Source organism: Sylvia atricapilla, chromosome 8 (genome assembly GCF_009819655.1).
Source record: "Sylvia atricapilla isolate bSylAtr1 chromosome 8, bSylAtr1.pri, whole genome shotgun sequence".
Taxonomy (NCBI): Eukaryota; Metazoa; Chordata; class Aves; order Passeriformes; family Sylviidae; genus Sylvia; species Sylvia atricapilla.
This window is the reverse complement of record NC_089147.1, coordinates 11517962-11662140: the sequence shown is the minus strand read 5'-3', so window position 1 is coordinate 11662140 and position 144179 is coordinate 11517962. Positions and strand designations below refer to the sequence as shown.

Here is a 144179-nt window from a genome sequence, read left to right as displayed (position 1 = left end):
GCTGTGTTGCTGTTCACGTTAATGAAGGAAGAAATTGTCTGCAATACTGTAATTGCAGAGGAATGCATGTACCTGACTGGTGGCTGGTTGGAATATTGGGAGTGACACTTCCCTTTACAGAAACTGGAGATCCTGAAATGAGCACAAGTCACTTTGACCTCCCCTTTATTTCTTCTTGCTCACTTGGAGAGTAACTGAGAGCAAAACCTGTCCTGGGCTTCTCTATCTCCAAAGGGAATTCCTCAGCTGTGATTGGAGCCTCAGGGCAGAACCATGATTCAAACTTAGTTTGGCTTTGCCTTCATTTCTCAGTTCACACACTCCCAAGGGGAATTCTATAGCATTTTGTTTTCTCCTTACTCATCAAACGTGTCAGGTTGATGAGGCAGAGATTCCAGCATGCACCTGATACTTGCTAGCCCAACCTGAACTGAGCTGCCATGCTTAGCCACAGCTCTCATTAATCATCTGCTGCTTTTTCCTAAGACTGCATCCCCTGCTATTGGTGAGGAACTGAGCTCTGCAGTAAAGCCCAAATGGCTTGAGGAAGATGGAAGGTTTCCTTGGACCCTTTTTCCTCATTGTGCTGACACTGTGATCAAGGCTCTGTGCTGCAAACTGGCACTTGCTGATGTGATCTCGAGAACGTATTTGTAACTCTGGGGCAATGGGGCTGAGTTAGAGCCACAGGGCAGTAGTGATGGAACAAGCTGTTTCTACTGTCTTTTATCCCTAATCTTTCCCTTCAGCCTAATGGAGTGCAGTCACTAAATAGCTCTTGGTTTTGCAGCTGCCATTAACAGGGACTAAATTACCTGACCTGCAAATGGCTGCTGTAAAAGTCTCTGTGCGCACTCTTTCTCTGGACCCACTGAGCTTTATATGATGTTCCCAGAGCTCCAAAATCCATGCCACCCACTCCAGCGCTGATGGGGGCAGATAGGAAGGCTGTGAAACACAGTGCCTGGCTTAGCTGAGCTCAGGTTTGCCTGCTCTGGTTAACCAGTTGATTGTACGAATGTGACTGTGAACGGGGTAACATCTCAGCATATCCATCTCGTAAATACACTTCAGGGACAGTCACACTCCATCTCCAGAACTGAAAATTTAAACAGAGGAATAAAATGTGAATGAAGAAGTAATATTTTTCTTCACTTACTGGTGTTGCAAAGATGATTTCCTCAAGGTCACCCACAACATCTATGGAAGAGTGAGAGGATGTGTGACATGATGTTTTATCTACAAGCTGCAGTGTTGTGTGCTGTTGTATGTGGGATTCTCTCTACGTGTCCAATTAATTCAGCTTGAATTTGGCACCTGAGAAAAAAGTTCATTTTTGTAAATGTTTGCAAAACTGTGACCTGCAACTGTGTGAAAGAAATAGTGAGTTACAGATGTTTTGTAATACTTTCAAGAAGAAGACTTCAAGAATTTCTTGTTTGAAGGGTTTTCTGTTTTTTATTTTGAATTCAGCAAAGTCACCTTTTCAGAGCAGGTTTCTCTGGCCTCTCCTGTGTAAGATATATAGTTTCCTGATGCTGGATGACTTGGTTTATTAGTGTTTTGAACGTGGTTCAAGATCAGTGAGTAGAAAAGACTGAGATATAAAGGCATAAGTACTTCTAAAACTTTTTCAGTATGTCCAAGTTGGTGTTTTTGTCGTTGATTTTTCTGTTGTGTCTTTTGTGTGTGTTTTTCTGGTGTGTTTTTTAATTTTTGTTACTAATATATTTGGGGATTATGCCTCCTTGTGAGTCTTTCTAGTCGAGGTGCTCCCGTGAGAGTTTTCTGCCCTCTTGCAGTCAGGGACTGAGAGCCCTGACATGCCGGATGCCCACTGGAACCTGACCTGACCTGTAGGATCCTGTCCCTAGAGAAAGAACAAAGTCTGCATGCTTGCAGGTCTTAACTTTACCATTTCTGGCTTCACATAAATCGTAGAGAAAAACAGAGGTTTTGCAACATCTGTGGTCTGGGAGATGACCATTTTCCTGACCAGACAACACAGAGTTGGGACCCAAACTGATGCGAGACCCCCAGCGGAAGTTTTCCTCTGCCTTAAACAGGAGCAATGTGATCATTGCCCTCCAGGGAAGGCTGTCCCTTTGAATCATGGATATGAAAACTGGAGATTCCTGGTGGGATTTTTTTTTCAGTTAGTTCTCTGAAGAGGCAGATACATTTAAATACAAACAGAAAAAAACCCCACCAGACCCACTGAACCACACACATTTCTTGTCAGCTGTTTCTAAAAATAAATGCAATTGAGATAATTAACAAAATACTCCCATATGGCATTATTTAATGGGGCTGAAGGGAAGAGGGCTAGAAAACAGGTATAAATAGAAACTGCCATTTACAATGAAAGCCGTCCTGTCAGTTTTTTGTGAAGGAAAAGAAGTTCATATATTACAAAACTTGAGTTAGGGTTGTCCTTGTGTGCCTTGATACATCTGTATTTTGCATCTTTGCACCTCTATATTCCAAATTACAAAGAATTTTTGGAGCAAAAGGATGGTTACCAGGTAAGAGTGATAAACTTGGCAGGATACTGGTGCATTTCTATGACTAAAATTCAGTCCCTCTCTCCTGTTGCACTCCCTGCCTGCTTCACCTTGTATTGCTCCCCTTGGGACCCTACAGAGACTTGGAGATGTTACAAGATCATTAAGACTGAAATGGGGTAAAACTGAAGAGGTCCCATCCATATTCAGATGTAGAGTTCCCAGAGCAGGCTGTTAGAAAAACAAGAGGTTGCTTTGCTCCAGTTTAGACAGTGAGTGTTAAAGGACAGATCAAGAGTTACAATATCAACTGAAATAAAGATGCAGTTTTGTCACCTAGCATAAGCATTGCTTTTATGAAGTGGGCAGAGTGGAGCTGTGTGAGCTTTCAGAGTGCCTTGTCTTGGTTAGAGGGACGAGAGGATCTGTCAGGAGGCATCACCTTGTGCCCGGCTGCCTGTATTAACCACATGGCCTGTCAGCAGGGTGAACACAGCTGCACGTCCTGATATAGGGTAATTTTATGAGACTTTTTTCCTTCCTCCATCCTCCTTACCACACTCTGAAACATGGCCATCTCATTTACTGCTGCAGCTCCAATAATATATTAATTTATGAAGTATGAAAAATGAGGTAGTTTTGAATTAACGAGGAGGGGCATGGTGCTTCACAGACAGCAGGATAATCAATCAATAATAGAGAGTCACTATATCCTGTTATTTAAAAGGAGGGAAATGTAATGGAATGGGTGGAGAGCAGCTCTTGGAAAAGGGGCAGGTGGGTCTATTTGAAGACCATATAATGATCTGACCTTGATCTTTAGTGATAAGAGCTGGTTCACCAAGACTTATTTATTTCCCTTTGAGAAAAATTCTCCCACCACCCCCTGCCAACCTCAAACCCAGCAGTAATTGGCAAAATACCTTTTAATTTCATTATTTTGCAAAGTGAAGAATGGAGAAGCTCAGCATTACTGAGTGAATTCTGATTTTAATAGCCTGGATCAGCAGAGTCTGCAGGGCACTTGCTGGCCACAGCCTCAGTTTGTGGTGTATGCCCACACCTGCCTCTTACAGTGTAACTGCAATTTCACCTCTGGCCTTATCAATGCTGGGTAAAATATTTTATCCCAAGCAGCACTGGGAAACCTGGAAACACTTCTCTGGCTGTGTTAGAATTAGTTTTCTTCAGCATGGAGCTTGGCTGAGCTGGATCTTAGACAGTTACTTCACTATGTGGAGTGCTTGAGGCTTCTTTTTGCATTAGTGGGAGTTCATTGCCCTTCACCCTCTTGGTTCTAAGATGCTTTTTTTTTCGTTGTATACAGACAGATGCTGCTGGACTCCAAAAGTAATGACAGGGGTTTTCTAAATGGTGCACAGATGCAGTTAGGGAAAACTCAGCTTGTAGTTTTCTTATAAATCTAGGCAATAAACTCTTAGACCAGTCCTTCTGTCTCTGAGGAGAGATTGGTTCTGGCTTTTACTGTGATCCCTCTAATATTTTAATTCTCTGTTGCTGATAGAAAAAGCTCATCTGACATCTTTTGTCTCCCTTGGAACCTTCCCATGGCAGACCAACGTGATCCTCAAAAATGCCTGCAAGAAAGCAACAAAACTCCTGGAGCAGCTGTGCTCAGAGATTGAGAGGCAATGGAATGGGTGCAAGGAATGCAGTGCTCAGGACCTGGAAATGGGTGGAAAGATGGAGTAAGCTTGACAATTTTCGCAAGTTTGCCAATTGATTCTAAAACCAAAGTGTTAGGGTTGTGTTGGAGATAAAACTCTTACCCCTCTTCCAATTCTGTTTCCTCTTACAGTGGATCTTCAGAACCCTTCAGTGACTAGAGCTCACATATGAGCATGAAGGGGTACAGATAGGAAAGGACAAGATTTTCCCCAGGCTGTGAAGTGTCAGTGACTCTGACACTGAATAGGCTGTAGCAGCTGTGGTTCAGTCACTGGGGCAGCCACTCACCTGCTCAGTGTGCAATTGCAGGCAAGACTACTGCCATAAACCTGCAAAGACTGTTTCATTAATTACAGTTATTAAATGAAAAATGTCAAAGCCAGTGAGGTGCTAGTTTGGAATCCTCTATCTAGGTCTGGCATCTTCCCATATCTAGCACCTGAATCTCTGGCACCCAACTTAGCATGCAGAGCTTACAGCCTCAGTGGATAGCTTAGAGCTGAGTGCTACCATGCAGAGCACTGCAATGCCATCATGTTTTGGAACTTTAATTTTTGTGGGGCCTCGACCTTGCATCCAGAAATTGGATAGACCTTCTCCTATCATCTTAGCTTCCTCCAGTGGGGAGATGTTAGGAAGAGAAGTACATTAGGGACAGTGAGGGACATGAGTAATAGATGCCAGGTAAGTAAATTGAGATAGATTATAAGCATCTGAATGTGAACAGTGATAAAGCTGACTGTTATCTTTGTTCGCTCTGCAATCTGACTAAAAAAGCAGAAAAATAAAGTGGGTAAGCAAAGGAGAAGCAATGATGCATTTAAAATTATATTCAGATTTAATGGCCTCAAGGGACATACATTTTTTGATTTTTCTATTGAGTCATGAAACACTCTAGTGTCCTCAAATGAAATAGACTGCTGAATACAGGCTGCAAAAGTTTACCCCCATGAGTAACTATCCATGCACATCTTTTTGTTTTCTGTAATGGGGCAACTACTGTGAGTAAACTTATACCCACATGTAAAGTGTTCTCCCAGGTGAGACCTATAATCAGAGGAGTGTTTTTATATAAATGGTGTTCTCAGTTCCAGCAGCTGTGGTGCACACAGCCTCTCCTTACTGATAACATTATTTCCTGTAACTATTTCTGCTTACATGGGAAGTTACCATAATGGTGAAAATTACTTTGTAGTTCTATGGAGAGAAGCACAACCATACATTTACTCAAATAACATATAATTATAGCAGTGAATGCTGCTTTTCTCTTTCTGTGAACACAGTCTGGGATTAAAGCCGTTCCCTGTCACTAGAAAAAAAAACTGGTGACCACAAAACAATGTGTGAGATATTGTAACAACTGGGGCTTTCCTGTATAGAGTGAAGAGTAAAAAGGCATCATGCAGAACTATGCTATGCAGAAATACCAGCCACTAGAGCAATATATTAATATAGATCAGAGGCTTTGTATTTGTGTGGAAGAACTGGTTGATGCCTGAGATCACCAGTGGAGGTTTCTCCTACTTATGGTCCACTCATAGAAGTGCTGGTAAAAGTGGATGTACAAATCCTGTGGTGGTGCTTGTAACCCATTTGGCAGTTTGTGCAGCAGAACTCTGCATGAACGTGCTGTGACACAGAAAAGCCTTTGGCAAATTAGCTGGACAACACTGACGTGGCCTCAGGCAGGTGGGAATTCTGTGGCAGAGGATTTTGCTCCGATCATCTGTGGGGAGCTGGAGAATGTGCAGCTGTAACAAGAATATAATGGCTTGGAGTAACCTTGGATAAAGGCTGCCGTGCTGTGACAATGAAAAGGTTTTGCAACCAAGCATGTGGCTGTTGCCAGTCAGTCACTCTTTGCCAGGTCAAACACATGCTTTTTGGATGGCTTCCATCCCCACTGGCACCTGAAATTTAACAAGCAAATGCTTGCTGTGCCTTGTAATTAAAAGTGAAAAGTACATGTGTCCAGTGCCAAAAAGACGAGAGGAAGAGAGGAGACATGTTGTTCTGACCTGCTCAGCAGCAAAACAAAGATAAGGTGTTCTGCTTTGTTGGGTCCGTTATGATGGCTTAGTCCACTCCTGTGCTTGCAAATTGGATCCAGGCTGGGATTTGGCATTGTGGGCAGGTTCAGATGGCAGGCTTAGAGTATCTGTGTTCTTTTCCTAGCTCTGAGTTTTGTCAAAGTCTTAGAGCCATGATATATTTTCATTTCCCACCTGCCAGTGAGGATGGCAGAGTGCTTTTCCTTGAAGAGCTCTTCCTTTATATGCAATTAAACCTTAATTTGCTCCTGATCCTCAGGGCTTCTTGCATGGTGCATCTGTGCTCTTGTGCAGGTGCTGGAGGTGCTGATTAAAATGGAGTGGCCTCTCCATAGGGAAGGGAGTGTGTGATCTTGGAATTCTCTGAAGTGTTTTGTTTTGGTATGGCAATTTATGGCAGGTATGGCTGAAGTGCCAAAAGACTCTTGCAATTTTCTACAAATCTGAACAGATAATTGTAATTTCAGTCTGGGTATAATTGGATATGAGAGACAGTAGAAGACAACAACAGATTAACCAGGGTTATTGCCTGTAAACAAGTGTGGTAGGCTGATTTGCATCTCTTCAGAGAAGGCAAGGTAGTGCTGGTGGCACTCATTTGATGAACCCCACCAATGCCCACTCCTGTCTGAAAAACCCTGCTGTTTTATGCTAAAGAATTTTTTTAACAGTTTATTACTTTGTTTCTGGTAATGGTTCTCTTCTTTATGTACCTTCTACAAAAGACAAAGCATTCTTTGGAGATGATGAACCTGTGTGTCACCTGAACAGCATCATGTACTCTGAACATTCTGTCTCAGTGCTGCAAACATGGGGAACCCATGCATGTGTTCCCCATGGTGTTGCTGTCTTCTCCAACCAGTTTGGTGGTTTGGAGAGCTGTCAGTCTCTCTGGCACAGCTGGAGGGGTCTATGGAAAAGGCCCTTCAGAGGGGTTTGGATGCTTACAGAAACAGTTGTTGGTGTCTGAAAAGTTCAGTGGCAAGCAGTGTGATTCTGCAGACTAGAGGTTGTTTTGCAATTACAAAGAATTCCTGATGGGAAGGAAGTTCTGGAGGGAGGTTAGTGTGAAGTGTCTAAAATGTCTTGAGAGAGCTATTGGGTTCTTTGGTCATGGTACATAAAATGCAGACCCAATGCAAAAGTCTCAGGAAACTCTTATTTCATTGCTTAGTTTCTATGGGTGTCTGAGTCATTTTTCATTATCCAATAATAAATACAGTAGTGAAAGTCACCTTTAACACTTAAAGATTGCTTGGGTTTTATGGGATTGTATTGAAGTGAGTGCCAAGGTATAAAAGCCTTATGGTTGAGGTACTTTTATAACACATGCTTCATAAACCCTTATAAAGTGAGTGCAGTGCACTTCATCCTTTAAGATTACAGCACTATGGTTCTGCGAGCTGGTGATCTGGTGCTATATTCATTAATTAAATCTGCCATTAATGTTAAATTTTGGGCAATAAGAAGTGAAGTTACAAGAAGTTGAAATGGGTAGGTCCAGACAATTTATCTCTCATGAAAGCTCAGTGCCCCTTTACTGCTTGACTGATGCCCACGGGTTATCCTTAACATTAAGCAAGTTTTTTAGCCACGTGAAGGAAGAAGGAGTCCGAAACCTGGGCTACTCTGTAACACAAGGGTTTGCAATGAGCATTTTCCTTTTGGGACACAAAGTAAGAAATTACATAAAAGCTGTTGCCCTCTTCATAAGTGTCTTGTTTGGCTTCACGGAGGACAGGTGTCCCTCTTGTCACATCTGCTGATCCCTGAATAATGGAATGAATTTCCTTGCTTGTATGTGAATACACAGGATTTCTCTCCACAGCAGAGTTTTATCAGTGACAGTCCCATTTTTTCCTGTATGATATGCTTGGTGACTAGAAAACAGAGGTTGTTTTCATTTCCCCCTGATTATTGCAGAAGTCAACATATCTACAGGGCAGTGAGCAGGTATTTAGTCATCTCTGAATATCCATGGAAGTTTGTATAAAGTTACGGTCTGCTTTCTAGAAACCCTCTTTCTAAACTAGTGCAAATCATTCAAAGACACCTTTAGCTTAGCTGATTTATATGGGTGTTACTTTTGCTGGTAAGTAGACAGTTACCTGTGGTACCAGCACCTTTTAGTCTCAGAGGGAATTGGGCTGATTTAATTGAACTGAAGATTTTTGGTTGAAATGGCATGTAGTGATGAAAGTAAGGAAAAAAAGGATGAGATTTGCTTTGCAATGAATTACACCTGTTCTCGATGAGAATGGCAGAGAAGGGCTTTAGAAACACTGTGTAACTCTGTTTTAAGAGATTTGGCTTGTGTTCAGACCTCTGAGGGCATCCTTCAGCTTGCAGGGCAAGTAATTGCAGTAATGATGTTGGAGAGAGAAAGAATGGGAGGGGAATGAATAACCAACTCTTTGCCAATGAGAAATTTTCAATGGTCAAACATGTGATCTAAAATACTTCAATGTAGAAAATGACTTTTCTTATGAGAGAGTTCCAAACAGTTGATATTTAACTTGTGATGGACTGATGTTTTGAGGGAAGAAAACAATTTTGTGTCTTTAAGCCTTTAAATGTCACTGGATTTTGATTTCTCAGTTTTGAAAGGAGGAAAGGACATCAGAAATCCAAACAAAGCAAAAATCTTCCAATTGCGTTGACATTTCAGCATAAATAGTTGAAACTTTTTGGCTTTTTAAACTCAAAGCTACTATGAAACTTTGTGGGAAGGAGACATGGGACCATACAACCACCTAGTGTTTTAAATCCAATTGGAAAAGCAAAAGAAATGAAATAAATTTTCTTTTGTAAAATCTGATTTTTTTTGTCATTGATGATGTAGATGTGGCCAGGCTTTAGTAAGGATATAAAGTATTTCTGAGTTGAGAGCCTAGTGGAAGGAGGCAAAAAAAAAAAAACAAAAACCCCACACCCAAAAGCCTCTTCACTCTTAAGCCAAGCACATTCAATGTGGAAATCCCCATGAGCCTGTAAACATGAAACCTCAACTTTCTGTCTTTGCAGCAGTGCTTGTGACAAAACTGCCTTTTCAGTTGTAGGAGAAGATAATGCATGCTACAGAGTAAATTCTAATACTTTGCTAAGGAACTGGGTTTGTTTTGAAGCTGTGGAGGCTTGCATGATTTTTAGGTGTTCTATTGGTTCTGTTTATTTTTTTAAAACTCTTTTGTTTATTTCTTTTTAGAATAGCCTTTTACACAGACAAAGAACATAGGAGAAGGGCAGCTTATGAGAAGTGCATTAAAGTGAAGAGGAGAATCAGGAGGCAGCACACAATGGTTTAATGCTGTCTATCTATTTATCAGAACAAAAGACATTTATTTGAACCTGCCTTCTTTATTCATTTGACAACTCTCTGGTGCTCCTTTGCTAATGTAGCTCAGTGGTACTATTGCTACAGATTATTGCACCTATAAAACTGGTCTGTGCTGATTTAGGGAGATGCGCTTTGGTAATTTACAGTGAAAATTTATGTTCGTTGAGAAAAATAAAAGCTTTCATTGAAAGCTGATATTAATAAAAATGCCATTTATGTGGTATGTTGTTTTGGTTTTTCGTGGCCCAGTGGTGGTTTATTAGCTAATTCAGCCGTGTACAAAGCACGGCTCTGTTGTGATCTCTGTGCTCAGGCTGCCTGTATCTCCATGCCTGTCTGGGCCTGTTGTAGCACTGTGCCTGTGAGAGGAGTACAGTTACTGCACACTCATTACTGTACAGTTCAGTATTCCAAATCACAGCTGTCTTTGTGCCTGGCTGCCCCGGCACAGAAAAAGAGCAATGTGCCACCATCTCAACTCGCCCACGTGTACATAACCCGGGTGAAAGCAATGCCATGGAAGGTGTGTGCATAAACCCAGTGACATACCTGGAGTTTTCATCTGGCTAGCAGGAACTCAGGTTACAAATTTGACCCTTGTTTTTATTATTTTAGACCCATCAGAGGGCATGACTGTTTAGTGGATTTGTTCTGTAATATGGTGTCACTTCCTTCCTCCCTACTTCTGCATTTGAGCTCCTTTAGGAGTCCTACACACTGTCCAACAAATCTGAGTGACTCTTAACTACTGCTGTGGTTTGGGTGTCAAATACATTATGGCAGGCACAGGTATGACATGTCTCCTCCTTATTCTTCCCTCCCCTCCTTATTCTTTCTGCCTGCAGCTTGTGCTGTTTATTTCTTGGGGTAAATCCCCTTGAAGTGTTCAGAGCGGGATGTGTTTCCTACTCATGTACTGAAGATCTCAGTCCATATATTGTAGTTAATGTTCTTGCAAGGTGGCCTCTCCGTATCTTCTGTGTGCTCTCACTGGTGTCTAGTGCTCAGCCCACCTGGAGCTCATTCAGGACAGCTCTGTATGTGTCCTCATGTCCCCAAAGCTCCTGCTTTAAGAGATGCACCATGTTCCAGAGAGCTCTCTTCCTCTGCATCCATTCCTAAGAAACTATCTGAAGTTTAGTGTGATTTTCAGCCTCTTTCGTTTGGTCTGGTGCTTGCCATTCATTGCTCACTGAATTTTGAAGGTCAGGAGAAGGTATGTAGCATAAACGAACTCATCTCAAGTATGTTTTCAAGGACTTACCACTGGCAGTAACCAGTCCTGCCTGCCCTTCCCCTCTCCACTTAAACTAGAGACAAAAGCAACTGAAAGGAATATTTTATACATGCATGTATATATAAATAATCTAGAATGTAGAAAGACCAAATGTAATTTCCTTTAAAATAAAGTCTGCCATTTAATTTAATATTATAGAAAATGATTAGATCTTAAACCCTTATAAATTACATTTGACAACTCTCTAGTGCTCCTTTGCTATTCCTTATGGCAATTATAAATGGCAACTCAGGAAGCTGGCAGAAATGCTCATTTTGACTGGAGTTTGTTTGTTGTCTCTTAATTAAAAGTGATTAATCTAAATCACTACAGGGGTAGATCCTTCGTCCTGGTCCCATAATGAGAAGTGGTAGTTTCAGGGATTTGACAAATGTCCTGCTATTTCTCCTGCCAAAAGTTCCCTCCCCCTATAGCTTCCAGGACAAAAAGTAAAAAATAACAAAAAAGGAAAAGCCCAGAGTCTGTCACATTTCTATTTCTGTGTGCCATATAACAAATGTACGTGCCAGGCTGAGCTGCGTTGCTGGCGGTGGGCTTTTGTTATTCACTCTGAGCTTTCTGCTTTTCCCATCCTCTGTGTGGGACCAGCCTTTCCTGGGAGGATGGGTGACAACAGAGATGTTGGGTATTAATTTCTCCATTTGAAGTGGAGAGTGGATGTGGGCACTGGGTGAAGGCACAGGGCACAATTTATGTGATGTCACCTCTAGATGTGACTGTTGTTAGGTTCTTCCACCTTTCCTGGCTTGGTGGTGTTATGCATCCAGAAGAACAAATTGGCCAGATTTGTGAACCATCTGGCGGAAATACTGCATTTCTTGTCTCATATGACCATTTCTTGAGCTATCCACTGAAGTGCTGCAGAATCATGTGTGAAATGGCAGAGGGGATGTTTTGTGTGTGTGCCACTTGATGTCCATGGCACTGTTAGCTGTCTTGTGCTTCTTATTTGAGGACAGAACTCCAGCAGTGACCTTTTAATATACAACATTGTTAGCTTTGTAATCTTTTATTACATCAACTGGAAAATATTTTTATTCCTGAAATTTCCTTTATTGTCAGGATAAGATTTCTCTGTATTGTCTTGTTAAATGGGCAGGCTTACATCCTTCTTCCATTCTGTATAAAGAAATAATTTTTACTGAACTATGTTATAGTTCTCTGGTGCAGGCAATATGCTTTAGGCAAACAGGGGTATAAAATGTCTTTGCAGCCTAAGTCAAAAGTGACAGAAAAAATAGCTTCAAATAGTTGTGAAATTGTTAGTGTTTGGGGAAAAATGAAATGGATACTTTGATCTGATTAGAAGGAAGAAATGTACCAAAGCATCCTTTCGAGTGGAGATCTTGGAGAATTCTTCTCAGGCTAATTCCCAGGAAACCAGTTGCCTGTCGGAATGTTTCTTGCTCCTCAGACCACGCACCAGAGCACAATGCAAGTGCACATCTTCGGGACTTCTACTGTGGCTTCCATGGGAATGGCTAGAGACTGATTTTGGGGCTGGGAAGTGGTGTATGTGAGAGATGTTGAAGGTGCTTTGGCATCAAGCTGGATTCATACAGATGGCTTTGCCCTGGGAAAATGTTCACTTCTAGTTCAGCTTTTCATTTCTTAATGGAAAGGATCAGAAGCCATTTATGTTATACTTCCTTTCCCTTGGCGACTTCATGGAGTTAATGAGGTGCTTAAGATTAAACACGCACTGAAATTTTTTGCTCGATGAAGGTCTAACATACCGAGGGTTTTTCCATTCCTTGTAACTGATTTTTGCTGTCAAAACTAATGTATTTCCCTATTGTAGTCTTGAAGTTGGAGCTCTGTGAAGCTGGATAGAAGAAGTCTATGTGGATAAAAACCAAAACTGCAGTGGATCTCAGCTAGCTGATCATTCTGCAGTGAGCTGAAAAAGGCCATTCCTAGATCTGTTTTCCTGCTGAAAGACAGTTTCTATCTTTGATTCAGCTGCTGTATCAACAACCTGCTGTGTTTAGAACAGCTCTAATTTATTTCCCACTGTTTGCCTTTATTTTATGGTACTGGTATTTGCTTTAATGTGAAGTCGTTTTCTCCAGATGTTTATAAGATGGTGTTAATGTTCTCACAACATTTTTCTTGATAATGTTTATGTAGAGTTTGCCATCTGATAGTGCAGAATCAACCCATTTTGAAATATCGGTAATAATTTTCTAATTAAAATTAGAAGCTCAGAAGTGTTTTCCTCCCTGTACAAATTGAGGTCATGCACTTTCCTGTGCTTGGGGAAAATTATGTTTTCACTGACTGAATGAATGTCTCTTACAAACTGGGAGTGTGATATACAAAATCGTGTCAGTGTTTGCACATGTGCACGTGGACTATACCCAGATGCCAGCAGCTGATCCAGGAAGGTGTTCTGTGTTTCCAGAGAGAGGTGATGCTCTCATTCATAGCACTGCAAGCTGCCAAATAATGAGCCTTAAATCTCAGGAGTGCTCTGTTTACTTTTGGAGACAGGATTCCACACTGGGGGAGAGAGTACGTAGACAGAAGATGGTCCAGGAAAGTCTGGTGTGGCTGCCTGAAGTTCCTATAGCAACCAAAATCAACTTTGGTTCATAGAATTTATCCAGAAAAAATGAAAATAAGGAATCATCAAATAAATCAGCAAATGAATTGCCAAAGAAAATGAAACTGAAATACTAAAACCTACCCTAATTCTATGGGCTGTCACACTCGAGTGATGTTCTGAATACATCTAATAGGAGTCAGTGCTGTATGACCTCTCTCTTAAATGATGTTCACTTTCACTTTTCCATTAACACTTTCCCTCCATCTTTCTATGTAGATCATGCTTCTTAGTGATCCAGAGATTGAGAGCAGCATCCTCATCAGCTCTGATGAAGGGGCTACCTACCAGAAGTACCGTTTGAACTTCTATATCCAGAGCTTGCTCTTCCACCCCAAGCAGGAGGAGTGGATCTTGGCATACAGTCTGGATCAAAAGGTAAGCAACTGATTTAATGTTTCAATGATTTGTGTGGGAAATGGACTTGTAGAGAGTTTTTAAAGCTTGATAGAAAGTTTACATACAAACATATACTATGTATTATTTAATAATATGGATAATATGTTACAAACAGTAGCAGAACATGGCATAAGCTCCCTCAGTTGGTCTGAGCTCAGTGCCTGGCAGGAGCTGCAGCTGTAGAAGGGACACCCTGCCTGATGCTAAATAGTTTCTTGCCCAACAGATTCTTGCTGAGCAGTTTCTTGCCCAGCAGTTTCATTCTGAGTACTTTCTAACCAAATACTTTCTTCCCGAGTTGCTTCTTGCCAAGTACTTTCTCCCTGACCAGCTTCTTGCTGCCCAGTAGCTTCTTGCCCAGTAGCTTCTTGCCCAGTAATTTCTTGCCCGGTAGTTTCTTCCCAAGTATTTTCTTGCTCAGCAGTTTTTTGCTGAGTACTTTCTACTTGCCCAGTAGTTTTTATAGTAACAATGTTAGTAATAGTACCTTGTGTACTTCACTGTGCACAGCGAACGACAAACAAGGCTATCGAAGTCATCTTTTCCATTCAAGAGAGAGAGGAAAATGTGAGAAATGGATTTGCAGAGAATTCTCCAAGCCTGACATAAGGCTCACACAGTATGCATCTATATGGAAACTTTGAGATAAGGAATGCTGACTTAGAAATGCCTTGGAATAGGACAGACATTGTTGAGAGAAATGGAACTAGAAACAAGTTTCAGAAGATGGCCTTCCAAGACTAGATATTTTGGAGAAATTGATCTATGAAAGATGCATAGTAGTAGGACCCACGAGGGGTAATTTTATATGACTGTCATTAAGGCATTTACAGCATTGTGTGGCAAAAGCTGATAGGCCAAGAAATGCTTATAATGTATTGTAATTAGGAAATAGTTTGGCTTCTGATTGTGATGGCATGAATTATAACATCTGTACTGTCTCACCCTTCATGTGAGACTGAAAATAGAATAAAAGTTTTTAAAATGCCTCTCAGTTGCCCCATCTCTGGGTCAGAAAAAGGTATAATCCAACAGTTTTGACCCGGGAGTTGAAGGTTGAAGGGAATATTGTATAGAGCTGCTCCCTTTCAGAGATGATAAAGAATTTATAGTGTGCTTTGCTGTTCTCACTTTGCAGGTTTTAATGTGCTCAAAAGCCATGCAGTGACTCCAAAGCCAGTTTGCTAAAAGGAGCTGAGTGTTAGAGTGATCATGATGGGTGTGGGAACTTCAGTAGTGGTGATACTATGAAAGATGAAAAGATTTAGAGATTCGACATGACATATGGAGCTGTTCTAAAAATCTATTGATTTGTAGGCGCTGATTTCTGCGCTGTCTCTGAGGATGGAGCACTCAGGCTGAGTTGGTCTGTAACAGCTGGCTGTTGAGCATTGAGGGGTGCTCATTCTGCTTGCAAACTGGAAGTCAGGGAGCAGCAACAGATGACAAACTCCTCTGTGCCACTTTTAAACCTCTTTGCAGTGCCTTCTGTGAGTGAGACATCTCCAGTCCAATACTTTGTCCTTAGCAGTTTTGCCCTTACATAGCACTCATCTGTCTTGAAAGGAGCAGAGCAGGTGCAATGTGGCAGTAAGGTGCTGTGGCTAAGGAGATGTGTGCTTCAGTTCTGGAGCTACAGCCCAGAGCTGAGACATAGGGTGATCAACTTACAAATTCTACAAAGTTTAAAACTTGCCAAGCTTTTATCTTTCCTCTTATGTTTCTGTCATCCCTAGACTCTGGAAAGCAAAAACATGCTGAATAAGCAGTAAGTTTCTCTCATGGTGTTGGATTGACCTCAGCTAGATGCCAGGTGTCCATCAAGGCCACTTGGTCACTCCCCTCCTCAGCTGGACAGGGGCAGAAAATATAATGAAAGGCCTGTGGGTCAAAATAAAGGCAGGGAGAGATCACTCAGCAATTACCCTAATGGGAAAATCACACTCAGCTGGGAAATTATTACCTACCAATATTCTACTGTACTTTACTTTATCCTACCCTACTCTATCAAATAAGACTAGAGTGAAAAGGCTAGAAAGTGAAAACTAAATCTTAAAGTATGTTTCTACCACCCCTCCCTTCTTCCTGGGCTCAGCTTCACTCACAGTTTTCAATTTTTTCTGTATCCCAGCATCAGAGTGGGACAGGACATGGGGGCTGAGGTCAGTTCACACGTTGTCTCTGCCTCTTCTCCCTCCTCAGGGAGGACTCCTCACACTCTTACCCTGCTCCAGCTTGGTGCCTCTCCTATAGGAGGGGCTCTCCACAAACTTTTCCAGTGTGTGTCCTTTCCATAGGCTGCAGTTCTTCATGAATTGCCCCAGTGTGGAACATTTAATAGGATGAAGACTTCAGGAACAGACTCTTCCAATATGGTTCTCCCGTGGGATCACCTTCACCTGTCCTTCCATGGGTCAAGGGGTCAGCTTGCCTCACCATGGCCTTCACTGTGAGCTGCAGGGCAATCTCTGCTCCAGCACCTGGAGCACCCCCTCCCCTCCTTTTTCACTGACCTTGGTGTCTGCAGCTCTGTTTCTCTCACATAGTCTCACTCCTCTGTTTCTGAAGTTGTCAATTTATTTCTTCCCCTCACTTCATGAGAGTTTATCCCAGAGGTGCCACCACTGTCACTGATGGGTTTGACCTGGGCCAGCAGTGGGTCCATCTCAGAGCTGGTATTTGCCTTCTCAGACAGCTTCTTGCAGCTTTTCACGGAAGCCACCCCTGTAGCCTCCTCCCTGCTATGAAAACCTTTCCACACAAACCAGTGCATTAACCTGTCAGGTGTGAGGGTGTGTCCTGGGTGAGATTTTCAATTTCTGCAGTTATTGTTGAAGATTTCTAAACTACCCAGACTCACATCCCAGCTATAGGAACAATGTTGCTAAAATGCTCTGCCTCTATTTTAGAATTTCCTTTGAAAGGCAAGTGCAAATTTTTACCAAACTAGTTGCTGAGAATATAATGAAGTAATTTCCTATTGCTCTGCTTCCCACTTGCTAAAAGAATGCTGTGGCAGGCACCAGGTGTTTTGCTGCTGTGCTACTGATGATTCTTGAGTGACATTTCCTATCATTTCCTTACTCTATGAAGGAGTTAGTCAAATGTCAAATAGTTTTCTGCATTCAGAGGATCAGTGTAACAGGGATTTTGAAGTAAACTGGAAAGACCAATCTATTTATTTGATATCACAAAATGGCTTGATGCCACTTTTCAACTGGAGGTAATGATCCTGGTGTTTATATAAACAGACTTGGAAGAAAGAGGCATCTGATGAGGTGGTCATGTATGTGAGAAGCCAGATGAGACATCCTGAGTGTGCATTTGCAAAGAGATCCATCTGCAGTGAGTGCAGAGCATCTGCTCTTGGGTTGAAGCAGTGTAGTTCTACTAGCAGAGCTTTGTAATCTTTTTTCTATGTTAGTCACTGGAAGGAGAAATCAAAACACAAGGGGGGCACACGTGATTGACTGTGTGGTGGTACTAATGCTCCCCTGATCCAGTACAGCAATAGCAGGCCAGGAGCATTTCTGCTTCTGCTCCTTCAAACTAATGCATCTGTGTGCACACCTCAGCTGCTGTCTTCTGCCCAGGAGAAAGACAAGAAAAATGTCTAGAAACACTCTGAAGCTGCTTGCATTTTATCCCAGAAACTGAATAAAACCGTTCAAAATGTGAGAGCACAGATGAGTTGGTCTGAAGCTTGTTGGTCAAATGGAAATGGAGCCATGCGAAGTTCAGTCTTTTCCTTTTTGTCTGCCATTGCAATCAAGGCCACTCATGATGCTTTGCTTCACTGGTCAGAAGGATGGCCTGAAGTGCTGGTTCAGTGTGGGTCCCAAAGTGAAACCATGGAGCAGTGCTTTTCCAAACTGAAATGTTTGCTTAACAGAACTGAGGTATAGATTGTGCTGAGCCACGTCTTCGGTTAGTAAGAGTTGTGAAAGAACTGTCAGTCTGACTCAGGATCACGCAGCTTCACTGCAGTCACAGCTGGTACTGATCAGGAAAAGGGCCAGTGCTGTTAGAGTGTGACAGCAGTGCCATGTGAGATCCCCAGATGAAGTCTTCTGAGAGGCCAGTGGGATGCATTCCTGCATGTCTGGAGACAGAGGCACTGCCACAGTCAAGTGGGAACCAGAGGTCAGCCCTGTCCTTCTCTGAGGTTAGGCCAGTGCAAGAAAAAAGTGACTGTTAGGCTTTAAGTCCCATATACTTAAGAATATTCATCATGTGTTTTGCATCTTCATAAGACTGTTGTGGTTGTTCTCTCTTTTTCTCTAGAAGCGAGATCTGAATCTCACACTTTCCCACTCTACTGTGCCGTGCCTTCTCTCAGAGATGTGGGTATGGGACCATGCCCATGGCAATGACCATTCCATCTCTCGGCTGCTACCAGAAAAGAGATAGCAAGAGCTTCTAAAATAAGTGTGTAGAAAGGCTGCAGTGATGCTCTGTAGTTGTGAGGAGGCTATCCAAAGGGATGCCATGCTGGCAGGGCTAATTGTCCAACTGCAGCCTAGTTCTGCTCATACTCCTCTGTCCTTTGTTTTTGTGCCCATTTCCCTGCAAAGCAGAATGAAGTTGCCTGGCACAAAACAGGTGAAGCTGAATCCAATAGTGCTTGCTTTCTCAGTTCATATGTCCATTTCTTGGGGATAAAATTGCTCTGAAACTCTTCTGATTTGATGCATGAGAGGGCAATAAAATAGAAAGTTTATCATAAGCCTGCATTCTGCGGGTAATATTCATCCACAGATACTGTGACAAGGAAGGTGACTTGCTGTATGCTCTGCAGTGCAGCCACTGCTACAGTGGGACACTATATTCTTCCACCTCTCTCAGTTTTAGAAGTGTGTTTGACCCTTAAATTCTATTTTAATGACTCCTTTAGGGGCAGATTTAAAAATGCAAATAACTCTGAAAACAAATCAAGTACATACAATTTGACTCCCGGCAGCGGAAACTATTAAGGGAAGATCTAATCCATCCTCTCATAACCGTGAATGTCTAAACAAGTTGAAAAAATTAATTTAGTATCTTAGATTATAGGATATATTTCAGATTAATATTTATCTTATTAGTTTTCTTTCAATTAAAAATAATAATAATAATGTGGTTTAAGCAAGCTGTGGTCAACTTGGAAATAAATGAGAATGATGAATCTGAAAATCCATTTTCCTTATTATATTGTTCCATACAGTAAATTGAAATTAAATAGGGACAGTTCTTATCCCTACAAATAATGAATTTGGTAACTGCCCAGATAAAAAGATTTTAAAATTGTTTTGTTTATAAAAATAGAAAACAATATTGAAGTTTGGAATGAAATACAAATAGTCAGTGTTTTGTATCTTCCTATTAAAAAGTTTCCCTCAAAGGTCTTCTGACCTACAGTTCCATGCCTATGATTCAAACATTTTTTTAATGACTGATTTATCCTGAACATCCCTCCTTGTTTTTAGCTAACTTCTGCACAGTCGACAACAATGTTAAGGTATTTATCCAGCTGATTAAAGAAATTACTAACCAACTAAAAAAACCAACACATTTTGAATGTCCTCTTAACAGAATTATTGTCCCTTCCAAGCTGATGTTTTGTAAAATCTATTCCATATTCTAAGACTTTCTTCCTTCAGAGGAGGAGCCCATCTCTTCTCAACAGAATTTCTTGAAATATGGCTTCATACTGAGAAAGCCAAAGACTTTATCATGCTACCACTTCCATCAACTGAAATAATTGAATATAAAACACAATTCAGTCACCAGATCTTCCATTAACTCCCACATAGTTATTGTTCTGCTTTTTCCTGCTTAGGGCAATTCCCAGAAGACAGCTGTGTGAGGTGGAGCTCAGAAGGGCTTCTGAAAGGCGTGTCGCTGTGTGGCTGCTGGTTACTTCACTGATTTAAGGACAAATCTCAGTTACCACCATTTATTTTCTCTTTGTAGTATCCAAGGAGTTATTCAGGATACTTCCTTGTATGATTCAACATAGCATATCGTTCCTGTTATTAATTTTTACAGCCGATTAGGACCCTCCTCTGCCTTGCTAACTCTTCTGTATCATCACATGAATGCAGCAGGGCTGAGCCAAGAAATCTGTGTGTGTGGGCATGAACATGTAGCAAGATCATAGACCCTGATGTCTTACCACAGCATATAAAGCACAGGCTGGAGGAATTTTTACAGGGTTTTAAGCAAACATTGGTGGGATTACTTTTCCCCCCTGAACAGCCATGTGACATTGTGCAACTATCAGTTCCTTGGAGATTAAGTGCATCTTGTGAGTTGAAAATCCTGGATCTCTTCCCAGTAGCTTTGTGTGTATGTGTCTACTTTATTGATAAAATAGTGCGATCTGATGTGTGCACATGTTGGTTCTGTTAATGGCCTCACTAAGTGGCCTTTGGCAGAAGGTGGAAACTATGTAAATGTCACAGACAATTTGCTGTGGGTCAGACTGGGTCTCACAGGGAGTGTCCGTATTGACACTTGGATCTATCACCCAGTACAGAGGGAAAACGGGCCTGCAGCCTCCAGGTTTTGTGGGTATTTGCAGAAAATACATAGGAAGGCATTTTTGACAAACCTTGGATCAAAATGTGATGGGAAAGGGAAATATATGAGAAAGGTGCAATACTGTCTGTTGGAAAGTGTGGGGAGTTGCTCTGTGGAATGCTGTGAAAGCTTAAGGTACAGATTTCATTGCTGCCATTCACACTGACTGGGGAGGAATATCTTGAGTTGATCTTCTATTTCTGATGCTAATATGTTGAGCGTCTGATTATTTGTCTCATTTATCCAAGAAACAAACTAATTCTCAACAGGCAAAACTTCCCAGACTCCGATACCTCTGTGGGGAATGGATGAGTCTGGAGGTAGAAATGGAAGGGAGTTTCAACTCCATGAAGTTTCTCTCAGAATGACACTGAAATTTTCAGAGCAACATGCAAAACTCGCTTGCATAAATATTTGTTTAAAGATATTTAAAAAAAGGTAATTTGTTTAAAAGAGAAAATATTAGTGAATAGGGAGAGAGATATTTAAAATATTTCAAAGCACCAAGCATAAGAGCAAAAACATCAGGTATGCAACATGACAGAATTCCACCTCTTCCGTACAGACCAGACTGTGATTTGGAGCCTGCTGGGAATAGGTAAGAGGCAGAATAAATCAGTAATAGACCAATTTAAATTCCCCAGCTACACCATTACAAATTGGAAAACACTGGGTAAACAAGAAGTTTTTGGCAGTCAGTGGCTTCTCCCTCCATAGAGCTTAATCTTCAGCAGAAAGTGAACAAAAGAAAGTGAGTGTGGTGATAAACAAGAGGCGCATGATAACATTCTGCTGTATCACCAAGTTGCCCCTGGCAGACAGTATCAGGTCTGACTGGGGAGATTCCTTTGGTGTGGGAGATGTGGCAAGTTGTCATCTGAAAATTTGATGCAGTGCCTGTCACAGCCTTGACCATCTTGAATAGACACTGCTGAATTTATTAAAATAAAAAAATCACAGACAACACTGGGACTATGTGGAAAAGTTTGTTGGGTTTATTTCTTTCTTTATTTCTATTTTTTTAATGTGCTAGACACATAACCAGAGCCATGAAGGCAGTGTCTCTGCTCCAGGTGAAATGCTCTCCTGGAATTTAGGCTCAGTCTCCCAATATGACATAGGGCAGTAAGGCAGCTGAGGGTGGGGTTGTTTGGTTGGGGCTTTTTTTTGACAATGTGCAGTTGGGCAGGGTGTTACCAGAGAAATCCAGGGGAAGTTGCTTCTAGGAATATAGGCACCCTATTCCAAACAGTCATTCATCTTTGGGATTCTTTGTGATGAGCTGTTTTCACGGACATATGGAACAATACAATTTGAAAGGGATCTTGAAAGATCACCTGGTCCAACCTTTCATGGGAAAGGGAGCCTAGATGTGATTACCTATCACCCAGTCCAGTCCTGTCTTGAATACCTCCAGTAAGTGCTCCTTGGTCTCAGGCTTTTGTGCCCCTTAAGGAAACTTGGGCACACGGGGGTTTCGGGGTTGTGTTTGTGTTTCTGTGATTGTACTTTGAGTTGGAACTCCTAATGTAGGAAATATGATTCCAAGATAGCACCTGCTGCTGCAGATGTTCTGAAATTAAGCAGTGAGAGTTGCTGCATGTCTGAAGTGAGATGTGACTCTGGCCCAGGCCTGTGGGTTTTCTTTCCTTAGGAGCTGAGGTATGGGGCTGATGAGGAGAGGCAGGTCCACGTCTGCCTTACATCTCATTTTGATGTGAATCAGCAGGCGCCCAGACCTGTTACCTGCTCCTCAACAGCACTCCTGCTCCTGGAATTTAAATGTGGTTGTAGTTGTCAGAAATTGCCAGAAGTGGTGAGTAACTCCTTTTATCAACAACAGCTCAAGACTGCACCTCTGGGGTAAAACTCAGTTTTTCTTTCCAAGATGTGAACACTACTTTTAAGAAGGAAAATAAGTTCTTTCTGCTCCTGCATGGATCCTCATGGTAGAATCAGCATTTCATTATATGATGTGAGAGAACACACCAGGGCTCATTTCTCATCATGATTCATTGATATCTGAAGAGCACGATGACTGTGATTCCAGTCCTATGGATACAATACTCAGCTTTCAGATTTATGTTGCACCAGTCACTTGACATTTGAGCACCCACAGAGTGCAGCTGGAGGCACACTCACTGCATTCTTTTCTTTACCCCAAAGGGAAAGAGATTGAGGAAGCTGCCATAATAAGAGTTAGCCCTACAGGCCTGAGGAAGGAAATAACGTGAGTATGTTGCCCACCTGTAAAGGAGCACATAGTGTTGTATGTTTAATACAAGCCATATTATAGTATCTGCTCATAGAACCTCTACCATACTGGCTGGTCCACTGTATTGCACATTCATGTTAAGAAGCAATCCCTGCCTTAGAGTGCTTGCAATTAAAGGTGAGGCTGACAGACTAAGTGGTGTCCCCTGAGTATCTCCAGTGTATTCAAGCACAGGTCATTAAAGTGTTTCACAGCCTAACTACCACTGAGGACTATAACAAAGTCAGAAACTGAGCGCAGATAGAGTCCTTTTCCCATGACTTAGCCACAAATAAGCCTTTCATCTCTTTGCCTTTTGAATGCTCTTCTGAGAACATCAGGTTCTACAAACATATCATGTGTCTGTGTTGCTGGACAAGCCACCTGCCAGCAGCTCTCCCAGGCAGGCAGGGCTTCATCAAACAGATAAACTGAAATGTTAGTAAAGTTAGAAAAACACAAACCAAACAAAAAGAGCCAAACCACACACCAAACCCTTGAGATTGGGAATATTTAAAGGCAATTTACAGAAGTCTCTTCTTCAATATGATAATGAACTGAAGAATTGAAATCACTTAACTTCATTTACAAATCATGAATATGTATCAGTGCCTTTAAATGAAAGGACAACTAAAACAGATATAGTGTTTGTTCAATTCATTAAAAGGAAGACAATTTATCAGGAAGGTTTTTCCACCCTTAAAGTAAAGCTATATGCAAATGTCAGTAAATCAAGACCTTGCGCTAATTCTGCAGCATGATGAATATTTTTATAATCCTAATTAGAACCAGTCATTTAGTTCAGCAATTTCCCCCAATCTAGCCAATTTGAAATTAAAATAGATGCCTTGATTACAAAACTCATTAGCAAAGAAGCACCCTTTTTGCTAACCAGTTCATTTGGAATGCACAAGCTGAATGAAGTGAGGAGCACTTGTGTTGTCAATTGCCGTAAGTGAAGTGAGCCTTAATTGTTGGCATTGTGAAGTATTTGTATTGCTGCATGTTTCATTGCAGTATAATATATCATTCATTAAATGTAACAAAAGCACTTTTAAAATGATTTAATTAAGTGATGTTGGTGCACCAGGTAATTTTTATAAAGTCAGATGTCACAATTGTTTGCATTTGAAGTATTGATGGGCATTACTGTCAGAAAAAAGATGTATGACTCTGCGTTTATCATTCTGATTATGGTAGGCCTGGCAGTTTTAATAGGAGATGGGAAATTAAATTATGCAACCTTGGCTCTACTTCAGAAATGCCCAATGAATTTTGTCCTGGCAGAATACTGAACTTTGGGCTTGTGATGATTTGTGATGGCAAAGAGAAAGTAACGGCTTGTGAAACGGGATTTAGCCAGAACAGACTTTTCTATTGCTTTTTATTTATGTTATAGTCACTTCATGAGCAGGTTTTACTTTGAAAAGGAAAATATAGAGATAAATGGAGCGAGACACATTTGATGCTTAAATGTGCTCTTCTGCTGGAGCAACCTAGTTTATTGTGTAACAGAGCAAGGATCCTGTGGCTTATTCCTGGGCCATGCTAAATCATGGCTGTATATTGATTTTATCTGCAGCCTAAGTGGGGTGAAGAGTGGTTATAAATATAGCAGATGGGAATAAAAATGAAGGAGTGAAGAAAGCTGAAGAATAAGAACACCAGGGGCATGATTTATTTTACCTGACTGTGGGGATCTAAAATGTTGCAACGCACGCCTACATTGGGTGTTGAGTTTTCACATCGTAGTTGGTGGTGATCTAGTGAATGGTGTTGATTGATTTCTGGAAGCAAATGTAGGTGACTCTTTCAGGATGAGGCAAATTGTACCTTGGACTCATTTGTATTGACCAGGCCTCCGCTGAGTGTCGAGGAAGTAATTTCCTTTGCTGAGATGTAACTATTTGCTATATTACCTGAGATTAGGGGACTTGAAACCAACCCTGCTGTCTTGCATGCGTGCAGAATGGATTACATGGGATACGATTCCAATATGATAAAAACAGCAAAAAGCATTAAGTTTCCTAGTTCCTGTTATCGTGCCTGCAGATTCTAATGACCCTCACCCTGGAGGAGAGAGCAAACATGATGTGCAAGCAAAGAAGGTGCTCCCAACCTTCTGTTTTTCTTTTCCTTGAGGCAGCCAGCTGGGTGGATGATGATGAGGGGTGAAGGGACGGTCCTTCCCCCCTCATCCCCCCAAACAAGCACCTGCATGGGTCTGTTTGTTACATCACCAGCAACCAAGAACAGGAGAAGGTGCTTCCAGAGAGGTTCATTTCTGTGTGCTGCACTGGGAGCTTGCAGTCTGGAGGAGGAATGGCAGGGCTGGAAATAGCAGGATGGCCCTTGCTTTCTGTTCTGCCCCTAAGGCAGGGGCGTTTCAGCTTCTGAAACAGTTGAGAGATGCATATCTGAGAGACAAAGAAAGAGGAACTCCAGAAGGCAGCAGCCGATATTTATTTCCTGGCAGAACTTCCAGTGTGGTTGGGGTGGGGACCTTATGTGAGACTTTCTCATCAGCAGGTGCTTTAGTAAAAAATGGGCCACAAGGCAGAGAGGGTTCTTCTTTTATGTTGCAGCACGGCAATCTATTAAAAAGCTCATACATATAATTTCAAATCATTTTGTGTCTATTGTGTAGAACAGGTTTATGCAATACTAGAAGCCTGTATGTTTTTTCTCAGATTGCCCTTTGTAAACAGGCTCCTCTCTGTCACTCTTTGCTCTCCTTTTCGAGTCACAAGAAACCATCCCTGTCTCCAGTGCTTGTTTTCAGTGGGGAAATGGACCATGTTCTGATCTGATGGCGCACCTGAAATGCTTTACAAAAGATGTGTGCAGTCACATGTGTAGCAGCTGATATTCAGGGTGAGTCCATTGATTTTAGCAGGGAAATGCTGATTAACATCACTGGAGGATCTGACCTGAAAACATGTACGGTATTCTTTTCTCACATAAAACAAGCTAGATGTAGTTTATGCCTTCCAGTGCACAGGGGTTTTTCCCCTCTAAAATCTGCCTGGTGAGAGATGCAGAGTCCCTGGGCAGAGAGCCTGTGTGCAGCCTCTTACTTATGCTCAGGCAACTACTTTATTTCTGTTGTTCAACTCTGAGATATGAAAATTCACTTATCTTTTTTTTTTTTTTTTTTTTTTTTTTTTTTTTTTTTTTTAATTTCTCCTTTTTTTAATCCTTGTTTTTTCCCTCTTCTGATAGAAACTTCATGTAATCAATTTTTCTGGGCAATAAAGGTGCCAGAGGAACAGCTGTAACTCCTCTATCCCCTCACTCACAGATGAGTGAGTGTTTCAGCTGTTCATGCTTATTGTGTCAGTGATGAAAAAGAAGGCCAGTTCCTGGATTTTTGGTCTAGCACCTCTGGAACTTCAACCACAAGTGTTTGGGTATAATGAATTAGTCCTTTAAAAGTAATGAGTTTGGCAGAGAAAAAATCAGAGAGATGTTTGAATAATTTCAGTCATCCTCTCTTACATATCTTAATGCTTCTGGAACTGAGGGAGTCTTAAAAAACAGGTTTTTTGAATGCTTCCTCACAGCTAGTAGAATTAGAAATTTTACCATTAGGAAATAAAAAAATAAAGGCTCAAAACCCCCAAGATTTTGATGATGTCCTGGTTCCAGCCCTGCTCTTCTGCAGGGCATTTATGCTTCTAAGACAAGTGTCTGTATTCTAGATCTGTATATGGTTGCAAATGCTGCACATCTTCAGTTGTGTTTGGTGGATATGTCAGCTGGATGTCCATATTAGTTTTCTGGGAGAAGAATGGAGACCTGTTTGTGTAGGGTGTGCACACACCTGTGTGCAGGTTTGAATTTTTGCAGTAAAACCCCACAGTAGTTTTGTGACAGTTACAAGAAGTTTTTTCAGAGTAATAAAATTCTTTAGCTTTGTGTTCAGTTGATTTTTGTAGGACTATGGGTGGCTGTAAAATGAAAGTTAGGGCATGATGCAGTAAAATTTTGGCTCATTGGAAGTATTGTGGGTATGATAAAAGGAGGAGCTGAGGCACCAAAATGAAGGGTGGTATTTTTGAGATGAGGACAATTGATCAAAGAAATGACAAAGCTTAAAGCTTTATAGAAAATCCTTGTGATTCTCTAGTGCAAAGGGAGGAAAAAGGGATCCTTCCCACAGCCTCCTACCTTGGGCAACTCATTTCTGCCAGAGGTTCAGTGATCATAAACTGTCTGAATATAGATTCTGTAGCATTTTATTCTTGCAGTGTTGAAGAGATATCAGCACGCACAAATAACACGTTAGCAGAATATACTGGACCCAAAGGGACTTTCCTGCCATACAGTAAGAGAACAATAATATCATCAAAAGTTTTGCTGCCAAAACAGGACTCTAGTTTTGTCCTCTAACACGGCACTTGCTTCAGGCCAGTTGATTTTTTCAGATCTCGGTGCAAGTCCACAAGAGTTATGCACACATCCCCAGAGGCATGAATGTCATGAGTCTGAAAGTTCTGCTCCATAATTGAGTCTGATATTCCCTGGCCACATGAGTTGTACTTTTTCTCTAGTGACAGCATGGAAAAAGCTGCTTTATTTTTCCTTTGCAGCCTTCCACTATGAGTTACGCTGTACCATCACTGTGAACCTACGTTAATATCACAAATTAAAGTTACATTAAATCAACTTTGGTGAGTTGTTGTTGACTATAGTTGTTGCCTTGAATTGTGTTTGCATAGTCCTGGGGCTTTGTAGGGACTTTTTTCTCCTCACTACTTCATAAGGTGGGTTGAAGGTACCTAGAGTTTTAATTAAATGGGGTGAATAGCTTAACTATAGACACCACAGAATATTTACAAACTTAGAGAACTGCTGAGAGAGGCTAGATAAAAGCTTCCTTTTTCTTGCATGATCTGGAACTGCAGATTCATTTATTCCAAAGGTACACAGTTTGATTGCAGGAACTGGGTGATGGATGAATCAAAGATGACAGTGTAAATGGTGTCTGCCCAGCAGCCTGGGGGGATCCCTGGAACATGTGAGTTTCTCATTTGGTGATTTTTCTGGCAGTGATGCCTCGCTGCAGTGACAGTTTCTGCTCCAGCTGTCAAGCTAAATTGCTCCTGATGGTGGCTGGTATTTACAATGATGCTGTTCATTTGAGCTCCTCCAGTAAACAGTCTCCTTGCACGTTTGGACTGGATGAACTGAATCTCTGTGAGGTGCAGGGAGGAATCTCCTGTTTTCCATGAAACCTCTTACTCTTCCCTTCCTGTATGTGATCTCTGGCTTGGCTGTGAATGTGGAGATGGATGACTGTATTAGGGTATCTGCTTTTCCCTTCACTTGTTGCCTGTTGTCAATGCATGGATTGCCAGGGAAGCTGGTGAAAAAGAAATTTGGCTAGCTAGACACCTCTAACTAAATTACTGAATTACTCCACTGGATTTTAGGTGTTACAGTAAGAGCAGTACTGGAGAATATCTTCAAGATAGCAGAGCCCCTTGTGGAGACCAGCTCGGCTGTTGAATAGCAGAGTGAGGCTGAAAGGAATCTAACTTTCTTTATTATATTGTATGTTCAAGCTTGCAGAAGCCTCTTGATTCATTTTAGGACAGGATATGAAAAGTACATGGTAGTGGAGATGGCCTAAAAGAATTGATTGTACCAGAGCTGGGGTGTTTGAGGAGGAGATAATGTTTGCTGAGGCTGCATCTTCAATGCTATCACAAATTGAGGGTTTCTACCTTGTTTTTATAATCTTTTTGCACACAGAATGTGTTTCACAGTAAGAGTTGTCCTATGACCAGCTTCTGTGTTCTCTTTTGGGGGATCATAAGACTCCATGAACTAAGGGGGGCTTTTCTCTGGGCTGGATTGGTCCGGTATTTGCCCTTCCTCCCAGGCAGTGTGGAGCACAGGCTGTGTGTGTGGGCCAGAGCTGTCCAGAGAGGGATTTCTCCCACTGCAGAATGTGTGCCTGTCCTAACCAGCATCTGTCCATCTAATGCAGTTTCCCAGAGGACTTTCAGGATGGCATTGGGGGCATATCCATGACCAAAACAGGTGGAGGTAGGATGTGCTCTGCACCATAAATCCCTGACAGGACCCTCAGGCTGAGGGGACACAGTGCCCTCGTGGGGGAGTGGAGTACAAGAGGATGGACAGTTTGTGAGACGGCTCTGACTTTGTGAAGAAACACAACACTCTGAGAAGTGGGGTGCAGCTCCTAAGGACCTGTGAGGTTTGCTGCTCTTCAGCTGGTGAGATGAGAACTGAATGGAAGGGGCAACTGCACTCTGCCAGGGCTGATCCCCAGTGAGAACACCATTTTCACCTGTGTGAGATGAGTTCAGGTGTTTGTCTGCTCAGTGTCTCAGGGTGGTGGGTCACAAAAACTGGGGAACTGTTTTGGGTAACTGCCCTTGTATGTGGAAATGCTGATAAATGGCAAACTGCATTGGGTGGCAATTGATGTGTGTGTTAAATAACATGCAATTTAAACTGGGGCAGAATACATTGCTTTAAATTTCCCTAAATGACACATACTGCTTGAGACCAAACTAATACTTTTTTCAAGCTGTGTGAAGTTTTTTACATGAACAATGACTACGTCTCAGAAAAAAATGCTGTTTTAAATACAGTTTCAAAACCTATTCATTAATGCCCATTTACATACTTTCGGAAATGTTTTTTTTTTCCCACATAAAGAAATAAATCAGAAAAAAATCTTATATTAATCTAGAAGGTGTTTTGGTGGTATGAAATCTATTTCTTCCACTAATCTGAAAAAATCCCGCTGCCATTAAATCCTGGTCTGTATAATATAGAGGTTAACCTATAGATAGTGCCACAGGGTTTGTAAAGGAGGGAGGAGAGGAACAGCCAAGCATGTGATTGTAGCTTTATGTCCCACTTTGGCTAATGCCTCAACCTCTCCTGCTTTGTCTCTTGTAGTCTTATGCTCAATAAACATGAAAGATTGGTCTGTAATAGCAACGAATGTACCCAGATGCTTGCACTGTAATTAAAGGCATATATCACACAATAAAGCACATTTGAATGAAAAATCTTCCCATTAGACATGTGGTTCACATTTATTTCCCCTTATTGTTAAACTTCTGGAGTATAACCATTGATGGAGTGTAAGGAGGGACTTCTAAAGGGCTGCAGTGTGAAGCCCCCAGGAGTAAAGGAAATTTTCCTGTTGGGCTGGGAGGGTACAGAGCTCCTCAGTGCAGGCTGACCTGCACAGCAGCAGTGGCTCCATCCACGTGGTTGGTGGATCTAATTAGCACAGATCTCAGACCCAACACTGGCTAATGACTTTTAAGCTGAAGAAACCAGGCTAAGGCTTCAGCCTGGCTTTGAGACAAAAACACCAACAGCCATTAGAGGCAATTCAGTCTTTTGTGAATGTCAAAGAGCTGATCTGAGGGAAAAAAATGAGTGAAACAGCCTCTGTGGACAACAGGAGCAGTCTGAAATCTCCCTCTGCCTCTGGCTGAGCCCATTGCATGCCAATGGAAGAAATGCTGGTAAAGAGAACTCCTGGTGCACTCTGTAGCCTCTGGTAGCAGGAGGCAGCTCTGCCATCTCCATCCCATTCTGATCTCTTCATGGTCCCAGTATTGTTTCCTTGTTCCTGTTCTCTTCTTTAGTCCTCCCTCAAACTCTCTAGCTGATTTTGAAATGGTTGAAATGTCATGGAGAAAGGAATTAATAAGCAATCAGAAAAGTTAGCCTTCCCTCAAAATGGTATTTCTATTTATAGTACCTTTTGCAAGTTGCTGAAGCTAAATTCCTTAGAAATGATTGAAATGTGTTTTGATTGACCAAATTGAACATATTTTTCCTCCAGATTTTCAGTTTTAGAAAAAAAAAATTAAGTAATGTTTTTCATCTTGGTTCTTCACCATTCCCTGGAGGTGGGAGAAAAGCACAAAAAAACAAGAGAGCCTATTTTTTACCCAGGGTTTAAAGATACTTTAAGCTCTTTGTGATACTGCTTTGTGACACTGCTCCTGTTGCAGCTGTATCTGGACTTCTTGCTCCACTAGAAACCAGTCATGGAATAGGAAAGCCAAAGATGCTCTGCCTTTAAAAGAAATACCAAATTTTTGGCTGGGTGTGCTTGGTGCCAGTAAGGATTAAGAAAAATTAAATTGTGAAGATTTTTAAAGGGATTTCTTTTTTCACCAGTTTAATTCACTTTTGTCTTTTTCTTGGGGATGTAGTGGCAAAGCAGAGAGAGCCAAGTCTTGCTTTCAGCATTAGGTTTAAAGTGGACCCATTGAGTGAAAACATTTTTAAACTATGAAATCATGAAACATGACATCAGTGCATTGTCTTAACCTGTCTGGCTTCCTTAGAAACCAGGCTGGAATTGAGCTATACAGTTGCATCGTGAAGTCAGACATTTCCAAAGCATTTGGTCTTTGTGCAGAAGATCCCTGACCAGTGTCTTACTGTGGTGGGATGGAGACTGAGACTTTCTTTTCTTTTGCCTGGAGACCTAATCTTACTAAGCGTGTGAAATATTTTTCTTCAAATGCAAAAAAACCCCAACACAAACCAAACCAACAAAAAAACCACCAAACTTCCCAGCTTCTGAAACCTTTACTTTTTTTTTTTCCTCTCTGTGTGGGACAGATGACAAAAATGTATTTAGTATTTAATTTCTGTCTTGTCCAGTTTTCAAAATAGCCTGTTTCTAGTGTCCCATCTATTATACAACGCCTGTGGGGAGCTGAGCAGCTCTGGTGAGTATCAGACATACTTTAATCTGGCCATATTCTCTTTCCATGCCTAAGACAATCTGGCTGTACAGTGCTAGAGAAGAACCCCGGGCTGCAATGAGGTCTCTTGATGCAGCTTTTAATCGCCTGGAAAGGAAATCAAAATAAAGGGATAAACTGGTCCATTTGTTTTCATTACAATTACTAGTTTTTACTACTCTGTGTAAACAAAGACCATAAATTTGTTGCTGGTAGACTTCTTTCTACTAAGTTCAGCCTCACCAGCTGTTGCACAAATCTTTTGGCTCGAGAAGTCGGATTTATTTTTAGCTTCTTTAACGTAGAGCTGTCGAGGGTGTCTTACATCAGTTGTGGTTTCCAGACAGCCTGTGACAAGAGAAGAAAAGAATAAACTCTTTTTTTCCATTATTTAAGGGTCCAGAAGAACTTCCAGGTTTCTTGGATCTTCCAAGATCTTGGCACTACTGGAGCCCCATCTTGCAGGGTGGCAGGAATAAGTGTTTCCCTTGGAGGGGTTGGAAAGGACAAGCACAGGTAGTTCTTGAGTTGGTTACCAGCTTGAAGGTGATGCTAACCTTTGTGTCCCTGTTGGTAACTCTTGACACTCCAGAGGTGTTTCACTAGGGCCCAGACTGAGGGGAACAGTGGAACAGAAGAAAGAGAGGAATACTCTGAATCTTTCTTTGAATGCAGCCTTTTCTGCTCTGGGTAATAAAGCCACTTCCATGCCAAGGGTTGCTCCTGACCTGGTTTCAGCCACACAACTGAAGTATTTTAGAACTGAGTCTTGTACCTACAGTGCTGGAAGCAACATATCCTGCCTTCAAGGAGAACCCGAGAAAGTTTTCTATAGACCTCACAGTTCAATCACACTGATGCTGGGAAAGGGAGAGGTGAGTATCTGTCCTTAAAAAAGCAGGGATGGAAGAGGTGATAAAGAAATAGGGCATATTTCTGGGGTACCAGTACCTGTCTTTGTGGCTGTACTGAATCCATCCGGTGGCTGTTGGCAGATGTGGCTTATCTGTTCTGTACTCTAGAGACTGAAAAGTGTTGTGAATTTTTCCTCCAGTTCATTTTTCTTCTAGGAATGGCCTTTCTAAAATATTAATGATGACACCCTTCTTTTGCAATTTCATCTGTAACACACAAGTGTAGAGAAAACAAAAAACTTGGAATTTTCTGAGAATTTGCAACTTTTTCTAAACCTTTAATTTCTTTCTAGTTCTAATGGTTTTTTTTCCTTCTGTGGAGAATATTAAGACCCTGCAACAGACTTTTTTTCCCTGCGTTATCCCTTGCATGAAGTCCAATTTCCTACAGAAATGTTGACCTAATTATATTTTTCTTCTGCCCCAGTTTGAGTTTTTGGCAGGAACCCTCCACATATCTTGTAGATTTTCCCCACCAGCTCTGGCTGAGAAGGTGTTAGTTTGCTTTGTGCTTTTCTGGGATCAGAGCCATTTTTTCATGTAAACAATCTGAGCTACTGCTTGGGATCATGCTCTTCTGAGGCCAAGCAGGCTGGGCTAATCTGACCCTCCTCTTCCATAATGTGTCAGCTGCTGCCAAGTCGTTACCACTAGACCTGCTCTCACCCTGATGTATCTATTTTGAATACATCTTTCCATCATCAGCTGTATGTATTTTCTGGAGGAAGTATAATTTTTTTGTGTAATAGATGAATTGTTCCTCTAAATGCATATAGTTCAGCTGGTCTTCCTCGATTTATCTGACATCATTTGCACTCTTGGATGGCTGAAGACAGGCAGGAAACTATGGAGAGTCTCACTAGATGTTTTCTCAGGCCAATAGACCTGATTTCATTATAACAAATAATATTTGATTTTATTTGCTTAAAGGCTTTTATATATGTTCCTGGTGCCCTTCTTTTTATGTGTGTATACATGAAAGTCTATGAATATCAAAGCTCTGTGAATTTCTTTAGTCTGTTTTCTATTGATTTGCAGTCTATAAGTGACATCTATACATGCTTCTTGCAGTGATGGAGTGTACCCAGGCTGTGGTACACTTGGTCTTTCTTGGGCTTGCCTTCAGTCTTCATTCTTCTGTGTACTTTCCCCATGAAGACCAAGCAGAGCTTTTAACTGTCTGTCAGGAGAGGTGGAAGATTCTAAGGCTTGAAAAATGAGCAGTTTTAGAAGTGTCTTGCTTGTCTAAAAAGGAGCCTTGGTGACCAGCTCGGACATGGATAACAACAGGGGGTTGAGTCTCTCCCTGTGTTTCCTTCATTGCTCGTTCTTCTCCCCTCTCTCCATAAGTGGACTTGAAGCAGACCAGTTTCTCATGCTGTCCCAGATCTGAGAAGCTTTACTTCTCCAGGAAAACCTTTTTTTTTTTTTTTTTTTTTTCCTAGCTCTCACTGGTAAAATAAACAAGACACCCAAACCCCAAATTGCCCACAGCCCTGAACAAGATCTTCCAATCCAGCCAACATGATGTGTGACCCTGAGAGTTTGTACTGCAGAATTGCAACAGCATTTTTTATATGCAACACTGTGCATGCATGTATGTATTCTTCTCGGTTCTGTAGTTCTAAATGTGTTTTTGGCACGTTGCTTGTGTTTGTGGCACAGAATCTGACACCAGGGATAAAGCTCCTTCTGTAAGGGGCTTGCCAATTTACTTGGAAACTACGCTGGTGTGAAATAAAATGTTGCCACTGCTCTCAGGGTTTGAAGATGAAGCATTCTGCCTGTGGTACGTGGAATCCTTATGATTCAGATTTGTGCTGAGCAAAACAAGCAGGAGTGAAGGTCTGCCCTGTAGTGAAACAAAGTTGTGCCTCACCGGGGCTGCCAACGTCTTTCCTCGCACAGATTGTGTTCCTGGGGAACTGCAGGGCTGTGTTGGTGGATGTGATATGTTTGGTGCTACAGCCCTTGAGTGGGGAGTATCGTGATGCTGTTTGGATAAATATTTGCCATTTATCCTTTTGATGGTACAGCCTTCCCTATTTTAAGTGCTTAGGTCTGACTAGGCTCCTGAGTAGAGGCAGAGTCAGATCCACTGCACGCTACTCTTTAGCTGCATCAGGAGACAAGACCAGCCCAAACAAACATAAAAACCATAATGGTTTTAATTTTTAAGTCAAATAACAGCAGGAGGCTGCAGAAAGGCCATACCCTCACAATAACACCCCCACAGTGTGCTGGAGTCCACCCCTCTTGAACCAATGTGCTGGAGTGCTCCAGGAGGTGGAAATGTCAGAGATTATTTGTCACTAAAGAGCCAGAGTAGAGCTTTAAAATGGGAAAATCTTGGCACCTTACCTACATAATTTTTTTTCCTTTGCTTAGTATTCAGCCTTAGGACAAATTAATTTCTATTGAATTCTGCTGTACTGCCACTAAATTTGTTGTCTTTTCTAAAGCTTGTCTTTTCCCATGAAGGCAGATAAACAAAAATTCTATGTATATATTCAATTTTAATGCACACTAGAAATCACTTTATTGTATGTTTTATTTATTTATTCAACACTAACCTTTGCATTTGCATCTGTAAATAATACTATAAAACTGAACTAGGCCAGATAGGCCTTTTAGGGATTTGTTCTGTCATACAGCTTTAAGACTCAGTCATCTGGTTAAAATTTGAAGTGGATGCCCGGAAAAAGTAGGTGAATAATAAATAAAAATTATTGAAATGAATAATATCCTCTTTATCTGAAATCACATAAAGTTCAGTTTAATCCTTCTGACATCAGTCAGTCTGAGCTTTAATAGAGAAAAGAAAGGAAAAAAAAAAAAACAAACCAATAGCTAGTATCTGGTTTTTAACTTGATACAGAGCAGGATGCTCCCTGAAAGAGACACTGGGAGACATGAGTGCTTAAAGAGATTGTGCTTTATGTCACTGAGCTTTCTGTAGCTGCTGCTGCTATTCTGCTGCAGGAGAAAAGGAAATGCCAGGGGCAAAAGATAAAAGAGGACCAAAGGAAATGGCTGTATGTTGTTAATCCTTTCCTCTCATGGTGAGAATGGTTAATCCATTGCAGAATACAATCAGAATGCTAGACCCACTTGGACTTGCTTGTGAGTATGACTTTACTGGGACTAAGTTGCCTGAAGCCTGGCTAACTTGCACCTGTAGTCAGGACACACAAAGGATAACCAGGTTGTTTGATGTAACTGATGCAGCTCAGTCTGTGCTGAGGTCCTTGTATGTGTAAACCATGTCCAGTGACTCAAGGAATATTCCTGGCAGGAGCAGTGCTAAAGTCAGGGCAGAGTCATAGCACTGTAGAATTTTGGCTTTGGAGTGTGGATTCTCAGTTATTGTTTTTAAAAATAATGTGTGTTCTGAGAATTAGTTATCTTAATGTTGTTGCTGACTTTATGCGCCTAATCTTGAATTTGGACAAGGAATTTTCCTTTCCCGGCTCCTGTAATTAAAAAAGACCAAGTGATGCTTTGTTTTTTTTATTTTGTATCTACACAGAATTCTTTTTGGGGTAGAGGACTCTATCATATATTTTTAGACAATCACCTGAAAAGTCCTGCCTACTGTGGACTTTTAGCGCAGTATTTTACCCTATCTAGAGACACTGCTAAAGAAATATGGCCAAATTAGAATATTCAGGTATCTGATCTCTTGAAGAACATGGGGCAGAAAATCCTTCCTAATATTTCTTACAACAAGCTTAGTGCTGTTGGCTGAAATTTGCATAATTAGAGCCCTTTTTGACATGAAGATTGAAGGATGCCTGCTTCTGTATCTTTTCTCCATATGTGTTTCACTGGCAGCTTGAGCTGTTACTGGCCAAACTGGCATTTCTGTTGGCAATAAATGCAAAGGCCTGATTCTTTTGTCTTCACACTAATCAGCTGTGTTAGATGCTTGATGGAGTCTAAATTTCAGTTTCTGACTTTCTTTTGCTGGTTATACAGTGATTTGGTTGTGTAGTTGAGTACAAACATGGCAAGAATTAATAAAGTGTCTCAAGGCTTTGGACACTGCTCAAACTGCCCTTTCCAATCATCTTTCTGAATTGATCTATGGTCCAGCTCTGATGTGGCTGCTGCATCTCAGTGGTCAAAGATACAGCCCATTCAAGAAATGTTAATATTCAGTGTGAGCACATGTGGTTTATCTTCCCAGTCACACAGAGCCATCCATCACAGTGGTGCCACAGGACACATCACTAGGTTGTGCACCCTTACAATCTGAACATGGACCTGCCTCCAATTTGCAAATCTAGTTACTCAAATCGAATGCAATGCAGAATGCCATGTGCTCAAATGATACTGTTTTCCCATGAAGGACTTAAATTTGGCTATTACAAACATTTAAGTTTTTCAGTTCTGTTATCTACCTCCTTAGCTGGCAGTAAACCCTTGTTTTGTTAAGCCAGAATTTATATCAGATGAAATTTATTTGAAATCCTGATCAAAATGCTGCCTGATATTTAGTTCTCTGTGATCTAGTGGTGAAGCAGAATAATTGTTTCTCAAAGCGTATTTTTTTCTCTGAAGGACCAAATTTGCTCACAATTGGAGAAAAGGAGTTTACATATGTTTTTATTGTGAGAGGATGCATTGTGGGTAAGAAAATAATTACATGGAGAATAGTGTTTGTGGTATTGAGTATATATGAAGCAAACATATGTCTGAAACTCAATGTGGAGTTGCATGGAAATTTGGTTACATTACAGCTGTGTAATTTCTTAACCAGAAAAGATCAAAAGGATCATTATATTGAAAATTTGGCTTCCAAGAAGAGTCATGTCACTATCTTTGGTGTTTAACTAATGAGAAGGTTGATTTCTAACTTATCTAAAAATTTAGACCTTGTTCCGAATATGGGAAAATACAAATGAGGAGCAATTTACTTCTCCATACATAAGAGATCTGATTCACTCCATAAAAACAAATCAAAGCATGACTTTGAGTATAGTGTCACTACCACATCAGAGTCATGTTGATTTGTCTCTCATTCTCCTTGATACTGGGAACTCACATGTCACCTGCTTCCTATTAAGCAAAAAAAGCCAGGGGAATGTCCAGCTCTGTTATATGGCAGTCAAAGTGAATGTGTTGGCAGCTGAAATTCGGAAGCACGAAGTTGTTTGACAAGGTTTGGGAAGAGACAACCTGTTTTTGATTCTCAAGAGCCCTGCCTGGTTTAAGAGTAAAAGGAAGACATTGCCTTGTTAGTCTCCCCTGGCAGTGAGGGTGATCAATAATTGTGGATATTTCTTGTGAACGATCCATTCGTGTTCTTTAATCTGAGCTGATTTTAGTACTTCATCTAGCAACAGTCTTTCTTCTTTTTCCTCAAAATTTACACTTTCCCTCTCTTTCTCTGTCTTCCAGCTGTACAGCTCCATGGACTTTGGAAGGAAATGGCAGCTCATGCACGAGCGGGTCACTCCAAACAGGTTTTACTGGTGAGTTAGGGCAGCTGGCTTGGCTTGCTTTGGGTGGGTCATGGAGAGGAGAAGGGCATCTGACCTGAAGGGGTTGGTTGCTTTACTTGAACATGAATTACACCCTTGGTTTTGTTCATCATCATTGCTGTAATTTCAGTTCATAACACATACCTTGCAGTGCAATGCTCTCCGTGTTTGTACCTCTTGTCTGATAAAACCTGGTGTCTTACAGAGACGTACAAGTCTATTGATAATTGCAAAACTCCTGCTGCTTTGTTACACACCTGCTTAGAGTAACACAGAGGAGCTATCCAGTGCTTCAGGGACAAACCTGTGACCATTAAACTTCCTATTTTTCAGCCCTTCAGAGAGTTACTTTAGCCTAGAACACAGTCTTTGTGCAGAGCCAGCCACTCTGACCAGTCTCCTTACGCAAGCTTGGTGAGAAGGGATGATTCATTCTGCTTTAAATCACTCTCTCAGGAGCCAGTTTCATTATAGTGTCTAGTGAAAGCCCAAGATCTGCAGTTTGCTAAAAATCTGCTTTGTGACTCAATTCCTTCTCATTTCCCAAGTGTCAACCTCTCAGATTGGAAGAGTGTCTTAAAATCAGATGATGAAACAAATTTAGTTCCCATCTCCAGGCTCAGCCATCTCAGATACCTCTTTTCCAAAGTTCTCTGCACCGTGTGAAGGCTCAAGAATTGACTTGTAGAGAGAAAAAGAAAATTTTAATTCTTCTGTAGTTTGATTTAGGATTTGGGGCTTGGATCAGATTCTTAATGCTGTACTTGCTATATGTAAGTACCTACCCCAGATGATGGTGTGTGTGTGAATGTGTAGAAGTGCTGATTTACAGAATCTGTGCATGGCTAAAAGAAGTGTCTGGTCCTTAAGAGCAAAAAAGATTGTAATATTAAGGAACTGGAGGGTCACATTTTGAATGATTAAAATTAAAAAGAACTTGGAAAACTTAAAAGTTGACTCCCAATTACAAAGCATTATATCTATATCTATCTATCTATATCTATATCTATATCATCTATATCTAATCTATCTCTATATCTATCAATATCTGTCTATATATTTTAGAATCAAATTTGTGTAGACATTTTTGCACCTCACTGAAAGCCCCTGGAATCCAGGCACAAAATATTTATGTACTGTATTTTCAGTATTTCCACACCTTGCAGAAGATTCTCATTTTAAATTATCTATGTCCTTCTGCAAATCTCTCAAAACATTTTTAGACTCGGACATTTAAAAAGTGTCTTTTTGGTACCAGGTCTAGAGATTTCCCTAAGTGTGCCTGAGGAATTTGGAGGGTGTGAAGAGGTTTTGAACACTGAGGAAAGGAAGTTTTAAGGCTCCTAAGTCACATAGAACTGCAAAATATATCAAAGGTCTAGAACTTTGTGTGTCCATGTTACTTGTCTGTCCCTGTTCACTCAATTCCATAATGTAGGAAAGGAAGTTGTTATTTTCCCCTTGTTCTGGTGGCAGGTGGATGATTGACTTAACCATCAAAAATCCTTTGATCTCACTATTCGTGCTGGGTGCACGTGACAAAGGCCAGTGTAGATCCTTTCCAGGTGTATCCCTCTGTAGAGCAGAATAGCTGGGCCTTGGAATAATATACTGTATCCTTCAAATAACACAAGGGAGCTGTGGGAGAGGCTTTCTTGGAGGATAAAGTGTAAGGACTAAGCTGATTTAGGAACGAAGCAGAGCCTCTTTTTAAAGGACAGGTTGTAATGTTGTGCCTTATGTTCTGCTTTCATATAATAATGATTAATGAAAATTGCCTATTTGTCCAGTTGATACCCAAATGTGTATTGTTTTCCTCAGTCTTATCTCATTTTTAATTGTCTTTGGCTGCATGGTTTGAACACTGTTTTTCAGCAGTGCATTAGGTAATGTCTGTTTCAGGTGCCTTTTTCTCCTAGGAAATGTACATGAATTCTATAGTTAAAACTCATGAGACATAGACTTAGGAATCTTTATTCCACTCAGAAATAGCAGATTCCCATGGAGAATAAGCTTCCCAAGAGAGTGAATTAGGTTTTTCCCAGAGTGGGAGGGATTTGAAACAATCCATAGTGCAGGAATCAGAGGTACTGAAATTGTGGAACATAATAACTCTTCTTAGCTGATTTATTTCACTTTTTCCTTTCTTTCCTTTTAAAGCTGAAAACTGTGATGGCTTGCAAACTCTGGCTTGTAAGATCTGACATGAAAAAATGCAAAAAAGAACATTTCAGCCTCAGAAATATGTTGATTTATTTTTATTGCGCTACGAAAAAGAGAGGAAAGTGGGTATAGCTGTAAGTTTCAGACGGATATAAGCCACTACTCTGTGAAGCTCACAGAATCATAGAATAGTATGGGTTGGAAAGGACCTTAAAGATCATCTAATTCCAACTTCCCTGCCAGAGCACCTTCCACTAGACCAGGTTGCTCAAAGCTCCATCCTGCTTGGCTTTGAGCACTTCCAGGAAAGTGACATCTGCAACTTCTCTGGGTGACCTGTTCAATTGTCTCATCAGCCTCACAATAAAGAACTTCTTCCCTTTATCTATTCTAAACCTACCATCTTTAAATTGAAAACCTCTACTCTTGTCCTATTGCTACATGTTCTTGTAAAAACTCCCTCTCTTTAGCTACTGAGAGGTGGTGTAAGTTCTCCTGGAGCCGTGAGGTTCACACAGACCCACCTCTCAAGTCTGCCAGTCTCTCTCTGGATGGCATCCCTTCCCTCAGGTGTGCTGGCTGCAGCTCTCAGCTTGCCTGTGGCAAACTTGCCTTTCCATGTCACCAGCCTGTCACTGCCAGTGTCATCAGTCTGTCAAATGTATTAACATTATTGAACCTCTGAATGAAAACTTCATGGAAGTTGAAATAAGGAGACACCAGAATGAGGAAAGCTGCTCTTTTGTGCTGCTGTGCATTGTTCATTAGCAGAGGCTCAGGTAAGCATCCTTCATGAAATGGGACAGTCTCCATCTGATTGGAATGCAGCTGGCTTTATCTGGGGCAGGCTTTGCTGAATGTGTTTGCCTTCAAAACATGACTTTCATCTCTCAGTCTGCTTTGAATGGGCTTGTGAAGACTATAAACCTCACCCAGTTCATGTGATCAGTCAACCTGACAAGGAGAGGTCTTATTTTTCTCTCTGGGACCTTTCTGAATAATTATATCTTCCCTGAGAGACCTCACACGCAGAGACCTTAAGGCCAGGAGAGAATCAGGATTGCTTTAGAGTTTGTGAGACTGGGATGTGAATTTTCCCTCGGCAGAGTAAGCACAGCCTCTCTGTTAGTCATGGACACACAGCTCTGTGTGTTTTTTGGTGTAGCTCTAGTAGGCAGCATCTGTGATGGTTCTCCTCTGGTCAAAAACAAAGCCCTAAGCTCCAATCCTGACCTGGGGTGTTGTACCCTGGCTCTTTCAGCTTCTTTCCTTAGTCATAGATGTTGGTGCTGCTCACTGCTTTTCACTGGTTTGTAGTTTTGTGTTTCCATATAGATGTCACCTGTCCAGCTGTTCATGGGACATCTCTCATCAGTTCCTGAGCCTGCTCAAAGTTTGTGCATGAGCTGAGATCCACCCCTGGGCCACTCATAGTTATAAAAAAACCCCAGGATTTGAGTTCTCTACTTGGGTAGTAGTGATTCATTTGTTAACTACACCCACTGATGGCAGTGGCAGAGCTTGAACAGAATGCATTGCTTGATGTGTGTACAGGCATCCAGATTTGGCTCCCACGTGCCTTGGCTTCAGATTTTAATAACTTAGGATCCGGTAAGACTGGAAATAGGGAATTTACGCTAATGTGATACAGAAATTCCAAGATCACTCAGGATAACTGGAACCAGCATGAGTGCAAAGTTTGTTAAAAACCTACTCAATGTTCTTTTCTTTCAGAACACATTTCTGCAGCTCCCCCTGGGCCCTGTTCATTTTGTATCACTGTAACTTAGACACCTGTGCTGCCATGTGGAGGATATAAAAAAAATAAAGCCCGTATTTTGTACTGTAGAAATGCTGGGGAAGCTTCCTTGCCTGTAAAACACATGGTGTGTTCTGCTGACTAAATACTGTTGCTCTTCTGATGAGAATTTGTAGGACTTGAATTGTCCTTAAGGTTTCTTTTACTTCCTCTGCCTTTTCCTGTGGCAGCACAATGGGGCTAGGCAGGTGAGCAGGGCAGTTTGGCTGCTGGAGCATTCACCAGGCACTTTGGTGGGCCACAGCTTTTCCCTGTCACCTTGGGTGACTCCAGCTGACTTTGCCTTGTTACCCTCCAGGTGAGAAGACTGGGAGAGGAGAGCACCTTGGTGACTGTAGTGGGTGAAGTAGTCAAATTAGTAATATGGCGTGCTACAGCAATAGATTAACAGCACTAGAGGGTACAAGAGAATAAAAGAATGCTTCAGTGGCATATGAAATCCTTTTATCATCTTATGGCTTAATTCTTTAAAAGACAGAGTTTCTCAAGGGAGACCTGTGTTTTCTGTCCAGTCAGCTAAACAGCTGTGAATATTCCCTGTCCATCTGTCCATCTGTCTTTGGAGGCCCTGCCTATGTTTGCTGAGCAGACATGAGGACACTGAGGATCACCATCCTGAGCAGAGGACAGCACTACATTCCTTTGGACACCAACACCCTTTCTTAGGGTCTTTCCAGACTTTTCTGTTTTGGAGAACACATTCCTGTTTCCTGATTTCTATCATCACTGAGGAATATGAAGTGGTGGATTTAGAACCATTTTTCTTGGATTTTTTTTTCCTTTCTTTTTGCCTGTTATAGCTAGACATTTCCCTTCTCTCTCTCTCTCTTTTTTTTTTTTTAATTTGTGCTCTCTAGGGCCATGGGTGATTCTCTCAAGGCTGGGAACAGGCAAGTGGGGAATATCCATTTGTGTGGAAGAGAGAGATAAATCTGCAGAGCATTTCTGATGCCTCTGGGGACACTTGGAGCCCTGAAGTCAGTGTGCAGCATGAGTCTAGTTGCTAAAAGCCACTGTAATACACACTAGTGATGAAAGTTGGACAGAAAAGACCAACAAGGCAGGAAAGGAGAGACTGGGAGGAGGAAAATAGGACATGCACTAGTGTGTGGCTTCAAGGAGCAGCATTTGTATTTGAAAGTAGAAAAAAGTAGGTGTATCAAGCAGTTCTCAAATACACTACTGATTCCCTCAACAAATCTTCCCAGAATTTTATTTTTCCCCTTCTTTCCCATGACAATCAACCAGATTTCTGGTTTTGTTTTGGGGTTTTTTTGTTTGTTTTGTTTTGTTTTTGTTTTGCACCTGTGAATGCCAGCCACATTCACTTTGATCTGTGAGGGTTAAAAATTGTGAGAAGGGAACACTTTCACTGAAAGAAGGAAAGAGGCTGTGTGTCCACTAATTTAGGTTATGCTTTGCAGTTAAAGGTTTTCTGGCACAGTTGTTTGAGGAATGAGACAACAAATTTTGTCTTTCAAGGGCAAGATTTTCAGTCTTTTTTGTGATTTTGGATAGGAAAAGGTGACAAATGTATCAGCCAGTGTACTTCTTGTCTGCAACCTGAATTTCAGGACAACCATAGTGGAGGCTAGTTTGGATAGCTGAGAGTAATGTGGGAGAAGTTAAGGGGTTTACCTCAGTGTTTCTAAAGGTTGTTATCTGGGTTTGTATCTCCCTTCACACAGATGTTTGTGTCTGTTTTTATTTCTTCATCGTTGTGACAGCACCAATATTTCCTAATTCCAGCGCCAGTTTTGGTCCATGCAGACTGTTTCAGCAGCAGTTCCAGTAGTGACCTTTGCATGCAGCTGACATTACCTTTACTTGCCTAGTTTGTCAGCAGAGAGATGGTTAGTCAAATATGTGCCTGCCTCTCCTGTAAATCCCACTAATCATTAACTACCAGATGGTGTCATTGCACAGTGCTGGGGAAACATCGCCTGATTTTTTACAGCCAAGTTTCGTGTTAAGAAAACATAGCCTTGTAAATGTCAAATCGACTCTTAAATACTCCTACATGGGAGGTTTTCAGAATTAAAACCATACCATACATGGAGCTATGGATAAAAGAAATGACTCCAGTTTGGCATCTGTGGATGACACCTATGAGCATCACTGAGGCACGTACCCAGTGCCTATTACTGGAGCCTCCCTTGGGCTAAAGATTCTTTTGTCTCTGGGCAGGGATTTGCTTCCCATGTCCCGTGGGCAGGAACACCCAGGGAAGGTTTTTCTTCTGGAGAGTAAAGCTAACATAAATCTGGCATGTGTTACTCAAGCCACCGTGACCATGAGCTGTACTAAGCTGAGGACAACATTTTCAAACTCTAGCCTCAAGCTCTGTAGTAAGAGTCCAGGAGAGATGAGACTTTCTCATAAATTCTTCCCGTATATTGGAAGATTCCCTTGCAAAATCAAGTTAATTTAAAGACCACAACACCATGGTGATAATAAACCTGATTTTATTTTCCTTTTCACTTTAAAATAGGCAAAGGGAAACTGTGAGGCTAGGTATTTTATTTCATTCTGTGTGCCTACAATTAATGCCATTGGCACTATAGATATTTAGTGTTTCCAAATGTTAGGTTGTGGGTGACTAACTTGTGATTGCATAGTAACTCAGTGACAGAGATATAAATGGAACCTGATTATAGAGGTAGATATTCTTTTTATTGGCTGAAATAGTGTTTATTTTTGTTGAAAAAATTTCAAGTCAAAAAAGGCATTTTAGAATTCATGGCAACACTACCAAAATGTTTCTCTGAAAATTAAAGGAAGGAATACAGTGAAATATTTGACAGCTTTTGGATGGCCTTTTTAAGTAATCTTAAAATTTGAATAAAATTTCATTTTGCAATATATGATATAAAAAAATTAAAGCAGTGAAAGAGTGCAATCTGAAACAAAGTATGTGGTATTTTTTTCCTAAACATAATCCTATCCTGGTTTTGAACTATGGACTGGTAAATGCTCTTCCAGAGACATTGTGATAGATTTTATGGATATCAACAATTATAAATACCTAAATGACTCTAAGAACAGGAAAATCCTTCATTTTCCATCACTGGGAAATGCTGCAGGACTGTTTTATAGAGACAGCACAGACCCCACAAGTTTCGTTAGTGTCTAGGGTCAGTGTAATGTTCAGAGTACAGTTCCCCTTTCTGAGCACAGTCCATGTTCTTTTCTGAACAAATTTATGAGAGATTGACAGAAATAGTTGTTTCTGAGAAAGCATCTTTGTAGAAAAAACCCATAGTACATAGCACAAAAAATCCATAGTACTGGAGAAGCATTACAGACTATTTTCTAGTTCACCTGGGACTAAAACCAAAGATATTTGGGGGTTTGGTGTATGTTTATGCTGACTGATGACTTTATCTTTTAGAGGAAATTTGTTAGAGCTAATCTCTTGTGCTGTGAATGTAAGCTCTAAGTTGTAGGTGATGGATGCTTTACTCTCCTTACTGCCTGCTTTTCTAGGAAAATAAGTGTTTGATTTTTTATGAAGTCCCGTGGATGTCTTGCTAATCAGGCTGCCTAGGCTCAAAACTCTTTTGAGGAATAAAAAAAAAATTACTAAAAACATTCTGGCTAGAAGGATTGTGTGTGATTGTGTGATTATGAAGGGAAGTAATTTTAAATACTTTAAATTCTCCTTTAAAATCCATGAACTACATAATGAGTGAACCCTAAGTAATGTGCCACATGATAAAGTGTCAAAATACCTGTGCACCTCTGTAATTATGGCTGATAGCAGAATGAATTCTTTCAATAAAGGTTATATCCTCTGGAAGAGAAATTTTGAAATAAGTTGTCTTTGAAGGACTTTTTTTTCTAAACGCCCTTTTTTTCTCTGTAACCTCTTTTTGCTTGAGAAACGTAACGTATCTTGCAGAAGGAAGGATTATCTCTCCCCAGTAATGTAACTGTGGATGTCCCTACATAAATACTGTCAGGCTTTTAGAATTTGTCATTTGTTGTGATTTTAGTACAGTTTGTGATGTTTGCCACATTTATGTCTTTAATGTTCTATGGCTGGCAGTTATTTTTTCCTTAAGGCCTCAAAAATGTAAGGGCTGAAATATTTTTGCTCATTTGACTTAAATCTAATGCCTGCCAGTGTATGTCACCTATTGCACGGCAATTAGTGCTTTCAGCCATCAAAAAGCCTTTTGCTTTGGTCTCTCATCTATCAGGTTTCTTCACCTCCCAGGGGCCAGTCTTTTCTTTTACCTCTCCCATTGCTAATCTGGGATAATTTTATATCCCCCACCTCCCCCACACTCTCTGACTGAGTGTCTGAGACTGGGGCAGGCTAGAGGAACCACTAGTAATAAAGACCAGGAATGCTTTAAGGAAGAGTTTGTTGAGTATTTCTCCCAATTTGTATTGATCCCTGGAGTGGATCCCAATGCTATGTCTCTCTGAAGAATGCATGGTGGGAGGAACTGTGTTCTTCTCATGCAAGAAGGTAACAAATAAGATCAAAACCCATCAAAACAAGTAATTCCAAATGCCATCACTGTGTTTCAAAGGCCAGTGTTGGAAGCTGAAATGCTGTACTGCTGACCCACGTAATCTCCCTGGCCTGACTTCATCCTGGCTCTCCTGCTGCACGTGAACTCAGACACAAATTAATTCCAGCCTGTCAGGAACAGTCCCAGAGTAATTCTTTGTGATACTTTGTAGGAAGCATTGATGAAAGCCAGCCCTCTAATTAATATATTGAATAATGCATCCCTCTGAGGCATATGGGGACCTCCCATACTGTCATAGCTTGGCAAAGCTAATCAAAAGTTGGGCTGCCAGGCTCAAAGTGGCACCCTATTTTGTGCATTCTTGCTAGCAAGGAATAATCTCTCACTTTTTAATTTTTTTTGTGGGGAACGCGGGTTAGGTTTTGGCCTTTGTTCTCTATCATGCTAATCTCTCTGCTTCTGGGAAAATGGGTGAATTCTCAGTGTGGAGGAGAATCCCTTTTGTTTTTAGCTGACTGAAAGATACGTATTTGGGAATTCTTTAAAAATCACTGCTGTTCTGAGAAGTTTAGGAATGACCTTTTCACATAGTCTGATTATGGACATAATTTTCTGGCTATTTCATTCAGTGGCAAAACATCTACAGGCATCAGGAGTGAGCATCTTTTCTGGATCCATCCTGCCTTTGCCCCAGACCTCATCCCTGATAGCCCACTTGATTTTGAGAAATGCACCTTTACAGCTCTTGTTTCTTTACAGCAGCTGGGGCTGGAAACATCCTTGCATTGGAGGAAGTTGCAATCTAATAGAGGGTTTATCCTCAGCAAGCACATCAGCACTATCAGGGACCATTTTTACTTGAAACTAGATACTTCAAAATTCTTCAGAGATGCTTTCTCAAAAAGAATCAGGAAAGACCCAGGTAAATTCCAGTTCGTTGCCCTGAACTGACTTCAGCTGCTGAAGCTTTGGAAATTTGCCTGGCATTAAGCTGAACAAAACCAGTTGTTTTATTTAACAGAAGAAGTTGAGGCCATGCTGTGCAGAAAGAACAGTCTTATCATGGCAAAACAGACAAGATGTTTCTGCATTAATTTAAATGTGAACCATTTGTGTTGCTCAATAACATCCATTAAAGATAAGGAGGTCCGTTTTTATGCCTTCTGCTTATTGTAAATTAACAAACTCTCTTAAAACGACAATTCATCAGCAGTTATATGAGGCAGAATTCATTCTCGGCAAGAGAAGAAAATGAAACTCCCATCCTTTCATTCCCTGGCATTCCCCTGAGTCTCCTCTGTGGAATGAGATGAGTTTAATTTTGCTATTGTTGAGCACAGTGAGCATGAAGCTACATCAGAATGTAAGAGCAGGAAGGAGCATCTTATTAGCTGCACTACATGTTCTTTTAAATAATGTTGATTCAGTAACTTGTGTCTTGCTGATCATATAGAGAACAAGGATGAAAAGCCTGTGAGTGATGCTGTTTCACTTGCATATTTGTAGTGAGTTAATTGGAATAGGACATAGCAGTGGTTATCGTTGCTCTGTAATTACCTTGCAAGATAATTGTTCTCCATTGGGCAGAAGGCAAGAAAAATGGGATGTAGACACATTTCCATGTTTAGTGGAATATCAGGACTTCTGTAGCTGAGTGTGAGAGAGAAACATACTCACCTGTGCCTGCTAGCAAGTACTTAGGAAATAATAAATAATACCTGTGGACTTCAGAGCTAATTTCAGTAGATCTGGGTTTCCTCACATAGGAGTAAATCCTGCTTATTATTGAAAAAAATAAAGAAAACCAGGCCAAAACCTCTGTCAGGTTTTTGGCCAAAGGCTACAGACATATTCTTAGGTTTTGCTCACAGTATTTTTTGGTTTTCAGGTTTTGATTGAAAATCTTTGAGTGAAGGAGACATGTTCCATTACAATATTGATTTTAGAGCAATCTGTAAGAGTGACTCCCTAAAGCCATTTCTAGATCTGCAGTAGTTTCTCCAGAATTCTAGTTTTTTCTTTCTACAAATCATTAGATTTGAACAGTGTGCTGGCACTTTGGAATTTGCCTTGAGGATAGAAACCAGCAGAGTATTACTTTTCATTTGGCCTTGTACTTCTCTTTCCTTTTATTCCTCCTCTGTAACAACAGGTTAAGAACCCAACAAAAAGCAGCTCTTGATTTACCTGCAGCTTGATCATGCACCTTTGCTTCTTGACATGACTCCCACTGCAGCATTCTGCTCTGGGCACTCTCATTTGATCAGGACAATGCTTTGGGGACAAGGATTCTTTGGGATGCTGCTGTTGTGAAGAGCTGGGAGTGTGTCTAGTGCTCAGCCTCCTGGGCAGCCTTGTCTCCTGATTGTTTGTTCACCTGCCTACCTTAGAGCTAAGGACCCACAAAAGATCTGTGGTTCCTTTGGTCCCTCCTGCTGCAGTGTTGCTCTTTCCCTGGCAGACACCTGCATGTGACTGTGTCTATTTTATTCATCTCTCCATTCTGCCTGTGAGGATGCTTCTGTCTTGAATGCAATGCTGTCTTGTCATGAGACACTTGGTGATCTGCTGACCTCATGCCACTGTTGCTTTTACAAATCATAGCCACACAGACTTGCTGTTTCTACAGACAGAGCCTGTCTTTAGATATCTGTCTGCTGCCAGAATTCCTTTTGTTTCCTGCTTCTTTGTCTTTTCCTCCTGTGGTGTAGGGAAAAATGAGCATCTCACTCTAAGCAGCTAATCGAGTCTGATTTTTTGGGGGCAAGGAGACACATTTATTCATTTATGCTTGCTGGTCCGGAACAGAGTAGTTCATTCTACTCTGTATTTCTCCTCCTTACCTTTCTTCTTCATTCCTTTCTTTCCTTCTTCCTCTTCTGGCTGATGGCTGAAAGTCAAAGAATGAAATAAATTATCTGTTCTCTTCAGGTTAGTGTCTGAAATGCAGAGAAACAACTGTCACGAAAGGTTTGTGACACAAATCATATTGTGTTTTCCCTCAAATTGCATGAAATGAACTACAAATTCATTTCCAGAATGTTAGATGTTATCCCAGGGTGATTCTTCACAATATCCTGCAACTGGGAATGTAGAGACTCATTCTTCCTTAATTGATACAATGTACAATGCTCATAGGCATGTGGGGCTCATCAGCAAATCCTATACATATTGTCTGTGCCAAGTTTCATCCTGGCATCCCATCTTTGGACAATTTAAGCTTTATTTTTATCCATCTACTGCTGCATTCATTTATTAAATGATGCTCTTGCTCTGAAGCTTTTTGGAGGCACTTTATTCTGCCTAGGCCTCTGTTAATAGCTTAATCACTGAGCCTTAGCATTTCAGGCATGTCATATTTACAGCTGGAAAATATTTGTACAAATGAGGGCAGTTAAACACACCATGAACAGATAGTCCTTATTTTGGTGTAAAACTTTTCTTGAATTGGTCATGTTCAAGATACTTCTGCTAGGAAGCTTCTCAGAGGAATATGACAAACATTTCCTTTGAGGGATAGGAGTAACTCCGGTGAAATCTTTGGTTACAGGATTGCCAGGCTGAGCTGAGGCATCTTTGAGCATGTACTTTGTTTTTTAAAAGTGATTCAAAACAGGGCTGATTCATGTTTCATGAAAAAGCAAAGCCATAATCTATGGCAATTCCCCATGTATATGAGTTTCAAAGGAGTGTAGCCAAGCACTGGGAAAACATTAATTAACTGGGCTTCATAATATAGTAGGCATTCAACTAATTTTAAGCAAATGCAAAATTTCAAAAATATACTTTTATTCTTGTTTCCTAAAGGGATTTTAAATTTAGACTGACATAAGTGAAATTGCCCTGCAAAAAAAGTGTCCCTTCCAGAAGAAGGCAAAACAGAATCAAACCCTTGTGTTGGAATGTGCTTAAAACTTGTCCACTATAAAACTTGCAGGCCTCTAAACCCCAGGAAAATCCCCTCTCTCCTCTCTAGAAATGCCCTCTCCAAAGCAGCACTGTTGGTGTTGGATACATGTGGGATGGGGAGCTGATGGTGTGTTGTGCACTCAGGCTCTGAGAGGTCTTCAGGACAATAATGCCGTAACTTGAGCTGATGCTTCATTACTTCCTCAACATCCTGGCACTGGCAGGACTTGGCAAAAAAAAAAAAAAAAAAAAAAAAAAAAAAAAAAAAAAAAAAAAAAAAAAAAAAAAAAAAAAAAAAGGAAAAAGGCTTCTGTTTAATTAGGATCAGGATAAGCCCTCAGGACTGCCTTTGCATGACCTGGGTCAGCTGTACCCCCATGAGTCAGGAGCAGCACATTCAGCTCCTCAGCACCAGGGCTGGGGCTGCACCTGGGAGCAGCCAGCAACCAGGGCTGGCCTGGCACAGCTGGCACAAGCCCTGCCTGTGTTGCTGGCCCTTTCAAACCTTGACCAGGCTGTGAATAAGGATCTTTGGCCTTCTACCCACAAATTTTTTCAAGTTTATTTCACAAGAATGTGGTTATATTTGTTGGGGTTTATGGTACGGGTTTAGGAAAAAAATGCCACAGGACTTTAAAGGTCTAAGACCTATTAACTGGATCAGAACTAGACAGACTTATTTATACATAGGTTTTGGTGTTACCATAAAGGGAAAAGAAAAAATATTAAGCAACAATGGTTTTTCTGTTGCTAAATATACTTTAAAGATATTCCCTGTTAATTTCTGTGATATAAGGAGTCACCTCCTTTTAGGTACTGAGAAGAGAAAGTTTTTCTGTGCAGCAGAGCCTACTGCCTTGAATGGATTCTCTGGTTGACATGGTTGAGCCTAAATGCCAGTTTTCTCCTCAAGGAGAGGATTGATTTGGACCTCTTTCCTCTTCTTCGTCTGATTTATGCATGAGAGAATTGTGTGTAGCAAGTTTGTTGTTCAGGGGCCTGTGATCCTTGTAAAAAGTTTCCTTGTAAACTGAGTTTACAAGGAAGGCACAGGTGTAGACACTTGATGTTTGTGGGGATGAGGTGCAGAGGGGCAGATGATGCATGTATGCACATATGGAAACACATGCAGATGTCATGAACACCTTAAGTTTTGTTTTCTTTGATGTACCGTGCAGAAAATCTCCTTAAAATTCATTGGGGCCATTTTAAAAAGGATTGGTTTTGCTGAAAAGAAATTAGCTGAGAATAAACACTTGGCAATTTTTTCCCTTAGCTTGCAAGCTAAGTCTCACAACAATTACTTCTGCCCATGTCCAGAACTATAGCCTCACAGAAATTAGCACTGGAAAAGATGTAGAAAGCTCCGGGGATCTAGCTAAGACAGTTCCTTACAGTATCTTCCAGCCCAGCTTTTTTTTCCAAGCTTCATTTGAAATATGCTGTGCAAGGAGGTTTTGCCCATAACTCTTCAGAGACCTCATCACATCCTAACACATCCAGCAGTGTCTCCCCTGGCTCAGTCACAGAGAATGATACTGTATTTATGTGTTCAATAAACACATTCTTTGTCCCAACAGTTCAACATTTGAATAGTTCTTAACTGTGGTAGTTTATGGTGGATGGTTGGCCCAGGGCTGTGTGCAGGTTGGGTGTGTGTGGGCTCTTACAGTGCCCAGAGTTAATGTGTGATGGAGCTGATTTTAGGCCAGTTAATACAAGAATGGCCTTGTCCATTCATGTATTGGCAAAGCCAAGTGCAGTTGTTGATACCCAGACAAATGTGATGCAATAGCAGATAGAGGAGAAGCCTGTTGGAAAGGTATGTGTCATTGAGCAAGGTGCCATGTGGAAAACTCCAGGTCAACTCAGTAGGGATTGAATGAATTAGTTTCTGCTTCTGTATATCCACATGGGCATGGCTCTTGTGCTGCTTGGATGAGTTACAAACATGCACTGCTTGCCTGGTACCACACAAAAGTGTTTATTCACTTTTGGAGTAGCATAGAATTAAAATTACAGCAGACTAATTGGCAACATCCACTAATTTAACTGCAGTTGCCTGCAGCAACAGAGTGAATTTTTCCCCTTTACATATTATTGCACAATTAATGTGCCTTGTTCCTTGCTGTTTTTAGCCCTTATTTACTGCACAACATCCTGCTAGGTAATATGCATGTTTCCTCTGTCTCTTTACATGGAAACTAGCAATTGCCTTCTGTCTGACATCTTAACCTGCAAAACTGAGTTTTCAAATCAGCATCTTGGGAGTCTCAATTTGTTGTAAAAGTTTTGATTTTGTTTTCAAAGCTGGTGAATGACACTTTGACTGGTCAGAAATTAGACACACCCCTGGCATAAAGCGCAGTCCAGCAGGTTCCAGATCAAGTTTGAAAGGCTGACTCTAGTAACCTGAATTTTTGCTTTTACCTCACTGTAAATCCCAAAAACAAATGTTTCTCACATTCAGTGATACTCACTCAAACCTCCCAAACTCTTGGGTTCAGGAGATAGACAAATAGAGCAACTCTTACCCTCAACTGATGGTTTAGGGAGCAAGGATCAACATAGGCAGTTGGAATTGCTCAGCTTTTTTCATATAAGGTGCTAGAGGAGCCATATCTCAATGCTCCTTTTCACCTTTGAATGCCTGGTGTCTGCAAAATGGGTAGAAAAAAAAGGCACAAGTCGTTTACTCCATGGAAAGGCATTAGAGTTGGTAGAGAAAGTGAGCTGAGGTGTGCAGTAGGCAGGTAACCTGAAGAATCTGTTTTTCTTTCTTCCTTTCTTTGCATGTGTTGGCATTTTTTATTTTGAAGTATACAGTTCCTTATAGGGGAAACATTTCAGGAGTAGTTAAAGTGCAGAATATTGTGTTTTCCTTGCCCTTCTCTCTTGCTCTCCCTCCCAGTCAGAGATGAGATATTAGCAGAGTGGCCTGGTAAATGTGCACCCATGCACAATGCTCTTCCCTCAGGATAGAGATAAAGATCTTGCCAGGATCATGTGCATCCTTCATCTTTCAAGAGCACACAATTCTCTTCTGAAAAGAAGGGAGGAAAGATCCTGTGAAAATCAAGAGCTACCATGAAAACAGAAAGGAAAAGCAGCAGCAGAAGATACAAAAAAAGGTAACAATTCTTCCTTTTAATGGAATTCAGAGGTAGTTTGAGTTCTTAATTGGAAAATTATCCCGTGGCTGCTGCAATTCTGGCTGCAGGCTCCACATTTTGAAAACTGCTTTTGCAGCAGTTGGGGAACGTGTCAGCAGGAAAAACCTGACCTTTCCTGTCACTACTGCCTGCATCCTCTCAGCATTTTCTCATGCCAGGGGTGATTAATGAATAGGGATGGTGTAGGATGTTGATTTAGCTCAGTTCCTCACAGTGAGGGTGCCTTTTTCACTCCCTGTGGCCATCCAAGACAGCAGCACACACGGGTGCATTTTGTAGACCTTGGTTTAAATTTGGCTGTCTGGAGTTGATATGCACAGAGCTGTGTGACCATGGGTCAGGACCTCAGGCTCCTGAGTGTTAAATACTCATGTCTTTGTAAGCCTCTTGACAAGGGTTTTAGCTAGAGCACCATGGAAGCCTTTCCCAACCACCCTACTGTGGGCTACTCTTGTTGTATAAGGGAGGGGATGCTGACATTTCTCCTCAGCATGCTTTACTTGCTTAAATAATATTGAGCAGTGCATCCTCCAAATGTTTTTCAGAGAGGCAACGTGTAAGAAAATACAAGGCTGTGAAAGTGTCTCTTCTTGTTTTGTTGCTGCTCCTGTATTGCCAGACCTGAGAGGTTGTTGTAGTGAGTTCTCAAGGCTAGAGAATTACAACAGGATAAAGGGATAAAGGAATAGCTTTAAGAGTCGGTGTGTGTGTTTTTGCAGCTCTGCTTCAGGATCTGCATTTACATCTTGCTCTTTTCACTGCTGTCTTTTTTGCATTCTCAATGTAAAGCTCCTCCAGACAAATGACGAGAGACCATTTACTAAAAATACCTGAATTCAAGAGTCAGAGCAATGCAAAACAAAGCTCTGTTCCTTGCCAGTGGGAAAAGATGTGAGGTGAGGCATGAAGAAACAGCATTGATTTGGGATCTGTTTTGCAATCAGTCATTGGTATAAGAGAACAACTTGGTTTGAGCGAAGGAAGGATGACCAGTGCATCACTTTTCAGGCTTGTTATCTGCCTGCAGGTAGAGCAGCCTGTCTTGCTTTTGGGTTGCAGGACACTTTATGAGCCTTTCAACTTGCAATTCACTGTTTGGTGAACAGAGGAGTACTAGAGATGTGCTGTGTGCTAGTCCTTTTTTGTCATCATTGTTATTCTGAAAAGAACCATTAGGCTTGTCAAAACTAATTAAGGGAACAAGTAGATGGCGCTGGAAAGGAACTTCAAGCTAGAATGACATGTTTCAGGAGATCCCTCTCATTCCCTGGTGCACGTTTGAAAGGCATTGTGAGTAGATCCACAGAGCTTGTGTATGCAAATGCACAATGGTAATGAGTATTCTGGATTTTGTTAGGAAATATTTAGGTTCTTCTAATTACAGTCCCTTCTAAAGTGAATAGTGCTGTGGCAGACTGATGTCTGTTATTACCTGGGCCAGGAACAGCTTTGCCCCCTTGCTGTATGGGGGGATACAGTGCCCTCTCCATCTGGAGGGGAGTGACCCAGAGGATGCCAGGGGCCCAGGTGAAGCCAGCTGACATTGTGATGTCAGGATGCAGCAAATGGCTCTGAGTAGGAGTCTGGTGTCTGGCTACCAGAAGGATGGATGCCAGGAGAGTGCATTTAAGGCTGAATTTCAGTAGGAAACCTCTTGGTAAGGGCTGCAGGGCAAGTCACTAAAGTGTCTCCAACCTTTAGCTCAAAGTGCTGGAATTACCACTCTGTTTCATTAAGTTGTGATGAATAGATATGATGGTAAGCATGTACTCTGTCTCTATTGGCATGTCTTAGACAAGGGTGATGGTTACTGGCTGACTGAAATTACAGCAGTTAGTGCTACTCATTTGAAAAAGGCAGGAAACTTCTGCTATGGACTAGAAACATTGCTCTCTATATACATTGGGGACTAATACTGCAGCACACCATAGTGTTTTTCACTGATGTTTAAAGGAATTTCTGTGTATCCCACTGTCACTTTTAACTGTGTCCATATATTGGTAGGATTTGATCCCAATAATGGTGTGATCCCAGGAACTCAGGCTCATTCTGGCATCCTTACCAATAACAAACAGCACTTTCCTCATTGTGGGATCACCCTGAAACTGATGGTAGCGATTAAGGAGCAGACTGTTCCTCTCTGTGAGTGGAATGATGAAAGCCCTGCCCGTGCTGCTTTGTTTTGTTGTGTTGGTATCTTTTGGCCACAATTCAGAGGGTTGTGAATGGACTCACTGTCGATGTGGTGCTCTCGTTAACGAGCAGTGCCAGTTCCAGTTACCTACACGGTGGCTCATAATGTAGTTGTTTTGACATTTGCAGCACTGGCTGATCTTAGCTGAACTCCAGCACATTTATATGTTTGTCATTGCTTCAGCTGCTGTGTTTTTTGTGGGATTCACAAAAATTTAGCAGACCATCTGTAAAATTATTATTATTATTATTATTATTATTATTATTATTATTAATGTTTCTGCTCTTGATGCCCCAAGGATGAGAAGGGCAAAAGAATGTGAAAAAAATGTTTTCAGAACATTCGGGAATTCTGAACATAGGCTAGCTCAGAGGGAAACTATTATTTACAATCTACTGTATCAAATTCAACTTCCACCAAATTATAAACTGATTTTTGTCATTGTCCCTTTTTAATCTAACCCTTTGGTTAACTTGGGAGAAGCAGCACCATAAATCACGTGGACATCTATGGATTTTTTTTCCCCTGCCAGCCATTGCTAAGACTAAATGTTCATCTCTCAGTGATTCTTATCAGCCAGGACACTAATAATAACATTTCTGTTCTGGGCTTGACTTTCCCTCTTCCAGGAGAAAAAGTTTCTTTTTAGTGTGCTATGAAAAATATTTTTAGGGAGTAAATAATGCACAGGATGATTTGACCCGGGGTGCTTGAGTTCCAGCTAGTGAGATTAAAGAAACTTCTTATGCCTCTTTTCATAATTGTCAAGGACCATAGATGGCATGAGGTCATGGTGTGAATAATGAATACTTTCTCACCTCTTTAAAATCAGGAATTCACCATATATGCAACACTGTTTTTCTTTTGAAGATGGGAAAAAGGAGGTGAAGAATAGCAAGATTACCCAGCAAACCAGGGCAAATCAAGAAACTTAGTCTTTCTTGTCTTTAATCAGCCAAATAAATCCTCCTTTTAATTTGCTTTCTGAAGGCATGAGGCTGCTATGCCTTTGTTTTTCCTTCAGCACTAAAACATAACTCCGATTTTACTGGGTCTTGGGACCAGCTCTCTTTGCCACCACAGGAACAGTCGTAGTAGTCTTGATCTTGTAGACAAGGGACAGGCAGGATCACTCTCCTGTTCCTGGGGAGGTTGGTGTAGGGTCTCTGAGCATGGTCTGTGTGGAAATACAAAGGAGACGGGTCCTTAAAAGGTGGAGACCTATATACCAGGTGTCCCAAGGTAGGCTTAAGCTGGTTTTGCTTTCCTTTACCATCTCTGTCTGACTGCAGCCTTTCAGCTAGCTGACTGTCTTTGTCTCTGTCTCTCCTCTCCCAGGTCAGTGGCTGGTTTGGATAAGGAGCCTGACCTTGTGCACATGGAAGCCCGGACAGCTGATGGACGTGAGTGCCTGCAGCCAGTGCTAAAAACTGGGCTTTGAGCCAAGAATGGGGTGGGAATGAGAATTCACTTTACCCATTTTACCTCCCCATTTACATTTTAAGTGGTAGGAGAGATGTGGGTCATGGGGTTTGATGGGATGTTCATATCCTGAGCCTGCAGGGGAGAGTCCTGGGCTGCAGGGCTTGTGTCTGTGGAGAAGATGTACAGAAGCTCAGTCTGTTGGGCTAAGAAGCCATCTATTCTGTCCCCTATTCATCTGTTTCAGTATCACATAGTTTACATCAATCATAAAGAGCTGGGCTGCCAGCACTGTACCATGGAACCTCTGTGCATTTCCAGAGGTGCTCAAAACAGCTAGGTGGTACCTGAGAATTTGAGAAATTGCCTGCAGTCAGACTTACCCTCCAGGCAGAATGTCCATATGCCCCTTTGTCTTGTATTGAAAGTATTTTTTAGTTTTGCTCATAATGTTATGAATGGGTGTTCCATACCAGAGCATTACAGACCTTAAAAAGGTGCCTGGATCAGAAGCAGGAAATAGGAAAAAAAGTCCTTAACCCCTCACTGAAATTAATCTAGTCACATTTGCAGTGGAATGGATTCCTGTGTAGTCAATCTCCAGCAGAGACAATGGGTTTAGAAGTAAGCTGACTTACTCTCTCCAAAGTGTTTTATACATTTCTCACAGGAGCTGCAGCATTGTAATGCTGCTTTATGTGGAACTTCACTCTAGTGTGAGGAAATGGGAGCAATGAGACAAGCGTCCCCTTTCAGTGCAGGGACAGTATAGAAAAACAGCACAGGACTGAGGAATTAGAGGATTTCTGGGAGAAAGTAAAAAGCCCTCATTTTTGTTGGTTGCAAACTTTTCTCTGTTTTAGTCAAGTGCTGTGTAGGCCAGATGTGTGAACAAGCTCCTGTCTGTCAAGATGGCTTTTCTGAGGTTGTGGATATTCTAATATCACTCATTGGCCTCCCACTGCTATTTAGTGATGGCAGCTGAATAAATAACCAGGCAATAAAAGCTCAGAGGTGACAGCTGTTTGTTAAAAATGTGGAAAAAGCAAAACAGGCCGACAGGTGGGTGGACAAGGTAGGGAGGCATCTTCAGTGCCTTTGCTGCTGTGTGTGCTGTCACAGGTATGATGGGAGAAGTGGTCAAAAGCAAATAAACAAAACCCCAAGCAAGCAAGCAAACAAACTGCTGATGGAGTCTATTTTCAAACTAAGTTTAAACTTGCTCACACAGCTATTTGAATATTGGATATGTCAAGGATGTAAATGTTTGAAAGATGTACCCCCAGCCTAAAGGCAGCTCTCTTCTTCAGGTCTTGTTTGCTCAGGGGTTTGCCCTTTGCTCTTGTTTTAGTGTATAAATTCAGCATTTTGAAATTGGCAGCTGATGGTGTTGAGGGTTTCACAGGAAGCCAGGCTTGGCCAGTAGTGTCAGCAAAACAAGAATCCCACTGCAGCTGCCACCCCAGGACTGCTGGGCAGTGCTGGCCCTGCTGGGGTGTACCAAATGACTCCTCTCCCAGCACAGCACCCAAGAACAGTGCTGCTCCAATTAGAGGTTCTAAGGCTTAAAGCAATGTTTGTGTTACAAAGCAAGGACAGACACACAGGTACAGACTTCCCCAGTGTGATTCTGTACAGCTCTGGTGCTCAGGAATGGGGCACTGAACTTTTCTCCCAGTTAGTTTCATGTGCTCAGTGAAATAGCTGAGGCACTTACACCTGCTGGGAAATGGGGCCCTGCAGTTACTTCCTCTTGATCAGAAAGTTTCTGATGAGAGTTTTCCTCAGCATTATGCAGAAGGAAGAAAAGGCTTCTCTAATGCCTCTTTTAGGTCAGTCTGGTGCCTCTTGTCACTTGTTTGATGCATTAACAGATGTGGATTTAAGTATTCCCATTGCTTAGTCTAATTCAGATAGAAAAATCTGTGCCTCCAGTGTCACTGGCTACTTGAAAAATCTGTGATTCTTCTAGATTTGGCCTTTTTCTTTCCTCCTTCTTCCATTTTCCTCCATATTTTTAATTAAAAGAAAAGCAGTAGAGAGTAAAAGCAGTGGGGAAGGGAAGGAAGAGAAATGGTATTTAGGACTAGACTCCTGATGTTGTTGATTTTTAATTTTTTTTTTCTTTTAGCAGTTATTAGGACTCAAGAAGCTATCTAATACCAGTTCAGACAGTGGAGCCTAAAAGGTGCTCTGGAGCTGGGAACAGGTGGTGGGGCATGCTGGAGTCTTTTTCATCCGTGAATGAGTCAGGGCTATCAATAAGCTCATGGATCTGGGAGCTGGCAGTCGTGTTCACCTCTCTGGTGTCTGTCCTTCAAGATATCTTACCACATGGTTTTGTCTGTCCAGTCATTAGAAATGGCTGTGTCTCTGAAAAACTCATCTGCCCCTGTGTCAATTCTCCTTAAATACTGGAAAATGCTGATAATTCCAGGGCCTATCTTGTCTCAAACTGTTCCCATCTTTTGTAGCAGATGAAGTTTTTCATCTTTTTTCGACATCTTGGCAGACCCATTGTAGCAGAATAATAATCGAGGTTTGCATTTTTAAATTGTAAAAAAATGTAGGAGCCTTGGGCATTGTGTCTTCTGCCAGGGTGTAACAGGCAGCAGCAAGGACAGGGCTGGATGCAAAGGAACTATTATGACCACCCTGGCACAAGCAGCCACCAGCATTCCTGGGCAGGATATATTGAACTTTCAGATGTTCAGTGAACTAATCTTCACCCCACTCACAGATACAGTGCAATAAACAGAATTTGAATTATAGGAAAAAGAGGGAGAAAAATGCTAACCAGAAAGATAAAACAGGGCAATGAATTCCTGGAGTGTCTACATGTCTTTTTCTTTTGGGGAAAAATCATTGAGGCCAGTGAGTTTTGTCTCCCTGCTGTGTAAACCTTCATGATGTTATGATTTTAAATCTTGCCTGACATTAGGATCTGATTTAAGCCAATCTGCCCATACAACTTGTCTCTATCAGCTGCCCTTTTCCCTGTCAGCCATGCTGGCCAGACATCCCTGCTTCCAGCTGCCTTATTAATGCTGCCAGGACGGAGCAGGACTTGCTGTCTTGTGCCTCTCTAACTCACAATCACCTGCACACAGGTTGGCCCTTTACAGTCTCCAGCACAGTGACACAGCAGCTTTGGCTGGTTCACTTCCTCCCTTCAGGAACCCACATCTTCGGGGTGAGAGCCTCTCGTGCTCCTGCTTCCTGCCAAAGCTGGCATGGCTGGCAGGAAAAGATGAGACTTGGTAGCTTGGCTTATTTCACCAGTTTGTCCCTTCCAATTTCAAGAAATTGTTTCCATTTTGTCACTTCAGAAAGGGTAAAAATATACTCCAGAATCTCAAGATGGAAGACTGTGTTAAATAGCAGTGAGGAGGCGGTTCAAGCTCCTCAACTGGAAAATGGCTGTACATCTGTGAGAGCCATTCCCTAATCCTGAGTGAGGTGGGAAGGGTTTGTGCTGGGATTTGAGCTGCAGCAAGCCCTCCAGGCTGCTGGATGTCCATATTGCCATGTTCACAGATGAGCTGAGGAAGTGGCTGGAGTTGCTTATAAGCATGAGAAGTTTTTAATGCTGCCTGGGAAGTAGGGAGTTCTTCTCAACTCCTTTTACAGTGGAAGATTATAAAAATCCCAAAAGTAACAAAAAAATCCAACCCGCTGAAAGAATCCTGAGAACCAAAACACCCAGACCCTTTAATTCTGGAGTTGCATAGGACAATAAATAAATTGGAAGTAGTGCCCAGATGGAAACAACGTCCCTTAGGCAATGCACCTCCCAGTGAGAGGTAAACAAGGCCTTGGAGGCATGGCTTAGCCTGATGTCGCTGCCCCTCTGGGTGATGTCCTTCTACCTTGTGGCTGTCTAAAATGGGGGGTGCAAAATTACCTCTTTCTGGAGGAGAGGGAGATAATAGCTTGGAAGTTAGGATGGCCTCTTTTCTCTAAATGGAGACTCCTGTTGAGAGACTGTGTGCTTTCTATGTGAGATGTGTCCTGTGAATGGCACCCTTTAAGAAGCTTGAGCAGGGACTTGAGATTGTTTCTTGCTTTGAGTTGTGCACAAATGGAAACTGAACTGGGTGCTGCTATATTTTTACCTGATTTTTTAACATATTTTAAAGGTAATTATTTCTTATTTTCTTTTGGGGGAGCAGGAAAAAAGCAAGACTTAACTTTGTCTGGTATCCTAAAGCAGACAGACTTAGAGATATTTGATTTGTGTCTGTGTTTGGGTTTTTTTTAATAGGCTTGTATTGTAAAATATATGAAAGTAAATAAAACAAGAGACTAAATGGAAAATGGGTAGTGAGCTACCCCCCTTCTCCACCACCATCTCCTTGTGAATATTAATCAGGTGCCATTCTTTGAGTGTATTTGATTGCTGGTGTAACACACTCAAAATGACATATTTCCCAATAGACAGGAAGCTCGTTGTCATGTCAACACTTGTGATTTATCTGCATTTATTTGTGACAGGTTTTTATTCCTCTTCCCATTCTGTCACTCAGCAGCAGCAAATTATCCCTTTTTGGAAGGATAAGAATATCCAGGCTACTGTGTGGGAGAACATACTGGAGGGAATGAGGTTCTAAAAATACAATCCTGACCTCTCCTCCTTGTTCTGCCTAATTTTAGAGCTACCTCAAAGAGCAAGCCACTGCTGTTGATCTCTTTGGGTAGCATGGCAGCACATAAGACCCTCTTGTTTCCTGAGCAGTTGCTTTTATCCACTACAAGGTTGTCTTAGGTTCCACACTGAGGAGCTAAATAGCAGCTCTGGGCCAAGTGTGTGTATATTAGTTGATGAAGAACTTTAATTTATGCCAGTTGAAAGTCTGACCTCTCTGCTGCTGCTGCTGGAATTTTATGCTGGGACCAAGCACAGCTCTGATACTCTGGATATTGGCACTGTCTCTAAGTCAGGTGGTTTTCACCATACACTTTAATCACTGCCCAGTACTCTGAGCTGGCACCAGCAACGTTTTCTGCTGCTTTAGCATCCTCAGTGGGGCTATGATTTCATTACTGCACCAGACCTGTGTGACTGCTCTGACTCAGCTCTTATTAACCTGGAATCCCTGGTGCATCAACCCAGAACCAGGTCTGCAGCCTTTAAACAGGGGCCTTCAGTCACCGGGTGGTTGGGCATGGATCTTTATTAGATTAAAACCTGGCTGTAGTTTGTGACATTTTTAGACAAAATATTTTAGATATTATTAGTCTAATAATGCCTCTGACTTGCATTCTTTTTTGCATCTTTTGGGACAAGACTTTAAAAGAGGAAACTATCAGTCTGTGAATATTGTTTTGGAATCTGGGAAGGCAGTTGGCTGAATCTCAGAGGATTTCAATCATGCCCCCCAGAGCTTTCCACTGCCCCACATTTTGCTGTCACTGAAAGGACACAGATTAAGGACAAGGCAGTTCTTTTGTAATGGAGAATCCTGTAAGCAGCTTTGCTGGGCTAGTGGCTGTCTTTTTAAACTTCTCTTTTATCATTTTGGGCTCAGTTTGACAAGGTCCATGTTAGAATGTTCTGTTGTGAACTAAAATTACTGTACCAGGCTCACCCAGCCCTTATAAACTTGCTGTTTCCTTCATTGAATTGTCTGTCTTCACCCTTTGTAGAAAAGCAAAGAAGCATTTGAATCTAGGGAGCCTGTAAAAGTGCCACAGTGCAAAAGATATGACCCTTTTATCACTCCAGCTGTCATCTTAGTAGTATTTTCATTTTCTCCCTAATTTGCAGTTTTCAGGACACTAGTTGAAAAGCAGAGATGGCATATTTAGATTACACACATTCAGAAACACAGTTCCTTCATTGTTCTGTTTCATAAGGCCTTTTCTTAGCCTGAGTGAAATGATGTTTAATCCCCTATAACCCCTCTCAACTTGCTAGAGGTGAGCACATCTCTTCTTGTTCTAACTTTGTCTTTATGATCTTCTCCCAGTCCTGTTCCTCCTCTCAAGCAATGCCAAGGCCTGAGAAGATCCCATTAGTGTGATGGTCATCTTCTATCTAGACAGAAGCATTTGATGCTTCTTGCAGGGAATATAACAGCTTTTAGGAATCTGCAGCTACTCATGCTATTTCACAGCCATGCCATTTTCATTCCTAGCCTGTGTTTGCCATAAAGACTTAATTTTGGGACATGCTTGTGATTTTCACAGAAAAATAAGTTAAACTTAATAGTGTTGGTTTGGGATTTTTGTTATTATTTTTGTGGTTTGCTACCACAATTAAAACCAGCCAACAAGGCTAGGGTGTTTCAGAGGGAAGACAGGGGTATGATTTCCAGAAGAGTATGGCAATTGGTGAATTCTACCTGGGTGGCTTCTGTTCTGTATGGTCTCATCAGCAGCTTTCTGATGTGTTTCTGGCTGGTACCCTCCATTTATGGTTTGAACTTCAGTCTCCTGAGGGGTGTCTGCGCAATAGGGAAGGGAATGGCAGATGTTGGATGTTGAAGTGTGGTGAATCCTAACTTCAGAGAGCGGTTACAGTGTCAGAGGCTGGAGGCAGATCATGGAATAATATCTGCCTAGCTGGACATAAGACCTCCTTTTGAGCTGCTGATGGTGGTTACAGACAAGTGGCTCCTAGCTGGGCATTTTTGACGTGTCCATGCTCTTCCCTTGCAGACACCCACTATTTGACCTGTCGGATCCAGGAGTGCTCCGAGACCAAAAGGAGCGGGCCCTTTTCGCGCTCCATCGACGTCAGCTCCCTTGTGGTTCAGGATGAATACATCTTCATCCAGGTACGTTGGCTTCACACAGATGGCACGTGGATTCTGCCTGCACAAGGTATTTTTTCTGTGCAAGGGAGAAGGCATATTCTAAGGATAAGTTCTTAAGAGCTGGGAGTCCATCCCGTTGACTCTGCAGTCTGGGATAAAGCACTTATCTCTCTGCTCATCACTTGTCTTAAATCTTACATATATTCTTAAAGTTTGTTCATTAAGGGTCTATGGATTTCACAACTTGCTATTTGTGTGGCTAATTGTAAAATACAAAGGAGCTACAGATGAACTGGGGAGAGCAGAGAAGAACAAAGGAAAGGTGTGAATGATTATTTTAACAACTGGAAAGGTTTATGCTGATTTGACAGACAAGTAATGTTAATAGAGTGAACCAAAATTTGTAATAGGAGGTAAAATAGCAGAAAAATTGAGAAAAGATGTTACAGGGCAACTTCAAAGTGAAAGATGACTGTAAATTTGTCAGTTGGTGATGATTTTGGAGATGACGAGAAAGTGTTAGAAATCAAATGAGAAACTACGTGTTTTTGAGATTTTTTTGAGAATACATGGGCTGGATGGAACAGGGCCATCTCTCTAAATTCCGTGTCTGTGGAAGCCTGAGAATGAATAGTACAGTCTGGAAGAACACTTCCTGAAGATGTACCGTTTGGTTGAAAACTGAGAGCCAGGCTGTGGTGATTCCAGGTCGTAGGAAGCTCAGGCGACACAGAGATTACAGACATGGTGATGTTAACTGCTTGTCTCCGGTGCTGAAGCAGGGGGAACAAAATGAGACCAAGACTGGATTCAGGTGGTACAAAAAAGACACGTGCTTTCCTTCTTGAATAAGACTGTGTTACATTAAGCTCCTATTTTATTTCCTTGAGTGGGCGTTTTTCTCAACTGTATCCAAATTATGAGAAAGTTTTGCTGTGTTTATTGTCAGACTTTCTTGCAAAAGGGAAGACTGATAAGTCTGTGCTGGAATTAGGTGGAGGAGTAGATCCCTATGGCCTGGGAGGACTGCAGTATGAAAACTGCATGCATTTGAGCAACATTGGCAAACTTCTGAAAGTAGGGAGTCTGCTGCTCTGGAGATGAGCTACTGCAATGGGAGCCACAGCTCTCCTCAATCCCCCATGAAATCCAGTCTGCTACTGCTTCCTTTGGCCTCAGTGGCGATCCACTGCTAGGAAACACTGTGAATTCAGTTTTTGCAACTTAGTAAGTCATGATTTGACTAAAAGCAATGGCTTTCCAATCGATAAAGGCTCTGCTCTCCAAGGAGTATTTAAGAGAGACTCTCAATGTGGTGGTTTATGTCTGTGGCTAAGGGTGTTGTGGAACATCCAATTCTTTAAGTGTGAGGCCTTACAGACATTTCTCACTCCACAGCTCTCATCTGTGTTAAAACAAGGACACTCTATCTTGATCTTATCTGGTGTGTGTTCCTCTGCCTCAAGTCAGCAGTGAGCAGCTCAGGCTAAAAGCGTCGAGTTAAAAAGCTTTAAGTTAAAAAAAGTGTGTATATAAAAACACATGCGTGTATGTATATGCAATACTCAAATGCCTTGACTATTCTTAGCAAGGTTTTATTATAGCTTAATGGGTGTTTGAATTGGAAATCACATCCCCACACTTAAAAAAAGCTGTTAAATATACACACAGAGCATTGCTGCTGCTTTGGGCAGGAGACTCTCCATTCCCAGGCTGTCTATCCCTTTCTCTGTGCTCTGCATCCCACTGGCAGGGTTTCTGCCTGTCCAGCAGCCTGGTGTACGTGGCTGCAGGTGCTGGGCAGGGGTTGAGTTCTTGCAGAGCTCAAGTGGCACTCGGGCACTTCAGATTCCCAGCACACTCTGAGCTGAAGGTGTGGTAAATCCACCGTGTCCAGGACATGGTCAGTGGATTATGCTGAGTGTTTGCTTGGTACATATGTAGGAGTGCTGATATGTCCTGGATGTATTAGACTCACAGTCCTTGTGGTGTTGCTGCCTATTATGGGATGTGTCAGATTGACTGCTTGCAATGTCTCACACATATTGTTTGGTCTGGATAATCTTGGACAGAAGTGTAGGAGCCAGGTCTTTAGAATTTTAAATACTAGACAGAGATGAATAAATAAATATCAAATTAAATGTTAAGAACCTAGTGAGGTTTAATAGCGGTATAAAGGATTGGTGCATGAGTTCTGATATGTCTGTTCTGGAACAAATCAGAATTAATGTCTTGGAGTGGAGAAAGGAACTTGTTTCTTTTAACTTTTGTCATTTAACCGGTAAATTTTTAGTCTAAATCTGTAGGCAGGGCTCCTCTAAAGTTAGAGAGATCAATACCTCCAGAGGCAATTTATCTCTTATTTCACCTATTTCAACATGAGATAGGTCTGTGAGTATGCCTTTCTCATTAATATTAGAAGGAACCTAAGTAGAGCTTAGTGAAAACCCTGAAATTTTTGACAGCTAAAATTAGGAAAGATGAATTCCAGCCATTGATATCAGTGTCTTAGATTATCTGCATACAGTTATTTACCAGTGAATATCCATTCTAACCAGGTTGATGAACAGGCCTGTGCTGTGGGATTCTTGGGGAGAATTAACTTGCACTTGAAGCAAACGTGATACCATGATCCATAATGGATGGGGGAAAGAGGAACACAGAAGATATTATAATGCCGTTATAAATCAATTATTCCTGTTGTGCAGCGCTTCTGAAAGGATCTTTCAGAATTACACCACAAAGAAAGAAAATGAGAATGATCTCATGCTTGAAAATTTTATCTGTTGACGAGAGTTTGAAAGGACTGACACTGGTTACCAGGCAAAAGATATAAATAACATAGCCCATGAGGAAAGGTGTAAAAGGTAATGTGGAGGGAAGAAAGAAACAGATACTAAGAGAGAGTAGGAAGAATTATTATGAATAAAACAGTAGGTGATCACTCTGAATTTATTTACTGACTTTCTGTTTGATTGATTAATAGTTATTTAAGGGTGTCTAGCATGTCACTAGGATTGCATTGGATAATTCTGCATAAATTGATACATTAAGAGAAAATCTTACCCTCTCTTGCTTATATAAGATTTCATTCAGTTCACAGTATTGCTCTGGTGTAACCAGGAGGCAATATCATAATCTTCTTTCATGATTAATACTTAAAATTCATACAACTTGCAAAACAGGTCATTTATTTGTGAGAAAACCTTAGAATATGTCTGTACTTATGTACTACAGCAAAAAGAAGCTAATTTGATGATCAGCTTTCCCATTTAATGTCCGTGTCTGTGGTGTTCAATTACACAGCCGTGCTCCAGTGAATACTTGTTACTGAAACAGTATCACTTTCCAAACTTAGGTGCCAATATAACCTACAACTGCCTAAAATATGTGATTTCCTGACGATTACCTGAACTGCTATGGTATTCTCGTTTACAGAGCCTACAGTATAAGACACAGGGATCAGGGATAGTCTTTTATCAGAGTACTGATACATGGGAGAATTTATATATTAAAAAATAAATTACAGAGGGAATTCTGGGAAAGGTATTTTTTCAAGCAAGCCTTGTATGAGAATTTCTAATGGAATTGCTCAGGTTGCTGAAAAGTGTTGAAAATTAAATAATGAAATATTTATGAAATATTTCTAATTAATGAAATTTATGAAAATTAATTTTTCCCTTTAATGAAAATGGCGATTATTTTTCAGGAAATTCGATTATGAGTGAGAGAACAATTTTTGGAAAAAACTTTTTATTCTTCTACAAGTAAACAAAAATTATCAATACTACTTGATTCTTTATAGAGAAGATCAGGAAGGATCTGTGGATGTTTCCTTGTCAACAGATCAAAATTTTCCACTGAAAATGAAAGAAAGCATGAGCAAAATGTCACCACTGATTTCAGGCAGTGAGGAGAGTCTGGACCACACAAGTCCCAGTACAGTGCTGTTTGTTTGTGGGGCTCTGAGGAGTCCTGAGGGGCATGAACTGGGCAGAGCATTCCCTGGGAGCCAGCTTTGCCCTGGGTGTTTTTGGCAGAGAGCAGACCTATAGCTGCCATAGAGAACTGAGAATTGCTGAGTGAAAGGAGCTGTTCCTGGTTGCCCAAAGGTTATGTGCAGTCACCTCAGGTGCAGTGGCTCAGTGGTTCTTGGTGGCTGGACTCGCACCTTGTATGGCCACTAGTGGAGAGGGATGACATTCCCAAAGCTGAGCCATGGGAGGACTGTGTCTTCACACAGAACTTAGGTGTCAGGACAGAAATAGTGATGGAACTCTTCAGAATGTGGGACATAACTGCTGGCACAACTGCTGTTATAGTGCTGGTGACCTAAGGATGTCAGTGGGACAAGATTTACAGGGAGACAGTATTTTTTATGAGTTGGAACTGACAGGTAGAAAAGGGACAGATAAGATTTTGGGTATATTCACAAGATCCTAAGGGACTTGGGGAAGGATTTGGTCTCTCAAAATTGTTTCTTCTCTTTTTTTTCCCCAGCTTTAGATCTAGATCTCATAAATATATTTCCAGCCCCTTGTTAATCTTGTTGTGTTGTGTAGACCCTTCTGCATGTGGCTTTCCCCCAGAGATCATACCAGTCTAGTCTGGCGTGCAGTTATCACTGTCCCCATTCCTCCCTTACCCTTCTGTCTCTGTCAGCACTTGGACACCCTCAGGGTTACTTTGGCCTTTTTGATTTGAGCTGGCTGTAAGTCAGTGCAGAGGTGTGTGGATGGGTGATCAATACCTGTCGTGGTTGTTTTTTATGTCTTTATTTTTCTCCAGGATGCTGCAGACTCTGCCATCCCAGTAGAGAGGAGCTGAAGTTGATCTGAACTGCAGCTCAGGCATTCAGCACTTTCCACAGCAGTGACAACGACACTGGCTGTAGAGGACTCCTCAGACTTAGCAGCTATACCTGGTTTGGGTTTGGGGGTGATATAGGCCAAACAAATGCCTTTGGAGATGAACCCTCTCAGATCTCTCTTCACCTGGTGCTCTCATAAGGACAGGGAATGATCCCTGCAAAGTTTGACTGAAAGGGACTGGCATTTTGCTTCAGATCCTGGTCCATTTCCATTTTAAAAGGGAAGTGCTTTGCACCACTAATCAGAAAGGCATGCTAAAGGGCAGTACCTTGTCACTTTCCAAGGCCTTTAAAGAGTGGAAACATGGGTCCTACTTGCCCTTTCCATCCCATGGCGTAATTTATCAAGGTGTTTAGCTGCAGGCTGAAACTCAAGAGTGTCTTGCTTCTCATTGGTCTTTGCTTCTACTTCCTCTTCTGGGAAGTTTTCTATGCCACTTCATTTGTGATTCAGTCTCCTGGGAACCCTGGGAACTGCACATCTTTCTCGTCAGTCCATGTTCCTTCAGGCTGTCCTGGGACATATGACGATCTCATGTTCAAAAAGCTAGGTTGCTCTCTTGGTGGCGCTTTGTTTTGAGGTTGATGTGATGAAGGAAGAAAAGCGTGTGAGGGCAGGTGGGAGAAGAGACAGGGTCTTGGCTGTGGTTTATAATCCTCCTGAATGTGATGGGGGCTGTGGTGTTGCCATTTAGGAGCAAGGGATGGTGGTTACTCACATCTTGCACGTGCAGCAGTGTAGAAGCAGCTGCAGTCTTGTATGAATTGTAGGAATTGCATATGGAAGGTGAAACATTCAAGTGAAAATGCTCTTCTGTGATACTGATCTTATATCTGGCTCTTCTTCACCTTCTGAAGTAATTTTGAGCTTGGAAGACTTTTGCCTAGTTCAGGGAGTTGCACAGCAGGGCAGCATCTCAGCCTGCTCCCTGGCATGAGTGAGAAGGAGCAAGCCCACAGTTTCTCCAGAGGTTGTTGTGTGGTGCAGCTGAGCGGGACTCTTACAGTGTACATCTGAATAACTCCTCTGGCTCGGAGGAGCAAACACTTCTGCCAAAATCTGTTGAACCATTTCAGTCTTCTTTTGCATCAGAAAACTTTCCTTAAAACATATGCAGATGTCAGTATTCATCCACAATCACTGATAACTTCTTAAAAACCTGGGGATAATACCTCTTTTTTTGGATGCCTGGTGTCTCATCAGAGTGTGTCCAAAAATTTCAGCTGAAGTAATTTGATGCAAAATGGCATTTATAGAATTTCTGCTTATCTGAATCAAATTCTGGTTTTATGAGGATGGATATATTTATAATAACCTTTTTTCCTCAGCCTCAGTAGAAAGAAAAATACTTATTATTTATAATATTAGAATTCAGGTGGGGGGTGGAGATTTCTCTTTGAGGCGTTATAGAGGGGGAAAATTTTTCCTGATTCTAGAAGCTGCATATATCTAAGCCCGGCTCAGAGAAGTAGTTTAATATTATTACTGGTTGTAACTATGCTTGTTTAGGAACACTTGAAAGTGCTTACATTTAGTAGGACATGAGTGTATGTTTCAAGTTTATTGAGTATTTAAGAACAGGCTAAATGAGCATATTTGCTGAATTGAAGTAATTTATCAGGTGAATAGACTTCAACCAGCAGCCATAGCTGAGTTTATGCTAATTCATAGGGATTCCTCTGTTATCAAGTTATCAATTTAAAAGCTTAAATAACTGGCAAATTTCCGCAGGAGTAAAGAAAATGCTGGCTTGGTGTTTTGGGTGGGTTTTTCTTTAGTTGGTTGGTTTTTTGTTTGGTTTTTTGGTTTTTTGGGGGGTGATTTTGGCTAATGTGAGACTTCCCAGCAGTGAAGCAGGATAGAGGGGAGAAATTAGGTGATCATTTCCCAGTATAGAGCCTTCTCTTAATTTTCATAGAAACTAAATACCCCATGTTCAGATATAAATTTCTTTCCTCCATTTTTTCCTCCATTAACTAGGAGCCAAAGGTCTTAACAGAAATCAATCCATGCAATTTATTTTTAACTTCACCCTGCTTAGCTATGATTGATTTTTATCTTTGCAATCGATGGTAGAGAAAACGGTTTGGCGGGACAATGGAGCACTCTCCAGCTTGTAGGGGCTGGTCTTTGAGTCTTTTATTGAAGGAATCATTAAAAGCTTATTATGAAACTAATAGGATGAAGACGTTTAAATGATGAACACGATTACACCTGTTTTACTGGTGAATAATGCCTGCTACAGCTGATCTCCTCCCGCTCCTGTTTAAAAAGCTGGACAGCACTCCAGTTGGGGAAATTAATCCATACAGATGAAAGAAAGTGCATCCCACGTGTTAGTTAAAAGCTCTTCTTAAAGCAAGACAGGCAGTAAGTAGTTAGCTACTTTCCTATTCACTGCTGGGTGCTTTTCATCCATTTCCAGCACAGTTTCATCTTTTCTGTGCCAAATATCGCATTTGGAACTTGAGCCTAAACATCTCTTGATAAAAAAAAAATTATTAACATTTTCTTTTATTTATTTATTTTTTATTGATTTTCTTTCTAGGCCTTTTTGTGCTGTACTTTCTTTTATCACTCTCTCTCCTCCCCTCATGTTGTCTGATTGATCAGCTGAAGATGTAAAGTATTGCCTTGGCAAACTCATATGTTTCCTCTGGAATCAAAAGGAAATTTAATGTGTACAATTATGCTCTTCTCATAAGTTGATTTCTGTGTGGGTAATGTGCACCTGCAGCTCTGATGTGGCTTGTGTTTTCGTGTAACTGCACATTTTCTGCAGGAGTTGCTTTTAAAACAAATGCAATACTTTCACTCAGGATTACTCTGTCCTTTAGCTGTGTCATCTTTGCTGTGAGGGGGGAGGGAGCTGAACAGGGACTGGGCCAGTAAAATAAATGCTCCTTTGTCATAGCAAATTTTCTCTGATGGGTGTGATGCTCTGAAGAGTGTCACGTTTTCCAAGCTTGCGGAGTTTACCAGGCAACTTGAGGGTGCTCCATGCACAGAAACTCCACAGTGCACTCAGGTGATTGTGTGTTGTTCAATGACAGTGCAGAAGGCATCATATTAATGAAAACCACAGGGAGATAATTCTGACTGGATGGTACCTATCGTGATGGGATTTATGCTGGGGCAGTGGAGAACCTCACTACACCAAAATATCTGGAAGATTGCTTTTCCTGGTAATGGTGCATAATCAAGAAGAATGAACATTATACCAGGTTCATGCTCTTCCTCATCTTCTGAACCTCTTGTGACTGGAATTGTGGTTAGGCTTGGAAGAGGAGGCACAGCTTTTAAATCCTCATACTCACAAACCTGTGCAAGGCCTAGGCAGGGCTGTCTCTGGAGAACCCCAAAATCCTTTGGTGAGGGTGTTAGTGGAGCAGCCTGCCTGCTGAACTTGTTCTTTAATCCGCAACTTGATTTGGGGGATTTTATGCTCACAAGAAGGAGAAAGGGAACCTAAAGTTAAAGCAGTGAGGAGGGGTGCCGGGGCTCCCTATGGAGTTGGATGATCCAGGATGGTGCTACAACACTGATGGAGTATTTCTGAATTTTAGACTCCTACCACTCATTTGATGCTACTGGAAAGGAGGGGAATCTACAAGCAGAGGAATCACCTCAGAAAACAAGTGAGGTGTTTATTGAAAATAACATCAACCATATACTATTAAGAACTTATTATCAACAAGAAGTGTTAAATTTGATTCTGTGAACTTTTTGCTCACTTTCCTTCAACTTCCTTTAGCAGCAGGCAGATGGGGTCCTCCTTAGCCCAGGGGCATTTCTGAGATTTAATAATTTCATGTTTGTTCCATCAATATCTGCCTTACATTGGAAATTATGAGTCCCAGCATCAGCCAGCCATGAAGATGATAAAGAAGCCTGCTGCACTGTGATCTACAGTTCTCACATCATCTAGGGCTTCTTTACAGTCTGGGACCTCTTTACTCATTCTGCTTCCTTTCCAAACTTGTTTAGATAACACAGGTGTTTTGGCTTAAGATGAACTTCAATCCAAAAAAAAAAAAAAAAAAAAAAAAGGAAGCAAAGCCACAAAGCTTGCTCCTAAATTATCATATTCAATCATTAACAAGAGAAATGGCTTTTTGTGTTCCTAGATGTGTCACAGAAATTATGGAGATAAATAGATTTCATGACAAATTTTATGTAATTTTCTTCAGTCTTGTGAACATATTTGTTTTCTTCTATGTTTGATGCACTCTGTCTCATTACAGGTCAGGAGGGGGAGTGAGCCAACATATCCAGACTTTCAGGGCTTTCAAAGAGAAATTTCTCATGTTTCTCTTCAGAAGTGCCGGCTGATATAAGTTAGATGAGGCTTTTGTCTTGAATGTGGAAATAGTAAAGAAAAGTAGTAGTAACTCAAGAGAGGAGGTAGAAAGAAAGAACACAGGTTAGAAAAGACAGATGTGTTTAATGACAAACACATTTGTCCATAGGAGTCATTTCCACTGGCCAGAAGCCCAATTAAACACATAAAGTAGAAATCCAGAAAAACAGATTAATGATCCAGTCATTAGCAATGGAGGAAGAAAAAGACAAACCCAGCTAATTCTGTACTGGGCATGACAGATGAGCTCACAGCAAATAATTGGGTGACATTCATCAAATGTGAACTGAAAGGAGGCATTGGAGGGCAAAACACTGCCATAATCTCTGGGATTTACAGTGTTGGAGCATTTGCTCATAGGAAAAGAAAAAGTTCATCAAAATAAATTAAGTTGGGCCTTCCAAAATTCATTCTGTACCATGGTGCTTGCCAGAACTTTATTGGAGGCTTGATCATTTTTTTGGAACTGTTATAACTGTGCATGTAAATCATGCAAAGATGAGATCCTGGCTGGGAAAAGCTTACACAACTCCTGCCAACAGAATTGTGGGTGGTTTCATATTAACTGGCTCAGGAAGACCACAAACCTCAAGATTTCTATTTCTAAACCCTAGTCAAGGTGACCTAGTCCAGGTGGAAGTCTGAAAGGAAGTTTAACTATTGCACACTGAACTTTAATAGTGTTTTAATCCTAACTTTCTGCATTTTAAAACCAGACAAACAAACAATAAATACAAACAAACCCCCTACAGGTACCAGTTTTCAGTAGGATGAAGTAAAAAAAAAAATGGTTGTGGCACAGAAAGTGGAATTTGATCACCCTTTCATATTTTTGCCACTCTATGTTCACTGGATTAACTGGAGGGTTGTTGGACTGCTCCCAGTCTTAATTGGTCATCACAGCATTTACAAAGTATGTAAATATTCATGTCCTCATCTACAAGTTGAAAATCAGGTCTCAGCCCATCAGAAGAGGACATTGAATGCAGGATCCTTACCAAGTTGTCACTGGACATATTCAGGTGAGAATTGAGAATTTGGGTTTTCCAGTGGAGGCAATAAATAATAAAAGAGAAGAGAGGATATTTAAATATTCCCTGTGCTATTTAGACAATGTGACCTAGAACTGTGGGATCATTTAAACAATGTAGAGCTGAGAGATATAAAATTACTACAAACATGAATTTTTGCCTTTGAGCTGGACTCGGTATGAATCAACTGCACAGTCTGTTATGGTGTGGAAGTGTTAGATGGGAAATACATCTTTCAGAAGTAGCACTCAGTGACCTTATTCAGCCTGCAGAAGAGAAGGCTGCAGGGAGACATTAGGGCACCCTCCAGTACCTAAAGTGGCTATAAGAGGGCTGGAGAGAGACTTTGGACAAGGGCATAGAGTGTCAGGATAAGGAGGAATGGTTTTGAAATGAAAGAGGGCAAAATTAGATTTGATAGGAGGAAGTACTGGAAGATCTTTAAGGTCCCAGCCCAGACCATTGTGTGATTCTGTGATCCTCACAGCTCAGAGCAGGACCCTGAAATGCTCATGGTGCCACTCCACAGTGCACTTTCCAAGAAGTGAGAGTCCAGTGACTGCTGTTTTCTCCCTGTCTCTTCTACTGGCTTGTTCTGGGTCCCTAGAGAAGTTGCTTTAGATTTTCATGTTTGTTACTTTTGGCTTTAGCTAAATGTTATCTGTGTAGAGTTTATTTGCTGTGATATAGGTCATTCTTATGACCCTGTGCCGTATGTACTATAATAGTGTCTGTTGTTGTGGTTTTTTTCTCTCGAGGGTGCTAAATACAGTTTTGATGACATCACAAGTAAAAATAGGGAAAAAAATCTGAAGGGGAAGTCTCAGTATAGAAGCTGGTCCTACTTCTAAACCTTCCTTTCTTTCCAGTTTCTCACACTTTCGATGGAAAAGCCTTGAGTTGATTAGATATCAAATTTCATGGCCAATAATAGCGTGTCCTTCAAATGACAGTTTCTCCAGGGAAGAAAGCCACTATCTAGAGGTGATATCATTGCTGAGAATACAATTGATGCTGTAGCAATACTCTATGTAAGCTCATTCTCAAATATCACTGTCAGATAAAGGAAGTATATCTGGGAGAGAATCTAGGACCTTTCTCTTAGCTTTATTGGAAACTTAAGAAGCCAACAAGTGATATTCCATACAACAGACAAGTGCTTTGTGCATTGTTTTATCTTAAGACCTGCAAGACTGCCAAACCAGCAGAATGTAGGAAATTCACTGATGTAAGCCTTGTTTTAGCCAGGTCTGAAATGGTGCCAAAAAGAACACCTACAGCATGAGTAGGTTTAAGACTCTTGACAGGTTTTAGATCCCATATTTTACAAATTATCTTTGCTAGATTTCATTGATGCATGGCATTTCTGCATAGGCTTTAGTTCATTCAGTCCATAAAACTGCAGATTTGGATGTCTATCAGTTCCCCCCACACACATCCATTCTCGGAGAGTATAATTTCAGAGAAACTAGTTTCATAGTGATAAAGGGCATCTAAGAGCTTAGCTCCAGCTTTCCAAGAGCGCATTTCCAGTTAGCATTAAATGGTGCTAGTGTGGATCTCTGCTGTTAGTCACTGTAAAAGGTTGTTGGAAGACAATCCTGGCCTCAAGGGACTTACAGTGCAGACAAGGCTGAGAAGCAGCAGAGAAAACAGGGATTATCTCCTACTTACAGGGGAAGAACAGAAGCACAGAGACTTTAAATTACTTGCCCAAGGTAATTGAGCTGGACCATGTGATGACACCAGATCCTCCTTTTCCTCCCACTCAGCACTTTTCTTCCTGGGATGTTAAAATCATGCTGGATTTGAATCATAAGAGACTAAATGGAAAGTTCAATAGCATGGCTTAAATAAATAATTCTCCATTCCTCTCAAGTTTGTGATTTCTTTGGAGTTACCCAGATGCCCTTAGGGACAGCTGTGCCTGTCCTAGAAAAGATACTTGAAAGAAAGTTTGTCAAGCCCTTTTAGAGGTGTGGTCACAGAGTGTCTCAGAAGGGTCATCACTCATTTTCTTCGGTATTTCTACAGGTGACGACTGGTGGAAGAGCAACTTACTATGTGTCATACAGACGGGAGCCTTTTGCACAGATTAAATTACCCAAATACTCCCTCCCTAAGGTGAGTCCATAATTTGTGAACACAGACATGTACTATCTTGGGAAGCCAGATATGTGAAGTTCCATAAGGTGAAGTTCCAGGTCCTTGGTTCAAAACAGCCCCACACAGTGCTACAGGCTGGGGATGGATTGACTGGAAAGTTGCTCGGTGGAAAAGGACCTGGAGATGTTGGTTGACAGCAGCTGAACATGAGCCAGCAGTTCCTGAGGTGGCTAAGAGGGCAAATGGTATCCTTGTATCAAAAATATTGTTGCCACCAGGACTAGAAAATGACCTTTTTATATTACAGATTTGTTGGTGGCCCTGATATAGAATTGGTGCATGCCATAAAATCAAGGGTACTTTTTAAATTTAAAAATCAGAAGTACTTTAAGGCTAGGTGTTATGGGAAAGTCTTTGAGCCATGTAAAGGAGGCTTGTTTATGCTGCCCTTAGTCACTAGAATATTTTTGCTGTACAGTAATAACTATCTGTCATGTGCAGATTAATGAACTCTGCTGGAGTTGTACGTATGTGAGGCTGGCACCAGGGTAATGCAATATTTCCACTGCAACTGGTATAAACAGATTGAAGTCATTGGGCATTTTGCTTTATTTTCACACTGTTGGAATTGGTATAATGCCTCCTTAATCTTTAAGGAATTATTGCTACTGGGCAAGAACAAACTTCCTGATTTAGTCTTCCTTCGTTGAGGGAAATGGCAAACCTCCCACTGATTGTACTCACTGGGATAGAATTAGGCTTCAAATGGTTTTTTGCCCATCTCATGCAGATAGGATATGTTAGGTCTGTTAGAAATAGCCCCATTTAATCAATCCTAACTTTCATCTAGATACCTCACACAAAAGATTAAGATGCCTCCTAGGCAGGATGAGGATATTGAGCTGATATTCCTCCAGATATTTTTTCCTGAAATCAGGTCACTCCATCCTTTGGGAGACTTCCAGAATTATGATTTCTTGATGCAGAGACAGTGTAAGGAATTAATCAAGGCCTCTTGGCACTCTATAGAAAGTTTAAATAGATACAAATAGATAAATGAAGCCTCAGATAACCACAGTCATTTTGCTTCTAGCTGAACCTGTGTCAGTTTGTTCAACAATGGTAGCAAGGATGAAGTGCTTCAATACTCATCACCACCCTGAAAGTAATTTCCATGAACCTCTCTTAAAATAAAACTGAGAAAATGCACTGTCAAATATCTTTAATATTAAACCTAAATTTAGGAAAACCTTATTAGACGTGCTGTATCTTGGTCAGCAGCAGAAATTCAATGAAGGTTAGTGAGTGGGTTATTTGATAGGCCATATATTGATAATTGATCTCAGATAAACTCTCAATAGGAAAGTGTTTTATTAAAAATCACTATCAACAGTAGCTCAAACTGATAGTCTACCTATACCTCACCTTCAAATAAATGTGAATTCCAAGGTTTTTTGAAACCATCCCTTGCCAGTTGGAAGCACAAGCCCATTATTTCAGCATGTGAATGAAAATTATCACTGCTTTTAGCCTGGTGCCATATGATGCTTAGTGACTATGAAGACTCCAGGCTCCAAGGCTGTGAATCTTCCATGAGTAATAAAACTGACTCTCAAATTTATAAATAAGAAATGAAACTGGATGAAATTCCTTGAAGGTACCAAAAATGAAGAAAGCAAAAACCCTTCGCCCAGCTGGTGATTATTTAAAAAGTGAAATGCAGAAAAGTCACAATGCTGGTAATTTATTGGCTTGCTCTAACAGAAAGTTGTTAAACATACCTATAATTCATGCTCCATCTCCATTCTTTCATAATTCATGGTAATTACTACATGTCCCGAAGGGCAGAGAAATACAGAGATCCTCAGTAACAGGCCTTTTGTCTTCTTTTAACAGGACATGCATATTATCAGCACAGATGAGAACCAGGTCTTTGCTGCTGTTCAAGAGTGGAACCAGAATGATACCTATAACCTGTACATCTCAGACACCCGAGGGGTCTACTTCACCCTGGCCTTGGAAAATGTGAAAAGCAGCCGAGGACTGGAGGGGAATATTGTCATTGACCTTTATGAGGTATGTAGTAAAAGTCACCCTACAAAGAGCAGCAGTGGCCTGCTAGTTCAACCGAGTGTTAATCTCTTACTGACCTCTCAGGATTTTCATTTGTTTTGGGATCAGCCCTGAGGCGTTTCCTGGATTTGATGCTGAGTTGACTCATCTGGAAATAGATGCAGTTATTCTGCTATAGGTGCAACAACTGGCTGGGTTCAGATCAATGAAGTGGTTTGCTAAGTGTCATTTCCAAAAGGGAAAACCATTGTCCTTCTCATCCTAATGTGGATATCCAGAGAAAGACTGAACATACCTTTTTTTTGTTGGTTTGTTTTTTTGGTGTTTTTTTTTTTTTTTTTTCCTCTTGGACATCTAGAGACACCTGCTCACAGGCAGGGAATCTGGACTGCACCTTCATGAGCACTGAACAGGTTGTGAACTGTAATCAAAAATTTGTAGATGCCACTTGCCCAGAGATGACAGCTGGATAACTTCTACCCCAAATTATCTTCCGTTCTTATGCATTTTCTAGGCCTGTCAGCCTTGGTCAGCAGCAGAACAGTTCCAGTTCCTGGTTTCTCCAGAGTGTTCTGGTTTTGGTGTGTTATTTGTTGGATGGAAGATCTGCTGAGATCCAGGGCTCAGTGCTTTGTCAGCAGCAAACAACTAATCAGTTTTACTAATAGAAATGGCTGCAGGCTGACTTCTACTGTTACACAGAGAAATGTTCTTGCAACTGGATGCAGAAGTTAGAACTATACTCTTTTTTTATTATTCCAGCCAGAATATTGCTCATTTAACAACATAATCAAAATTTTTATAAAAATCTATAAAAATCTATTAGGGAAAAGTCACAAATAACACATTGATAAGTATGAAGGACAGGGTTTTGTTTTTTTAACCTGGTTAAATATATTTTCCTGCATCTGAAAAGTATATTTCTTTGCTGTGATGAACCAGTTAAAATTAATATGCATTGTCTCACATTCCTGGGCAAACCTGTGTGCTCCCCAGTGGTACATCATTGACTTTTCACTGTTAAATGCTAATAGATTTTTACAGAGTCATTTAAAGAGTAGTATCACTCCAGGGGCTTCAGAGTAGAAGAATTTGCATCCTGACAGTTGCCAGGAAGTTGCAGATTTGCAGAAAATTTCTTCTTCCTGTATCACTTTCACAGCTGTGCAACAGAGACCAGACTCAACATGAAATCTTCTTGGGGATGTTTTGACAGGACCGTATTCTGCTGGAATGGGTTGTGCTGATAAAAATCAAAACATTTGAAACCACTGGTTTGATTTGTCAGAACTTGGATGTGGAAGGAAAGCAAAGAAATCAAGTTTGCAAAACATCAGTGTTGCAGTATATTCAAGATTCACATCTTTTGTGTTGGTTTTTTTTCTGGTACACAAAAGGATCCCACACTGTTTCTAATGTGATCTTCTGTCTCCCCTGTTTTGGCAATCTGTGGAAGGCAGTGGGGCAGACCCCATCCTCACAGAGCTCAGTGTGTGACCTGGTGCATGTTGTACCTTCAAGCCCATCATCAGCCTGTCTGCAAGAACTCAATGAAATCCATAAGTGGGCTGTTTCCTGGGGATTTGCTCTGTGGCCATTCTTGTCTTTTTCTTCCAAAGAGAGAAACCACACAAGACCTTTCACCTTTGCAGCCATCTTACCTTTAGTGCCAATTGGTGTTCTAGGATTTGATTGAGATTCCTTCATCGCTTTTACAGAGACCCTCCACTCCTGAGAGTGCTCAGATGGACATTGCTTTTGGCCTGTTCTTCCGATGTATTTTTTTCACCTCTCTCCCTTTTTCCTAGGTAGCAGGGATCAAAGGCATATTCCTGGCTAACAGGAAGGTAGATGACCAGATCAAGACTTTCATTACCTACAACAAGGGCAGAGACTGGCGTTTGCTACAGGCACCAGACACTGATCTAAGAGGAGATCCTGTACTTTGCCAGCTGGTGAGTGGCAGAACTTTTCCAAGGCACAACTGACTCCTTCAGAGCTGCTTATTGTGGTCACTAGGTTAACAAAACCCCCCCTGTGTTTTTTTTATTGACCTTCTGTGTGTTAAATGAATTCAGTAAATTTCTTTACCTATAGCTTTGTAGATTTTAAGGGAAAATTCTGCCCATCATTCTTGATTTATTTAATAGATTTCAAGTCAGAATAAGAAAGCTTCTGGAGAAAAATGCTCTAAGTCAGATTATTGTCAAAACAAGGACAGACATGTTTGTTTGTAGTGCAGAGTTCCTGCTTATCCATCAAAGGAACATACAACCTGTGGGTGCTAAGAGCAGAGGGGTCATTTTCAGAAGGATCAGAGCATCTGCGTGCAGTCACCAAGGGTTCCTCTAATATTTAATTTGCTGAATATTAAAGCTTCTGCCTTGTGTTTGTTTTCTGTCAACAGCCCTTTTGCTCATTGCACTTGCGCCTTCAACTCTCAGAGAATCCGTATACTTCAGGGAGCATTTCCAGCAAAGAGACAGTTCCTGGGCTGCTGGTGGCAACAGGTAAGAGCATAAATGCCTCTCACCACTCACCCATATCTCACTGGGAGCCTGAGAGTATGAGGTATTCCCCATTGGTGTAAAACCTTTCAGCTCTGTTTCAGCAGGTGCTGAGCTAGTTCACCTTAACTTCCATTTTCTGTGGGCTAGGAGAAGGCATATGGCCCCAGGTCAAAAAAGGTGTCAGGTATTTGTTGCTCTACAATAACCCATTTGCAGATCTAAGCCCGCACTTTCAAGGTACCATTACCCATGGCATTACTAGGTCCTCTCATGTTGTTAGAGCCACTGATGTCTACCTGTTTGCTGCAGGTGCCATGAAGGAGAAGAGTACCCCGGGGCTACACTGCTAGGAGGTGTCAGTATGTCTCACCTGTTGACTAGCAAGCGCAGAATTGTCACAAAGTCTGTCAGGTGAAGCCTGGGCTTCATGGGTGCATGTCTTGTAAATGACACCTACTTTTAACTCTGTACTGCTGCAAGACCAGCAGCATTTAATCAACACTGCATGAGACATTGTTATTGTGGGCTGTTCTGCAAAATAGTGCAATTGTTTAAAGGACAGCCTGCTACAATACTTCATAGTGGCAGTGGCTGAGCCACTGTAATTAATCTGCAGGATGGATGGGGCTACTATTCACCCTCAGCTCTGTGGGACCTGGTGGGCTGACAAAGTGCTACCTGAATGGCTGCTGCTATTGAAAGCTGGCCTCTGAGCTGTGGAGGCAATTCTGTCTTTTCAAATGGAGGCTCTTATGTACACTCAAATATGTCTGAAAAGCCTAGCTGTTCTTTCTAAGGCTCAGTTTATCTCCTTGCTCCTGTTCAGCATAGCAGTGGCCTGCAAGTGTGGGATGTTAGCATATGGTCTGCATGAATTTACACTATTTCTTCCAACCATTTTCATTCTCATGTCCTTCTGTGCTTCAGTGTGTTTGCCAGACTGAGGCAGAACCTGAGATGGGTTCCCTTCATGACATTTATATCTCAACAAGGGAGACACCATGTGATTTCCAGTTCACTGATCCAGGCCAAATGAAGTGAGATAATTTAGTTTAAACCCCCAGATATCCCCATGCCTAGCCAAGTGGAGTCATCACGCCTGGCAGGTTGCACTTGCTAGATGGATGCTTAGGAACAAGCCCTAGTCATGATGCTGTAATTACAAAAGCTTTTTTTTTAACCTTTTTAGGAAGCAAATAGAGGCAGCAGGACAGTGAGATTCTAGGCATTGATCTAAATTGTTAGTAAATTAGGTTCTTTTCAAGCTGCCAGTGTATGGAATGAATGCTTTCCCAGTCTAACAATTAACCTTTAAAAGGCAGAATATAATTTCTGCCTTACTGCTTTGTAGATGAAAAAACCTTACCTGTTGGGAATATACACATCTGTTTCCACTAACAGTTTCACAACAACAGGAGCATCTCACCATGCTGCTGAATGCATTCAAGGATAAGCTTTGCAATCTTTTCTCAGAAGTGTTGGCTACTCAAAACTTCATTTACAGTGAGACATTTCCAGCAATGATTGGAAACTTGGACACTTGGTACAGGACAGAGGTTAGATTCCTGCAAATGAAAGAATTATGTTTTATTATCTAGCTGTACAGCTGCTAAATCCTCTTGACTTGTTTGGGAGTTACATCTTGTGAGGTTTGAATGGGTGCAGCTGAAACTAGAGGAATAGAATAAAGGAAATAATGGAACAGCTTTGCACAGAAGGAACGGAGTGATAACAACAGATTTCTTGCCTTTTTACTCCCTTTCTTTGCCTCCATCTGCAAATCTCTGAAAATTCAGTTTCCATTTTGTTGTTTAAAACATGGTGATACAAAACTTACACTGCTACCTTTGAATCAGCATCTAATTCTTGAGGACCTCTACTCATGATAAGATACTGGGCAAAAAGGACCTTTGAACTGAAACAGTGGATTTATCCTCTTGAGCCTGGATGTCCCTACAGACAGACCTTCTATATGGTTGCCCACATCAGGTTTTTCTTTCAGCCTCATCTAAAACAGTTGCTGACTCTTGCTTGTGTCAGGGAAGAAAGTTAGGTAGACGAACAATATGACTTCATAGGATTTCCTATATCCTGAGCACTGATGGAAACACCCGTGTTGAGTTGCACTGCCTCCCAGAGCCAGAACTTTTTTGAAATAGCATTGACACAATAATGTAGTTAGCTGAATTCCATGATGGTAACAGGAGAGTGTCAACCTACTTAAATTTCTCATTTTCCAGCATTAAACGTCAGAAATTAAAATTAACATTTTCATTAGTGTGTTCATCCATAGAAGAATGTCTGACACTTGTGTTGCAGGCAATATTGGCTCTGAACTTTCCTACACGGATGTTGGCGTGTTCATCTCTTCCGATGGGGGCAATTCCTGGAGACAGGTATGTTTTGCACAGCTAAGGAAAGCACAGAGCCTTTTACTGTTCTCCTTCTGACTCTTCACTTCCCAGTGGAGCGGAGAACTCATGCAATATCTAATTTGTTTGCAGATCTTTGAGGAGGAATACAACGTTTGGTTTCTGGACTGGGGAGGGGCACTAGTGGCCATGAAACACACGTCCGTGCCCATCCGGCACATGTGGTAAGGAAACTTGTCACTTTGAGAGGGTGCCAGCGTCTATAAAATGAGCAGATGAAGTCATTCTTATCTAATTTTTACCACTATTTTGGTTTTATTGATGAATATAATGCTTATTGCACTCTTTTATAAATATAATGGCTCTATACATAATCACCTACATGTATGAATTACTCTTTGCACTTGTAATGTGCTATGACCCTCCAGGTGGGGTTTCTTTCCTACAGAAACACATATACTAAGTCATCCTTTGGGCTTCAGGTATTTCCCAGAGGATGTGTCTCTCATTTCTACATTTTGTTTACAGAATTTAACATTAATCTGTGAGACAGATAAAGGGAGGGAGAGGAGAGGGCAGTAGGTGTAGATAAGGACAACAGAGATATGTTGCTAACCCCTCCAGGATCTGACTATCAATTTCCAGAGGTACTGTGGTGGCAACTGATTAGAGTTAGAGGTGAAATAGAGCAAAAACATTTCTCAGTTGTAGACACTGTTTTTGCTATAAATGGGTTATATCAGTCTAAGCACTAAAGGCACTGCTCAAAATTATCCTCTTCTTAGCTCTTGCCCCTCTGCACCAGTTAAACATTCTGAAAGTCAGAACTAACACTCTAGAAAATGGGTGTGTTAGCACCACCTTCACTCTTGGGGCTTGATTGAAAGCAGGGCATGTCTAATAGACTGGCCTACCCAGCTTCTAATGCTTTAGTTAGAAATAGCTTTCAGAGACAAGAGGTGTTCCTGTCTACAATGCTGGGTTGTCTCTCAGCTTGATGGTGCTAAGCACATGTCTATTGCTTTGCATGCAGAACAGGAAATGTGTTCTTCAGTCAAATAGAAAAAGAAGGTAATGGTGTTTGGCAGCAGTGATGAGGTGTTAAGGTCTCCTCTACCTGAGTCACTATTTTACAAAATCCTCCACTGAAATTGCAGTCATTCCAAATCTGGACACCTCAAGACAGGTTGACTTCACCCATTTACAAGCTCATGTTCCAGAGATGTACTTTGAGAACATTAACAGGTACATTTTTAAAACTAAAAGCTTCTGGACTTTATGTTTCTGACCCGACAGATATCTCTGGGATGACTGCAACCTAGATTTCTATAAAAGTTTGAATATATTGCATTTGAGAACGTTTCTTTGCCACCTGGAGTAAAGAAATGACTGCTTTAGTCATGGTGTGATAGTGGGCTGTTAACCGTGGGATGTACTAGCTCCATAACTGGACATACAGAGGAGAGCAGTAACGGGGCAGACTCCTCATGACGAGCTGCAGACTCCAGTCTATGCTGTGAATGTGTTGGGGTGTGACTAGAAGCCTTTGATGGGTAACTCAGTTATTATGGCTGTAATTAAATTGCTCTCAGATAAGAGGACATGAGGAACCATGAGCCAGTCTTTAGACCGAACCAAGGATGAGTCAAGGAAGAAGTGTGTGTTAGCCAGGGGTGGGTGTCACTAGCAGTGGGTGCATCAGACTGCAGCAAGCTGAGCTCTGGAAGAGTGAAAGGTAAGGTCCTTACAGAAAAAACTGCAAGCCACATATTAACCATTTATTAATGTATTATTCGAGCCAGGTGGAACTGTTTTAATTGCGTCTTTAATTGTGAGGACATGACAAGCATGTTATTATAAGTGCCTGTACTTACATATTGGAAAAGATTTGGTCACAGTCAACTTTTCATAGGAGCCAACAGCTCAGTTCACCTTTGTTTGCAGAGGTTCATTTCAGATGCTCTCCTTTTACAATAAGACTTGTGAAATGGTGTGTGCAGTTCTATGAGTGCCCCACCCACTCTATTAAATGAGTAGTGATTTAGATCCGTTATCAATAAGCTCCAACAGGTTTCCTTCAAAATTGTACCCTTAGGTGCTTTGGAATTTGCTTCATATTGCTTCAGTAGGCACCTGTTTTATGGCAGGAGTGGAATAGATTAAAGGGTACATGTAAATCTATTAGTTCTCAGGCTGAGACATTGTACAATAAGTTTCATGCTGGAGAAAAGAGGGGCGGATAATTGAAAAGCTGGGAGAACTTTAGCTAAGCTAATGAAGCATGCTGTTCCCCAGAAGTTGAAATGCTATTTGAAGAGATAAGCATGCAAGCAGAACGCATACAAATGCACAGGTGTATGGGAAGATACATACATTTTAATAAATAGATTTAGGGCAGATAATCTTTCTGTGTGCTGTTGTGCTCCCAGAGTTCTGTCTTAGGTGTAAAGTTAACTTCCCATTCCTGCACAGGGGCATTCTGAGTCAGGTGAAGGTGTCTTTCTAAGTGACATGAGAGGCAGAGAGTTAGGGAATGGTGACTGCCAGTCCAGGCCTTCCACAGCAGAGATCTGAGATTGGTGTAACCCATGGTTTATAATACACACTACAGTGGCCTCCTGGTCCTTTGGTGTGTCAGGTAGTGTCCTACCTACTTGTGTCCCCCAAGAGCCTCCCAGACAGATCCAGGTGCTCAGATGTCTGTGCGCACACGCATTCAACACGTTCAGCACTCCCACAAATAAGCCAAATTTGCCTTGAAGTACTCATAAGGCTACAGAGATTGCAGCTGATGCCATATGGCATTGATACATGGATGGGTCAAAATGTCCTGAGGTGTTGAAAACAATTTTCATGCATTCAGGCCAGGGTTGTTTATGCTCTGAGTGGTGCTTCATGCCAGGTGCTATTCCAGACCTAGAAACAGGTCTTGGCAAAGCCTCTTGATCCCTTGAGGTCTGATGTACAGCTGCATAAAGTATATCCATGTCCTCATTGCCAGTGTTTATGCTTTCTAAAGCTTTGATCTTTCAAAGTATATCAAGAGCATTAATTTAGTGGGCCGGGAAATGGCAAAGATTGGTGCTTGTCTGTAAATCCAGCTGCTGGAGCTTGCAGACCTTAGCCAACATTTAATTGCTGCAGTTGCTCTAGAGTAAGTCTTTTTATGTGTATAAATCTTGTCTGCTTCTATCCCAGGGTGAGCTTTGATGAGGGAAGATCCTGGACTAAATACAGTTTCACATCAACACCTCTTTTTGTGGATGGATCCCTTGTAGACCCTGGCATAGAGACCCAGATAATGACGTAAGTATAGCAGGTCCTATTTTAAATTGTGATGGCAGAAGGGGTGCATGGAGAGCCCCAAGTGTGTGGTAACCTCATGATGTGCAGTGCAGCATTGTGCAGCTACACATACAGTGTTTCATGAAGGTATGGTGCTGTTTTGTGGGTTTTGCTGGTGGCTGACATGTTGTTGCATCATGTGGCAAATAGATGATGGAGCCAAGCTCTTTCCAGCAGTGATAGGGGCAATAGCAAGAGGAGATGGTCCCAAGCTGTAGCTTGAGAGTTCACATAGGGCAGTGGATAGATCTACTTCTCTGGAGAGTGGTGTAGCCTTGGTCAGGTTTCATCTAATGACAACCAGAGGAACTTTCTCATAATTACTGCTGTGATTGCATTCCTTGGATCTGATGGCCCAGGGACTGCAGTGCTCCTCAGAACTCAGAGATCTGTATGGTTGTACCTCATGCCTGTTCTGTGTTTGCTCCAGTTGTGCAACATCACTCCCTTTTGAGGTTGCTGGTGGGAATGAACCTTGTTGCTTGCATTGTGGACTGTACATCTGGTTTAGCTCAAGCTAGAAGTGTTCTCATTGTGCATATGCAGGGCTCAGCTCAGAATAACCTTCCTGTTCTGGGGTGTAGTATGCTATGGTTCACCCATCCCATGGAAGGAAGATCCTGGGCTGGCACTGGTGGTGCTGGGACATTCCTCCTCCCTGGAGTGCTGAAGCACTGGGTAAGGCTGGTGGAACCAGTGGAGTGATGTTGGTCCAAGAACAAGCCAGAATTTGAGTTTACCAACCAGGAAAGCAAAGTTTTTAAGTTCAAAGGCATCTTTAAGTAGTCATCTGACCTCTTGCACAAAGCAGATCAAAGCACTGTGCTCTCAGATTCTGAACAAAGCAAGGACAAGATGCACTGCCTTCATTGGTTTCAGAAATGTCTTCTTACCTGTGCATCTTTGAACTGGCTGAAACAGCTTTCTGAAAACATCAGGAAGCAAGGTGGATAAAGATGCCTTAGGCTGAGGCATGCCTGTGAAGCATACCTACAGTGACATGAAGTGCCTTTGGTTAATCATATCAGACACTGTTGCACCACTACAGTTCAGGGGCAGGGGATTGATTATAAATTTTATCTTGCAATCAATCTGCTTTTCCTGCTTTTTTGCCTCTACGCTTGAAGTTCCTGCACATTTTCACTGCTTGCAAGAGAAAAGACTTTCAGATCAAGTTTATTTTCTTCTAGGCTTCAGTCCATCTGCATGCTTATATGCCATAAATGTGTAGGTGGAGCTCATTGCTGGTGTCACAGTGAGAAACTGAGTGTCATCAGTTTCTGAGGAAGTTTGGACAGTGTAATAGTTGTGTGTCTTAGACATTTCTGCTACTGGTTTGAATGATTTGTGCTGTTATGCCTATCAACACCAGTTCTACTTCAGCTGTACACTAACAGAGGTGACCATGTGTCTATACTTGAAGTTGAGCTCAGCTGCAAGAAAGGAGCTGGGGGAAAATCCTGTTCTACTCTTCTAACAAATGGTCATTTGAACTGGCTTCTGTGCCATCTATGCCATGGCGGAAGAAATGTTTTGGAGCTGTAGCCTTGGGGGGCTCAGGAAAGTGTTGCTGACTCCTGTACAGCATATCCATATCTCCTGTGATAAACTGGCTTAGGAAGGACAGGCCAAGTAATTATGGTTGTGCTTTACACAGCAGCACTCCTATGCTTTATTCCCAAACAGTGCTGGAGCAAAACAAGGCAGCCTCAGTGTCTGTCACAGACAGCTACTGAGATATTATCAGAGTAGAGGTGGTGTCAGTTCTGGTAGCATTGCTCGCTTTTCCTTTATTCCAAAAGAATCCCTTGGCTTTGGCCTCTATTTTTTTCTTTTTCCTAAAAAGCAAGGTCCTTGTTTTGTAGAAGAATACATCTCTGCATCTCTTGCCTTGCTATCTGCAAACATTGCCCTGTTTTTGCAAAGAGCAAGACTCAACAGTGTATGATATACCTGTGAGCCTTTTCAGAAGACTGCTGTGAGCATCCTGTTGGGAAAACACATTATCCAATTCCCAGCTAAAGATGAGAACCTGCAATTCTCTTCACTCTGTGCATTTTTTCTGCAAATGCAATGATAATGTGCAACTTTCTGTGTTGTTTAATGGGGAGTTTTTCTGTGAAATTCCTGCAATGTGTGTCAGTTTCCAGCTGCACACACCTGCCCACACATGCACACACATGTGAGAGAGATAGATCAGAACTCTCATCAATCTGCACATCAGCACCTTCATTGAAATCAATGGAGCTAATCAGTTGCAACTAGCTGTGGATTTAGACCATTTACTTTATAAATCAATGCAGTTTTCTTTTCAGATGAAAAATGCATTATAAATCTAGGATTATTGCTATTTATATCTCTGTAGTCTTCTGGTGGAGAATGTAGGAAGTGAGTTATCTTCCTGAATGTTGTGTATTAGGTTTGTTGAGAACTTTTTAAATCTTTGCAGGCATATTACCATTATTATTGCCATTGCTATTGTTATTGTTATTGTCTTTATTATTACTGTCATCATTAGCAGTTTTTAAAACCATTCTTAATAGTCTGTAAAAGCCATACAAAGAAATTTCACATGGCACTTGAAATGAATGTTTAGAGAAATTTCTATCCACAGCATGAGGGGAACTGAGGAGGAAAGAGCCCATTTATAAAACTGTATGCAACCCATTTCTATACAGAGCATTTAAGTGTTTCTTCCAATAAGAATTTTAGTGAACTCATCTCTAAGGGCAGTGTAGGATGATGCTGAGCTTGTGTAAGCTTTGGCTGAGAAGAAATCAATGCGTTTCTATTGGTGCTCTGAAGCAAGATTACACACAGTGGTTTGGAGGTACATGGAAATCCATGTTTGTGGATAGAAATCCCAAAGATTTGAAGAAGCTGATGAGAGGAGCACAGCAGTTTGGGATTTGCATCCCAAACTGTTCATGGGGTCAGTGGGAGCTCTTAGACTTGCAGCAGTGCTGAGGCAGAGAGACCAAGGCTGTGGTCATATTTGTGTACTGCCAAACTAGGTAGGTTAGTGGCTTTTAAAAGTTTGTCTCTCATCCTGGGAAATGCAGACTACTTCGTCTAGTGGCCTCAGCTGATTCCTGTTAGAATAGATATCTTCCACGGATTTGCATCAAAGTGGTCTGTGTTCACCTATTTAAAAACAATAATATTCTGAGAGGAATGTGTATTACATAGTCATTATACTCCAACTATTATTAAAATACTGCATTATTAACAGTATTTTCATAATACTTTTTTATTAAAATCAATATATCAGTAGAATGACTTTCCTAGCCTTCGTTTTGTGCCACATGCTGTGAGAGGCTCTCTGGGCTGTAGAAAGCAGCATACAATTTTGTACCACTTCATAGCTATTAAGTGAGCTTATTCCATATCTATCTTTATTGTATGAGTATCCTAAGCTTTTTGAATCCTCTGTGCTTGCTGTGTATGCTTGCCCTAAAGAGTCCTAAAAACTTGTGAGTATGGTAACGTTGGTAATTTGCATGAAGGAGCTTTATATGATTCTGAATATCTAAGAGTACTCTGAATTGGGAGTTGCTTTTAGTGGGATGTTGAACAGGAAGTCTTACAGAGGTGTGTTCCAACCTAAATTATTCTATGATTTTGTAACTTTGTCTGGCTGCAATGCTACAAGAATTAATTATTTCCTTACAAACTGTGTGGGCTCTGTTAAGAACATGGTTTTGTGATGCACAGGGAAGTATCATGAGGCTGTGTGAGCTGGTCTGCCTTGAACTGCTGCCTAACCAAAGTAAATCCACTGTCCTTCCTGCAGTCCTGGATGATCATCTTCTGCAGCTCCTTTTGTTGTTCCTTTTGTCACTTCTCTCATCTGACAAGAGGGCCAGTTCAGCTCCTTCAGTGTAGAGCTTTGTACCAAAGCACATGGTGGGGCTTGGTGCAGGTGTGGGGAAAGCAGCTGTGGAACACAGAGGGTCCTCTAGGAAAATAACTCAAATGCATGAGGGTGGTGGTTAGACATGTTCTCAGATGAATGCCTAGAATGCACGAGTCTTTTTTAAATCTGCAGGTTTCTAGGTTCTGTGCTGTACCCCTCACTGTTACCTAGTGTATCTTTTAATGATGCGTTCTGGTGGGTCAGATCTAACATTTATGGTTTTACAAGCCATGAGCACAGCATGTTACTTGTCTGAGGCTGTCCAACAGGGGAAAGGAATCACACTGTATTCCCCTTCCAGTCAATTATGATATATCCAAACTATTTTGTACCATTCAAAACAGAGGCAAGATGTTTTCATGGGTCCAGAGAAGGGCTTTTGTTGTTCCAGCTCTGACTCATACTTATTACTCCTGACACTTCATCTCCTGTGCTAAGCACCTCTCCAAACCTGTATTAAAAGAAACAACCTTTTTGCTTCACAGCCTTGCATCATTTTAGTAGACTCATTATATGTGTATGTGTGCAGACACTCATTTACAGATGGGGATCATTAAGTTTCTCTGTACTGATAAATAAATATTTATGTAGACACACCCACGTGCGTATATAAATTTCTATGTAGTTCTGGGTATGTGAACTTAATGATCTCTGTATATGTGTGTATGCATAATTGAGCATTAATATTTTCAGTGAGCTGAAAGCTGGTCTGTCAACATTGCTGTGACTGCTGCCCTTGGCTATGTGTGTTAGAAAATGTTCCTGGTTGTAAATGAGTAGGGTATGAGTCCTGGCCATTTCTAACACCTTGTTTTTGTGGCCATGCCGCTTTACCAGAGATGAAGTGGGAATAATTTTTTCTTTCCAGGAGACTCATAAAATTACTGGCAATCCATCACTGGGTGGCAGAAGAGTGAGGAAGAATGAATAAGTAATTGAGTGATGAAAAGTTGAGATGGGTGCCAGGGGAGGTTTGAGGTGAGAAAGAAAGTATTAAGAGCAGAGGCCACACTATGTCAGACCAGAAGTCCCTCTATATCAGTTCCATGTTCCAACAATGGCAAGTAGAGGATGCTAAATATATATATATTATACTAAATTATACTAAAAATATGATTAGCTTATTTACTTCTCACATTTATAGACATTTACAAATAAGGAACTTTCTTGGCCAAACATGGTATTCTTTTTATTTCTAAGGTTTTCGTATTTTTGAGGGTTTGCCCTGTTTGCCCTCTAAATACTTTGAAAAAAGTTTTAGCAGTTGCCTTATCCTGTGGCCTGGAGTTCCATGAGTTACTCTTATTCTGAAGAGCTGACTGACATGTGGAAGACATCAGCAAAGTAGATAAAGGTATGAAGGAAATGTGGACAGATTCTGATTCCCACTCAGCAGATTCAGCAAACTGAGTATGAGAAAAGGGCAACAGCTCCCAGGTCCAAGCTCCAACTGAGTTCAAAGTTCCATGGGAGCCAGGAGTCATTTTCCTGTCTTTTTCTGATAAGGTGATTATCATCTTTTCTCTTCAAGCAAGGCAACATCCGCTGCCTTTTGCTCAAGTCTTGCTGTTACATTTAAAAGCTAACACAGGAAAGGAAATTACAAGGGGACACAGTGTCCTTGAAGCATTCTGCCTCTTTGCCTGGGGGTAGGGAGCCATGGGTCTGCCACCTCTGAGTGTGTGTGCTGAGGAAAATTAAAGTGGAAGCAGTGATAGGAAATAGTGATTTTTCTGGGATGAGGTCAGGGCTTGTGTTTTTCCCCTGGCGCCAGGCTCTGCCCTCCACAGCCAGCACCCCTGCTTGGCAACCTCAGCAAATGACAGATGATGGGAGTGGATGGCAGAACACCATGAAGGGATTTTACCTAGAAGGAATTGAGGCTCTTGTACAACGTGCATGAAGAAGAGTCAGTGTTCCTCAATTCTCATGGCCCACAGGTGCCTTTAAACTTCCCTGACATCAGCCTGTCCTCTTACCACTTTACTCAGCAAGAAAAGAGGAGGAGGCTGTCTGGAAAAAAACATAGATCTTCTCCAATTTTGGCTGCTGCTGAGCCACACAGAAATTTGGCAAAGAGGGAATCTGGAAGAAAGATTTCATCAGAGTTGTCTAGAAAGCTAAATCCAACTTACAGCTTCCAGTGCAGGAAATGAGACAGGGAGCTGTTGTACGGAAAGATTCTGAACTCTGTCCTTATTTAACTTCACTTCCTCTGGGAGCCAAGGTCCATCCAGCCTGTGCACTCTTACAGGCTACCAAAACTGAGGAGTTTTTTAAAGATCAGAGAGAAGATTTCAAAGCCTTGTTTATCCAAATATAATGGGTACCATTAGCTATTATAAAAGACCGTTAGGTTTTAATTGTTGTTCCTACTGTGGTTTTATCTCACTTTCAAAATTTCCTTTTTTTCTTTTGTTCATTGCAATATCTCTTTGTGGTGCAACAGGCATTGTTATTTGCTATGGATTTTCCTGCAAGGCTCTGATGTGTCCTTGTGAGTTCAGTTTTTCTGTCCTCACTCAGGGGACTGTGCAGACTGCAGTGCACAAACCTATATAAGGACTCTTCGTAATAGAATCCATGTAATTAAAGTGAATCTGTGAAAATAATGACTTCATACAGAAAAAAAAAAAAAGTGAAGTTTGGAACTTAATCTGAGAACAAAAATTCTAAATAATTATTAAGAAAGGAAACCAAAATGATTGGGAGGATATTAGCATTTGCCATAGTGAGCTGCATTCGTGTATCATCTGATCTAATTTCAAAACCTTCTGGAAGTAATGAATAGCTTGGACTTCATGAGAAAATGATCAACCCACTAATGACATCAAGTGACTTTACAATGGACAAGAAAATGTGTGTTATAGGAATTCCCATTTTATCCCAGCAGATGATCAGTTTATACCCGGGAGTAAGAGAGTTGATTACCCATGTCATTGTCTTTGTTTGTGAGACTAAAAACATTATTAACGACCCTGAGATTAATCAGTGTCACTTCCTCCTCCCATCTCCCTCTCTGCCAGAGGAGTAGTCCATTTTTTAGCCTTTGGCTCTCTGCATGAATTCACCTAAACAGTCCACAAGAGGCACAGTATTGATTGTGCTGGTAATACTTGCAGTGTGAGCCGAGGTCTTTCTGTGGCACCTGAAAGACAAATCAGGTGATGAGAACATCTACTTAGAGTAATTTTTCTCAGACAGCATCATGTGATTTATTTGGCTTTAGGAGAAGGATGTCTGTGACCCCAGATCAGTTCCCAGCAGTTGTACCAGGTACTTGGAAGATTCCTGGCAGAAGCCATAACACATGGAGAAGGATTGTGCACTGTGGCACGTAGTGTCATCTTTGACTTTCTGGGGCAAACATTACTGTCATTGGAGTCAAGTGCTATTTATGGATGGTAGATCAAATATTATGCTAAAACAGTCAACACCATTAGTTATATTTTGCCAGTAGGGAAGTTGAAGGAGAACAAAGGACATGCCCATGGTCAGTCACTCATCAGGCTGTCACTGGGAGAGCTTGGCAGTAACAGAGGTCTCCAGAGTCCCAGATGGGTATCCCACTCTGCAGACTTTCCTCATTTCTTTGGGGGAAGGAGATGCTCAGTCATGTCTATAATGCTCAGACGAAGGGGGTGGAGAGTTGAGCATATGCAGGGAGGAGGACTAGAGAAAGGTGTGACTGGAATTCGCTGAAGGGAATAAAAGAAGCCCTTGCAGAAGGAGCCAGAATGAGCAGCAGGCTGATATATGATTTCTTTCCCCTAGATAAAAGGATAAGTTTTGCCTGGTGGCAATACAATCCACATATTCTCATCTAGAGGCTCTAGGTGCTTTGTTTCCTATGCTGCTATGTAAGGATAGATGGATCTTGGCCCTGTGCTGTCCTGCCTGCAGGTGGGCTGGGCTGTGTGAGGCACTCAGGCCTGGTGGTGGGTGCACAGGAAGGGGCAGAGTCTGAGTCTTTCACCTTTCTGTGAGAGCAAGACGTGAAATATTCTGGTGCTCTGATCCCACCAACCCTCAGGGGACTGAGAAACTACATTGCCTTAGCACCTTTCCAGCTCAATCTCTCCCTGATCCTGCACAAGGAAAAGATTGGCGCAGCACAGCAGCTTTTCTAGGAGCTTGAAGGAACAGTGCTGGGTTGGCTGCAGAGTTCACTCTGACAGGTTTTTGATCACTGAGCTGAATGAGAGCTGGAAAGCATCTCTCCAGAGCTTCCTCTTCTGAGCCTTCTTCTCTGATATCTGGGCAAAGCTCGTCACTGTGCTTCACCTGTCACATGCATTTGGAGCTTACCTATCCTAAGGAGTGGCTTCCACATCTGCATTGGACATTTCTGGCTGGAAATCTGCTGATTCATAGGATCGAAGGTTGAAATGGCTGAATGTGTTGTGTTATCTGACTCCTGACAAAGCAGCAGCCTCTGCTGAGACCACAGACCCATGAGGGGATGAAACACTCAGATTGCTGATAACCTGCCAGTATCTTTTCTAGAAGAGAGTGGCAGCATCTTCAGGTTACAAAGCTGTCAGAAAGTGGTTGTCTCTCCTGAGCGCTTCGAAGAAGAGAAAGAACACTTCTGAAAAACAGCATTAAAAATTAATATGCTCTCCCATCCCCCTTCCTAGGTGTCTCATACTCTCTTTCATGTTGCTGGGATTTCTTTTGAAGCAATTGTCATGTAAAGTGGTTTGAGAACATTGGTAATAAATTTTTTAGAGACCAAATTTCAAAAGGTTTGGTTTGTCATTCAGGAAGTTCTTATTTTGATAGCACTTTTATTTGAAAAAATAATAACAAAAAAATATCTCTCTCCCCCATTGCCTTATGCAGTTTGTGTTGCTAAAGGGGAAATTGAGTCCAAACTGTAGGGCTGCTTTGTAATTACACATTCTGCAGATTACTTACTAATTGCATTTGGCATTACTTGCTGACTAAAAGATCATGCTGTGCCATGCCATTTGCAGTGGTTTTCCTCTTCTGCTAGGACTGTAAAGGAAGTGCCCATTGAGCTGATGAATAATACCAGGACTGTTTTCCAAAGCTGAGGGAAAGGAATTACCACGACCGCAGTGTAGGATTTTTATTGCAAGGTTTTGGTTTTGATCTGTATTCACAAAAACTCTTTGCTTGCCCCAGGTCCTCTCTCTCTCCTGACCTGAAATCTGGCAGTGGTGCAGCCTTTCATGACCAGTTCAATATGGATTGCTGGTGGCCAGCACTTTGGATTTATTTCTTGTGGGCAAACTCGATGTTATGACATTCAGTTTCAGTGGAAATAAACCCCACGTGCCTCAGATTTAATCTGCAGGAGAAATTCTGTGAAATTCTTGTGTGACCCTTCTCTTTAGGAAATAGAATACAGACCAAGATTTTCTCAAACAAATTTGTTGTGCAGGCTACTATCTGGTGTTGGTGCATTCTTGATAGTTTCACTGCTGTTGTTTTTTCTCCTTCTGGATAGTATCAGTGGAAGGCCTTATACCTGAGAGGGTCTGTTTAGATGGTTTAAATTAAAATAATTTGCATCAACTGTAAATCTAGATCCAAAAGGAGGGTGTATTTTATTTGGAAGAAAATGCATCTTTTCCTTCTAGAAAAAAACCCCAAAGAGCTACTTTTCTTAGTTTATTTTGGTCCACAAACAGAAGTACAGCAGCCCTGAGTCATCACCCACTGCCCTCAGGCTACAGTTCCTAGTTGACAGGTCAGCCAAAAGCAACTGAATTAAAAGCTCCAAAGTGGCCCTTAGAAACCATATTCATTGTTTAGGAAAAAAATTAGACAGTGTTTTTTGTTGGCAATTGCCTGCCTTTCTAGTGTCATCTTTCATTTTTTATGTTTGCTTTGTTTCCAGTCTCTTATTCCCTGCATCATCTTGCCAGGCATGAGACAGTTTAACTCTCCCTCTCCCGCTCTCCCTAATTGCTGATTTGTGTCTCTTTCAATTAAGTTCTACTTTCTTGTCTCAGTCTCTTTCTATCCAATTTCCTTGTAACTAGTGACCTCCTTTAATGCTAATTCCATCTAAATCCTAATAAAAAATTTTTGGGAGATTACACAGCCCATTTGGTTTTCTCTAAAGTAATGATTTATGTTTAATTTGTGGAGAAATAGCTCATCTATTCATAAAATCTGTTCCCACCAGCACAACTTGCAAGTGTTCCATTGCTGCTCGTGTGGTTTTGGCCCAGACAGCTCAGCCTGCACACAGGAGTTTATCTCACCTTACTGATACTTCCTTACACGAAGATAAATTCAGATCCAGATTTCATATCAGGCCCTCTTCTTTGTGTGAAATTGTCAGCATTTTCTTTCATTGACTCAAAGGTATAAATATCAACACGTTAAGGAGGTACATCTATGTACCAAAATGTTCTTTAAGTATTCACTGAGCCAGCAACTCTAGCGTAGGCTCACCACTTCCCAGGAAATGTGGGACCAGGGCAGCCTGGCTTGTGGGGGAAAAGTCCTAAACGAATCAAGGCAATTATAAATGAGAGGCTATTTGTTAAGATTGCAGCAGTAGCAACATGTGCTTCTCTGCTGGGCATCAGAAAGAGAATGAGCACCTTCAGCTGTGGTGAATTACATACTCACTGCTCCAGATCTGGGACTCCCTCTGGTTTCAGTGAGAGAAGAGCTTCCTCTCCAGGGACTAAAAAAAAACCCCACAAACCAAAACCCAAACCAACACATGCTTGTTTGCTTGTTTTCCTGCCAGGAGGTGATTCTTCCAGATTGTGCTTCATAGCACTTCTTGGGTTTGCCCAATAAATATCTACTTCTGGCACTTCCTGTTAGATGCACAGATGTAAATAAAGAGGGATTTTAACTGCAATCAGATGGTGATCTTGCTTGACTTTCTTCCTTTTTATATTCTCAAAGCAAAAGCAAATATTCAGGTCAACTGAAGTATTTATTAATTTGGGTGATTTTACTATTGGGGGTTTTTTGCTTGCTTAGACACTTCCTCTGCAAGAATTTTTCTTTTACAATAAAAAGAAAAGAAAAATCAAGGTTGGTTTCAGGCTTTTCTAAATGGAACAGTCTATTTATGATGACACTGCAATTAGCTTTTCTCTCAGTATTATCAATTAAAGTATATGTTTGGCTCTCTTTCTGTAGTTCTGGCTTTACTTTTCTGTTGATCCATCCATCTGCTTATGTAGTTCATCTCAAAAGATGCTGTCTACTAAGTATATTATATTCTTTTGCTTTTATTTTATTTTTAGATATTAAAAATGCTTACAGTCTATTCTGTGGGGCCTAGTTTTGTTAAAATCTGACTTCAGAGGTCCCCGGGATACATTGAGAGAAGCAAAAAACCACCCAACCTTTTCATGCCTCTCACCTTGTTGATGTCCAGTGAAGGAAAACTGCTTCAGAAAGGAGGGTACTTTTGATGGTAGGTGTAGTGAAGATTACCTTACCAACTCCTCCCTTCCTTGGCATTTCCAGTCCTCTGTCTCAGTTCTGGGCACATCCAAGGTCAGCAGGTGTTACACACAAAGGAGCTGGGAGGACTGGTGAAGGGAAAATCTTCCATCTTCATCCCGACCACGCCAGCCAAGTACAGGCAGCTTCAGTGCTTGCTTGCTCCATATGGTGTCATACCATTCTACTTCAGAAATTATAGAAAATTACTTGATTTAGGCATGAGAATTTACATTTTAATGCTTGGGGAGCTCGTCTGAAACTGCCAGCAGGGATAGATCCACATGGATACAGCCCATGCCTTTCCTGTGGGAGCTGTTATTGAGGAAGTCTGTTTCTCATACCAGGAGCAGGGACAGGGATTGAATCTACAGACCAGAGGCAGGTGAGTTGTTATCTTGTGACCCTCAATTCATTCTGTTGACCTGGCAGGAATGAGCAGTATTGAATTACATAAAAAGCACAACTGTCAACAATACAAGGAATGACAGGGCAAAAGCAATGCAATTTGAGAAGAGACCACTGTAAAATGTAAAAAGCCTTTTAAATGTAAAAAGCCTGTACAAGCTTATCCAGGCAGCGTAGACCACACTGGTAAGTTACTGTGTATTTAAAAAATTAATGAAAGATATAATTATAGCAGCATTACCAATGATAATTTCTAAAATTACTCCATCATGAAACTGTAAGCATTTCAGAATTTATTTTGATGTTTCTAATAGTTTTCCTGCAAATTGATGACATCTAGCCCTGGAAATAAAAACCTTGCCTTGTTTCTCCAAAGGAGGGATTGGGAAGCATTTTCTGTTTTCTTAGCAATGATTTCACTATAAGCTATGCGTAGAGCCAGTGGAGAAGATGTTGTCCTATTAGCTAAGATTTTGTGTGGAGCTGTAACTGCTTACTCAGAGGGATAGAACAAAATCTATGCAGTCTAAAGCCAGTAAATTACCATTCTATGTCTTGTGTTGGAGAACCTTTGTTAAATTGAGCTTAGTCAGAAAACCGGCTCTATCTAAATACCATCTGGGCTCTTGTATTTATTCCTTCTGAAGGACATCCAGATCAGACTGCTTATATGGAAAAATCAAAATATACCTTCTTTGTTGGCTTCTCAAAGCTGGACCTTGAAAACCCAGCTCTCTTGTTTTCTATCTTTACAGCAAGCAGTTAAGAGCTTTCAGTTAGACCATGGGAGATGAAGTTATTGAGGTGAAACTTAGAGTACCTCATTTCCTTTCTCCCTGTATTATCTCGATAGTTTAGCTATGCTTATTTTAAAAAATCCACCTTACTTGTTCAGTAACTAAAGTAAATGGGAAATAAAGGGACAGGGGAATCAGGTAAGTTGAATAAGATGATGTCTTCAAAGCAATGCAAGGACTCACCAGCTGAAGAGGGAGAAATAAGGCTCCACCAATCTCTTTTTGCATCTATTTCCTTGGAACTTGTTTTCTTTCTTTGCACTTGATACAGAAACCAATATGTAGGAACTGGAGCATTTAGTGCCAAGCACTTATTGATAGCTGAACACTATAAGTTTTAAAATTTTGTAGCTCTTTGCTGTCTGCCCAACTCTCTATTAGACCTGGCCAACCCAAAACGGATGTGGTGGGAGAAGTCATGTGCATGGCACCTTGGCCACTATGGGAAAACAGCCAGTGATGTCATTCGTGAAACTGAGAAAGTGGAGTTCAGCTGCAACACCTAGTTTTGTTAGTCGGGGTTTGTGTCCTATTATTGTTTGTTTAGCTCATTTTAAATTTCACAATGAAGATTTTCATCACTTTCCAAGGAAAGCTGCTTGGAACCCCACAGATCACATAGCACTCTCCTCCATTCTTTGTATTTGCTTGTAGAAACTGATAGAAGTTTCAAATGCACAAGGAAGTCCTCTAGAACTGTCACCAGGGGCTCATGAAGCCCTGCTGTAGGTGGCATTCGGCACTGGTGAGAAGTCTCACGGGGTGCAGGTGCTTGTTGCCTTCTCTGCTGCTCTTATCTCCAAAGTCTCTTCCACAGTGACTGATTAGCCTTAAGGAACTTTTTATTAGGAAGGGGAGAGTGGAGTAGAGAAGTTACTGCTTTAGGAATCAGGTGACCCAAAACCATCTCTGCAGCTCAGAGGAAAACATCTCTCTCTGTTCACACGCCTCTAATTACATTTAGTGTAGTATTGTTTCCATCTAAATTATAGCAATTATACACAAAGATCTTCTTTGAAATCATTTAATTAAAGAGTATCTAATGTTCTGTGCTTTTGGAATGCTAATGTGCTGCCTTCCTCTTAGAAAAACTTGGGGTTTTCTCATTAATTATCACGGACGAATTTCAATGTCAGAAGGAATATTTTAAAATCCTTCCTAAATAGACTTAAAAATTATGTAATTCTGGTGATTTCTGTAAACCACAAAGAAATCTTTTGCTCTCCTGACGGACAGTTAGCTAAGGGACAGTCTGAGGAACAAGATTTTCCTTTTAGATGCATTGATTAGCAAAGTGTTGGATTTCTCCACCCGTCCTCTTCTGTGTTTAGGCCAACATTTCTGTTTGGTCATGCTCTTGCTTCCTTTTGTCGTGTTTTCCATGTTACATGCACCAAATCCTATGCTGGTATAAATCTGCTGGAGTAAATGATTTCTGCCTGCTGCACTGCTGCTTTGCAGGGACTGATGTTTCAGTCGTGCAGCACAAACAAGGCTGTGTGTGCTGAGAGCAGTTGTAATGTAACAGCTGATGGGATGAACCCAGTGCCAAGGAAAAGTGGGGAGGGGAACTGCAGTTAGAATTCCTACTGAGTACAATTTTGGAGGCTTTCTGCGGCCCCTCATCATACTCCTTCCCATTCCTTCCTTCTCCCAGTGAGTGCTCTGGCACTCCGTACTGCTTTGGTTTCTGTGGGTTTATCTTGGTCCAGGGTATACCTTCCCTGCTGAGGAACAGGAATTGCAGCTTCTCTGGTGGCGTGGCCTGAATGCTTGTGCCAACTAATACCCCACAGTTAGGACAACACTAAGAATGGTTCTGGACAGCCAGCAACAATCTACCTAATAAATCCATTCTACCAGACAAGTCCTTCCCCATTTGCTCGCTTCTAACCTGAAGCTCTTGCTCATGACGTGGGTTCTTCTTGTATCATCTCCTTCCCTCTTGTCGGCTTCCTGGAGCTTCTCTGTGAGGAAGACCTTGGATATAAACAGGTGTCCACAGCAAACCCACCACTTCATACTCTCAGATACTGCCCACCCACCTTTGTCTCCCTGATCCCCATGAGCTGGGACAGGTCTCCAGAGGAGAGCGTGATTGATTCCTGGTGGTTGTTGTTTCATGGAGAACAGCTCAATGCAGGGAAGTTTTGGTGCAGACTGCAGAAGGAGTGAGGGGAGAGCAAAGCCAACAGCTCTGTATGATTACAGTGGAAACCAAGATAAACTGGAATACAGAATGGCAGCACACTGGGGAAACAGCAGGATCTGAATTACAGTCAGTGTGGGGAAGTTTTGTCTTCTGCTTCTCTTTTGATTTCACGGGAAAATTTGTAAATCTTGTCTTTCTCCCTCTTTGTTAGTCTGGAATAATTAGAACAACAAAAAAATTAATCTCATAAATGGCTTGGGTAAAAATGTAGATTAGTGGAAGACTTGGAATAATGAAAAAATAAAATTCTCTGTCCTCTAAACATCACAATAAGGGTGATTAAACTTGGGTTCCATTTTGCTGCATGCTAGGGTCAGACCTAACACAGGCTGTGCACAAGGTGTCAGAAAAAGGCTAAACACTGCTGGGTTGTTGTAAGAGCAGGAAAATATTATTCATGACTGAATATAATTTTCTGGCATTAAGCTCCAAGGCTGTGCGTTGGTTTCTGCAGCTGAGATTCACGAGATGTTATTTGCTGAATGGAAGTATGAGTCTGGCTGACTCTGGCTCTTTCTTTTCTTTTGTCTCCCCCGCTCAGAGTTTTTGGGCACTTCAGTCTCCGTTCTGAGTGGCAGCTGGTCAAGGTGGATTACAAGTCTCTCTTCAGCCGCAGGTGCACCAAGGATGACTACCAAACCTGGCACCTGCACAACCAGGTATCCCCACTCTCTAGGAGGGCATTTGTGGGGGTTCCTTTTCCCCTGCTCGGTGTGGCCAGGTGGGAATGCAGTTGTTCTTTACAGCAAAGCATATGGATTTTTTTTTTTTTTTTCATCCCTTGAAGAATGTGCATGAATAAACATGGGGCCAGGCATCTATGGGCAAGTTCAGGTGATTACCTTCTATTTGTATGAAAATAATGCATTGCACCAGCTGGATCTTTTTGGCCTCAGTGCTTCGGGCAGTGTAAAACTACACCTTATGATTGAATTGTGGATGACACTAAATTCCTTGTAGCTCTGTCACTGACTCATGAAAATAATTTTGTTTCAGTTTGCCTCTTATTTCCCCCACTCAAAAAAGAAAATAAAAACATTTATTCATCCTGCACGTCCTGCAGGTATCTGTAAAACTCTTGAATATCTGTAAAACCCTTGAGTCTGAAAAGCTCTGAATAAAAGACAGCAGAGGAAACCACATTATTTCATTCTACTTAAGGATACACACTTTGCTTTTGATACACCAGCTTATTTTCATGCTGGATATATTTAGGTCCTGAAGTGACTAAAACTGAGAGGTCAATAACCTCTGCAGGTTACTTGTGGGTAACTGGCTACCAATATGATGTCCCACACCCTGCAGGGTAACATAACTAGAGCCAGAACCATTGGCACTGTGACATTCCTGAATGAAATCCATGAATGAGAAATGAACATTAATTTGCAAGGATAAGATAATTGAAGTCATAGAATTGAATAAATGAAAAAATTTAAATGAAAGAAAAGGGAAGACATATGTGTAACCATGCAGCAATCTTGGGAATCACTGTTAATAGGGAAGAGAAGTATTTCAATTAGGTATTGTCTTTTTTCTTACTTCTATGCAGACAAATTATTTCTGCAAAACGGAAAATTCTGTTTATAGCAACTCACCTAGATATCAAATTTTTTTTAGATTAGCTACTCCCAGTAGTGTTCTTGGAAACCTTTGCATTCCAACAGCCCACTGAAACACACCATCACAATTGTCTAGAGCAAAGCCAGCTCTATCACAGAAAGAGCAAGGGAGTTGAGCTCTGTGTTTCACACCAGGATTTTGTCCCCTGCCCTGGGGATTCAGGCCTGGACACTTGCCTCTGCAGTAGATTTTATCTGACCTCTGGAAGAAACCCTGGCGCACACCCACATTGTCTTTTCAGGGTAGTTTGTAGGACTAGATATTGGTGGATGCCTTCTGAAACATGACATAAATGGGTGTGATGTCTTGGGCATCCAGGCATTTTTGGGACATTGTCATTGGCATCCCAACTCAACGCTGAGCAAACTGTGCTCGTGAATTGAGTCCTCCAAGGAGACTTTTGATTTTGCAGAGCCACAAAAGAGAGCAGGACTCTGACTCCCCACCCTCCCAGCGATAAAGGCTCGTTTTCATTGCCTTTTGTGTCTTTTGAAAAATGGCTCCCTTTAATGCCCAGCTGCCACTACAACTGTGTTTCTCCTCTTGTTCCTTGGCCAATGAAGGGAGAGCCTTGTGTCATGGGAGAGAGGAAGATCTACAAAAAGCGCAAGCCTGGAGCCCAGTGTTCCCTAGGTCGGGACTATTCCCAAACTGTGGTGTCTGAACCGTGTGTCTGTGGCCAGGGAGACTTTGAGTGGTGAGTATGGGGCTCTGGGGACTTGTGCAGGGGGTGTACTTGTGTCCCAAGATCCTACCCAGACAGAAAGCCTTGCAGAGGAACTGGGTCTCATGCAGCTTTATGGCTGTGATTGTACCATACAGCAGAAGTGTGACTCCCAAACCTGCTGAGTGGGGGAGGCTTCCCCTTCATCAGCCAGAAATATTTGTTCATCTCCATGACAGATCCAAGTTTGGAGTTCAAAAGCAAAATAATTGCAAGTACTGATGGACATTTTATGTCTGTCATTTCAGAATAGTGACAGCCAGGACTTCTCTGGTCCAAAATATATTCCTTTCAGAAGAAGGAGGGTATTTCTCTGTCCTCACTCTCAAGGTCATCAACTTCTTAGGGGACAGGCCAGCAAAACATACACATTTTTATCATTATTCGTTTGAATAGTTGGAAACAGTTTATTGCTTCTTAACAATGTTTTATTGAGAAATTTCTGGCAGGGCTTTTGTGACATGACTGCACAGCCCACCCTTGTCAGATATAACTACTTGTTTTGCATAAATATTGGTGTTTCTAACCTAATGGGACCATAATTTTCAAATTGCTTTAAGGTCACTTTGAAAGCAGCTTAAAAATAAAGCAGGAGAAAAGTGAGACACTGCTTGCTATGGCTTGACAATGAGAGATAGGAGATTGGAGAATGCACGTCAGGATCTTCACAAGGAATTCCTGCACAGCACCTGTGGTAGACAATATTTCTAAGATTTAATATTTAATGTATTTAATATGTCAATATCTGTGATGTTAGAGCTTAAATGATCAGAATGTCATTCAGATGGAATTCAAAATAGCCTGAAAGCTGATCAGCTGAGAAAACATTTTAATGTTTATAGTAGGTTATTCAGGATCAGTGTCTGATGGTACTAGTGTTACTCCTGAACACTTCACCTACGTTCAAATACTCCCTGAATATGTGTGAGGCATGAGATCTCTACATTTATTTGGACTTAGGCTCACAGTTGAGACTTACAGTTCTCTTTTAGAGCATGGATATAGTGAAATGCAGCAAAATTAAGAAAAAATATAAACCAAAGTATTTTCTTGAATATTGTAGCAGTTTGTCTTTTAAGAGAGAGCCAGGGATATAGAACAGAGATTTTCATCTTATCTGGATGGATGTTTAATTTGTTTCTAATGTCAAGATTACATCTGAGACTCCATATCTTGACTCAAGAGATCTGTTCCCTTCATTCTCCTGATGGGAACTTGCAGGACTATCTTGCCTTGCAGTATCTGTCCTTGGCATTGGCATAGGCCTCTGAGCTGAATCCAGCACCAATCTCCAGATATTTTTTATGAATATGTTTTTATTTTGTTTTGTTTTGTTTTACACTGTCTTTTCCTCGCCTGCTTTATATTTTCATATAAAGTGAAGTTTGCATTTTCCAAGCTGTAAGTGGAAGACTTTGGTAGCTGAATTTGCCTTAAATGCTTCCTAGAAAAGGGTCTGTATCAGAATGCACGTTTTCAGTCACTTGACAGGTTCCTTGCATGCATTCAGTATCATTTTTCCATAACTTTCCCTCTAATATGAGAGGACATTGCTGTTACTCTTGTCAGTCCTGCAGAGGAAATGCAATTAGAGGACAACAAGCTGGCTTTTGTTTCAGACCTTGCACTGCCAACAGAATTGTTAACTGGCTTCCAGCTGAAAAATTGTTATAACTGGTGATGGAGAATCAGAAGAAACTTTATGGTGAATTTTGATGCTGCTTAGCAGGGCTGGCTGGAAGAATGTGTGAGACAGTCCATTTGAAGAAAATACTGGCAGTGCTGGAAGTGGGGCACCAAGCTTGATTATTTTAAAAGTGGTATTCAGAGAGGAAGAGTGGACTCATCTGCTCTGATTTGTGACATCTAAAGGATGAGACAGTTGCTTAGTCAGTGGCAAGACACAAGTTATTCCAGAATGTATTCCAGATTCATCTGCCTTCCTTGGGATGTCAGTATGAGAAGGGGAGATGCTGACAGGTGCTTTTTCTCTGCTCACTAAATGGTGGATGGGACAGGTAAAATGACAGCTCCTGCTTTCCCTTGATGCTCTTTCAAGAAAAAGTTGTTCCTTTTCAAGGAAAAATGTCCACTCAGCCTCTTCTGTCTGGGCTCACAGTTGCCAGTTGCTCCTGAAAGCACTGACTGGTCTGTTCCTTGGGTTGAACTGAGCAGGTCCTGTGTGCGGTGTCAGGGAAAGGAGGAGCCAGGACTGTGTGAGTACAGTGACCAGCAAGTCCCAGCAGATGGGCCCTCTGCTTCCCCAGTAAGAAGGTTTGGTCTTGGAGCCCCTGTGCCCCTTCCTGTGATGACACTTGCCTTTGAGATCTGTGGGGATAAGACAAATAACTGCAGGAGCCCTTCAGCACACGCTGTGAGGGCTGTGCTCCCTCCCCTTTGGTCACAGTGCCCTTGCCCTTGTCTGCCTCATGGCTGCAGTGCAGTTCTCTGCACATAAGGCTGATCTAAAATTCAGGGGCATAAATCATGATTATGCCCTGGTTCAACAAATCCTTATGAATCAGGACCAGGGGTGACTCCTGACAACCCTTGCAGCCACTTTCAGAAGCAAATCCTGGCCTTTCTGTAACAGAGAGAATGGCAGAAGGATCTCATAAATGGCATTAAAGTGCTCGCTGAGCTTTCTTTTGCCTCCTCCTGCTTCTTTATTTACTCTGTCAAGATAGCTTTCCTGAGAAAGACAGCACAGCAGCTGGACTTGATTATTTCCTTAACTTATGCAAACCCTGGGGCTTATGAGAGGGAAGGTGGGCAGCATGTGAGGTTTTAATATACATTTACCAGAAGTTAATGAACAAGCACAGAACCTTGAGGGCACACAGCAATGTTGTCTTTAATTTTATTAAATATTTATGCAGCTCTTTTCTTCTTTGGGCCAAAGTACAGCTCTTCCTGAATATTTTTAATTACAAAGTCCCTGCCAGGCATTTTCGACTGTGCAGGTCGGACCCACTGAGAATGATTAAATTGAATGTTGAGAGAAAGAGCATTAGGGAATCTCCAAACCATTTAAAGTAGCTTACAGAATTTTTGCCCTCCAAAAAAAGAACAGTAGCAGCCTGGGTCATTGGGGACATAGCACAGTTTTGTCTCACCAAAGCTCTTCCTAGAGACTTTTTGTTGGCAGTTCAGGCTCTGAACTGGGAAAGGATAAAACTCAGAGTGTCCTAAAGGGCACAGAATGTTTTCAAGACAGTGGCTTCTGTTGTGTCTGTATTTTCGCAGAGGTTTAGCATTTTGGCATTTGTTAACTTGCTGCAGGCAAAAATCCAGGATCTCTTTTTATTTGTCCTTTGAATCCTGTTAATAAAGACTACACATAGAAACCTGATTCAGACCCTGTTAAAACTTATGGAAAGCTTTGGATTAATCCTATTGCTTCATCATTGTATTGGCACACAAAGGCAGCTTTAAAAAGAAGTTTTGGAAGTAGTTGTGTATGCTTCCACTCTTAGGTGGTCCTAGGATCCAATACCCTGGATTGCCTTCCCTGTGTGACAATACCATGTAATCCTTAGACTACCAAGTTGGCTCTGTTGTAGTTTAGTGTTAGGAAAACATCAGCTCCTTTTTTTTCTCTTGAGCAAGTCACAGCTCATTCAGGGATCCCATCAACATATATAAATATACATACTGTGGCTAGTTGTTAAGGATGTGCTTCTAGTGTTTTACATTCCTAGCCACTGTTGTGAAAAAGGGACATTAGGTCTTAGAATTAGCCTGGTTCATTTTAAAAGCAAAGACTGCTAAAAGCAAACAAACCAAAACAACCTAAAAAGTGAAATTTAAGTTAGAGATTAATAGGAAAATAAATGAATAATACGATATTCTTTCTGAAACTCTGTCATATTGTTGTCAAATGAAGCACAAGTCCTCCAGTGCTCTGCAAGGTTGGTAGTTCTGCTGTTGTTGGGATGAAATGCCATCAGTGAATTGTATTCCTGCCTCTCTAACCAGTCCAGCACTTGGTCTCTGGATGAGCCCAATCCATGATGGGCTATCCCAGCAGAGAACCACCCATACACACCTGCTTTGGGGACATCACCTAAAACTCTGAGCTTACTCTAGTGGCGGATACAGTGATGGACTTATGGCTTGTCTCCATAGTGACTATGGATATGAAAGGCACAGCAACAACCAGTGCATCCCAGCCTTCTGGTTCAGCCCCTCCTCCCTGTCCAAGGATTGCAACGTTGGTCAGAACTACTGGAACAGCACTGGGTAAGTGCATCTTGCAATCTGTCTGGTTTTGGTGACTGCAGTAGACAAGAGAACCTGGACAGCTCTTTTTTCTCTGCATCCCATTATGCTCTTTTTCAGTCTTATCCATGAGGTGATGTCTGCAATGGCACCTGTATGGAAAATTGCCTTGTTCCTCAGAGACAGGGAGAAGCACGTTAACATAAGTGACATGTAGATATTGCACTGCTAGCATGTGATGTGTGATCCCTGGAGCCTAGACTTGGAGCTCCCCTTTGTTGCAAAATTAAAACACAAATCAAAAAGATCTGTCTGAGAGACAGCTGAACATTTAAATGGACAGGTTTGAGATATTTCACATTGTATTTTATTGAACCTCTTACTATCTTACAGCTCCTATTTATATCAGCTTCTAGGAAGTCTCAAATGAGCAATTTTTAGCCTCTTTTATGTTTTCTTCCTCTGCCATTTTCACTTTGCACATACAATGCCTTGCATTTCAGACGGGCTTCATGTGCTGATTTCTCCTGGTGTAACCCAGAACAGATGGCAAGTGTTGGTTTATTATGGCAGCATCACTTTGCAAATGCTCTACTATCATGCAGAAAATGCTGTGAGACTTGAGTTGCACTGGTTGGTGCAAAATTGCAACGTTCCTTCTGGGACAGGTCAGGCCCTGAAAATTTTGTAGGGCTGATTCTGGGTCATGTGTTCTGCCTGCTGAATGGTTATGGCAGGAACCAGCTCTGTTCCTGGATGAAGTGAAGCTGCTGGGAGTCTGGAGGCATTTGGCCTCAGAGACCCCCTTTCAGCTGAAAAGTTGCTTTAAATATGGGATGTAATTACAGGAGCCCTGGCCAGTATGACTGCTTGCAGCCTTTTTGACAGAGGGCAACAAGAAAATAGTTGGTGTTGGTATGGAATTAATAGAAGGGGTTAGCCCCCCTCAATAACACCAGGAATTGCCAAGTGTCTTGCTGTGTAGCCAACCTCTTCCGAGAAGAGCCAAGCAAAGAACCCATACTTCATTTTAAAACTGAGCTGGGCAAAGCCCTTGGCATATTTTTCAAGTGCCCTCTAGACCAATAAAGGCAGACAAAACTAAATGAATGGTATACTTAAAAAGCTGGGATACAGGATGCAATCCTGCAGGCATTGGGCTGGAGAAAATCTCTGCCTTTTAGTAGGGCAGAGTAATTCACCTCCACAATGTGTCTCTTTCTCAGTGATCCTACTGAGAATCCCTGGAGAAAGTTGAATTGTGATTGGTTTGGCTTTCTTCTACCTAATAAAATGTTGGGTTTCTTTGACTCTTCCTTTCTGTGAGGGGATCGTGCAGGGAGATAGCCTTTGAAAAAACAGATGCATTGATGTGGAGAGACAAAACAAAAACAAAACAAAGGAACTTTTCTGCCCTCTCTCTGAGCCCAATGTCCTTTTGTTACTGTTGCCCAGGTACCGAAGGATTGTGTCCAACAACTGCACAGATGGCTTGCGAGAGAAGTACATGGCCAAGATGGAGAAATGCCCTGGAAAAGCACCTCGGGGGTTGCACATCCTCACCTCGGATGGGAAGCTGGTCATGGAGCAGGGCCACAACGCCACCTTCATCATCCTCATGGAAGAGGTGTGGTAGTGGTCCCAGTAAACCTTTCTCTGCGTGGCAGGACTGGCGTTCTTTTCCTTCACTTTTCAGGTTGCTGAGACCAAAACAGCAATCAAGGGGGACCATGAAATGGTGAAGAGTGATTTAAGAGACTTAAAGAATTTAAGAGAATTGGAGGCTACAGTGATACATACAAGCAGGTCATATTGGGTCATACCAAAGGTGTGGTTATCTTGTCTGTCAGTGATGATGTTAATGCCAAAGAAAGATAGATCTGGTCAAAAAAATTATTTCCCCAGTCACTTCTTGCTGCCTCCAGTAAACTGCAGTTTATGGAGTTTATGAGGCAGAAGTGATGTTTCTGTGATCAACAAATTCTGTATCTGGGATGTGAAGTTTTAATTTCTGCTTTCCTGGGAAAGGTTCAGAACAGTGGGGAACATGTTCACACTCATGGGGAACGATGAAGAGCATTGTTATTTGCAGTAGGAACTGAATCTCCTTCAAGCACCTCTAGTCCCCAGCCCTTATTTACAGTATTTATCTATTGGTACAGCTCCCTCTGTAGTCACCAGTAGCATAAGTGACACCAGGCCATGCTGCTGCCAAAAGCATCAAAATGTTGAGGCTCTTCTGACCAGGGGATGAGGTGATGCTGGAGATGCACAACTGTTTTTCAGCACATTTTCTGTCCTGTGTATGTTATTTTGGAGAAGTACCTGGAGACAGCTGAGGCAGACCACCCACAGACAGACACATTCTCACACTAAATTAAATTCTTATACATTAGCTAAGTATTTCACTGGGACTACACTAATCTGACAGGGCCTCTTTACTACTTCCTCAGAGGTTCATGTATTCTCTGCTTTTATACAAGGGGGATTTCTTGTCTACTTGCTGCTTCTTTTCTATTCTGCAGACTTGACATGGTAAGACAATTTGTGTAGACACTATGAGTGGGAGTTCAGAAAAGAACAGATATAATCTAAAAATTAGGAATCAACTAGTAATTTATTAAGGAACTCAAGTGGAACTGCTGCGTATGAAGAATGATAAACAGATGGGGAATAAGGCAGCAGTCAAGGTAGCTGAAGAGTGAAATCTTTGCAAGGATTTAGAGATTGAAAAGGCAGCTGAATAAATATGTGAGGGCGTTCACTCTCATATCTGCTGTTGAAAAATAATGGCAGTTAAAAAATATTTCATTGAAACAGACTTTTTTTTCTAAGGGAGGAGGATCTTCAGAACATGCCTCTGTAGGTGAACAGCTTATTCCACAGAAAGTTGTGTTGAGTTTGTTTCTTAAAATAATAGACTTTCAGGAAGAAAAGTAACACTGAGATTTTGGACAAAGGTATTCCAGTCTTTTAGCGTGAACCTGAGAAGAATTGTGGCCAAAGATTTCCTTATGACTTGGAAGAAATAATTTCTGTAGAGGTCTTAATGATTACATCCCTTGCTGCCATACAGATTCATTCCTGTCTTCCTTCCACCTTCTCTGGTCAGTCTGTTTACTGGTGGTAGTTTTGTACCTAAATTGACACTTCATTTCTGAGGCAAACAGCAGCCTGACCAGCCCTGCTGTGGGTACCTCTGTGTGCTCTCCACTCAGCTGTGTCAGACTCGCCCTGGTGAGCCAGCAGTTCTTCCCTGCCTTCTAGTCCACACCCTCAATATATGGAGGTGACTGACCTTTAGGCTGTCAGTGCTAAATAAAGACTTCATCACAGTTAATCAAAACCTGAATTTCTCAGGATTTATGGAATTAGCTTTAGTAGGATTCTTCACAGCGGTATTCAGAATATGTGTGTGGCAATGACTGTGGACAAAGAAATGCAGAATGGCTGGTGGTTTTTCTGTATTTTCAGGAATATGGGGCTGGACTGTGATTTGGACTGTATACATACAAGGGGAGATGAGGAGATAAGAACCTTTTTAGACTTTTTTTTTTTTTTTAATCTAAGTTTGGTTTTGATCACAAAGAAATAATAGACTGCCAAGCAGCTGTTGGGGAGTTGTGTTCTTGCCCATGTCTGTTCACTGGTGTCCATACTCAGCCAATCTTTGTGACAGCCCATACCTTTTTTCCTTTCCATTATTTATGGGGCTTAAAGCAACAAAATGTTCCTCTTGAATATAAATGGTTAGCAATGATTTCTTTTTCCTTTTGAAATGCCTCCACTTCCCTTCTATTTTAATTTATATTTATAAACTCCAGAATATCTGACGTCTTTGTGGGACTAGAATGCTTGGTTTAGTATTTCATATACTGGACACAGAGGTATGGAAAGGAGAAAGAAAACATGATTAGTGTGATGGGCAGCCTTTGCACTGAAGACCTTTGCTCATAACTGGGTGAAAAGATCATCTGCTACTGTTAAGTCATGAAAAATCTGTCCTTACTTTTCTTTGTGAAACCATCTCATTTCAGATAGAATCATATTAGAGAAGCAAGGAGGAAATAGAAAAGAGAATTGTCAGGGAAGGGGGATGAGCTGCCATGATTGGTGCAAGAGATTTCAGTCTGAGGTCAGCAGTGATGAATCCAGCCCAGATCAAATTTTTATCCTCTATTCAGTATCTTCCATATGAGTTGGACTTGAGGTCTTAGTGCATTCCCTTGAGAAGTGGTTTTGAAAGGTTTAACAAGCTGTGGGAGCTTCTATCAAATAACTGAATATCTCAAGAGTGTAATTTTGCTCCTGCTAGAGAATTTTTTTAGAGTGACTTTAAAAACTCTCTGTCTAAGGGAGGCTATTGACTACTCAATATTATAGGTACGTTTTAGTGTCACTACCACTTTAGTCCTTTCTGATTGCTCTTTGGTTTATACTGAACTTTTAATGTCCAAGTAGGGCAGAGATAAAAATGGTGCCCTGATCAAGTCAATAGCCAGAACTCCCCTGGCTCCCATGGAATGGGAATGATGGAGCAAGGAAGGAGAGGGATCTAACATATAATCAAATATCCATATTTCAAAAACTGCATACAATAATCCTGATTATATGAGTGTCTGAAGGCCTCAGGTATATACTCAAAGTAAATTGATGTTTGAAAATTACCCTTCCTGCACTCTGGTTTCTTTATGCAGGTATAGACTATGAGGAGGATAAATTCTGTGGGGGCTGCTAAGGTCCTGATTTTCTACACATGGGACCGGCTTCATTGTGCTCTGCTTCTTTTGTGTTCTCCCTGTGCATTTACAGGTATAATGGGGTTTATGAGATGACTGTAAAATACTTCTGAATTTCCCATTAAACAAAGGTAAATTTATGAGCTGAGATTTTTCAATTTTTTAAAGAAACTTTCATATCACATTCTCGATTATGTCTAAGGATTGACTTGAGTTTGGGGCTAGGAACATCTGCAAAATGTAGTGGTATCTCCTTCACCCCCAGTGAATACAGTACAGATCTTTCGTGAAAGGAAATTACTTGGCACAACACATCTTATATATATGTGCAGAAAGGTAAAGCTACAGAGATTTAATCTGAGTTGTAGTTTTATTTCAGTTTAGTGAAATGACTGCAATGGGCTTTAGCTTTGTTTAAATTAGCCTTGTTTTGTGTTACATTTGTCAGCTGGGGGGCAAGTATAAAATAAGGCTCCAGAAACCGAAATAACAGACACTGCTACAGTTCAACTACAGTGGTTTAAAGAACGATTTAAACTAAAATAGTGCAACTTCTGTCTCCAGACAATACCTGTGCTGCTGGAATTTCTTGTCTGTTTTTCCCTTCTTCATTTAATAACTGTCATTGACAGTAATCCTAGAAGAGATTTTCTCATCATCTGCTTCATTCTCCTGTGTATCCAGGCCCTGTCTCTGTGTTGACTGACATTAGACAAAAAAATCTGTCAGTCCTCAACGTGGGACTCAACCTGTATAAATTCAGCCATCCCAAAGCTGCATGTCTAGCTGAAACTGGTCTTCTAAGCTCTGCATAATCAGGGGTGGATATTTGCAAGAGATGATTCATGTCACCTGTTTCAGTCACTTTAGGATGAGGTGTTGCTGTCTGTGTCTGGTCACTTTGGGGAATGACAGAACAAAGCTCACCTTTTTTTGAAAAGCTGCTACTTTGTGTTCATGCTAATGAAATGGAGCTAAGTGGGATGGAGGGTAATACAGTTCCTTTTTTATCAGTCCAGTTTCCTACTCCAGCCTTCTCTGCTGCAGGGCGATCTCCAAAGGACAAACATCCAGCTTGATTTTGGAGATGGCATTGCAGTGTCCTATGCCAATTTCAGCCCTGTGGAGGATGGCATCCGGCACGTGTATAAGAGTGCTGGGATCTTCCAGGTGACAGCCTATGCAGAGAACAGCCTGGGCTCAGACACTGCTGTCCTGTTCCTGCACGTGGTCTGTGAGTATTTCCACCTGCCACATTCCTTGGGTGAAAATCTGACCCCACTGAAAGTCCCTGCAGCTTCAGTGGGGCCCAAGAATAGATGCAAACCCACGTACACATGCTGCTTCTGTTCTTCCAAAGGCTTGGGCTTCTAGACACTCCTCTGACACGTTAAATATACTTTATTGAATGAAGGGAAAGGGAAGGCATTTCTTTAGCACAAGTATGTTTGCAGAGAAGTTTGAAAATGGCTTTCTGAAAGAGTCAGACACCAAGCAGTGTATGAAACAAAGTCCAAATGTGTATTTTCAATGTCTCGTTCCAAGAAGCTTGCATTAAACTACTAAATTTTGAGTCACTTATTCAAAATTTCAGAGTGTTCACAGTGCTAATTTAATGAAATAGAAGCATTATGCTGAGCATGCTTCCTGAGATATGAATGTACTGAGGGCTAATGTGCTGCTTTTCACATTTCATGTGTTTGACACACATCCCTGAAGTTTCTGTCCTGTTTGGTAGATCAATGCAATTTCTCTCCAGCTGACATATGAGCAAATTCAAACATAGAGCTCTCAGTTAACTTCTCAAAGCCACAGCAGAGAGCAGAGAGTGTGGAATGCAGCATGAGACCAAAAAGAGCCCAGTTCTTTGATCTACTCTCAGAGTATTAGATCTTCTGTGTTCAGATGCACCCCATCAATTTTGCCCCTAATGGTGATCGTAGCTGTGTCTGCCTTCCCTCTTTACCTGTCAGAATGTCTTACATCCTGCCTTTTGCTTGAGCTTTTCTGCTGAAAGGAAGCACATTAGGAATTTCCAAAACTCAAGAACTTTTTTCTCCATTTTAATTTCCAGCTCCCTGTGTGAAGGAATAAATGTTCCTTGAAGCTTTTATTATGCTCATAATTCCCTCAAAGTCAATCATGGCTGCACTTAACAACCTGTTATTAGAGCATTAACTGTTTTTTCCTTCACCTTGGGCCATTAGCTGACAAAAGTGATGGTTACCTGGTAATAACAACCAGATTTGTATGGATTATCTGATTTTTCTCAAAGGAATGACTTTTTCATGGTGAGGATTTTAAAGCAGAATGCAACAAGGGACAGTACCTTGGCCTGGTTTTGCTGCTCCACCCTTTTCTTCATTAACCTTTCAGATCTCTCCTTTGACTTTTATAGCATTCTTAGGTGGACAATTTATTATCATTATCTCTAGGGAAATATTTTGCAAGCACTTACATTCATGCTAATGCTGAAATAAGATGACAACTCAGTACTAAACTTTTAATATATTTGGAAGTACTGGTCAATATAGGAGGTTTGACCTTGAAGTTCAGATGTACAGACAAATAGGCCTGAGATTCATTCTTACTATACAATTGCTCTGGTACTGGGATCCTATGCTAAAAAAAAGAAAAAAAAAAGATAGAAAAAGGCTCCTTGGCCTCAAGCAACATTAATTTTCTACCCTGCAGCTTTGTTAGCAGCTAGTTAACTTTTCAGCTTTCTAGAATTTGCTGACAAGCTGCTTATCTTGATACTTAAAGGAAGCAAAGATATTAGTGTTTTTCCTTTTACATGCACCGTCACAAAATAGTTCATGGAACCTGCTGTTCTTGCAAACCCAGAGTCCTTCCTATGGTCAGAGCTCAGAAGTGACTTGCTGGTATAGACCTCTTGGGAAAATGAGGAAAAAAAAGCTCAAGTGTCAATGTGCCAAAAGCAAGAATAGGGTCCTCTTGTTCTTGGAGCTCTATGTTCCAGTGGCAAAAGAACAGCTCTTGTTCTCCACAATCTTTGTAATCCAAGTAGATGGAGAACTGGTTAATGTCCTCATTTCATGCTGAGAGGTAACACAAGAGGGTTGTCTCAGTTATAATCTACAAATTTCCTGCTTCCCAGAATGAATGTCATAAAAAAAAAAGATTCTGACTTATTTTGTCCTTTCCATCCCACAGGGATAGTCTGTCAGTTTGCTGTGTTTTAAAGGTACTACCCAGAAAGTAACATTGATGGGCAGCAGTTATCAGCTGAAATTCAGTACCAGCAAAACCAAAAGATTAAACAGAAAGAAAAACAATGGAGATAGTAGAAGCTTTAAACTAATTACCAAACAAAACCTCAGTATTTTTTACACATCTTGTTTTTTCTACTGAGGATCTACCTTCTGAATTCAGGGCTTCATGCCCTGGATTTATTCTGGGCATTTGCATTTATTAGATACAACTTTGCATTGGTACTTTGTTATTTTTTAAGTCTTTCAGAATTAAGTGCTTCTGACAGTTACATGCTTTCCTATGCCAGTGCACACATCTGTCAAGTGGTTCCTGATATTTTACTAGGGGCAACTGACTCCTCAAAGACTTCCCAAGGTCAAGGCTAAGTCAAAAAGATACTAAGGATTTCCAAAATCACGAGTCTTTATTTTGGAGACCTTTTAAAAAACTGTTGGGGGTATTTAAGCAAATCATAAGTGCCTCTTATATAACCTGATTTAAGCCATTTTGGCTAAAATTATTTTCTCACAAATCTTAGTAACTCAGTGGCTATATTTTCAAGAAAAATCCTTCTTTCACACATCCTTTAGGATATGTGTCCTATCCCTTTCTTATGGCCTATCCTTTCAGTAGCAACTTCCCTATATAATGCAAAGCCAGTTTATTGGTTTTTTTTCAAAACGCATTTAAAAAATTCTTCTAAACCCAGTGCTGACCCTCTCTGAAAATTAGCATTATGGAAAATGTGCATAATAGCAGGGGGCAAGAATTATTTTAAGATCTGATTATCTTTTTCTGTTATTCACTGACTGCTGAAATTCTCTTCTATTTCTAAACTAGACTCTCACTGCTGACATAGGACTTCAGATTTATTTAAAAGAAAGATCCTTGCCGTTCACAACTGTGCAGGGAGGATTTAGCTCAAAGCCTTTAATAATGAACTCTCTTCCCACAGGTCCAGTGGAGCACGTCCATCTGAGTGTCCCCTTTGTTGCCATCAGAAATAAGGACGTCAACATCACTGCAGTAGTTTGGCCCAGCCAGGCAGGCACACTTACCTACTTCTGGTGGTTTGGCAACAGCACCAAGGTACAGATTTGGTTCATTTTTTCTTCCTAAGCTTGTCACAACAGTCAAGGAACTCTCTCGGCCCTAAGAAAAAAAAAAAAACTTCTTGCCTTTGTCTGTTTTGTGTTTTAGTTTTTAACTTGTCTGAAAAGAGTTGTCATTATCTGAACTTCAACCTTTGTGTATTTATTTCCTTCTGTTGTGTGTTGTTCTTAGGAGTCATTACTTTCTCAATCTGGTTGTTATCAGCCCTACTGAGATTTGAAGACCACTGTTATTACCAGTGTTTGCTTGCAACTAAACTGAACTATGTGTGGAATAATTCTGGCCTTCAACACAGTGTTTAAAAACTGCTGGTGTTCAAAAATCCAAGGGGGTTTCCATTATGTGCCAGTGTGCAGGACATAATGCTGGATTCCAGCACGGTACTTTAAAAGTCTCAGTGTTCAAATAAACAGTTGTGTCTGGAATTTCAAGCTGAAGACTCTGACTATGTTAGAGAGGGAGATGAGACTTTGTAGTGAATTTTCAAATGATGTGTATTGTAACTGTATTGTAAATGTATTATAAAGAGCCTTTTTAGCAATAGTTAAGGTAAGTGAAAATACAAGTTAATGTCATGCTTTCAAATGGAGAGAGCAGGATTGCCTATTAGCTACAGATTTTATTATAGGCTTTAGGAGTGAGACAGGCACTGTTCTCCATGCTTACAGTTGTGAAATGTACAGCTGTTGATTCTGCAATATAGGTTCTGCTGTTATTTACAAAAGCAGTTTAAGTCATCTTATTGTCTACATTTGCAGCTGAAGGTGTGCACTGAGGCAAGATTGCAGCAGAAAGAAATGGGGATTTTACATGAAATATGGAACTTGAGATAAAAAATAAGCACACAAGTATTTTGTTTTCTCTTTGACAAGGCTGCTTAGTTTTAACCTTTTACTCTAGCTACCATCAATATCAGGAGAGGCAAAATAAAAGCAGTGAGTACTGCTTCTACTGGGATTTTACATCCAGTTAGGAAGCTCACTGTGAGAACTTGCTGATTTTTGTTGAAGCGTAGTTGAGGCAGCAGAAGAGCTCAGGAGCAAAGCTATTTACTGTAAATTGGCAAGTTGCTGTGTCCCAGCTGAACTATGGCAACCACCCACATCTGCACATCCAGTCCATTGCAAGTACCAGGTAATTCTACATAGTTTATACTGTATTGAAATACAGGCATGCAAAATCACAGTTCAGATATTTTTGGCTCAGTGCTCACACACGGAGAACCATTAAAGTACTTCTGAGATATTTAGGTGCTGGTAACTCGATCATCCTCTTAAGCCCTCCAGAACAGAGTTTTCCTGTCGTTGTTTTTGTCCTTACTGTAGAAGTTGATTGTGCATAGGACCTTAAAAAAGATTTTTTGAAATGGAAAGCAATTTAGAAAAGGAAGTGCAAAGCAGTGATGTTTGCTGAAAATTTCCACACAGTTCTCACAGCGCTTGCTTCTGGGTTGGAATTATGATCTGTTTCATCTTCTAGCTTAAATTTCAGACCCATAGGCAGCAGAATACAAGCGGATGTGGATGTGCTTGGGATGGGTACTTTGGACATATTTGCACATGGAGTAGCTGATCCTTTGACACCTTGGCATGATTGTACACATTGCTGAAATATTGAAGAGTAAACACGGTGCCACTTACATGTGTCTGAACCTCAGACCCAGAGCACTCTTCAATCTTTGCAAAGTGTTATCTCCAGCTACCTCATGTAACTCTGAAAGAAGTATGGCAAGGGATATAGACATAACTGTATCGGCCTCCTGTTTTCAGAACAGCAGTCTGTATCTCATCAGAATTCCTCCTGGGATGTTTAATGTATATGTCAGATCCTTCTCTGTGCCCACTCATGAGTAAACTATAGTGTTCTGAGCAGAGGTGGAAGATGGGGACACTGAATTAAAGAATGAGGTGTATAATATTATGACTGGTATTATTAGGTGATATATTTTAGTTCCATGCCAAGGGATTGCAATTTCTTTTCCTGTCCAGCCCAGAGCCATCCCAGGCAGAACCAGATGTGTCTTGTGTCACTGTGCTGCTGCACAGGAGAATACTGTCTTAGACACAACTGACCTGGCTGAGACTCTTCTGCTGCTCTCCCCACCCTGCTGAAACTCCTGTACTGAATTTCTACTGTACTGATTTTTGCAGTATGCCCAAAGGCTAATTTGCCTGGATTAACACAGGTCCAGTTTAATAAATGTATCCAGCTGTCTAATAGGTTTGAGCAAATGAACCTTAAACTACTTGATTTAATTTAGAATTAGTTTCCAGGTCTTGGTTCTTGAATTAAAATTAAGGAGTTGGCTGAATGTTAAAACTCCATGATGGAGGTGAAATCATCCATGATAATGGAATGTCCAGCATACACACACAAAAAAAAGAAAAAAATGTAATTTTTAAGGCCAGACTGCATCCTCTTATCTGCCTTTGCACAGAACCACAACCTGTAACCTCCAGGAGGATTGCTGATATCACTGCAGTTTGATACAGGCCCATTGAGCTTCTCCAGGGTCTGTGAATATCTCAGTAAATGTTAGCTGGGCCTCCAGGGCTGGCACAAGCTGGTGCCCTTGGACTGTGTGTGCCATGTGATAAGACTTTTTTGGTTTTTATTGCTTTTTCAGCTCATGGGGGAGGGGGTCAAAGGAAGGTGGTATTCTAGAGAGATGGAAATGTATTTGCCAGTCTGGTCTGTGCAGGTGGAGGTTTTGATTTGGCTATGAAAGTGGCATCTCTGACCACTGTTGTGCAGTGCAGTCAGGCTGGCAGCTCGATGAGACAAAGTGTGAGAGCTGGAAGGTGAAAGTTTGGAAGTCTTCCTCTGAAAACAAACTGGCAGTGTAGTGAAGGGACAACAGCAATGGTACAATGGCTTTATCTGTTCTCTTAGACCTCTGTGTGCTTTTGCAATGGAGATTAGTATCACTATTTCTATTTTTGTAGTTTCTCTAAATGAAGAGGGTTTTTTCTATAGACCAGCTGTCGGATCAGTGGCACTGTGAGGGCTGGACCCTTGATTTTCAGTTGTGGTGGGTTGACCTTGTTTGGACACCAGCTGCCCACTAAAGCCACTCTATCACTCCCCTCCTCACATGGGAAGGATACATAAAATATAACAAAATCAAGTCACAGTAATGACAGAGAGATACCGTTAATTACTGTTGAAAAACAAAACAGCCTTGACATTGTGATATTAGTGTAATTTATTATCAATCAAATCAGAGTAGGATAATGAGAAATAAAAGCAAATCTTAAAAAACCTTCCCACATCTCTCCTTTCTTTGCAGGCTCAATTTCACTCCTGAATTCCCTGCCTCCTCCTTTGCCAGCAGTGCAGGGAGACTGGGAGTGGGGGCTGTGATCAGTTCATCACATGTTGTCTCTTCCAGTGCTTCCTCCTCAGGGGGAAGATGCCTCCCACTCTTCTCCTGCTTATGGGAGGGAGTCCCTCCCATGGGAGACAGTTTTCCATTAATTTCTTCAATGTGGGCTCTTCCCATGGGCTGCTCCAGTGTGAATCTCTTCCACAGCCACATTCAGTCAGCATTGTCAGCAGGAATTATGCCATACTTTCAGGCTGGTTAGCACCGTTTGCCAGCTTGTGGCTGCAGCTTGCTCACAGACTCACAGCATGGACAGGGCAGTGCTGGATGTCCTCACTCTGACCTGAGCAGTGTTGCTGTGTGAGAGATAAACGGATTTGTGCTCATAAAAGCAGAGACTGGCCCTGAATCTGAACAATATGGATTGTTTGAAGAAGCATCTGCATCTTTGGTTTATTTTCACTTTGAGGTTGGCTTTTGTACAGCAAATATGGCAGTGTACAATGCTGCATTCCACTGCACTAATTCTGCAGATGCTGACTGTGGTCTGCTGTGGAGTCCATACCATGGTGGGTTGCAGTTCAATGGAAGAATATTTCAGCACACATTTACTGAAATGAGAGAAACCTCTGCCTGTGGGACACTGCTCACAGGATGGTCTTTGGGCCTTAGCAGGACATGCAAACTTGCAGCAGCACACCTGGATCAAGGCCATTGTTGCCTGGTAGATAAATCATGTTGTGATCCTGAGTTAATCTCACCCTGATTTTGGTATTGTCATTTGTGTTTGCCTCCTACAGCCCCTGATCACCTTGGAGAGCAGCATCTCGTACACGTTCACCGTGGAGGGGATGAACACTGTCACCGTGCAGGTCGCTGGGGGCAACACCCTCATCCAGGACACCAAGGAGGTCGCAGTGCATGGTACCCCCAGCCTTTGGCAATCACATCTGGGGGGGCAATGGGCAGATAATCATTGCTGATCCAGAATGAACTCCAGGAACTCGTTAGTGCCTGGAGGAACCTCTGATGGCAAAGTAGCTCAGATGTGTCATGATGACAAAATACAGAAGTGAATAGAATGGAGCAGCTAATCAAATTTATAAGCTCAGCATTAATAAGGTGGCTGGTGTCTCCTGTGTCGGTTGATCTGTCTGTACACATGGACAGGGAACTCCCAGAAATAAAAAAAAAAAAACCTTGAACTGCCTTCTTTCATCTCCCCAGCTGTGGAAAGAAATAGTCACAGTGCATCATTAAGGTGATCAGAATGCAACTGGTGTCTCTATCAGTGACTGTATAAATGACAGGGGTCAGGAAGAGTCTGGAAAAGAGGACAGAAATGACTCCGTTTTTGGTATCACTGCCCATCCTTTCCCATGGGTACTGTTTGCTGTGTTCTTGCCATATCTGCTTGTCACGGGCTTCAAAAAGCATCCTTTGGCAGACAGCAGAGCTTACCCTGTTTGGGACTTGCTAAATCCTGGGTGAAAGGGCCCTCTCAGCAGCTTTGACCAGGACTTCTGAAATAAATTCTGCCCTGGGCCAGTCTTTTTGTTCCTTATCCAGTTTTTGGCATACAGCATTTGAGGACAAGTTTTGTTTGGACTTTAGGTTTTATTGAGAAACCTGAGCTTCAAATAACTTGGGCTACTTTGAAGCTCAGCACAGTGTGTCTTATTTCAGTAATTAAATACAAGTAAATGTCCTGCTATATACTGAGATTTAACAGCAGCTAAATAGATATTTATTGATTGTCTGGCCATGAAATGCAATAGGCTTTAATAATTCGTTAATGTGATTTAGTAATACCTTGACTTGCTATTATCAAATATTAGCAATTTTGAGTACTGCAAAAGGCAGTGTTTACTTCTTGGAAATTTCCATCCTTCCACTAATTATGGAATAAACCTGAATCAAATGTATTTGACAGTGATACCCATAGAGGTGATCTTGATCTTTGGTGCCAGTAGGTCCCACAGAGAGCTCCTCACTCTGTTTTTAAACACCTTGGAAGAAATTTTGCCATTCTGTTTAGAAGATCCAAAGTTTTGGGTTGTGTCACAAAGAGAAATTTACCCAGTTGGATCCAATCCAAATTGTCCTATCCAGTGCTGTGCTGCAGACTGACCTGGTCTAAGGAAAGAATCCTTGCAGCCCCTCGGTCTAGTGATGAGTTCAAGTCTGAGTACATAAATGAGTGATGCCTTTAGTAAACATGTCCTCTGATTTATATCTTAATCTGTGTCCTGAGTCAAGTGATTATGGGTATAGGACAAAATCTAGGCATGTATTTCTGGTGTAATCAGTGCAGGAGATTAATTCAGGTGTATTCTTAATTTGAGATTAACAGAGAAGAATTTGCTCAAAAAATAAATTGGACATGGTACTAAGGGGTCAAAAGTCAAAGACTTTATATATCTGACTCTGGGTTAAGCCTTCAGAACCTGAGAGACTTTCCCTGCACTCTTTGATACTAGTTTTATTTAAAAATATATTGCATCATCTAAAAAGAAAGAACAGTTCTTGCAAAAGATGGCATATAAGTGGTGTGCTGGCACATCGCTGCTTTTCTGTGGATTTCCTCATTTATACTCCGGCAGGTTTATCTTGATCTAAAACTGGAGCCTTCTTACGAATGATTAATGGTACTTATTTGAAGTGTCTGGAGATCAGTTGCTTCAAGGTGAGGCACAGAATATCTCCAGAAACAGAGAGGAGAATCTTTTACGCTGAGAACTTTTATAAGAGTGTGGTTTCCATCCCGGATTTGTGCCTCCCACTGGCCCAGATCTGTTGTGCATATCTGCCATAAGGATTCCAGACTTGGTCTTTGGTGAGACCAATGGGGAGAGCTGGAATTGGAGAAAAATTAAAATTGTTCTGTATTTTAAGTCTAGGAAACTTTTCTTCCTCCCAGCAATCATTCAGTCAGGACAGGACTTCAAAGTGTTATGTCAATAGCAATTGCTTGATGAGCCAGTCATTAGCAGCACTATGTTCTCCTTTGCTGTGGAATTAACCACCCCTGGTTTCCCTCCAGGAGGGTAAACAGAAAACATTTCTTACAGCAATGGTTCACTCTGCAATTGTACACAGGCCTTCTGAATTTTAGCCACATGCTGGTCAACTTTCTTGTGCGCAGAATCTGAAGAAGTTGGGTGGCAAAATTACAAAGCCCAGAGACGTCATGAAGGCATCCTCTCACCTCTCTCATTTTCACTTCTGTTTCTCTGGAGAAAGCCAGAAGTTGTCATTAGGTCAAAACATCCTTTATAAGTACCATTATAAGCATTCTTTCCTTGCAAGCTTTCTGATCTGCTTAGTGTTAGCCAGCCTTTTTCTTCCTTCTGCCTTTTCTCACTCTCTTGCTTTAAGATAGTCCTGCTGTTGTCTTCTGCACCCTCGCCTGTACCCTAAACACTGCATCAGAAGATTAAACAATTTTATCTTCTCATAAATACTTTCTCTATTCCAGAGTATTTCCAGTCTCAGCTCCTGTCATTTTCTCCCAACTTGGACTATCACAACCCTGACATCCCTGAATGGAGACAAGATGTTGGCAAAGTCATCAAGAGAGCTCTAGCACAGGTGAGCATCTGTTTCCTTGTCTGTACTAACATTGGCTAGACTGTTGGAACATGCACTTTTCTGACATGCTAGCTTAAAAGAATGGGTAGGCACAGCAGCGATGACACTGTCAATAAAAATCAGTAAAAAGCTTCTTAATATGCTGGATCTTTTTACAGAGCCAATCTGTATTGCTGATACTGTGGAAAAACTACAATTACTTATAGTAATATTTCTGTGTGCTTTTCAGCATTTAATATTCCCGAGGATTTTGCAAATTCTAGATTGTAATAGTATCATTATTTTTATTTTTCCAAGTTGATATGACAGTATGTACTGTTTTCTATTCCAATATTTGGTAAGTGTTACTATGTGTTGTTAAACAGCTGATCCACTTCATCCCGGAAGACAGACATTGTAGTGTTCTGGATACATGAAGAAGATATTTTTATCTCTTCCTTATAGTCAGGAGTTCCACATGCAGCTAAGTGTAGCAACTGGTGAATATTTTAAAGCTCTAACCCCTTTCCAACTGGGTCAAGAAAAGAGGATTCAGAAAGAAAATAAACTTACCTTTAAAATATAGGATAAAGAGAGACTTCTGTAGGTGGAAGATACCGAATCTTCCTTTGGGATTAATTAGAATATGTAAACTAGTAGTCATATTCTTGCAGGAAAGGGGACAGAATAACTTATGATATCAAATAGTCAGGGACTTTAGTTTTGTGTGAAATTAGGAGCTAGATTTAGACAAGCTTTTGTGGGTTTTGCATTCTGCCAAAAATGTATCTTGTTGGGGTTTCTTTGCTTTAGCTACAGCTGTTCTTAGAAATGGAAGCTGATTATTTTTACTGGGAAAGTACATTCCTGCTCAGCTTTTCTCATCTGCAGCCCACTCAAAATTCACAGTTTATGAGCTTCCTTGATTGTTTTTCCATCCTGAAAAAATGCTAAGTATATATTTTTTTAAACTGTTCTTCCCTTTTCCTCTGTTCAGAGTCAAGCTTGCAGGAGGAAAATAATTAGCTTGCAACTATGAATGATCACAGAGAACAGTGGAAATCCTGTAGAAGTGCTTGCTTGTATATCCCAGCAGGAATGGGCTGCCCCATTGGTACATCCCACTCTGGAGTGGGGCCATGCAGTTTGAGGTGGGACAGGACCAGAGAGCTGCTGGTGGAGCTCATGAACCTCGTGTGGCAGAGCATTTCTGAGGGAGAGGAGGCTTCCTGCCCCACTGAGGATGCGTGGCTGGGATTTGGGGAGAAAGGGCGGCAGCCTCTGTCGGCGGGTCTTGCTGAAGGCAGCTGTGTTTGCCTGGGTTCTGCAAACTGAGCAGCTCCCAGCACAGCCCTCCTGGGCAGCCCCAGGAGCAAAGCCCCCCTCTGGGAATGTTGCTATTCATGCCTGGCAAATGTGGATCCCCATACCTGATAACAGGAGGTGATTGCAGGCGCTTTTCTTCATGTTGTCCTTGTTAACTGCACATTTACCAGTGTCTGCTTGGAGACAGTGTCTCTGGATCTGACTTTGGGTCAGTTATTCTTTTGTAGCAAGGAGGACTATATGGAACATTCAGATCTGGAGACATGCTAGGTTTGGACTTTGGGTTGAGATCTTTGTGCCCAGGGGTCTTGTCAAGCCTACATTCACTTCTAGAAAGGAAGTAGAGTCCATCTTTAGCAGAAGCTCGATTTCTGACCCACCAAATAGGCAGAACAGCTCATTAGGAACACAACACCTACAGTGGAATTGGAAAATAAGAATTTGATGGGAGTGCCATTTCTGGAAGTGAATGGAAACATAAGTAACAAAACAGCAGCTAGAGACCTCCTTTTTACTTTTCTTCTAGGTGACTGGTATCCCTGATGAGCAGATCCTGGTTGCTGTGTTCCCTGGGCTGCCTACTTCTGCTGAACTCTTCATACTGCCCCACAGAAACACAACAGAGAGGAGGAAAAGCAGCGAGGCTGATCTGGAGCAAGTAAGGAAAGAAGGATTCGTGGAACATTTATTCCTGTCATATTGTTTGCAGACAGGTCCCTGAAGCTGCACAGCATTGGAAGTGCTTACAATAAGTGTGGAGGGAATGGATGCATCTGGGACTGTGGCAGTGTAGTTTATGGCATTAAAGAAAATTATTTTCAGAGGAAAACCAGGATTTTTTAATACCTCACTGAGATGTGTCATAGTCTACCACTAGCAGAGATTCTTCCTAAATCAGTGGAGTGTCCTTTTCACAGTAGTTACAGCCAAAGGAACCTTGAATATGTACTCCCTCTACTCCCTGGAGGAATGCTAATAAAGGGAGGCCAAAGCAGCAAGATAATATACTGAGGTTTACTAAAAATAAATCAGACTCTTCAGCTCATAAATCACCAAAACAAGACCTCTTTTTTTTTTTTTTCCCCTTTTTTTTTTTTTTTTTCCTGCAGCAGGGAATGGTCTGTGAAAACTATATTTGGAAGTTACAATATCCATCCATTTAGATAAATAGGTAATTACAGTGATGAATAGCAACAGTGATATGCCGGCAAGGAAAGAACAACAGCAATGGGCTGCTGAAGCTTTCATGTTAGAATTACCAAGTGATTAAATCAGGTCTATAAATGCAAAGGAGTGAAGTACTGCTGGAAAGGCTGTTTGGCTCCAGCTAATGTTCTTGCATGCGGCATTTTTACAGTGTGCAAACTATGTGTGAGCCCATTGCCAAATAACTCTTGGAAGTTTGGATCAAACATTAAATTATTCAGAGGGCTGGTGAATTCAGTGAAGTTCTTGTCACCCACTGGGTAAAGTCATTCCCTGCAGAGTAGTTCCTTGTATTAGGAAGTTACCAAAGCTGCTCTCTTAAATTTATAGTGGTCAGTGCAGGAAAGATGCATTGAGGTGGGAAGGTTTGAAAGGCTTTTGGAGGGATGGTCTTGGAGTAATTTCTGTCCTGTTCAGTAGGATCTACCAGTATTAAAACTCCTTCTGAGCAAGCTGTTGTGTCAATATTTCATAAATCAGTGTTATGCTGACATCTCAATTAGATTTCTGACTAATTGACTATAAGGCCTAGAGCTCTAGTGCTCTAATTTTAGTTGACAGTCTACTCAGTTGTACTTTGGCACCTGTTGTTGGCTTCTGCTTGAGGAGCTGTGCCTGGAGAGTAGGTCATTAGAACTACTCATTAGCTGTGCCCTGTCCATCAGAACTACTCTGAGGAGACCAGGCATTAACAAACAGGCTCTGGAGTGATGTGCTGAGTATGTGCTCTGGGGCAGCCAAATAACACATCAGAGCTGGGTTCTTGATCAGCTCAGCAATTCCTTCAGTCCAAGGCCCCTTTTCTTGCTGAAAGAGAAATATGGCAAATTTTCCGTTGACTTAAACTGGATTGTCTCATCCCCAACAGCCTATTTAAAAAGAAGCTACATGACAGGATCAATGGGAATAAAGAAATATAGGTCTGGGTTGCCTAATTTGGTTTCATTATCCACCAATGAAAGGCCAATATGTCAATGATTTCCAAACACATTTGATCAAACTCAAAGAATAGTGTGGAAGTTGAAAAGGTCCTTAGTTATTTTCCCTCTTCCTGTAGCTCCTCAAGATAGAAAAAATGTGCTAACTTTCTAGGTTTGCTTCCCGGGAGAGATATAAAAACACACAATGAGAGTCTCGTAAGTTCTGTAAGAGACACTTCCATGCAATGACATCCAGTCCCACCTAAAGCACATGTGCATTTCTCTCCACTTCCTCAGGCCCTGCTGAAGCCAGTAAGAGATGTCAGCCACTATTCATGGGCTTTGTGTGTTCCTGAATATTCTCCAGATTTTGCCATCTTCTATGCTGTAACTGTTGTATCTCTTCTTATTTCATCAGGTGGTAGAAATCCTTTTTAATGCTCTCAACCAGAACCTGGTCCAGTTTGAACTGAAGCCTGGTGTTGAAGTGGTTGTGTATGTTACTCAGTTAACATTAGGTGAGTGTGGATCAAATGCACCGCTGTGGTTCTCCTGAGGCTCCAGGATGATCAGTCTGCATCAGAGCACTCACAGCTGTGGCACTGGGCTGTGTGCCAGTTGAGACATTTTGGTAGAAGCAGGAAGTGTTAAAACCAACCCATCAGGGACATCTTCATGCTCCAGTTTGTACAAGTATGAAAAGTACCTTGTGAGGGTTCCCTGTGGCTTAATTAACAAGTGCCTTGGTGTTTTTCAAGTGTTTTAGAAAACCAGGTGAATGGTGTTCTATTAAGTCCTTATTGTGCACCTGTGGAATTCAGTGGGATATTACTAAGTTTCATGGACCTTGGATCAAATCCTTGTAGCAAAGGGCTTGTTACTGTTATGACTAGCTTTATGAGAAGCTTTAAAGGGGAAGAGTACTCAGGAAAAGATAGAGGCCTCTTACAGGGAATAATTGCCTGAATATTAACTTCCAACAATTAGAACTTATTTAAATTTCAACACTACCTGTCTCCGTTTTTGCACAAAGTAACAAAGAGTTGCTTTAAGTTTTGTCAGTCCCTTTACTTTAAACCAGCCTAGTGTGAAGGTCTCAGCTATTGATGAAATAGTGATGGTTACAAAGAAGGTGATGGATTTATTTTTGCCCTTACTTTTTATGACTGCCCTTGCAATTGTCTGAAGTGTTGGATCTTGTGCAAGTGCCCTTGCTGATAACCTCTCTGAAAGATTGGGATTCATATCCCACAGTAATACACTTCAGCTCCTTCTCAGAGAGCCAAGAGCTGGGCTAAATCAAGGCTCATGACTTTCCGGCAAAAAGGTAATGCCTTTTTACCTTCACTCTCTAACTGCTCCTTTGGAATGTGAGTCAGATGCTAATAGGAGTAGCCTGAAATTGATTAATTTGCAAAACTAGGAGTGCAATAAGGTGTCTGAGGTCTCCAGGTGGCTGGAATTCTCCAGAATCTGGCTTGGTTCTAGCAAGGCACTGCATTTAAATTATGTTTTGCAACTATTCTTGCATGCTCTCCAGTGCAGGTGTTGCATTTGTTTCATGACCATACCCATAGTGTTTTGACTTGGATGAAATGATAGACTTTCCCACAAAAGTGTCAGAAGTATTAGCAGCAGAATACTGGCAGGATCAGTCTGTTAGGTGTGGGAATTCGGCAGTGAAAGCAGAACTGACTCTATTTGCACGACTTTGTCCCTATCTTCAGGGTGACGGAGAAAGAATAGAGAATAGTAAAACACCAAAGCCAAATATTTATGCAAAATGAGAAACACTCAGCTGCTGCTTATAATCATCTGTGCATCATTAGAGGCTTCTCATCAGGCACTTGATCTCAGCACAGTGCTCAGGCCATTAAGATCGTGTGCTCTGATGAGCTCTTGGAATAGCTGCATAAACAAAGTATAGGAATATACTGTATTTAGCCAGCCAAAATGTCAAGGATCAAAACCTCCAAAATATTATAATGTATTGTGTGCTTGGATCCAGGATTTTTGCCTTGGGCTTCTCCACATTATGAAAACTGACTCGATTTAAAAGTCTCTAAGGTCCTATACAAGGATGGACCTTGGGGCTTGTCACAAGAGTAGATCCCTGCCACATATGCGGTAGATGAATATCCGTGGAAGATGGGAGTCGTATTGTTCATTGATGCTCTAAGGTATCTTCTCCAGAGGGGAATAGATATTTATTAAGCCATGCTTTATAAAATTCATTTCCACTCTAGTACCTGGAAAAACCTGAAAATCGCCCAGAGTGTTAATACAGAAGTGATTGGGCATTCAGCTAAGCTTGGCTGGCTGTTCCTTTTCACTCTGGGATGTTAGATTGCACTGTCTTGAAAAAGGGCCTTGACTTTTGAAGGACACGAGAACCGATTTGTTTCCTACTGATTGGTCTTGCCAAAACCAGCATGATAAAGCAGATCTGACAAAGCTGAGCTCAACTCTCAGTAGATAATGTGTTTCCTTGTAATATCCCAAAAATGTAATGCATTGCCTTTCCTCCTGCAGCACCCCTTGTGGATTCCAGCTCAGGCCACAGCAGTTCAGCAATGCTGATGTTGTTGTCAGTGGTGTTTGTGGGTTTGGCTGTTTTTTTAATCTACAAATTCAAGAGGTAAGTTGAAAAACTTTGGGGTGGGAGGAAGAGACTTTGGGAGGTTTACAGGAAACATAGGCAGAGCTGTGCCTGGATTGCAAATGTAGAGTGACCTATGCTGGCCTCAAGCTTAGATGAATGTAGTTCCCTATTTGTGATACTTAGAGAGAAAACCACCTACTGCTGTTTCACCACAACGTTGGTGCTCCAAAACTTCAGCAAGAGCTCAGAAGTCATCTTCTGCTTCAGCAGATGTATTTAAACTACCGACCTTTGTGGGAACCTTTGTGCTCACTGAGCTACACAAAGCAAGTTTAGTCAAAAACCAGCTTGATGGATAACTTCACACAGTCTATACCCACCTGCCCAGCTGCCTTGGTGCAGCAGCATCTCATTTCTATCCTGCAAAATGAATAGGTTAATCTTGCAGAGGAACAGGTGTGTTTATGTCAAAGGTGGGAGACTCAAAGCCAGAAAAATTTGTGTAAAGCATCAAAATGCCTTTGGGCATATGTGCTGAGATTTACCTTGACAGATGTTAATGTAAACCTTTTGCTTCCAGACAGCAGGCAGGACCAGGTCTGGCCCATGGCACTTGGCTGCTGCAAGCTGTGAAACAAAATATGTCATAAGAATGGCGTGTTTGCTGAAGGTCTGCTTTATGAGGATATATTTTGGGCAGATGGATCTCCTTAGGAGGAACTTTGCCTTCACTACAGTACTTACAGTATAAAAATGGTCTGTGTGCCTAGATCCTGACCAGTGGCAAAATACTGTGTTAGAAATAGAAGATGAGTCTGACTTAAAATTAAATAAGTAAAATTTTCAGGACATAGTAGTTCTTCTAAATTAAAAACTAGATCGTTTCCTGTCCAGGTTCCATCTAAATGTTGCTTCTTCCAGCTTTTCTGCCCCTCAGGGTAAGGCTAATATTCTCTAAGGATGTTAGTGGGATACAAACAATATTAAAAATTAAATTATATTATAAGATGGGCATCTATCCTAATCTCCAGGTTTAAAGCTTCCCTCCTTGCTAACATCTTGCATTAGCCATTGTCCCAATCAGTGAGTGGCACCCCTTGTAGTGCTTGATCCTGTGTACCCTGCTAACTGTTAGCAAGCTCCCACTGACTTCAGTGGCCCAGGACAATTTCAGGGAAGGCATTTGTGTGACTCTGCTCAGATGCAGGTTTCAAGGCCTTCAGCATGATCTCCTTTTGCAGCCTGAAATCCCCTCTCTGCTTCTGTAAGAGAATGCAGCTTTCCAGAGAAATGGGATTTGTTTAGGGCATCAGTTTAGTAGTGTACTGGGGAGGCAGCTGATGATTACTCTCACATCCAGAAGTAGGATGAGGAAGGCAGAGAAGCCTTCCTGGGAGATGAGACAAGATGTAGGTACAACCCTGTGTAAGACATGCTTTCCCCTGTGTCTTGGTGAGATGGTTTCCTAGGTTTGGCCTGATGTCCTTGGTGCTGTAGCAGTTACCAGGAAGAAGGGTCTTTATGTTCCAGCTTTCAGGGAACAGTGAGGAGCTTGTGAATGCACTTTGCTTTGGCACTCTGCAGGTCATGTTCTGCTACTACAGCTCACAAAACTGACTCTTGTATCTCTTAAGCACCCTGAGCTTTGAGTGTATTAGCCATCAGCCTTCTGTTGTGCTTCAGGGCTGTGGAGACTCTGCCTTGTTAAAATCTGTCTGAAAGTTGACTGTGTTACAAATTATGAGTGTAGAGGAAGGTGGTTAAATCATCAGTTTTGCTTAGCCCAAAAGCTTGTTAACTGGCTGTGCTCTCTTATCTCTCTGTCCCAAAGGGGAAAAACCCAGGTCAAATTGACAAAGTTTACGTTAAGTCATGTACACTGAGTGTTCTCAACTTGATTTTTCAGAACAGAAAGCAACTTTTCACTCTGTCTAAAACCCCTGGCTCAGTGGAGCAGAAGTGAGAGCATGCAGTCATTCTTAATGGAAAAAGGGGAGCAAACCCAAAAGCTTTCCTGTAGCTCTCAGTGATGCAGAGGTCCATTGGCCACGTGAACTTGTTTGATTAATGGTGGTCCCAGCCTGAATACAGAACTTCTGCTTACAGGGAAAGGGGGAGCATAGACTGACATAATTTTTTAATTTTACAAATTCATAGATTTGGTGCTTTGCTGGTTTGCACACAAACTCCTTATTATGTGTCCATCAATTTATGGACTCAGCAGGCACGTTAAATATTGCTGCCAGAAAGATGCTTATTGAGGAGGTCCCAGTGGAATAGGAAGGAAGAGGGGAAAAGTATGGAAATAATCCATAAAAAAGTTGTTTCTTTTCTGGAAGATTGAGCATCTATCAGTCAATACTGTGTGTGCATGAGTGCAGAGCAGTGGTGAGGCTGTGGGCAGACCATATATGTGTCCTGGGACAGCAGTGCTTTTGTGAGTGACGTGGTTGTGGCCACCTGTGTCTGTGCTGGATGAGATATTTGGGTATGCATTTTCTTATGTATAGCCATCTCAGTTTCTTTTTTCCTTTAACACTCTGAAGTACCTTGGCTCTCTGCCTCACAATTCTAACGAGGCAGATTTTCTCACCTCTCCAAGTTCAGAGATGATCACTGCTCTGCCATTGCATGGTTTGGAAGTAGAACTAAGTCTTCCACTATCTCCAGTCTTGTTCTCATATCTCTACACATCTCCAGACAAATTCTGGGCCCTTGGATCCTATGGGAATGCATTAGTTCTCACTCCTCCTGTAGTTTCTGTATCTTCTGGTGGCATATTAGAAGGTAGGAGAAAGGGAGAAGATTGAGATTTGTCGGCTGCTGCTAAATATCCCAAATATATCCTGCCTCGATGCTGGTTAAGAACAGAATGCCAAATCAAGCCAATAGCACAAGTTGCTTGAGGCCAAAACTTCACTGGAGTAAAATCAGCATAGATCTATTGAATTCATGAGAGCCGAGGCAATTTCCACAGCTTTCAGTCTCTGACATATCCAACAGCAGATAGATCAGCATAAAGATATGGCATTTTATATTACTTCTTTCGAACACTTCTTCTCTCTTATTCATCCGTGCTTTAAGGAACTCAAAATATTCTCCAAATTTTCCTTACTGGAGCAGTGTGAACTGCATGGCGCAAAGACTTTATAAGTGCATTAGGAAAAACAGTCAACTTCCAACAGGCGATGCAGATAATACTGGCAACCCCCATGATGCTTAACACATTCCTTTTCAGGTCTCTCATTTTAAACTTGCATTCCTCCAGGGGTTACTACCTGTCTGTCTAGGCCTCTATAATCTGTCTACCTAACTGACTCTCAAGGATATCATTCTGGCAGGCCAAGGTAACTTTGCTTGGGCGAAGGAGGTAGAAATAATTCCTTCACTTCCTTGGTTTCCTGAGCAGCAAGGAAAAATAAGTCTCTGCAAACCTGCATGATCCATAGCATGACAAACTGGTTTTTGCAATGGAATGGTAACAAATAGACTTTGGATGGGTGTTATGAGGTCCAAATTCTTTCTGACTCTGAGGCAGGAACCATTCTTTATAACTCTCTCAGATGTGGCAATTTCTTCTGAGTCAGTGTGGGCCTGTCTGCAGCAACAAGCCCAGCAATTTGTTTGCTCAGTTGATACTAGTGCCAAATTGATTTTTACTTTTGGTTTCCAATGCAACACTGATCATATAATAAATACTGAGAGAGTTGACAATTGCAGCTGATTGTACTTAGTTGATTGCTGCTCTCTGAGCTGAGTGCAGTGTCCACTGTGTGCATGATTTCTCATTTAAAAGGGCAGAACGTTGAAGTTTGCAGCTGAGGGAGCCTTTGTGCACATGATAGGAAGACAAAGGCCTGAAATTTGGAGTACCTTTAGGCTGTTATTGGAGTTAATGGGTGCTAAAGGCACTTCCAGAGATGAACATCTGTGTGGTACTTGCACCATTCTGAGAGCTCATACTTTGCATCACTGCCAGTGCTGCATTTCTGGGGTTGGTCTCAGCTTAGTTTGCCTCATTAATAAATGATGTGATGAGGATCCCTGTGTTACAAAACATAACCTCTCATTTTCCTTTCCTGTGCAGGAAAATCCCTTGGATTAACATCTATGCCCAAGTTCAGCATGACAAGGAGCAGGAAATGATTGGCTCTGTCAGCCAAAGTGAAAATGCCCCCAAAATCACCCTGAGTGAGTTCACAGACCCCGAGGAGCTGATGGACAAAGAGCTGGACACACGAGTGATGGGTGAGAGGCAGCACTCAGCTGAGTTTTCTTTCGCAGTCTGGGTGAAGATGTTGGTCTTTTGGGTATTAGGAGAGGCAGTGACTGTGACCCCAGGAACAAGGAGAGCCCTGAGGCACTGAGATAGGGAGTAAATCTCCCAGCAGCAGGGTAATGGAGTTTCTCTTACAGCTTTTCAGCTTTTCCCAGGGTAGGAACCTGCTGCCAGCAGGAATAAAGAAGTTAGTAATAGCTGTGGCTCACCTATTCCTGCTCATGACCCTGCCTCTCCTGTGGAGGAGCGCCAAATTCCCTGCACCTTCAGAATAATCATCTGAGCCAGGCTGACACTGTTTGTGTGCTATGATTACAAGCAAATATGTCCCTAATAGCTTAATGACTTTACTGCTGGTCAGCTGAGCTGTAGTAATTGGGTTTTCTGCATGCTCTCTGCTTATTGCAAATACATAAAAGAATGTGTTACTTTTAAGCATCTTTTCTGTGTTTGCACTTGCACTACCACATCCTAAGGAGGAGTGAGAAGCAATATAGACCAAGCTGTTGAAGCCACTGCTCTGATTCTCTTCATTTTCTCCTCCACAGGAAGCATCTCAACAATTGCCAACAGTGAAAGCACAAAGGAAATCCCCAACTGCACTAGTGTTTAATACTGAGAATCCACTTGGTCTACAGCATTTCTGACTTTTTATTTGTAATTATTATTGTTATAATTATTATTATTATGAAAAGAGAAAGAGTTATATGTCATTATTATCATTTGGGAGGGAATGGGGTGGGCTTTTTGTGTTTACCAGGGCTGCATTCATAAACAGCAGAGGTTCTTCACATTTAGGGAATACACATCAGATTAGAAATAAAAAGCAAAGAACGAGTCAAGTGTGCAGTGAGATTTGAATGCCAGCTTCCTGTTAAATCCAGAATAGGAATTCAGTATTCAAATCCAACAGATAGGTGTTGTACCCTCAGCAACATGTTGTAAGTGAATTGTCTCTCTTCAGAATAAGTCATGAATCAGCTGCTTCATCCTGCCAGAGGGTTCAGACTGGGTTGTTGGACCAGGCTGTGCAACATGCCAACATCCCTCGCTTTCCAGTGACATGCATGTCTCAGCTTTTTGCAGGATCTTGCCTCTTTTAATTGCTTTTAATTTCAGTCACCCTCTGGCACTGTTGACTGCTGAGAAAAGGAAAAAAAATATCAGAGCAAACACACATGTCAGTGTTCCTTGGACTAGAGACTGGCTGGAGGGGACAGCACCACAAACAGTGGAGGAGCAAGCCTGCGTTTATGAATGCAGCCCAAACCCTGTGCATGTGAATAGCGAGGATGCAGAAGGCCTACTGTAGATAATTACAGTGTACATAGCTTTTTATTTCTTGGGAAATAATTTAATGTTTAGTAAAAGAAGATATGTTTAAAAGAAAACCTGAACCACACACACACACACAGATGCACGCCCACGTGCACACACACACACGCCAGCCAAACAGGAACCTGGTGAGCACTTGAGTCACACTTGGGTTCCAAGCGTGTTCCAGTTGTCTGTCATATTTCAATCTGACACTGCTCTCTATGAAGAGAGTAGTTTATTTCTCTATGTAGAACTGCAAGCCTTTTTTTTACATATATATATATATATGGTGTCATTTCCTGTGATGGAGCAGAAAAAGATGCTAGCAGGCCAGACTATGAGCCTGTCGTGAATATTTTAATGATGTTTGTCATCTATTCATCTCTGTCACTGTTGCCCACTTCTGAGGATGATCTTGGTGGCATCTGTTAGTGAAAATGAGGAAAAGAATCCTGACTTGCCCTGACACAGACTCGCCCTCTGTGTGGGCAAGTATCAGTGGCCTTGCTGTACCCATTACAACCTCAGTTCAACAGTGGGGCAGGTTGCAGTAGCTTTATTCCCAAGGGGAAGTCATGCTTTTTGCAGTCAAGCTGATGCAGTGAAGTGCTATTTAGGAAGTGTAAGACTAGTAAATTTTGGCTGAATGTGACGTATGCAATATGTGACTGCGGTTTGGAGAGGGCAGTGGAGGGTCAGACCTGCATTAATGAGCTATGAAAGGTTCTTTCTTGTGTGTGCTGCAGAGTGGCAGCTTCCAGTTCAGAGTGGAGATTTCTCCATGGTGGGTTGGTGTTTTCTGATTAGAACAGGGAGGTTAATGAAGAAAAGGTATTGAAAAAGCTCTTTAGAAATTTTTTACTACACTGAATTGAGGATATCCCTATGAAGAGGTAGAGTTTTGGGGCGAGAGGTTGACTTAGTGGTTAGTTAATTTTAATTAATTTTCTTGAGTTAATGATGTCAAAAATGAACTTTCTTCTGCAGAGTATTTACTTGTAGGTCCCAGCAGGAGGGGAAGGAAGACTGGGGACATGTCTGGGAAGATGTTCTAGTGTTTGTGTGGTGACAGGAGGCAGAAATGACAGCAGATGACAAAATTTATTATCATTTCTTAGGATCTGGATGCAGGACCTCATTCAACTTTAATATATCTGGGCTGAGATGAGGAGATGGCTGGAATTTAGGAGTCATTTGCTATCTCTCTGCTTTGCAGCTACAAATCAGCCTCACCTACATGTGTTCACTCTGTTAGTGGGCTGGAATATTTTTCAAAGGTTAAAATCCTGATGGCTCTGCAGGTGGAGAGAAAAGTGGTTAAACACAATTTTGCAGGACTCAGGAGGTGTTTCAAGATTAAAATTTTAAACCTAAAAAATAAAAGAAAAACTGCTTCTTGAGAAGTGGTAAAATTAAATGTTCTCAGTTCTTCTCCTTTTCAGTCAGGTTTGTGGATTTTTTTTCCGTTGATTTAAAAATATTTCTCTTCTGTTTTCGTCCTCACTTTTCTGCTTTGGTTTCTAATACAAGGTGAAGAGCGATGGCTGTGTTATTGTATTTAACACAGTGTTATTGTATTTAACCAATAAATTTAACCAATTTATTGGTTTCCATCCATCACAAGTGCATAACTGTTGCATTACTGTCTCTGTTCTGCTGAAACACCCCAGTAGTTTACAGTAATGGCCCGGTCTGTTAGCACAAGGCCATAGCTTCCCATTTAGGAATAGGTGGGAGGGATGTATATAAACAATGGTCCCATGGGCTTTGAGCTAAATTGTGGGCTGATCTCAGTCTTTGCTGATCATTAGCATTTAAGGTATTGCTGTGGTGAGCTGCTGCAGAGGACTGAATGTAAAATACTCAGTATTTTCTGTATTAACATTTTCCTTTATAAGCCACGAGGCAAAGTGATAATTTTCATTGTTGTTTGGAATTTTGTAGGTTTTTCATGGACTGGATCTTATGTTGTTATAACAAGGAAGGCAGAGGGTTACAGTTTTCACAATTTTTTTCTTAATTTCTTTTCACATTTTTTTTTACATTTTATTCCTTTACACTTTTAAAAATTGCTGTTTAATGTCTCAAATGGGAGAAAGTATGAAGAGAAAATTGGGAGTAAGCTGTTAAAAAAAGGGAAAAAAATTCACTTCTCAAAATGAAATTTAATCTTAGTGAAGGCTGAGAAATTTCTGAATGACACCTATGGAGAAACACCTGTCTAGAATGTCATTTCCCATACAATATGATCCTAAAGTATCCTACAAAGCAAACATGAAAAATCCATGAAGCCAAAACTGCATGTCCTGAAAAACCTGACTGATTCTTATGTTTGCTTCAAGTCCCTCTTCCATAAGGCTTGGTGGGTGTCGCTGCCTCTCGGTGTTGTTTGTCACGTGCTGTCAGCACCAGGGTCTGTGCTCCAGGCACATCCCCAAGGTGTGCATGGGACCACATTCACCAGGCCATTCCTGCTTCTTTAGGGCACAGTCATAGCTGATGGGGGCTGAAAAAAGCTTGGGTTTTTCAGCAGACTGAAATCTGCTCCTTGAGAATACAAAGAGGGTAATTGCTGCATTCCTGTCTGTGCATGGGTTCTCTGTAAGGCTGGGATTGGGCAGCCAGCCCTGTTCACCTTTTTTGGACATCCTGAGCTGCAGTTAGCACAGACTGGAGTGTTGGCCACTTTTGTCTTGCTGGGAAATAACAACTTGGGCTTGTCATTAGGGTTTTTTCCCCTGCAAGTTTTACCCCTGAGGAAAATGTAATGGAAATCCTTGAAGCTGTCGATTGTTATTTACCTGAGTAATGAGGGAAATGGGCAATGGCATCGATGGAACATAAATAGCTCCCACACTGTAATTATGTAAAAAGAGGAAATGAAAGAGAGAGAGACAGAGAGCAAGAGACTGGGTCAGTGCCCTCTATCACTGCCAGCCTTTCCCCCATGATGGATTAGCTGTAATTTAGGAATAATGCATGAGATCTGGAGACTAGATGCAGCTTCTGGCTCTGTGTGGCTGACAGTGTGATATAAACCATGAACAGATCCTTTGTTGAGTTTAACTGGTACTCAAGAACCCTGATACTACACCTGGAAGGATCAGAGGTGAGGCCAGAGTGTCAGGGTGTTCCAGACACAGTTGCCATCAATGAGAGCATGTGTAGGAAGTGTGCATTTTCTTCTGGACTAAGCTTTGGTTTCACGGATGTACAAAGATGTCCTGATGTCCTGTTCTCCTCCCTTTCCCTTCAATCAGCTCCCACACAACATTCCAGGTCTAATGAACCAAACCAGGATCCTCACATTCTTTCTGGTGATGTTGGACAGTGCATTAAACCCAAACCACCGCCGTGGTTTCAAAGGATTAAATGAGACAGACAATTGCAATACCTGTATTGAACACAGTAATACAACTGCATGAGTCATATATATACATATATATATACTGTTCTTGGTTTTATTGTTCCATTTGAATATTTCTACTGTAAAAAAAGGCAGTGGTTTTGAAATTGTTGAAAATAAATGTATTTTTGTACATCAGAGTTACCCCTGGCTGCTTTTTCAATCCTTCTTCTTTTTAGATTTCCTTTTGGCAAGGTCTTCTCTCCTGAATTTCCCTTGCCATATCTATCCCTCCAGCTCTGTTGTTCAGGGCCATGCATGCACATGGGGTGTCAACAGAAAAATGTTCTAAGGCAAGATTTTCAAGATAAAAGAGATAACAACTACCTTTCCTTTCTTCTTAGTGCTCCTCTCCAAAAATAATTACCTTCTTACTTTCCATTCTACAGGCTACATTCTTCTCTTTGGAGCCTCGGAGGTGAATAGGAAGGGAGAACATTCTGCTTGTACAAGTATAACCCCATCAATCCCATGCTCTCACCTATCTGATTTTAGCTTGTAAGAGACTGTGAAGTGCCAGTGTGGGGAAAAAAAGAAAAAGTTTCTTCATTCCCTTGGAGTTCAAAACCAGAAAAGGGAGCATGGAAATATGTCTCTGGATATGTATCAGCCATCTCCAACCATGCACATGCATGCACACCTCACCCTCCCTCCTTTCCTTTAGGTCTGAGGTCCATAAACTGCAGTTGTTTCTGTTTTTCCTCTATGTCAGAAAGCTGAAAAAGTCAAGCAAAGAAGGACCAGTCTGACCATCCCCAAATATGATGTGAGATGCTTTCAGCATTGCAGAAGACCTCTCAGCTTTTGAAATATTTGTGTCTGCCCCTCTTTACAGCAATGGCTTGTGTTCGTGGGATCCTGAGCTATAAGTTACGGGCAGACAAGCATTTGGGCAGATGAAATTGCCAAGGCTTAACAAGCTACCACTGGGACCCAGTGTTCAACTGTTCAGAAATGCAGCTAAGTGCAGCTGTGAAGTCAAGTGCAGGCACTTAAACTTCATAGCCTAAAACATGAGCAGTAGCTCAATCTTTGCCTGAATCCAGCTGTTTTTTCTGTGATGGACAGACTTCTTACTCCCTTTATTAAGGGCAGTGTAAGCATTGTTTAATACATTATGAAATTGTCATGGTTGTGCCAAATACCCCTCAATCAGGGAACATGGTGCTGCTCAGCAAAATGCATCATAACTACTCCTGGGGTCAGCTCATCACTGTCTTGTGTCACTCCTGGCACCACACACCTCAACAGCCCGAGGCTGTGCCTAGCTGACTTTGCCCTCTGCCTGGGTCTTCTTTTCCCTTGGCCCTCTCCCCAGTGAAGTACTCTGGTTATTAAGGACTATCAAAGCACCATTGCATTACTGACATATTATTGTAATACATCACTCCAGTGCTGGCCTGCTGTTGTATATCATGGTCCTACATCAGGGAAATGGCAGGTGACAGGAACCCAGGACCCAAAGACAGATCACTTTTCTAAGCTTTATGGGCTGGGGGTTTTTTTGCCTTTTTTTTTTTTTTTATTTTTCTTTTTTTTTTTTTTTTTTTTTTTTTTTTTTTCCTGAAGACAGAAAACAAAGGCAAGGAAAGCGGCACTGAACTGCTGCCATGAGGCTTTCAGAACCTTTAAATATATTTATCTATACATTTTTCCTTTAATTAAACAAATATGCTGATAAGACCATACAGATAAGTTTATTTTGTGTCATGGAGGAAAAAAACTGTTGCTCATTAGGAGCTGTTGCATGTATGTCTGTGTGTGAGCAGAAAAGAAAGATTTGTTCTCGCAAAACAAAAAATAATTTGTACCTGAATTTTTTTAAAAAAATATTATTAGTAGGTCAATTGACTGTATTTTAAATATAGTTGTGCAGGTGGAGGTGGGACAAAAGGCAGTTGTGCTGTTGGTGTTGGAATTTTACCCTTGATAAATACAAAAAGATTTGTTTAACCGTTGTTTTATGCTGGTTCTACCTGTTCAGGCCCCCTGATACCAGTGAATTTAGTCTTGATTTACATCAGTCTGAGCTCTCACATTAAGAGGAGTTACATGCATACTTCAAGGACAGAATAAATCCTTTTTAATGCCTTATTGCGACTGTCAAGCAGTTTTCAGACCACAATTTAGGGGAGATTCTAATACTACTAGTAATAAAAACTCACATACAGGGTAGTTGGAAGGAAGGAGAAGCATGTTCATTAAATTAAACAGAAATATTATGATGATGTGTGTTTTTAAAATCTTGTGTTGGCTACATGAACCTGGAAGGAAAAAGGAGAGAAAAACTGCGAGTCAGATGTGAAGCAGAGTGAGGAGGAGGAGGAGAGGTGAACCAGGCTGGCTGGGATCCAGTGGCTGACCAGAAAGCACAGTGAGAGCCACATGGTTGGTTAATCATTTAATCACTTGAGCACAGGGAGTTTCTGAAGTCTCAGGCTGGATCAACTGATTCAATAGGAGATGTAGCACATTCAGACCATATAAAATGGAGTCATCTGTGCTTCCACATCCTGATGCTTAGGATTGAAACCCAAGTTTTAAGCAAGTGATTCCCTACCGAAGTCCCAGTGTTGAGCTTTGAGGGTCCTGACAGAGCAGTGTTGGGTGAGTGGGGGCTCAGGCAGGTTTTGTTGGCCGATTTCAAAGCTCAGCCCAGGGTTGCTGTGATTTTATTCAATGGGTTGCTGTGAAAAAGAAGCAGCTCCTGATGCGAGTTGTAAGAAAAATGAACCTGAAGAGGTCAGTGGGGAGAGGGAAGGAAGATGGGATGACAAAATACTGTGCAGTATTTGTCAGTTCATGGGACACAATCCTCTTTCGTGGATAATAATTTCTGTATGCTGAGTGAAACGGTGAGTTAAATCCCTGTCTGGGAGGGAAGACAAGGACAGGGGAGCTGTGTGAGTGGGCCATCAAGAACTGACTGAGACAATCATCTGGGCTGGTGCAGCTACCTGTCCTTGTCTTTGTGAAATGAGCATTCCCTGGAGAGACCCTTAGAGAAACCAGGGAGAATAGAGGAATTGTAATGAGTACAAGGGGTGGTGAAAACAAATGTGAGATAATCTGACAGCCAAGATAAGTCACAGTCAACCTGGGCAGCATCTGCTGCTGCATCTGGAAACATTTGGGTGCACTTTCAGTGTCCCAACGTGTACACACTCCTCATTTCAGAGTGGTTCTGGGTCTCATGAGAGTCCGTGAGGATGGAGAAAGACTGAAACCCAAAACATGCCACACAGAAAGGTTTCTCTTCCGCCAGGAGCTCTTCACAGCATGCATGTGCTGAAGGGTCTGGAGCTCATTGCAGGCAAGTTTGAAAGTCTAAATCCATTTGTGGCTCTGGACTTTACTGCCTAGTAATGTCACCTACACTTGAAATAATCTGAGATACTGTTAGGAATACCTGTGAGACTGTGGTGTAAATTTTTTTTTAACCTTGAAATGTTCCTGTCAATTCCAGTCTACAGGCTGTTAGAGATCTGAACTGAGTTACAAGATGCTGAGGGACTTTCCTCTTCATTATTTTTGTGCAAAACTTCTCTTCCTTTTGTAGGTTATGCAGAAAAGTCTCAGCATAAGCTTCAACCTCACTTTCACCCACTGCACTTTGGGAATATGAATAATTTACAATATGGATAATATTTACTATGTGAAGAATTTGTCCACTTCTAAAAGGAAAAGTCACAGAAAGGGCAAGCACATGCAGTCCTGTGGCTTTGGTTCAGGAGAGCCTGGAGATCCTCTGGCATCAGTGGGCTCTTTTCCTCTGTATCTGTCATTAATTCCTGCAGACCTTGGGGCACACCCTCACTCTACACAAACACAAATGCCACAGCCCCTATAATTTACCAGCAGAGGAGGGGGATTTAAGAACTGCTGCAAATTACTTATCAATTCAAAATACTTTCATCAGCCTTGGAACATGAATTGATCCTGAGTAGTAGGAGGGAATTGATCTAACTTATTTATTTATCTGCTCCGTTAATGGATTTTTGACAAAGTTATTTTGAGAACAAGATGTGAAGACAATGCAAAGTCTAAGCGAATTAGGGCAGGCCATACGAGGCTGAGAACCAAATTCCTGCACATCAGTCTGGTGGAAGTTTCTGGGTTTAGGAGCACCTAAGTCAGTCCAGGGCTGCCCCATGGGGATGGAGAGCAAGAGGGAACTGAAGGAAAGGTTTATTTCCTTGCTTAAAAGGATGTTTGGACTTAAACCACTAACCTAAGGTCATGCATTAGCTTCTGTTTTGGACTAAGGTGGGTGTCTGCATGCAGTTAAACTCCATCATGTCTGAATCCTAATTTCTGTTTGTAGCTGCTGCAAACCAACAATCTGCAAACTGAACTGGACCTTCCCTACAGACCATCTGGCTTACATTAGGAACTCGGGCTGTAAGAGAGCCTAAAAGGGACACCTGGACTGGAAGGTGTGAAAGAGTGTAAGTGTGTATAAAAGGCTTCAAAGGGATGCTGAGAGTTCACTCTGAGCCCAGAGGGGTGCTAGGGATTTGGTTTGTTGATTTTCTTTGATGGTAAAACCCTGCCTCTAGTTTTTAAATCATAATTAATAGCTCATCAGGAACATTGGCTTCAGAAGTTATTACTATGTTTCAACAGATGTTCAGCCAGTCAGATTATTTAATTAGCTTCATGCTCTTTAACCTCATAAATCTGTGAAAGCTGTGACAAGGAAAAGGAAAATGAATTAATGAAAATAAATCAATACCCTAGACCTTAATATAGCCTGAAAAATTTTGATCCAAGCACCACTAAAAAGTTTCGGGAGCAGACAGAATGCTCGTCTTTGGGCTGTAAATCACATGTGAGCACAGTTTTAGAGGAAAATGCCCTGCACAGCATTCTTGGGAAAGCCTTTGTGTGTAGGGAGCTGGTTTGGCATTGGAGAGACCTGCATGTGGTTCCTACCTCTAACACTGACTTTACAATGTGAGTTTCAGAAACCTTGTTTGTCTTCTCCTGTCCTCCTTAAACAGTGGAAATGTTGTCTCAAGCACAGTCCAACCCTAAGGATATTTCTTGAAATTTCTCCAGAGAAGATGGTCATCATTTAAGACATTTTTTGGAAGAAAACCTTCTCTGCTTCCCATTCACCAGGATGCCTTGGGAGACTGGCTCCCTGATTTCCTTACCTCTGTCACTTCCTTAGCTTGGGTAATAGCAGCATCACTCCTTCTGGTATACTAAAAGCCTTTCAATGTTTGCTTGAAGTGGGTGGATTGATAGATAGCCAAGGAACCTGCCAACATACCTGCAGACCCCAAGGCCACCCCAGCCAGTGAAGGTGGAGTGCCAAGTGACAGTTTGGTTCTTCACTCACCAGGGTTCATCTGTACTATG

The 144179-nt window shown here is 41.4% G+C and overlaps 1 protein-coding gene across 1 annotated transcript; it reads left to right on the top strand.

Annotated features, from left to right (window-relative positions):
* The first annotated feature begins 60804 nt into the window (after nucleotides 1–60804).
* On the top strand, nucleotides 60805–135252 carry SORCS3 (sortilin related VPS10 domain containing receptor 3). Its single transcript, XM_066324440.1, has 22 exons — nucleotides 60805–60823; nucleotides 63681–63799; nucleotides 76075–76164; nucleotides 78043–78222; nucleotides 80028–80174; nucleotides 80627–80729; nucleotides 83049–83125; nucleotides 83234–83325; nucleotides 86300–86407; nucleotides 101770–101887; nucleotides 103412–103545; nucleotides 107701–107814; nucleotides 109249–109420; nucleotides 113580–113766; nucleotides 116704–116837; nucleotides 120987–121110; nucleotides 123665–123777; nucleotides 125609–125740; nucleotides 127627–127726; nucleotides 129741–129846; nucleotides 133898–134058; nucleotides 134638–135252. Exons 1-22 carry the CDS (start codon nucleotides 60805–60807, stop codon nucleotides 134700–134702), a joined length of 2595 nt encoding a protein of 864 aa, XP_066180537.1. The 3' UTR covers nucleotides 134703–135252.
* Nucleotides 135253–144179: the final 8927 nt, after the last annotated feature.

Coding starts and splice junctions, on each gene's coding strand:
- SORCS3 (XM_066324440.1), top strand. Junction 107,815..109,248: donor AACTACTGGAACAGCACTGG/GTAAGTGCATCT, acceptor ACTGTTGCCCAG/GTACCGAAGGATTGTGTCCA. Junction 127,727..129,740: donor TGTTACTCAGTTAACATTAG/GTGAGTGTGGAT, acceptor TTCCTCCTGCAG/CACCCCTTGTGGATTCCAGC.